This window comes from Rhipicephalus sanguineus, chromosome 11 (genome assembly GCF_013339695.2).
Source record: "Rhipicephalus sanguineus isolate Rsan-2018 chromosome 11, BIME_Rsan_1.4, whole genome shotgun sequence".
NCBI classification, from domain to species: domain Eukaryota; kingdom Metazoa; phylum Arthropoda; class Arachnida; order Ixodida; family Ixodidae; genus Rhipicephalus; species Rhipicephalus sanguineus.
Window position 1 is genome coordinate 98,535,843 of NC_051186.1, and position 144,179 is coordinate 98,680,021.

The 144,179-nt window shown below is 46.3% G+C and overlaps 7 protein-coding genes across 7 annotated transcripts; 2 read left to right on the top strand and 5 right to left on the bottom strand.

Annotated features, from left to right (window-relative positions):
* Positions 1-11,037: 11,037 nt before the first annotated feature.
* LOC119375273 (sulfotransferase ssu-1) lies at positions 11,038-20,017 on the bottom strand. The gene is made up of 2 exons (XM_037645454.2): positions 19,647-20,017; positions 11,038-11,814 (listed from the first exon to the last, which is right to left on the bottom strand). Exons 1-2 carry the CDS (start codon positions 20,015-20,017, stop codon positions 11,193-11,195), a joined length of 993 nt encoding a protein of 330 aa, XP_037501382.1. The 3' UTR covers positions 11,038-11,192.
* Positions 20,018-57,681: 37,664 nt separating this feature from the next.
* LOC119373227 (sulfotransferase ssu-1) lies at positions 57,682-64,505 on the bottom strand. Its single transcript, XM_037643236.1, has 3 exons — positions 64,416-64,505; positions 59,627-59,988; positions 57,682-58,388 (listed from the first exon to the last, which is right to left on the bottom strand). The coding sequence occupies exons 1-3, from the start codon at positions 64,431-64,433 to the stop codon at positions 57,770-57,772; spliced, it is 999 nt and encodes a 332-aa protein (XP_037499164.1). The 5' UTR covers positions 64,434-64,505; the 3' UTR covers positions 57,682-57,769.
* A 7,990-nt stretch (positions 64,506-72,495) lies between these two features.
* On the bottom strand, positions 72,496-83,897 carry LOC119375274 (sulfotransferase ssu-1). The gene is made up of 3 exons (XM_037645455.1): positions 83,877-83,897; positions 78,331-78,692; positions 72,496-73,114 (listed from the first exon to the last, which is right to left on the bottom strand). The coding sequence occupies exons 1-3, from the start codon at positions 83,895-83,897 to the stop codon at positions 72,496-72,498; spliced, it is 1,002 nt and encodes a 333-aa protein (XP_037501383.1).
* Positions 83,898-92,929: 9,032 nt separating this feature from the next.
* Positions 92,930-94,728, top strand: LOC119373228 (sulfotransferase ssu-1). Its single transcript, XM_037643237.2, has 2 exons — positions 92,930-93,406; positions 94,136-94,728. The coding sequence occupies exons 1-2, from the start codon at positions 92,951-92,953 to the stop codon at positions 94,622-94,624; spliced, it is 945 nt and encodes a 314-aa protein (XP_037499165.1). The 5' UTR covers positions 92,930-92,950; the 3' UTR covers positions 94,625-94,728.
* Positions 94,729-95,911: 1,183 nt separating this feature from the next.
* LOC119375567 (sulfotransferase 1C4) lies at positions 95,912-96,937 on the bottom strand. Its single transcript, XM_037645773.2, has one exon. It carries the CDS (start codon positions 96,857-96,859, stop codon positions 95,918-95,920), a length of 942 nt encoding a protein of 313 aa, XP_037501701.1. The 5' UTR covers positions 96,860-96,937; the 3' UTR covers positions 95,912-95,917.
* Positions 96,938-104,420: 7,483 nt separating this feature from the next.
* LOC119373887 (sulfotransferase 1C2A) lies at positions 104,421-105,963 on the bottom strand. The gene has a single exon (XM_049410736.1). The coding sequence runs from the start codon at positions 105,609-105,611 to the stop codon at positions 104,646-104,648; it is 966 nt and encodes a 321-aa protein (XP_049266693.1). The 5' UTR covers positions 105,612-105,963; the 3' UTR covers positions 104,421-104,645.
* Positions 105,964-116,336: 10,373 nt separating this feature from the next.
* Positions 116,337-127,428, top strand: LOC119373226 (sulfotransferase 1C2). Its single transcript, XM_037643235.2, has 3 exons — positions 116,337-116,530; positions 117,618-118,105; positions 126,937-127,428. Exons 2-3 carry the CDS (start codon positions 117,656-117,658, stop codon positions 127,426-127,428), a joined length of 942 nt encoding a protein of 313 aa, XP_037499163.1. The 5' UTR covers positions 116,337-116,530; positions 117,618-117,655.
* Positions 127,429-144,179: the final 16,751 nt, after the last annotated feature.

Below are 144,179 nucleotides of genomic sequence, written 5' to 3' on the forward strand. Positions count from 1 at the left end.
CCCGATCACTAATGCCTGCATGCGTTGACGCATGAACCAACGTTTTTTCTCGACACAGTAGCTTCGTTTACGTGCCATGTGTTTATATAGTAGATTTTGAGGGAGCGCTGTCGCGCCGGCGCATGGATTTCACGGGTGCGGCCACGCGAAGGGTCAGCGTTGGGAAAACTTTGAAACCAGCACGATAAACTTGCGAAAAAATATATCGGCAGCTTGCGCTAGTGGCGCGGGACTGAGTCACTGCGGAGCTGGTGGTCACCTAGCTTGTCATAGCAGCTTGGCTACGTATTTGCTGGGTGTCTTCAGAGAAGAACGTCGGTGCATGTCCGTCGACCCCCTGTAATTTCGCTGAAAAAAATATATTTTGTTGTCTTCACGGATACGTTTAGCTCTTCGACAGCAACTTGTTCGGGAACAAAATTTTCGTCAGGATGAGATGCATCCAGAGACTCTACGGCGATCTGTTTGAAGCGGTTGAAACAGTTCTGGCACAAAATGTCGGTTTCTCTTATGGATGAGGCTTCTTCTGGCGTGCGCCTTCAGGAGGAGTGGCGTCTTAGCCGCACCAGACAGACTGGCGCCGACGCGCGCGCAGGCTCCGCCACTGTCGCGCGCGGCTCGCCGCTGCTGGTCTGCACGTTCGGAAGGAGTGGCGTCTAGCCTCGCCAGACACACTGTAGCCGGCGCGCGCGCAGCTCTTCGCCTTCTGACACTGCGTGCGCTGAAGCCGCTCGATAGCGCCTCTGACTGGCGTTCGCAGGTGGGTAACGCCATGGAGAAGGAGAGCGCAAATGCTGCTCAACAGCGCAGAAGGGCCGAGAAGCTTATCTGATAGGATCCCGAAGTAGTTGCCTGGCAATTAGCGATTCAGCATAAACGTAGTAGCGTTCGCTGAAGACATAGCGACATAAATGGAGAAATAAAAACACGGTAATCGTTCTAACACTGCCTAAACAAAGCGCGATTGCTTACCTTTTGCGTCGGACAGCCGCAATCCACCGTCGCCGTCGCTCTCGCTCATGAAATAGCACCGGAAACTTGTAAAAGTGTGTTCCTGGCGAGTTTTTGTATGTGTTTGAGCAGCCGACAACGCAGCAGTTATTTTTCTACATCGCTGAAGCCCGAGAGAGTCGTTAAATCACGTTGAAAAACACATCCATCCGTGCACTCGCGTAGACGCTCGATGAAACACTGTTCGCCGGGTCCCGCAAGCGCTTCCGAGCCATGGCGGCAGATGGCGTGGTCGGCGCTTTGCGCATCGCCTATACCACGAAAGTAAAAAAAAAATCCACAGCATATCCGCGGGGTGAATTGTGATGAGTGGGGCGAAGCTCCGGAGGCTTTCATCGGTAAACCGTGAATACTCCGGGTAATTCTCAAAGTATATGATCAACTAACACGTGAGAAACACCGTGTATATTTAAACATCAAACTTTTATTGTACTGTTGGTTTACGTGGTTAGAGTGACCTAGAATAGGGGGAGTGTCCAAAGCGCCGGCTCCCGCGTGGGCCTTTTGCCGTGAGCTCCCGCGCCGCGCCGCTGCTGCGCCGGACCCGTGGGCTTTCCGCGCTCGGGAAGCGCGCGGAAAGCGAGGGGCGTCTGCTACGCGCTGTAGTTTTTTGCGCCGCGTTTCCACACAGCGCACTTGAAGTCTACTTAACTTTAGTAATGCGGTGCGGAATGAAGCTTATCCATCTTTAAGCGTTGTGTTAGTGCTGGGCAACAACAGAATGCAAAAAATCATGTGTGAAGCGGCATCAGCGTGGCCTAGTTCCGGTCACAGAGTTCGAGAACGTTGGTGCGTGTGTAAAAATGCGCAAAACGGACACGCGCAAGCAAAGAACGAAAAAAAGAAACCCTATTCGCTCGAGTAATCGGGCAATAGCATCGCGCATGGACGAATTAAGAGTAATAAAAAAAAGTAAATTGCATGCGCAGTCAGCTGAAATACTTGCGCGCAGTGACTTCACGAGCTTTTTACTCATAGTCGCCACTGGCTTCTTAGCCATATGCACACCGCTTTATTTGACAATTCATTAGCCTCCACAAGCTCTTTATTATGTACGGAGCACACCGGGAAGACGCAAGGGAAAGCAAAAAAAAAAAGATAAAAAAGAGTAGAGACGGCCATACGACCGCAATGCTGTTGGCTTCTTTTTGCTTCTGAGGTAGCGTACAACAAGGCTCACCGTGCGCAAACATTTGAAAGAAAAACAATGCCAGGTAAACTAACCTTACTCCACAAGCTTTTGCACAAAAGGCGTAATATAGAAAATGTTTTACAAATATCCAGATATCATGAAACAAAGTTGCAAATGCCCCCATTCTTGCTGTACAAGCTGCCTGAACGAAAATACGGTAAGAAAAAAAATATATATATATATAATCGCATGTTGCATTGGATCGCTGAACGTCAGTATGAAACGTTCGCGCGATATGCGTGCATTGCTTCAAACAACTCATTCTCAACTTCAGATGTTTTCACGGTTCTCGGAGGTTAGCGTTCGCCCGGTTCAGAGACATTACGAAAAGATGTGGACGAGTAGTTACATAAAATACAATTGTTTCTGCGGCAGTTGAGTGCGCGCCAACAGGGCACCCGACCGCAATTTCCCGCTTTTTCCTGAAGACCTCAATATAGCGTCCACCAAAATTTCGTGCTGAAGCTCCGGAGTACTTAAATAGCGAGTCTGCTCATCTCTTGAATAAATATAAAGAGATGACCAGACGGGTAAAGAAAGCCTCTTTTGTCCCGCATCCGCGTGCAATCAGCTGCTCTGAACTGAGAATCGCGTTTGTTTTCGGGCGATCGCTCGTAACATGAAGTGAGGCACACGCGATGTTGCACTGTTATCGTTTCATTTTCTTTGGTTTGTCTTTTTTTTAACGCTAAAGCCTTAGATGCCTCATGAAACACGAAAATTGACCGTCGGCGTCCCGCGTAGCCAACACGAGTGATGCACAAAATCATCACGCGACGAGGTCGACAGAACTTGTGACGTCGCTATGACGTCATTCAACGTGACGTCATATGATGGCGCCATATGGTGATGGAGTCAGACGATGATGACGCCATCACATGACATGATTGCTTTCCATTGCCTCCGTGATCGGCCCCCGATGTAGGCAATGTAAAAGCAGGTGAGGTGCAGAAAGCTTGCAATGCCTTCGATCCTGTCGGCAGTCCGAAACCACGTTATGTGCAGAAAGCTTTCGTAGAGGGGCGAGGGAGGATCAATGCGTCGACTGACGAAAAAGATGGCTTTCCTTTTCGAGTCATCTCCGGCGAATGCATAGGGACCATGTTTTTTTTTCATGTAATTTTTTCGCATACATTTTACCTACGCGGTCAGTTCTTCAATATGTATGGGTAAGTCTAACATGTTGACATCGCTATTGGTGACCACCACGTTTGTTATAACCTGACGGAAACAATCGTCAGACCACACATCGTGAGAATTATTTCTGGATAAAGAAACCCGGTTTGCGCGCCACACACCATATAATTATTGTTAGTCGTTACGCAAATGGCAAGCATGTCAAGTTAGCGATGCCATGACCTATCAGTTCTGTTATTCATACGTACATTCGTTCCCCTTCGTGCCAATTTTCATGTATACCAAGTGGACGAGACACGAGTGCAATAATTCTTTTACTTTTGGTACCGCGGCCACGCCGACTGACACATTCGGCTTCGCATGAAATGGCTTGAAACAGCAGAGCGCCGGAGGCAGCCTTGTAAAACAAATCGAACGCACGAAGTAAAAGATAGGATATGAAGGGTGCAAACGCGTTCGCATGCATGAGCTAGTTACTACGTGCATATGTGCTACGTTCTCCTGGTTATCTCCAGTTTATTCTCTCCTGCAGCAAGTCTACGTTCGTCATTCCACACGAAAGTAAGCTAAGCGCCTTTTCTCACGATGAAGTGCTCGCAGGATGCATTCCTTAAACAGCCGCGGAAGTGTGGACCAATGCGGTGACAAAGCAGCTGCAAGGATATATACGAAAACCCAGTTTGTCAACACCCAAACGCGTTCTCTGTGTGATGAGTCGCCGCAGTATTATGTTGCATTGACGCAGTATTAAATTTTGCCCAAATTTCCACAATTTTAGCTAATAGCGGCCAAAATATCACGCGCGTAGCAGACGCTTGCCGCTTAAGCGTGGCTTCCGCCGCGGAGAAAGCCCACGGGTCAGGCACGGCAGCGCCGCGGCGCGGAAGTTCACCGCAAAAGGCCCTCGCTCCTCCCACGTATTTGCGCGGTGCTTTGGACACTCCCCCTATTCTAGGTCACTCTAATGTGGTCCATTCATTACAACGGTCCCCCTAGCGTACGTCGCCGCACTAAATCGAATGATTGCCTTCCACCAATGACACGCGCCATATGTGAATCTTCCGTGAATTCTGCCCAGTGCATCATCAACGACGTCAGATCAGGCGCGTTTATACTAAAGGGTCGATGAGAGTCATGGCGACTTGCAGCTCACATTAATTTTGCATGTACGCTGTGAATTTTTATTGTTTAATCACGCACAAGAGAAATCTCACACAAGCACTACCTTGGAGGTCAAAATCGTGTGCCTATATTACAAGGTGGTCAGTGAACGGTTGTGCAGCGCGAGCAGTCGGTTTTTTCAATCAAGAAACTCGTTAGCAGGCGCTGCCTGCGTCGGCGTCGCGAGGCGAGAGAAGGTGGGGGTACTAGAACACGCACCTGCAACGCAGCGAGCGCGGCGCGTCGGCGTCACAAGGCGCGAGAGGGAGGGGGGGGGGAGGGCTAGAGCACGCATCTGCAACACAGCGAGCGCCTCCGCGCCATCTAGGAATCTTTCTGAGAACTAGAGGTGGCTAAGACAGCGCCATCTAGTGAACACTCCAAAAACTAGAGGTGGCTTCCGACTACTACTACTACATACTACAAAGGAGGGACAGACCCACACTCAAAGGAGGTTCGCCCCTAAAAGTGTCCTTACATAAGTTGTTGAGTGTTTTAAAGACGATAGTCTTTCTTGGGGAACTTAAACGCAGAAATTTTGGTCTGTCTTTCTGTTTGTCGGCACGTCACTCGATTCAGCCACCCGGCCAAAGTTGAACCACTTGCCCAAGGGCCAGCCATCTTGATTGACTGACTAGGTTCATACTTGCGTACATTTTTGATCAAAAAGCAAACATTACGCATATCTGAGGCGCAACATCACTCCGCAAGTGATAGGTGGTGGGTTCCTTTAAAAGAAAATACATAGATACGTAATTCTAGAGACCCTAGTTTCTTAAGCTGCACTGAAAATGCGACTGCGCTGAAACTTGCATTCCTCCGTGCCCTCTGCACGAGATCATTGCTGTGTTTCGGTTTCGGTTCAGTATTGCGCTGTACGGATGCCAAAGGGCGCCGCTCTGGCATTCCTGTTTTACCCAGGCGACGTGTAAATAAAAAGTGTGTGGAGAGTACTCATTGAGTGCGGACGTTTCTTCTGCTTCGGCGCATCGCGCCAAACCGCTTGTTCGGGCTCCCTGGCGTACCCGCCGGTCGCGTTGGTCACCGCCGGTCTTCGCCTGCTGCTGCGCCGGGACTACCAGCCCGCAACACAGCACTCATGTTTCCCGATGTATTGCGAGATGGCATCCATATCTCACGCAGCGCCTCTTCCAGCGTTTTTAGACGACATTTTGAGCGAACCACGCAGATACGCGTCCAATTTTTTTTTTTGTAGCACCGTTTAACGTGGATGCACCCAAGTTGACGCTAGGTGGCATATCTCCATCTCGACGACTAACGTCCAAGATCAACAATTATACAAACCTTTGTGGTAGATGTAGTAGTTATCGGGGAGAGTGTAATCAGAGAAAGTGGTGTGACAGCCAGAAGAGTGTCGACTGAGGTCGCCATTCCGCAGCAGGTTAAAGACTAAACTGATCTCAACGGCCAGACTCGGGGGAAACGCAATGCGCGTCGTGCTTCCCCTCTAGCCCGGCCGCGATATTTTTTCGGGGCCAGCATAAGCGGGAACGCGTTGTAATGAGGCGGGTGTGCGTCACACAGCTATTTTAAATGCCAAGCATTTCTTAGCGAACCTTTGGCACGTTGAACGCTTCTATCTATCTATCTATCTATCTATCTATCTATCTATCTATCTATCTATCTATCTATCTATCTATCTATCTATCTATCTATCTATCTATCTATCTATCTATCTATCTATCTATCTATCTATCTATCTATCTATCTATCTATCTATCTATCTATCTATCTATCTATCTATCTATCTATCTATCTATCTATCCGCCTACGTCTGGGGGCTCTCATGATCACCTCTTTAACTTGGTGTAGACCATAATCGGCATGAGAGGGTAGGAGGATTTGACGAATATGACTGTTCGGTCATGATATGAATAACATGAAAATCCTGCCGCGTACGTCGTCAAACCCTTTCCTCCAGACGCGTGTGTCACATACCCGTATACTATAAGCGCGTATGCGAAACAAGAGATTGACAGTTTATATCTTCCCTGGAACGGCGAGAACAAAGACTGATCATTTAAATGCGAGAGCGTTAAACAAAACCGGCATCGCCGCGTCGACCCGACGAATGGGAATAATAAATATTAGGATCCCAGCAGGAATCGAACCCAAGCATTCTGCGTGGCAGTCAGCTTTTTTTCAACACAGCGACGTCAGGTCTATAGACTGGTTTGGAAAAACAGCCTATGCAAGAGTGAGTGAGTGAAACAACTTTATTCGGTCCACAATAGACGCGAGTAAACTCAAAACACTAGATATGTACTCCTACGAGTACATATCACATATATGCTAGTAGGGTAGAGATGTGGGCGAGTTGGAACTGATCTATTTTGAAAACTTTTCAGCGGGAACGGGACGGAGCACAAAGAAGAGGACACAAGACAGCGCTCGTCTTTTGTCCTCTTCTTTGTGCTCCGTCCCGTTCGCTCTGAAAAGTTTTCAAAATACTAGTAGCAGTACATATATGATATGATATATATATGAAAAACACTAGATATGTACTCCTACGCGTCATATCAGATTAACATCTGTGGTTCCAGTGTGGGCTCCGCTTTCATAGCAGTGTAATAAACATTTCATTTGTATTCATAATATTCAGCAAGTTATATTGAAGCATTGCTCGACCCCGGAGGAATACATTGACGAATATTACGTGTGACATTAACACGATAGCACCATAAAGTGCATTTATTTTCGATAATATTGACCTATGTACTCTAACGTGAGGGCTGGCCTTACGTCGCACCATAAGTTACCCTTTAAACGCCAGTGTTGTCGACGTGTCTGGTAAGCACACGATGTCCACACAGCTACTACACTTACAAAAACACATTGATCCACCTTGTAACAATTGGCTCAAAGCCATCAAATACAGCATAGAAGTACTCGCTGACTGCTTCCCATGACACCGATTCCCACAACCTATAAGATCTGCCGATTTTTTTTGGTTAGCTTGTGTTGCGTTTCGCCGCAAATATTCTGAAACCTTGTTGGGGAACCAGCCTCGTAAAGGTAAGCTTCACCACACTTCTTCCTTTCCTTCGCTGGAAACAAGACCTGGTAGCGTGCACGCCTTTACCTACACGTATACAATTTATTGCAAAGCGATATTCATAGCGCGGATCAACATAAATCTAAACCCCAGCGCCCAAGCCATTGTGGCCCAGATAGAAAAAGAAAGGCCTATTTACACAAAGGCAGAGAGGTCGTCCTGAGAGGTAGTATGTTCTAGCCTGCTACTCTACACCGGGGGAGGTGAACGGGGAAGAAAAAAAATTACACAATCTCCTGCTAGAGGGGACCATCAAGCGATGCGAAGCCGGAGCACTTGAACGATCGCGCTCAGTTGTCGTTTGTTGGGCATGCTACCGACCTCGCGTCGTGGAACGCGGAGAGGAACACTACGCCCGTCGTGTGTTCCCTCTAGCCTGGCCGATAATTCTCACAGGGCGAGCTAGGAACGCGATCGACAGAATTTCGGCATGTCGAGCCCGCATTTCAGAAGAGTCAACAGAAGCAAGCGCTGGACTGAACGCGCGCAGCGCTCTCCCACTTGAAGGAGACTAGAGGAGGAGAGTAGCGCATGCGCCGCGAGAGCAAAAGCGAGAACGCAGGAGAAGCGCGAGCAGGTGCTGGGGGAGAAGTGTAGAGAGTAACGCGCAGCTGTTGGAGAGAACGAAGGAGGCGAGTTGCGCATGCGTAGTGTGAGTGCGGACGCCAAGGCCAACGCCGCGGGACATACCGCCGAGCAAGGAATACTTCGCTTCTAAAAAGTCACAATTTCGCCGCAAGGGCGAAGCAATGAATCCGATAGCAAGAAAAGCGGCCCGTGATGGACGCGCTACTACGCCGCAGAAACATCTACCCCCCCGGCAGCAACTACCGCGCGAGCAGACAGCGGAGGGGCAAAGTTCACCCTGCGCAACTATTAGAAGGAGCGAGCGAGCTGGCCTACGACCTTTAAATGCGCCCGTTGCACTCCTCGCGTCATTTCGCTGGTAATGAAGAAATGCTTATAAGCGCCTGCCGTCTCGGAGTCCTGCAAGCGGGAAAGGGTGTGTTATAACACTCGCCGTTAGCTACCTGAAGGACCTGCGCTTTGTGGCGTAGTGGTTAGCGCCACGCGCCTGCCGAGCGTGAGGTCGCTGGTTAGGTTCCGCACTTCGGAAGAATTTTTCTGAAATATTTTTCCTTGGGACTTTTATATATATATACATACTGATACATACACGCCGAGACGGTCCGAGACGTTCCATATAATTGCTATCGCAATAAAAGTGTAAGGTAAGGTAGGTAAGTGAGTACATACAGTCACGTCAAGTTGGCGCAATGCTAAATTTTAGCTACAATCTCAACACGACGAGGAATCTCAACACGACGGCAGTGCTGCGCCAGTTTATTTGCGCAGTCAGGAGCACGTCCTGACCTGGTTCTAAAATTGCAAAGACATGGGAATATTGAGGTTGTAGCAGCAATCGAGTTTCTGCATCTTCGACATGGCCCCTTCGAAAAATCTCATACGACAGATATGCACAAATTGCTTACGAGAAATAGGCGTGGATTCTGAGAATACATTTCAGTTCGAAGTTAGCGCTCGTCTCGTGTTTATGTTGCTTTCTTGTGTCCCCGTAATTTTTGCGCTACATGCTCTACGACAAATTGCTTGTCTGATTTTGTTTTGTTCATGGATGTTCACGTGAGGACATATGTTGGGCTGTTTTGCTGTGACGTTTTTGCCAACTTGAAGAAGCGGGTGTCCTTTTCAATAAAGTTCAGTTTTCAGTCAGCGCCTGCCCCGTGTCTTCTTCCCCGTCTCCTCTTTTCCACGCGCTCAGTATCGCCATGACTCGTACGATCACACGACATTACTCGATATCTGCCATATGAAATATTTCGGCAGGAAAATTTGTTCAGGTAACAGCGACACGATCCGTGTTAATCACAATTTTCTCTGTTCAGTTGTTCCCCCAGTAAAAATATTTTACTTGCTCGAGTAGCAGTTCACGGATGGGTGTGGAAGTTGAAACAACTTAACAGAAACCACATCAACGCTGTTGTTAAAAAGGTAATGCTTTTTCACACAAGCACCGTGCCGCGATAGCCTTACAGAGAAATCACACGAGTCATTCTACTCTGTGATGTATGACCCGCGAAGCACTTGCACACCGCAGTGTTCGACAAGAGCACATATATGTAGCTTCCGTTATTTGCTAATGGTAGAAATCATAGCTTTGTAATTCCCGTGATATACACTGATTAGTTCGGTTAGAATCGTAGACAGACTCTTGGGCATCATATATACACGGCTGTTGAGTACTTGAGCGACTTGGAATGGTTGGATACGTCTTTACATTCTTGCGCCATTTTCTGCGTTCGCGCGCGTTCATTGCTTCATGGAGCGGTCCATATGGTGCGCAGCAGTGCAAACACATCAAGACCCCAGAGGATATTTTTCACAATTATACAAGAATATTATTCGTCTGGTCGTGTCCGGATAGCTCTACCATGCAGCAGTGGAGCTGGCAAGAGGGGAATAAATAACAAATTGTGCAAAGTAATGGAAAGAAAAATAATGATATTGTTAGAAAAGGGGACGACGTATGATGGCCGTCATTTTCGTAGGTATTCAATGAAATCACAAAAGTCTAAACGATGTCCTCTTTAAAGGGTAAGAAGCAACACCTTTTTAACCTTTTTTCATTCCTTAAGATCACATCGGCAAACTTCTCGGCCATCCTAGTAGACCAGAGTGGCGCAGTTCTCAACTCTGCATCTCTCATGAATACCACCCCGGCTAGAGCCGAGCAGGCCGCGGTGGCTCTCGCATTACTTCACGAGAACAGGCATCAAATCTACACCGATTCTCGCGCGGCTGTCAGAGCCTTTGCATCAGGTTCCGTTTCCGCCGAGGTCGCACACATCCTAGGCGACAGAGTCATTTCCTCACGCACCATCACGTGGTTTCGGGATCATCTCGGGTAGCACTTACCCTCTCTGACTAACCTTAACAAGGTCGCCCAGGGCCTCGCGCGTGAGCTAACCCACTGCGCCAAGTTGGACGGAGGCAGCACCTCGGGGACTGGTCGGGAGGTCTTTCGAGATCCTTTATTCACTTTCAACGAGGTTTCTAAGCACTACCAGCTGTCTAGGCGAAGGTTTCTTCTTCCGCACGAGAAACTCTCCAGGCCTCAAGCTGACACGTTTCGAATGCTGCAGGCCAGGTCTTATCCTAGTCTATCAACCCTAAGTTCTTACACGGATGCTTTTGAACCGGACTGTCCCGATTGTGGCGCCAGAAGCAATTTTGATCACATGCTCTGCCGGCGTCCCTCCTTACGGGGCCCTCAACGCCTCACTGAAGAAGAGTGGTGCTCCAAGTTAAGGAGCTCGAATCTCCTACACCAGTTAAGGGCCGTCCAGAGGGCCCACGACGCGGCGGTGAGGCTTGGCCTCCCCGTCCCCACGTGGGAGCGGCCCGCGGTGCTGCCGCCCTGAACGGCTGCGGTGCTCCTCAGGACTATCTTAATAAAGTTCATTGTCTGTCTGTCTGTTAAGATCAACATTAGCTGTCTCTTTATTACACACCGTTATTATGTTGTGTCATCTTTATCTTATCCCCTAGTGTAAAGCTCGGGCCTATTGAAAGCTTTAATGTCATATGAGGGTTTCACGGTAGTCCAATGCCGTCCCAAAGACTCATGACATCACTTCCAGCAGTCTTAACAGCCATCGTTTTTTTCATGCGAATCACCTGATCAGGCCTAAAGTGATTGCGCCAGTCACCCACTATTCCCTTGCGTATGAATTCTGCGGTTGCAGGTTTCTTCGCCATTTTTTCACCCGCTGTCTCTAGAACGCGCTTCATCCACCACGGCTTCTTGTCTTCAGACATGGACTTCATCTGTTCGCTCCCCTTCTGGATAACTTCGTTCACACTTTCCTGCATAGCTTTTAAACTTGTGTTGTTTACGACACGCGTTAGCGCGCTTGGGTTCTGTTTTAATTCCCAAGCGTACTTTTCCCCAATAAATTCGGCAATCCTCATGATCCATGCCGCCGTGTCCTTCCTCAGATCCTCGTACGTCACGAAGAGGACATTTTCGTCCAGTCTTCGCGCGTACCAGGACAGAACGTGCTCGAAGTAGTCCCCAATGGCTACATTGCCTTCGATGAACATGTCGACGAATTCATCGAAAGTGCCATCTTCGAAGCAATAGGCAGGCAGGCCCTTGGTGTGGTAGTAGAAGGAGACGCAACAGTCGTAAGGATTTCTGGTTATGTAGATGTACCTTGATATGAAAAGGTAAAAAATGCAAACATCTTCACGTCAGACTCTACACAATAGGAACAAAAGGGAATAAGCAGCCACTAAGTCGTTGGACGTCTCCCATGTCGACGTCATTTTTTATTTTCTTCACTATAAATTTGATATAGTGATATGCGTCCAAGCCACAGCACTTAAACTGGTAACTGGCTCGTCTCTGTATTTGCGTACCTATACTTGAGCATTTAATTATGGTAACTTAAGCCTTTCAGATACATCATTATGGAACACAAGGCATTCAACACGCTTTGTGGTAGGTGTATACGTCCTATACGTCATAGGATTGTTCCGAGCACATTACACACAAACATCGTGTCTAAATAAAACTTGTTGGGCTAGTTGGTAACTCGTAATATTGCAAGAACTCGTCATATTGTGTGGTGTGCGTGTGTCTTGAGTGTGTACGTGTGTGATTCTGTGAGTGCTTTGTGGAAATTATAAATTGCGCTAAGTTTCTTTCTTACAATATGAGCGTGTCTAAGTTCAACTAAAATTACTATATTCTGCTTAGCTCTCACCACTAAGGGTAGTAATTGGCTCATGGCCATCAAAGGCGCTGATCAAGGAGCAATTAAAGCACATGAACGCCTATTTATGCTTCCAGTTGCAGTAAATATAGTCTGCATCATATGGTTAAAATCTTTCTCATGGTGTCTGTTTGTGTTAACGTTAATGTGATTACGCAATATTTTTTCTTCTTTAGGTGTTACATATTGCATGAATTCCTACAATTTATTTTTTATTAATTCCAAATGGTGACTCGAAAAGGCGTACTCGTCGCCAGTAAACAGCAACTCCCCTTTAGCTTCATCTCAATATGAAAAGGTTATCGCCGCAGTGGTGGTTCTTGTGCTTCTCCTAATTTTAATGGAAAAACAATAACAGGTGGCATTTAGCTAGTCCTGCCCACCTGCGTATGCTTTAGCACCGTTTCTGGGTTCTTTCACTGTTTCAGTGTTCACTGGACCTGTCCCAGTCACCCTTGAATTCATAAAAAGTCACGCACACTATAGATAACTGTTTTTAAATAAACATTTTTAAATTGTATGCATTGAAATTGACCACACAAATTTGTAAGGGCGCTTTCTTTAACGCACAAATGTCACTGACTTGCGGATGTATTTATTGTCTTTACAGGGCAGAAATCAGTGCAAGATGGTAGGTCCATAGGGTGCTCAGAATTAAAGGGACACTAAAGAGCAAAACGATTTTTCTCATATTAGTAAATTACTCTTTCACGATACCAAAACCACCACGCTTGCTGCGAGAAGACGCTCAGTGAGCGAGAAATCGCGCAAAAAGGTAATGTGTGTGGTGACGCCACCTTGAGGTTTCCGCACCATTCGCCGTGACGTCACATATTTTGACGGCGCCTACTAAGAGCTAACGGTAAAAAATCCCTTAACGGTAAAAATGAAGTATACTATCCTCTGTGAGGGCCATAGACTTAACATACCAAGTTGGAGGAAATTTTGTTGAGCCAATGGCGCCAAATTACGATGAAGATACTGAAATCCGTGCGTCACGCGTGGATGGTTTGCGCGAAATTTAAAAATTAGACTTTGAACTTCATTTCTCCTTTAATATTACACCTATGATGGTGAAATTAGCGGCATTGCAGTTCTCAAAGTACAATTTATCAATCTAAACCGATCCATTGTTTCTATTTAGTGTCCCTTTAAGCCTAATGGTTTTCTGAAAATTCAGCCCTGGGAGGTACGTGGAAACCACCTTTGCACATAATAATACTATCTGGGGTTTAGCGTCCCAAAATCACGACATGATTATGAGAGACGCCGTAGTAGAGGGCTCCGGAAATTTTGACAACCTGGGGTTCTTTAACGTGCACATAACTCTAAGTACACGGGCCTCAAACATTTTCGCTTTTGTCGAAAATGCGGCCGCCGCGGCCGGCATTCGATCCCGCAACCTTCGGGTCAGCAGTCGAGCGCCATAAGCACTAGCCCACCGTGGCGGGGCGCCTTTGCACATAAGTTATGTATCTAGAGGGACACACAGTGAGACAATAATTATCGATCTTAGCCGGTCAGTTTACAAAGATTGAGTGAAGAACATTTTAGTGACTGCCGCAAGCGGGCATGTTCGTTTTGAAAAGTCGGAAGCAGTCGCGTTTCTACACACTTACTCTTGGAAGAATTCTTCTAGCATGTCTGTGTCCCGACATATCTCGCTGAAAATTTTAATTACAGTTTCCATTATTGCGCATGCAAGACAGTGAGCACTGGTACAAAGCTCCTGCCCGATCTGCCGCGGCAGTTGCCTAAGGCGTTAATATGACAACGGCTCGAAGGCATATGATAACGCTTAACCTTTTGCTACCGGCTGGCGATAGCAAGCGTGACTGCTCGCCACATAAGGGAGGAACATTGAACCGATGCACACCGCCTTCCATGTGTAATCATGCAAACATCAATTAAACTTTGCCTGGGCACACTTCTTTCCGCACCATTCGCCGTTACGTCACATATATTGACGGCGCCTACTAGGAGCTAGGTCATCCCTTCTCTTTAGTGACCGTGCTGGGAGGTAGTGTGCAAGCACAGGCTATCACAGGCAAGCTATAAAAGTTCTTCCGAGTGGAACTGTGTACAGGCGCGACTGCCTTCGCTGTGCCTTCGGCACGGCGATGTCGTTTCCGTTGACGTTCGAGTTCGCATCGACGTTCCTCGCAAGTAGTTTGCTCCTCTGCGGTGCGGAATGCGCAAGGCCTACCCATATCGAATCAGCCAAAGTCTTAACGATTGGCTAGCGAGATCACGTGTGGAAAGCACCCGAGACTCTACAAGGCGTTGCAAGAAATGTGTCCAAAATTCTAAAAAAAAATATGAAAATGCGATATTTGCTCACTACTTTCTCAATTGCTTTTATCTGTAGAGGCAGGCATCTTAAGATGGTTGAAGACATCATTTGGGACAGTAACTAAAAAATTAATTTCATTAACTTTTTTAATTAGTGGAACTAGGCAGTTATGTCAAGTGGGACAAGTGAAGTTCTTCATGCGAAGAACCCGTCGCAGCTTTGGCATATATTTATTTATTTATTTATTTATTATTTTTTTAGATGTTTTGCAGGCCTATATTTAGGCCCAAGAAGGAGGGGCCAGAAAAAAAAAAGTTGTACAATGGCACTGCACTTAATCAACCAACTTATATAGCACTTGAACAACAGTGTTACGGCACATAAAGAGTGAACAGAACACTCATGCGCAGCAGAAGTCAGCTAACAACATCACTGAGGCACTGTGAATACACGCCATATGGATACATCATTCAGAACTAAACAAAAAAAAGTTTCAAGCTGATCAATATCTACGGGCTGAAAAACACTTATTCGCAAAGAGTACAAGTCAGCAATAGTCCTAGGAAAAAAACAATTTTTAAAAGCAGTGGTACGGGCAAAAACAGGCGCCAATGAATATTTATGCTTATGTCTTGTTTTTCTAGAAGATAGAGGTTTCACACAGTTGGGCAAACTTGTTGTAACTTACCGGAAAGAAGTTTGTGTAGGAACGTTAACCGATTAATTTTCCTCCGAGTTTCCAGTGTTTGGATGTTGTTCAGTTTCATAAGTTGTGTTGGCGAGTCATATCTTTTATACTAGCTGAATATAAATCTGTCAGTCTTCCGTTGAATTTTTTCAATCAAGGCAACGTCTTTTTTACATTGACGGTACCAAACAACTGAGGCATATTCAAATTTTGATCGAATGCAGGTGTTGTATGCCAATAATCTGGTCTCCTTCGTGGAGGACATAAGTTTCCTCTTAAGAAACGACAGTTTACTAAGTGCAGCCGTGCATGTGCTTGCAATGTGGTCTGGCCACGTAAGTGACTTTGTTAAAGGGGTGGTGCCACCATGTTTGTGGCTTGCGCGTTCTTTGCTGTAAGCGTTTCCTATAGCTCCACGAAGCATGATGCACGCACCAAGATTCATGTTTTCACGCTAAATAATTTAATATCGCCTTTTGATGCGGTCAACTTTCGGTTTCGGTTTCTGGGCGCCAAGGTTGGGCAGTGACGTAGAAGTGTAGGAGGCTTGGTCACGTGACCACACAAGGCTGTGACGCACTTAGCCAAAACGCGATTGAAACTCGGCGAGTGATGTAGCAGCCGATGCTTTGCCGGTACTATAGTGAACTAGAATATATTCTAGTTCACTACAGCCGTTACGTATGTTGCTGAGGTGGCGGACGTCCGGAGGTCACTAACGTCACTACAGCAGGTATGGTGTGACGTCACTACAACTTTCGTTGCCCATCCTACAGATCTACGTGAGTGTTGGCGCGCTAGCGATGGGTTTCGATCGGGAGAATGGGCATTTAGGTACACTTTGGAAGTGAATTAAAATATATTCCAAACGTTTGCTGTGTCCGACCCTTCGTGTGGGGTGTCCTTGCATACAGAGGAAACCCACAACAGGCTTGTTATAGCCTGGAAATTTCATGGCACCACCCCTTTAAAGTGACTCCAAGATATTTGTATTTTTCTACGTCTGTGAGCGGGATATTGCGGAGACAATAAGTATAAAGGCTGGGAGTTCGTTTTCTTGTTATTTTCCAGAGAACTGTTTTGTCACTATTAAGTTCCGTGCCCCAGTTTTGACACCACTCGTCTGTACTTGTAAGAGACTGCTGAATATGTGGTCGTTTACACAACACATTTCTTTAAAAACAACACAATCATCGCGAATAATCGGACAGATATGTCCTTATGAACGGCATCAACTGAATCATTAACGAAAATTAGGAATAATAAGGGACCTAAAACACTACCTTGTGGCACACCGGAAAAAATATTTAGGGAAGAAGAACAACCCCTGCCCTCAACAAATTGAGTTCTGTTTTTTAAGAGCATATGAATCCACTTAACAATACCCGATGGAAGCCCAATATTTTCGAGCTGAAACAAAAGTTTTCCATGAGGCACGTTATCAAAGGCCTTGCTAAAATCTAAAAAGAACACATCAGTCTGCCCAGATATATCTAGAACCCGTGCGAATTCATGCACTGTAGGCACAAGCTGAGTTACCGTAGACATCATTTATGCACCAGAGCACGCCTCTCTCGCACCCAGGCTGCTGGCGAGCCGCGCGAATACTCTCGCGCCCAGACGCCGTGCTTCCAAGGCGCGCATTAGTTGCGCTAAGTAAACAGGGCAAGCTGCAGTTCTGAAGCTTTAAAGTGCGAAAAAGTTCCTCTTCGCGCTGCTTCCGCGTATAAGAGCTCGTCTGGTAAGTACTGCGTCATTTTTGGATGCCAAAGCAAGCAGCGCAACAGGAGGATAATACTTAGCGCTGGCTGCGTCGATCACGACCCTCCACAGGAATAGTGCCGGTGCGGTGTTTCCAGCTTCGCCGCGAGTGGATAATTGTAATTCAAGCACAAAAACTAGGAGCCGAGTGAAAATGCGCGAGCAAGTACACTAAATTCATGTATTGTGGATAATTGTAATTCAAGCAGAACAACTACGAGCCGAGTGAAAATGCGCGAGTAAGTGCACTAAATGCGTGTATTCTATAGTGTGATGTCCACCTATTTCATCTTACGAACCTAATTTGCTTGACACGCAGCTGGTTTGAAGGCATACGCAAGCTTAGTGTGGGGTGCACTTAATACCTCTGAGCGTTTCCATTGTCGCAAATGTAGTGCAAGGTAGGGCTTTCATTCACAAACAATCAGCATGCTTTGCCACTTTCAACGTAGTATCAAGCTTTAGTGTTTTTCATGGCATCCATGGCTTCAAGATTAGAAGCGTTCGTCTTCAAACGGTAGTAAATGGTGCGGTGTTCCTCAACAGCCGGCCAGAATTCCGTGCTATCATTTCAGTGCTTGATGTCCACAAATTTATTTGGACCCGAGGCATCCAGCTGCACATAATACATATATTGGCACGTACGTAGACAGTAGCCACGCCAGTGTCCTTTACGTCGCAGGCGCAGCGCTAGCTCAAGCAGCTAAATTTTTCGCATACTTACAAAGCACACGTTTATTAAGAGACAGCAGGATTCCGCCTATTTCAATATCGGCTTTACTAAGAGTAGCACACTTTCGCTTGTGAAGCATCATCGTTACAGGATTAAAGTTGTGCAGATAGCTTCAAAAGAGATCGATGAACGATACTGCAGGTGACACTCTCTGATAGCACGTTTTTGTGAGCGAGACGCATTATTTGAAGCGCTCTCGTGAAACAAGTTACGTTCCGCGAAACTACCCGCAACACCTACTCTAATTATTCCGCGACGCTTGTTAAAATAATGAGTTTTCACAAAACTTCGTGCGCAACTTGTAATATGTGGCAACAAAACATCGTTTCACTCTTTCGCGAGCTGCACTGCAATTACGATTAACGCGTACTACATCGAGGACGTTTCTTAACAAATGTAACAGCGTACGTACATGACGGGGTTGCTTCCGCAGCCTGCTCAGCACGTACTTGATACATTCTAGATTTGCATGAAGCAAGGTATCGTTAATGTTCGAATAAATACAGCGAAAATGTCTAGCCTAGAAACAACACGAAACACGCTCTCCGACGGGCTGAGTTTTGGGAGTTTCCTGTTTGCTCTGTGCAACGGCTGCTGGCATGGCAGTCCGGGAATGTTGTTTTGTCGCGTGTGCGATAGACGGCGCGACGCACGATGCAAATATGGCGCTATGCATGGAATTCGCTGTGTGCTGGTCTATAGAAAACGCGGCCTCCTGTAAATATTGTGGCTTAATAAAATTCAAACAAATTCAACGGCGAACCGAAGTCGAAGCTCCGACGAGCGCAACAAGCCGATGAGCTGAATGGCGTCACTATTCAACACAACAATTACAGATGCGTAGATTTTCAGCGTTCGTTAACGTATTCGCGCCACGCGTGCTTTAATTGCACGCGCACCCCGCGCACCCACACAACGTAGTTGGTTGATGGTTGATGTAACGATGCTAACTCATTCTGCGCGTCTTAGAACAATATTGCAGCTGCGCTCTTCCGCGTTTCCGTTTCCGTTTCGCCGTTGAATATGGGTTAATTTCATCAGTTTCATTACGTACACCAATTAATGCTAAATGCGGCTCTTTCGAAATACCAAAGCTGCAATGGCCTCTTTGCATGAAGAACTTCAATTTTCCCATTGGGCATAACCACCTAAATCCACTAATAGAAAAGTTAATTAATTCAACTTTCTTCATTACTGTCCAAATGATGTCTTTAGCCATCATAAAAGCCCTGCGGCTACTGAAGAAGTAATTGGGAAGGCATCAAAGAAATATCGCATCTCCCTGGTGTTTGAGAATTTCGCGCACATTTCTTGAAACACCCGGCATTATTGGCTAGCGAGATAGCGTGATGTGAATCCGCTGCCAGATTTGCAATACGCCGCTATCAAGTCAAAGCAAGCTCACGTAAACTGCCAGTTCAGCTAATGGCATCTCAGTGGATGCCTTCCGATACTGCTACTACTACTAACTACTACTACTACTACTACTACTACTACTGCTACTACTACTACTACTACTACTACTACTACTACTACTACTACTACTACTACTACTGCTCCTACTACTACTAGTACTACTACTACTACTTCTGTGGCTCATGTAAGGTATAATACACCTTCGCTGTAATAAACGTCTCGCCGCAATAGCTAAGTGGTTATCAATGCGTGTGAGGTGACTCATTTTTAGAATTTCTATTTTGTTCTACTGTTCTGTGAAGGCGTGTGCGCGAATGCATTTTATGCACCTGTGAATGACAACGCAGTTTGATAGAAATGAGTTCAAGCGTGATCATACTTGGCCTGCTTCGAGTAGGGGTGCAAGTGAAATGGCATGTGAGTTTTAATGGCTCCTGGTCTCGGCATGACCCTCGCGGACATGGAGCCCTGCATTTCCAGGAATGGCATGGCGGTACTCTGCTCGAGCAGCCCTCTCGGTGGCGGTCGGCTGTTGAGGATGTTGTACACGATGTGCTGCATCCATGTTGTTCCGCACTTTGGGTAGCTTACAATGAAGATGTCATCTGGGCGCGGTTGGTACCTGAGAGCGTCGCGGACAAGCTCATCGACGAATGAGGGGCTGACGAGATATCCGTCGATTTGACGGTACACAGCCACGTGTCTTCCTTTTAGCTTTCTGAGTTCACGGTCCTCTGCTACCTTTAACATTGCCATCACGTTCAGGGTAGGGCCTGAAAATTGAAATTAAACGAGCGAATCTTGTAATGTTCAACGGCAGTGACACATTAATTTCATTTGTAATATTTTGTCACAGCACACAGGATAATTACGATAGCAAAGCGAGTACAATCTATAGCAGTGCAGTTTGACAAACGCGCCACCCGATAGTTGGCTGCATCTTGGTAGTAGCAAATACAGATTACAAAATATTTGCACTATCAGCGCACACGACAGGCAGAATACAGCCCTCAGATATAAACGAGTACGCATTAGCAAAATGTTATGTGAAGATAACGAAACCCAACCTCGGTGAAAAGTGAGCGTTTTTGCGGACATGGTCATTCCGAAAGTATGCATGATGCAATTATTTTTTACAGCGAAAGCTGTTATGAGATCATTTCACCGGCCGTTTTTGGCGCCGTAGTTGTCCGCCGCCGCCGCCGCCGCCACCGCCGCCGCCGGTGTCCGTAACTAGTATCGCTCGAAATAAGAAAAAAAAAACGAAATAAAAAAAATTCCAGGACGGAACGAGGTTCGAACCTGCGCCCTCCGCGTAGGAGCCCAGTATTCAACCTCTGAGCCATGCCGGTGCTTGAAACTGCTTTGCAAGAAGGTCCTATACAGGCTTCATGTCGGGAAGGAACCACAGCATATGCAATATAGCGTGGTAGAACAGTAAAATTAGCACCAAGCGTCGCACAACGCGAATTCTGTAACCAAGCGTCACACAATGATAATTGCGCAACGAGTAGGTTGTTGAATGCTTCCAACCCATTACAAAGGGCTCTGACATAATTCTTCATTGTTATCAGGCACAGCATCAACAAAGTGCGCATAATGCATTACATGCGTTTAGCATGTACCACGGGTCTCCGTAGAATCCTCGCAAGTGCACTTGTATTGGTTGCCAAGGAAGCCTATAAGCGCATGATCCATTTCATCGGGGTCTCAGTAAAATTAAAATGATTTATAGCGTAGTGGGTTCCTTGCAGGTGCACTTGTATTGGTTGCCAAGGAAGCCCATAAGTGCATGATCCATTTCCTCGGGGTGTCAGTAAACTTTTTCGCCCTCCCCTCCGTCTCTCTCCCACGTCAACGTATGTTATACAGCATGAAGGGAGAGGGAAATATCGACCGGGCGTCACCCAATGCAAATTACATGACTGGTGGGCCGTTTAAAGCTTCCAACCCATTACAAAGGGCTGAGCGATAATTCTTCACCGCCATCAGTCGTCGCGTCAACAAAGTGCACATAATGCCTTACAGACGTGTAGCTGGTGCCTGGCTTCTCCGCAGAAAGAAGAATAATGGCTTAGTAGGTGCTTTCCAACTTCACAAAAATTGATTTATGGCGTAGTGGGTACTTTTCTAGTGTACTTGTATTGTAGCCTCGAGAGAGCTTACAACGGGATCTAGAAACGCCGCTCGCCATCTGGCGAGAGAGAGCAACGGCAAGCGGTCAATATGGAAACACTCTTTATGCGATGAACGCTGAACTTCCAGCTCGCAAGGAACGAGATCGAGCCCTCACCCGCGAGAGACAACGCCGCCGCAGGCAGCGTCTGCTAGCGATTTTTTGATTAAAAAATTCGTCAGGTCCCACGTACCGTGAGAGTCGATGTTATGCGAAGCATGCGGTGGGAAGGTGACTGTGGCGTAATTTTTTTTACTGAGCCAAACGTTACAAAGTGACGCTAAAGATTTGTATAAATTTTATACGCACCCACATACGTTGAGGAGCCGCATATCTGTTATATATTGTAGCGATCCACATCGCTAACGCCAGCAAGGAGGGGCCAAGGAAGAAGAAGAGGACGACGATGTTAAGAATGTCTCAATAAACCGATGCAGTCGCATGGTCTGCATAAAAACTTTACATTGGCGCAGTCGAGGTCAAGAACCTGCAAATGAAGAGCAAGTTCGACTTCACTCGCCATCAGGAGCGGCCTCTCATCGTGGGATTCCAGGCAGATGGCCAGCGATACGTCGAGTTGCAGGAGGGCACTACAACTCCGAGTCTTCTGCAGACGATTGCCAATCTCGCCGGAGCTACCGCTGATGGCCTCGTCACTCAAGGTAGTGTGACTGTGAGCATGCCTCTTGATGATTTGGCGCCTCACTTGCTAAATTCTCCGCCGTCGTTTGAAATACGAACACCAACAAGCGGCACTCATTGCAACACTTCAGGTGTCATTAACGCATTACTCGAAATGCAGAAGCTCTATATGACACAACAGGAGCAGCTTTTAGGACTTCTTGTTGAAGCTGCAAATACGAGGGACAAGAAGGACGTATATGTGAGGCCTGAGGTGTTTGACGGCAATTCGTCAAGCGCCACTGTATGACTGGATTTTTACGAATATGCATGTACCAGAAACCAGTGGACAAGCGACGAAGACCGCATATTTAATATGAGGCATTTTCTCTGTGGGAACGCACGGAAGTGGTTTGACTTGCAAATAATATCTCATGCAAGCACTTCTTGGGCAGCATGGAGGAAAAGCTTTGCAAGTGCTTTCGAGATGAATCCTGTAGAACTTTGGAATAGTGCCCTTATCTACAGACAGGGATGCACTAACATCAGGGAGTATGTTTTAGAAAAGTGGCGGTTACTTCGTGTAGCTGACCCAACATTGGCGGACTCGTCAATCGTTGCTCTTGTCATGCATGGTATGACAAGGTATTACCAAAGGCAGATGCAAGCAAGGTCAATCGCCTCTATGGACGAGCTACTCTTGGCATTGAAATATACAACAGCCCCAGAATATAGCACACCTGATAAGGCGACAAATATAAGCAGAGATGATTACCTTGTCGAGAACACATCGTCATGGAAGGCAGCTGATAATGTCACTCAATGTAGACATCATCCCAGTATGGAATTATGTGAGCGGTGTCAAGACTTGACTCGAGAAAGGTGCACTGTTGAGGAAACAGTATTTCTCACGAAGACTGGAATACTGAGTGTCCCGATGTTAGTCAATGGCCGAATTCTATCAGTTTTGATTGACAATGGCGCTTCTGTCAGTTTCATCAACGAGAGCCTAGTCGAGGCTAGCAACATTGTGCATGGAAAATATATTCGTGTGTGCGGCTACGATGGCTCTTGTAGAGAATATTATAAATGGACAGAAGTTTACCTAGAGTATGAAGGCGAGAAATTCAAGGTTGAAGCTATGGTAGTTTTCAAAGTCAATTTTGATTTTATCTTATCAAGGCCTGATATGACACGGATGAAAGTTAATATCCTCTGGAACGATGTGGTGACGATTGGGACGGAGTGCGGTAAGCTTCATATCGCTGATAGGGCTGATCGTAAGCCATCTTCAGGAGAAGATGTACCGTTGATGTTTCCAGAGCTTCTGTGCATTGGTTCTTACCCGGAAGCCACAACGGTCATTGAGGTACCCTTCTTATTACGCGACAACACTATCGTCAAGAGAAAGCCATATAGCCTCAGTCACGACAAGAAAATCTGGTTGAAGCAGGTTGAAGCAGGAATCATCAGACCTTCAACTTCATCCTTTGCTTCGCCCATTACAATTGTCCCGAAAGAAGATGGGTCATTTCGTCTATGCACGGATTACAGACTAATAAATAAACAAACTGATATTTTCCCCTATCCAATGCCAAGAATTGATGAAATCATTGACGACACTGGGGGATGTCAATGGTTTTCCCGCATTGACTTGTGTAAAGGATACTGGCAGGTGCCGCTGAAAGAAGATACGAAAAAGTTTACTGCATTTGTCACCCCTTTCGATATCTATGAATGCAACAGACTACCCTTCGGATGGAAAAACTCTGGAGCATGGTTTCAGAAGATGATGAATGGAGTCCTCAAGAACTTCATCGGTATATTTTGTAACGTGTATGTGGATGATATCATCGTATACTCAAGAACACGGGAAGATCATGGAGACCACCTAGAGAAAGCCCTTGAGGCACTTAGCGCTGCTAGACTAAAAATCAACATAAAGAAGAGTGAGTTCTTTTGCAGGAAAGTAGTCTTTCTGGGAAGAACTTTCGACGGCCGAACCAAGGGCACAAAAGAGGAGAGCGTGCAGCGTATCAAGAAGCTGACAAAGCCCTATGACGTGCATTCTTTACGAGTGTTTCTTGGACTCGCCGGTCACTTCCGCGCGTTCATAGAAGACTATGCAAGAAAAACAAAATGTTTGAGCGCACTGACCCAGAAAGGAATTCCATTTGTCTGGTCCAACAAATGTGAGATGAGCTAACTGGAACTTGTCAAAGTCATCGCATCCGACCCTGTATTGACACTGCCTGACTTTGATTTACCGTTCGAACTATACACCGACGCATCTCACTATGCTGCAGGCGCCATTCTTTATCAACGGGACGAAAACGAGCAACCTGGGAGAGAGCTTAATGTCATCGGCTACTATTCCTATACGTTCACGAAAACGCAGGAAAACTACACGACGACAGAAAAGGAAGCTTTAGCCGTCGTAATGTCACTCAGGTACTTCAGAAGTTACCTGGAAGGTAAACATTTGAACCTGTTCACTGATAATCAGGCGTTGACGTACTTATTGCAACTTACACAGCCAAAAGGCAGAATAGCTCGATGGGTGAGCGAAATTCAGCAATTTAGTTTCGATATAATGCATAGACCAGGCCAGAAGCACCAGCATGCTGACGCACTATCACGTCTCCACGTACCGCAAGAAATTCCTAAACAAAGCATTAACTTGATGAAGCTTTGGGAGGGTACTCAAGAAATGGAACTGCGAAATGGGAAAATGTGCGTCCCAGAAACAAAAGTGCCACAAGTCCTGAAGTTATATCACAGCAGTCCACATTCAGGAGGTCACGATGGATTCTCAAAGACCTACCACAAGCTCACCCAGAGATTTACATGGAACAACATGAACACAGATGTTGCCAGTTATATCAAGACGTGCCATGAGTGTCAGATGGTGAAATCAAAATACAAACCACGCGGAAACAGAATGGTCATGCCAGAATACTCAGCTATACCATTCGAAGTCGTTCACCTTGATTTCGCTGAACTTAAGAAGAAAAGTGAAGGTGTCAAACGACCCCAAGCTTTCCTGGTCGCCGTGGATGAGTGCACGCGCTTTGCGGCCGCCAAAGCGGGGAGAGAAGACGCCAACTGCGTTATAGCACTTTTAGAGAGAGAAATCTTCAAGAACACCAAGATCATTGTTGCGGACAATGGACCAGCGTTTAGAAGTGAAAAGTTGCGCAATTGGGCCAATGAAAGAAATATTATGCTTCGATATCCAGCACCTTATCATCCTGAGGCTAACTTTTTCGCCGAACGCTTGATAAGAGACCTGAAAATGTACCTCAAGTTATACCCGGAATTCGAGGGAGGCTGGAAGAATGCTTTGGAGGCGGCAGTGTATCATCATAACAGGTCCTACACCGCTGGCATCGGGTGCAGCCCACATTTTGCCGCCTTTGGTGCGGTTCCTTGGTTACCAGCTGACGAAGAGCTGGGCTTAGTTGGCAGGATTGCTTTGAAGGAACACCCAAAGAGCCAACTACAGCAAAAGAAATACAGAATTACCATGAAGAAGAATTTTGACCGTCGCCATAGCACAAAGACGCCAGAGATCGATCCCGGGTCTATGATATTGGTTAGGAAAGGGTTGGACTCAAAAGTTCCATTCACTGGTCCGTACTTAGTTGTTAAAACGGCTAAGCAACAAGGACTTCTGAAGACATTGTATTATACTGGACCAAATGGAAGGACGGAAGAGGCGTCCGTAGAAAACGTGGTACCATATTACCAGCGCAAGGAGAATGACAGCCGGCCGGGAGAGTGTAGCGATCCACATCGCTAACGCCAGCAAGGAGGGGCCAAGGAAGAAGAAGAGGACGACGAGGTTAAGAATGTCTCAATAAACCGATGCAGTCGCATGGTCTGCATAAAAACTTTACATATATAACCAGTTGTTTACAGTTGGGAAAACGCTGCCAGTGGCAGCGTGGAACCAACACCAGAAGCAGTAAGCTGATATGTAGTGCTTGTCCTTATGATGGAGAACGTACACACGTTTCAAGAACCCGTGTGCAGGTGTGGAAGAGGTTCCTGTCAGTTCTTGAACAAGGTCGTCATCACCATGGTCAGTGACAACCAACAGCTGGTCATGTCTTGTTATTCGATCAGGTCGTGACCGCGGTGAGGAGGGGACCATGTGTAGTGAAGTGTGAGGTATACTCCAGCTGTTGTAAATCGTGGATGCCTCGGTCATTTCGTCGACAAATTGTCTGTCGATAAAGCCGGCTGCATGTCGGAATCTGAAGTTACCCTTCGCCTTGGTGAGGTATAGGCCGTCGAGGCTGGTAGGCCTGGATTGTGCTACGTAGACCAAGATCAGTGGATGGCGCTTGTCGTATCCTGGGCGTATGTGGCCAACGTAGCCTAGTCTACAAAGCGGCTGTCAGTCAATCTGGCATCATCCTCCGTCTGCATGAGGCCATCGCCCAGCCTCGTAAGAAATGAAGAGGACACTGCGCCGTTCTGGTGGTCTAAGTGCACTTTAGGGTGCCATGATGTGAATATCACACGTAACTTTCGTTAATGTATTCCTCCGGGGTCGAGGAATGCTTGAATATAGCTTGCTGTATCATAGGAATACAAATGTAATGTTTATTAAACTGCTATAAAAGCGGAGCCAACACCGGCACCACAGACGTTAATCTGACTTGAGGCCTGTCTCGTGGGAGCACATATGTAGGGTTTACTGCTTTCTTGTATAATTATATAGCAAGCACCACAACCACAATTGACGTTGCACCGTTATTACGCCTGCATAGGCTGCTTTCCAAACCAGTTTATAGACCTGGCGTGGCTGTGAGGTAGAATACCCGATTGCGACGCAGAATGCTTGGGTTCGATTCCTGCTGCGATTCTAATTTTCATTTTTTCCATTCGTCGGGTCAACGCTGCCGATGTCGGCTTTTCTTAACGCTGTCGTACTTAAGTTACCATTGCCTGTTCTCCCTGTTCCTGGGTAGATATAAACTCTCAATCGCCTGTGGCGCATACCCGTACACCACGGCCCGTGGTAAACGAGTATGCGCCACATGTGTCTGGAGGAAAGGGTTCGACGACGTACGCGACATGATTTTCTCGTTATTAATCTCATGACCCGACAGTCGTATTCGTCAAATCTTTTTACCTTCCCATGCCAATCTTGGTCTACACCAAGTTAAGGAGGTGATCGTGAGAGCACCCAGACCAAGGCGGCTAGATGGATAGATAGATAGATAGATAGATAGATAGATAGACAGATAGATAGATAGATAGATAGATAGATAGATAGATAGATAGATAGATAGATAGATAGATAGATAGATAGATAGATAGATAGATAGATAGATAGATAGATAGATAGATAGATAGATAGATAGATACGCTCAAAGTGCCAAAGGTTCGCTAAGAAATGCTTCGCATTTAAAACCCCACTACTCGCGCTGCACAACCGTTCACCAGTCACTCCGTAGATATACGCACTGGAACTTCACCGGCAATGTGGGAGATTTACCTTGTGCGTAGTTGAACAATAAAGATTCGCAGCGTTCATGTTAACTAAAAGCGGACTGCGGGTCTCTGTGTCTAATCGTTCTTCTGTCTCTCATTGTCCACTAGCAGTGATTTTGCTGTCGGAAACAGCCGCGCACACTGAAATCTTCGCCCCTCCGCAGGTTTCACGTTAGTGGAGCTTAAACACCCTTCCCTACTTGCTTCGCTCCTCCCCAGCTCTTTGGTCTTCGCTTCGATCGTGATTTCTTCGCTCATCGACAAGGCCGTTGCCGCCAGCACCGTATTTTAACTGCGAAGCATTTCTTAGCGAACCTTTGGTACTTTGAGAGTTCCTATCTATCTATCTATCTATCTATCTATCTATCTATCTATCTATCTATCTATCTATCTATCTATCTATCTATCTATCTATCTATCTATCTATCTATCTATCTATCTATCTGTAGGACCGCCGTCAAATCCGGGCGCACGGTTGTTTTTTCTTGTTTACTTTTTGCGGTAAACATGGGTGGCCTTGCGGGGCTGTGTTCACCCCGGCGCGCGGCGCGACTTTCGCGGCTTTTGGTCAAAGGAGCTGCGACCGTATAGGCCCTCACCGCAGGCTTCGAAGTGCCTGCGTGTCGCCCCGCTAGGTAATTGGGCTCCAGAGATGGGTGGGCCCGTCTGGTTTCTTGTCGCGTCCAGGAAAAAAGAGCCCACCCCTACTCGGGTGGTGGCTGGAACGGTTGGAAACGCCGTCGTAATGACCACCCTGATTGCCCAGCGAAGCCTTTCGGCTGCGCATCAATGGGCCACTTCCAGGCCCCGCACATCGGTGGCGACGTCCCGCTTCGGTTCGACCCCGCCGTTTGCCGTTCGCGCGCTTCGCGGTCGCCACCCAATGAGGTACATGACAAAGCGGCCTGCTTTTTGGGCACCGCGCTGTCGCCGGAGGCATTCGTCATGTGTGGCGTGCAACAGCTGGCTAAGGCGGCGGACAGGCCCTTGACGCTCGAATGCGTGAGCGGCGAGGAGCGAGCCCACGTCGTGGGGCATCGGACGCCCAATCGGCAGCTTTGACAGTTGTGTGCGCGCTGGCCTTCCTTCGGCGTGGTATTCAATTCCGCACTTTGCTTTACAGTCTGGTTCGGCAGAATCGCTAGAGCGGGAGCTGGGGTAACGAGCTTGTAAGTGGTGTCACGTGTAACGTTGTGCGCGGAGGGGAGAGCAGCGATGTGGCCCGAAGGTGGTCGAAGGGTGGTGTCCCTTCAGCAAATGTGTCTGACATGCCACCAGGGTCGTTTTTCTTAAGCACGTTTTGCTTTTTTTTTCTTGTCACATCACGCGTACGCTTAGCTCTAGGCACGTGTCGCGTCAGCTGAGTCTGCCCTGGCCACAACAACTTTAGTTTTCTTTGTTTTATTCGCCTCTTGTTTGTGTGTTGCTTGGGGCGAGGAGCATGAGCCCGCATAGGTGTAAGAAGGTGGTGACCTTGTAGAGAGTTCGTTGATTTGCTGCATGCATCGCCCAATTACAGGGCAAACAGGCGACTATTCGCCGGCAATAAGGTGAAGGCGGAGCATCGGGGTAATAAGAAGCGGATCCGGCGTTACGTCTGGTGTTCTGAACCGGGCTTAAGGTGTTAGGCACCGTCGGCTCTGCCGAATCCCGCAGGGTCGCCCTACAGATGGTTCATTTCCAAAGTGTTTGTTTTTCTTCCTTTTTGTAACGGTTATGCATGTAATTCTTTAGGTCTGTAAGTACAAGTCTGTCTTGATTTTCCTCTAAACTTCTCCAGCGTCTATTCTTCTTCAAGCGACCAGCGAATCCAACGCCGCTATTCGCATAGCGGCAGTTCTCACTTATATCCTCCTACTTCGCTTAACCACCTCGGGTGGTGCGTCACTGGGCGCCGAGTGTGGAGCGTTGTTTTCTACCTTCAAAACTTAATGTCACCTCCCAATTCGTTTATATCCTCTCGGGTGGTGCGCCTCGGGCGCCGGGTGTAGAGTGTGGTTTCTTACTATCAAGAGAACATGAACTTTACTCTATCTATCTATCTATCTATCTATCTATCTATCTATCTATCTATCTATCTATCTATCTAGCCGCCTACGTCTTGGGGCTCTCATCATCGCCTCCTTAACTCGCTGTAGACCAAAATTGGCATGGAGGGGTAAGATGATTTTACAAATATGACTGTCGGATCATAACATGAATAACATGAAATTCATGTCGTGTACGTCGTCAAACCCTTTGCTCCAGACACAGGTGGCGCATACTCGTTTACCATGGGCCGTGGTGTATGGGTATGTGCCACAGGTGATTGACAGCTTATATCTACCCAGGAACGGCGAGAACAGACATTGGTAATTTAAGTAAAAGAGCGTTCACAAAAACCGACATCGACAACGTGGAACCGATGAAAGAAAAGAATAGAAATTAGGATCCCAGCAGGAATCGAACCTAAGCATTTGGTGTAGCAATCAGGTATTCTACCACAGAGCCACGCCAGGGCTATTAACTGGTCTGGAAAAACAGCCTATGCAGGCGTAATGTTGGTGCAACGTCAACTGTGGTTGTGGTGCATATGTGCTGCCACGATACAGGCGTCAAGTCAGATTAACGTCTCTGGTTCCAGTGTTGGCTCCGCTTTTATAGCAGCGTAATAAATATTACATTTGTATTCTTATGATTCAGCAAGGTATATTGAACCGTTGCTCGACCCCGGAGGAATATATTAACGAAAGCTACGTGTGGTATTCACATGATTGCACCATAAAGTGCACTTAGTATCGATAATACTGCCACGCCCACTTCTTGTCTTGTTTTGATGTATTCGGGTTTGACCGGCAGGGAAGGTTATCAACGCTCGACGCTGTCCGCGAAGCAGTGTTCGAGAAGCTTCGCGACTGTAGTATATCGTTGTGTTAAGATTGCGCCCCGCACGCGAATGTTTCAGCTTTGTCTAGAGATAATGCCGCCACCAGCGATATTGCGAGAAATTTTGATAGCGCCAGTATAAAAGCCGACGCGCTTGACCGCTTGTCAATTGATCGACGGTCGACCCTCTGTTCGCCGCTATCAGTGTATTGCTGTAGTTTGACTTTCAGTTTCTCGGCCACAAGTGCGACCAAATAAACAGTTTCATCTCGGACGTGCTGACGGCTGTCTTCGTCGACGTCACGACCCCGTGACATCTGGTGGAGGTGCTGTTCGTCCATGTTCCGGACGCCCCCGTCAAGCCGTGAACCAAGCCCGAGTCGCAAAGAAGACGTCGACGCCAAGGCCGAGCAGCGAGCAAGCCGCAGGCAACAAGGTCTACCTCCAGAGCACGGGCCTCTACCTGAAAAGACCCGGCAACCAAAGACCCTGACCTCGACCACAACGACGATGACAGACTGCTGTGCCCCCCGCACCGATCCTTCTCCGGACGCCCAAGGAGCCGCCAACCTTCCGCGGATCGTCGTTCGAAGAGCCGGAAAGCTGGCTCGAAGCCTACGACCGAGTCGCGATTTTCAATGCCTGGACCAGCGAAGACAAGCTACGGCATGTCTATTTCGCTTTGGAAGACGCCGCTCGGACATGGTTCGAGAACCAAGAGCGAAGCCTGACAACGCGGGACATCTTTCGCACGAGGTTCCTCGCGACATTCACGAGCGTCGTCCGCAAAGAGAGGGCTGAGACTCTGCTCGAGACCCGCGTGCAGATGCCTAACGAAAACGTGGCGCTCTTCACGGAAGAGATGACAAGGCTATTCCGTCATGCAGACCCTGTCATGCCTGAGGACAAGAAGATGCGCTTTCTTATGCGAGGAGTCGAACAGGAGCTCTTCGCCGGCCTGATGCGGAACCCCCCCCATCGACAGTTCGAGAATTCGTCTCGGAAGCAACGACCATCGAGAAGACGCTCGAGATGCGCACCTGGCAGTACAATCGCCACGTATTTCAAGACAGCGCAGCTGTTCATGGCCTCGGCTCCGACGACTTCCGCGAAACGATCCGAGCAATCGTGCGAGAGGAGCCGGGAAAGCTTGCACCGTTTGCACAGCCCGAAGTTATGTCGACTGCTGACGTTATCGCGAGGAAATGACACAGTCACTGGGTGTTCCTCAGCCGGCACCGCCGCAGCTGCAAGTCATGAGCTATGCTGCTGCAGCCCGACGCAACGCCCCCCCCCCCTCCTCGCCCACGTCAAGACGCCGCGCCACCCCAGCAGTTCCGCCGCCACCACCGATGTCATACCGCCCGCCAGCCGGCCACCGATCCGCGCCGAGGAAGACCGACGTTTGGCGTGCCCCCGACCACCGCCCACTCTGCTACCATTGCGGGGAAGCTGGCCACACTTACCGCCGCTGCCAGTACCGACAGATGGGACTGCGTGGGTTCGCCATCGACGCGCCGCGTCCACAGCGAGGGGAAAGACCACACGACATCGCCGACTACCTCGCGGGAACGCAATGGACGCCCCGACAACCTTCCCGTTCGCCGTCGCCAGGCCGCTACGTCTCCCCCCAACGCCGACCATACACTGGCCCAACGCGAGGCCGGTCACCCAGCCCGTATCCGGAAAACTAAGGGCAGCAACCGATGGAGGTGCGGTTGCTGTACGACGAAATACCGAAGATCCTCCGCCGCCGGCGACAACGCCGCAACGAAATCTAAGGAACGCGCCGCAACCCGAACGAAGCCCTGACGTCGAAACTTTACGGCCCGAAGAAGACCTGAAGACGAACGCTGTACTACAAGCAATCAAGACCTCTGGCCTCACCTTGAAGCCTGAAAAGTGCCGCTTTGCATACGAGGAGCTACTGTTTTTTGGGTGACGTGATCAGCAAGGGTGGTGTTCGCCCAGACCCGCGGAAAACAGCTGCCATCGCTGCCTTCCCGCCCTTGTCTTGTTTAGCCGCTCGGTGAGGCCATTTGTCTGTGGGTGGTACGCTGTGGTCCGGCGGTGGCTTGTTTGGCTGTATCTCAGTATTGCCTGAGTTAGGTCCTCATCACCGACAGATGTACGGCGTTTACTGCTGACCTAACTCAGGCAATACTGAGATACAGCCAAACAAGCCAACGCTGGACCAGAGCGTACCACCCACAGACAAATGGCCTCACCCAGAGGCTAAACATGACCATCGCCGACATGTTGGCCATGTATGTCGACGTCGAACACAAGACGTGGGATGCCATCCTTCCGTATGTGGCCTTCGCATACAACACGGCCGTCCAAGAAACAACGCAGATGACGCCGTACAAGTTGGTCTACGGAAGGAGCCCGGCGACGACGCTCGACGCCATGCTACCCAAAGTCACCGACGAAGAAAATCTCGATGCCGCCGCTTACTTACAACGTGCCCAAGAAGCTCGACAGCTCGCCCGCCTGCGCATCAAGACCCAGCAGCACACCGACAGCCGTCGCTACAATCTTCAATGACGCTTCGTGGAATACCAGCCCGGCGACCGTGTTTGGGTCTGGACGCCGATACGCCGACGTGGAACGAAAAATCACAGCATATCCACGGAGTGAATGATGATGGAGTGGGCGAAGCTGCGGAGGTTCATCGGTAACCGTGACTCTTCCGTGAATTCTGCCCAGTACATCATCACCGACGTGAGATCGGGCGCGTTTATACTAAAGGTTCGATGAGTTGTATGACGACCTTGCAGCTCACTTTAATTTTACATGTACGCTGTGAATTTTCATTGTTTAGAAAACCATTGCTTTAGAAAACATCTGGCGTCTTCGTTAAGCAGCTGGCGTCTTTTCGTTTTGCTTTAGAAACATCTGGCGTTCTTTCGTTTTGCTTTTACAAAACATCTGGCGTCTTTCGTTGGTTTATTTCATCAATCAACGGCGTTTGAACAAATTTTTATTGTTTAATCACGCACAGGAGAAATCTCACCAGGCACTACCTTGGAGGTAAAGAATGGCTGCTAATGGGAATGAGAGACAGAAGAAGTTGGCTTTTAGCTAACGCTGCGAATTTTTTATTGTTCAACAACGCACAGGAAAAATCTCCCACCGGCACCACCTTGGAGGCCAAAGCGTAAGACTGGTTACGCACTACGACTACGACTACGAGGGACGAACGGGTGCCGCCTTAAGGAGCTTCGCCCCTAAAACTCCTTCGGCGATACTTCGGGCCATACAAGTTTCTTCGACGCCTCGGCGCTCTCGACTACGAGGTCATCCCGGACGGCAATACGCACTCCCAGCGAAACCGCCCACGACCTGAAGTCGTCCATGTCGTGCGCATGTTTTGCGCGTTAGCCAACCTGGGGACTCTATTTTTTCCTTTGTTATTGTAATTTACTTGTGTATGCACTTGTTTTTTTTTTCTCTTCTATGTTCTTTCACAAGCATCGGGACGATGCTTTTTCAGAAAGGGGAATGCCACGCTCACTTCTTGTCTTGTTTTGATGTATTCGGGTTTGACCGGCAGGGACGGGTATGAACGCTCGACGCTGTTCGCGAAGCAGTGTTCGAGAAGCTTCGCGACTGTAGTAAGATCTTTGTGTTAAGATTGCGCCCCGCACGCGAATGTTCCAGCTTTGTCTAGAGATAATGCCGCCATCAGCGATATTGCTGGAAATTTCGATAGCGCCTGTATAAAAGCCGACGCGCTTGACCGCTTGTCAGTTGAGCGACGGTCGACGCTCTGTTCGCCGCTAGTCAGTGTATTGCTGTAGTTTGACTTTCAGTTTCTCGCCCACAAGTTCGGCCAAATAAACAGTTTCAATCTCGGGCGTGCTGACTACTGTCTTCGTCGACGTCACGACCCCGTGACAATACTGACTAACGTGCTCTCACGTTAGGGCTTACGTTACGCCGCACCATAAGTTGCCCTTTTAACGCCAGTGTTGTCGACGTGCCTGGTAAGTCCACTATGTGCACAGAGCAACTACACTTACAAAAAACACGTCAAACCACGCCGTAACATTTTGCTCAAAGCAATAAAATACGACATAAAAGTACTCGCTGAGTGCTTCGCATGAAACCGATTCCCAAAACTCGTGGGACCTGCCGAGTTTTTTTTTTTTAACACGGTTTCCATAACGCTATTGCGTTAAGACTTCCTAAGTCTATTCTCACTGTCTGATACAGACCGTTAATCACATGTTGCTCCTTCCCGTATACCACGGGCCATGTTATGCAGGTATGTGGCCCCACGTGGTTGGCGGATAGGGTTTCAGGACGTACGCGACAGGTATGTATACTTATTCATGCCGTGGTCTGTGCATCGTGTTCATACACACATGCCCTCCAATGACAAGTTTAGTATGCACAAAGTTAAGGGGATGACCACGAGAGCGCCCCGAGGTAGGCGGCTTGATAGATAGGTGAATGGCCAATAGGCTTTTCGTTCGATCAGAAATGATTTGCATTTAAAAATCGAGGTTCGCATCGCAATCGAACTCAAGCATCCTGAGTGGCAGTCGAGTGCTCTACCACAGGGCTACTTTTTAACACGAAAGTGTTTTATGCCGGGGTCCACCAATACTTCAATGACATATTTCTGTCACGGAAAGGACGTCGAAAAAAGGTACACGAATATATGGCAAAGAAAAACAGGTTCTGTCACCGGGCATCAAACCTACGACCGCTCGATCCGCAACAACAGATGCAGGGCACGCTATCCACTGCGCCACGGTCACAGACTCTAGAGGCTTTACAAACGCGTCTTTTATATCTACCACTCTCCCGGTCGGCGGGGTGGTGTTGCCCTCTGGGAGCGGTAAGGTAAAGTAATTCGTCATTACTATAGCTTCCGCGATTAGCACCGGCAACGCGTTACACGTCCGTCCCATTCGGCGCGTTTTCAATAAATTTCAATTTTGTCAATGCCTTAACACACCGCGAGGTGGCGGCATTGGCCCAAGCTTGGTAAAAGCGTTGGCCTCACTCATAGCATCACGCTAATCTAAACCAAAAATAGCTCTGCGACGCGCGCCTGCCACACCTGGCTGTAACACCGCGTTCCCCGCTGACGCGCTCACCCCGAGAAAAGTCGCGGCCGGGCTACCGGGGCGGCACGACGCGCTTTGCGTTTCCTCTCTAGTCCGGCCGTGGTGTTCAATCACATTTTAACATGCCGCGGGATGGCGACCAAGTTCTGCGTCCAATATGCGACGCTCTTCTGGCAATCACACCACCTTCTTTGATTACGCTTTCACCGCTAACTACTACAGCTTCCACAAGGGTTTCTTTAATCACTTAACATGGACGTTAGTCGTCGGGTTGGAGATGTACCACCTATCATCAAAGTGGGTGCATATACGTTAAACGGTGCCATTAGCTGCCGGACATCAATATAGATTTTAGAAGCTCCCCTTACATCAATGTACAGGAAACATTCAGTTACTTCTGTAAGGGCACACTTTACTTTCGTGTTATTCAGATTCCTATGGCGGAGAGATCAACCATGTTTTTAACCACGAAAGTGTTTTATGCCGGGGTCCCAAGACTTTCATGACGTATTTCCGTCACGGAAGTACGTCAGCAAAATAAATGCATCAGATGGCAAAGAAAAAAACTATAAGAAAAGTTCCGTTATCGGGAATCGAAGACAACCTCTCGGTCCGCGACGATGGCTGTCGGCGTTTAGCCCACTGAGCTACCGCCAAGCACATTACAAGGGCGATATGAGAGAGTTTGAGAATTGGGGACCCAAGACGCTGGGCCCCCAAGCTGCGTTGGGCAGCCTGCTCTTGCGTTCGGATGATCAGCAGAGTTTGAGAATTGGGCCAACGCAGGCTGCGTTGGGTCAAGCGCACGGAGCGTCACGCGTGACGAAACTTAAAATCATGCGAGACGCGGGCCATACTGCGCCGTGGCGCGTGCTGCGTCTGTGTCGTCTCGCTGGTGACCCAAGGCGCCTTGGGGCCCCACGCTAGTTTTCAATTTTTGCGTCTAGGGTCAACGCGAGCGCAAGAGCCCAAGAGTGGCTTGGGTTCTGCGCATGCGCCCTGGCGGCTCGCAAGCTTCTTGGGTCCCCAAGCTCCTTGGGGCCCCAATTCTCAAACTCTCTATGAACGCGCCTTTTATCTTTCACACTCGCGTTTCAAAGTGATCTTGGATGGATGGAAGCTATGAGCGTCCCCTTTATAACGGGGCGGTGACATCTGTGCCACCAGGCTCGAAAAAACAAAACAGAAACGCGCCCTTGCAACGACCGTCCGATTCGGCGCGTTTCCAATACAAGTTTAATTTCGTCAAAGCTTTAACACACAGGGAGGTGGCGGTTTTAGAGCAAGCCTCGCTCATAGCAGAGCCGTATATTCCCTTAATATACGATCTGGCTCATAGCATCCATCCATATGGACAAATAGCTCTCCGACGTTCGCCTGGCTATGGTGGTTAGCCTGGCTGTCGCACCGTGTTCCCTGCTCGCCCTGTGAGAAGTAACGGTCAGGTTAGAGGGAAGACAAGACGCGCGTAGTGTTTCTCTTCGCATTTCACGACGCTTTGAAGGAGCGCATATCGAGCATTAGTGTTTATTATGTGCTTATTGATGCCATCTTTGCGCGGGATTCACCATATGCGGAGTCCACGTATATGATACGAACTTCAGCTACCGCAAGGGTTAAATCGTGATCATGGGCGTTTGTGGTCGGTACAGGAGATGTGCCACTAGGCGTCGACGTGAGTGCGATGCGTCCACATCGAGCGGTGCTATATCTGCCAAACAGCAATATCTACCAAACAACATTGCACAAGCTCTCATATACCAGTGCACTATAAGCAATAAACTACTCCTGTGACGACACGTTGCACTTTCGTGGTATACCGATTCCTATGACGGAGGGATCAACCAACCATCTTTTATTATTATTTCCGAATAATTAAAATTACGCGCCGAAGACCTATTTATAAAGCGTGTCAGCATACATTTTGTTTGCTCAGCGGAACTAAAACTTTCATATGTTTATCAACGATGCGACATATTATCTTATTGTGTTGCTGAGCCTCCGGAGCATACGGTGTACCAGGATGCTGGTGTGTCATGCTGATTGGAATCAGCACCCTGTTCCAGAAAAGCGACTATGCAGGTGTCAAGTCTGGCAATGAGCTGACAGATATAATATTGCGTGACAGAAGCGTACAATCACAGCAGGCATTACTTCATCTGAATTGCGTAACGAGTGGCTGGTTTCAAGTCACCCCCCTTTTAAACAGGCTCTGTCACAGTTCGTAATTATCATCCTAATCATCTTCGTAACCATCAGCCATTGCATCAAGAAAGTGTGCAGCCAAGTAGGCACGAGTAATGCCTTACAGACGCATGGTGGTTACTTCGCGACTGCAAATGCAGTAAACGCCTTACGAGCGCGGGGTGTCTGCTGCAAGTGCAGTTGCGACTACACTTGCACCTATGCAACTGTCACGCGCAGGACGTTCCTATAGTCCTCGGCCCGAATGAAGAGGCTGTCGATGAGCTAAGCGTGTCATGTGAGCAGGGCCTGATAACTCTATCAAGACACGCTCTTACAAGCGAAGCTTATATGTCCACAAAGTTTTATGTTCGTACCACTTTAGGGGACCGGCTTGCCGCGCATCCACTGTCTCGTGTCGCGTAAGCACGGAGTGGTCAATGCAGACCTAAAACAAGGTTAGCTCTGCTCAAACGCAGCGCTAAATAAAATAACAAGGTGTAGAATAATGTAAACTTCACAAATAGGGAAGAATTAAGCGCAATAATTTACCTAATATAGCGAAGAACACTTTTGAAACATCCAGCTGGTACCCGCACCGCGCAAGAGAAGGCGCCACTGCCTCGGCAAGTGCGCGATTGCCAAGGGATTCACTGGGCTGCCGTGCTACGCAATTCATCAGGCCTTACGGTAATACAGGTGCACCAAGCGCACGATTAATAACTGCACCAAAGCCTACATCATAACGGCATCAGCGCAGGATATGGCGCTCGATTTAGAACTACGCCGGGGCCTGCACCAGAACGGCATCAGGGAATGACTTATCGTGGGAGTTACAACTGCGCCCAGACTTAGACAGAAACTAAATTAGCGGCACAATAACCGCGAAATTAGCGCTGGATTAGAAAAGAACTTTTTTCTTCTTAGAATATCAATACGCCTAACGATACACAGTATTCTGCTGTATATGTGTTGTCCGTCTAACGTGCTGTCATGGAGGTGCTGAAAAAGTGGTCCCTGAGGGAAAGTGTACACTTTAACGGGCTTTCACACGCTGGTGTAACCTTTTTTTATGTAACGGAGCAAATTAATGACGCATCTGAGCAAAAAATTTCGTCAGCCGTAACATATGCCTTATTGTAAGCGTTGTAAATGATTTCTATGTGTCAGTGCGGAGTTCTAGACAGTCATTGAAAAATGAATCTGTCTTCAGATTCTCAGTATTCTAGAATACTACGAGTAAAACGAGTAAAGTCGTTGCCATCCGTGATTCTTGTTGTCGAAAGAAAACGCAGTGCCGGCTTATACCACATATATGAAACAGTTTGCTCCTGTATTCTTTCGCCGCGTCCTTGAGCGCAAATGTCGAGCCACTGACGGTTAACATGAAAAATCGCACCATCTCCCGCTAAATGGGACCTGAGGCGATGCGAAGCAGCGTTTCGGCATGTAGAGCCCGCGTTTCAGATGGGTAGTAGAGAGGGGAGGGGAGAGAGGAAAAGGGGAGAGGGGAAGTGGAGAATGGGAGGGGAAATGAGAGGGGAAATGGGAAGTGCGGAGGAGGGTGGGAGAGGGAGAGTAGGTGTGTGGAGAGGGCTTGCGCATGCGCAGTAAGGGTGGTCACGCCGCACACCACCACCACTGGATTGAACTCCGCTATAAGATGCTTCACATCTAAAATGTGAGCGAACAAGGATCATTGGAAGCTGAGCTGACGCATCACACGGTGTCAAGCGCACTCAGTCTGTTGACAATTCTTGTGAAGGCGCAGGCGAAACTGAGTAGGTGAAATTTATTTAACATGATTCCTACCTCGCACATGATAAACCTTTTGCGAATTGCCGACGCCATCTGCAGAGGACCGGTTATAAAAGCCTGTCATATTGCTTTATCAATTTAGTGATAGCAAAGTCAAATCTTTAGGTTAATTTGTCTTTAAACGTGATCAGCTCTGTTACACCTCCACTAGTACTTCAATAAAATTATTTGGCAGTCAGTGCAAATGAGGCAGTGTTGTTGCCACGTCACCACTGATCCACAAGTTAGCACGTGAAGCCCTGTTTCTAAAACGTTATTTATTTTCTAAAAGTTATTTCTTTTCTAAAAGTTATTTTCTTTCGCAGCATTGAACATTGTAATTTCTTACCTGCCGATATTTGCATGTTACCTATTTTTAAATTGTAAATGCTCTGGTTCTTTTGCTCATCTATAGTGTGTTTAACATTTTTTTCCCTGTACCTGCACATTGCCACTACTAAGACTTACATATGCACCCACTCGCGCCATAGCCGTAATGGCCTGCAGCATGTATGTAGGTATAAATAAATAAATAAATAAATAACTAAACGCATCACTGCTGGAAGAACCTTGGGGATACTGACCGTCAGGTTTTCCGCCATCGTCCAAAATACCAGCGGTGATCGGTGCGACATTGCACCAGCAGCTATACGTTCTCTAAAATGGCGCATGCGCACCGTTCTACGGAATGCATCGCACGGCACCGCAAATATGGCAGGTTTAAATACGGCTGTGGGGAGGCGCCACAAAATATGCATGTGTGCAATACTGAAGCAGCGATCGGGAACAAACAATGAAATTGCGAACGGAACACATGTCTTCTTTCTATTTGTTGAGATTGTCCTTCAGCTGGTTGTACGCTGTATGGAGCAACGACACACCATATGTTGTCCTGGAAAAAAAATTGTGCACATCCTGTGTTATGGCCGTTTGCCTTTACATTATACACTCGAAATGACATTGAACTCTTTAGCGCTAGCGACCATCTGACTTCTAACGAACAATACAGCGAGAATTATCTGTTTTAGAAACACCGCAGGCACTGTGAATCGTGGTCTGTTTTGTTTTTTGTTCTCCTACAACCCGTTTCGCGTATGCTCACGTAGCGCAGGCCTACGCCTTCATTTTGTGGTCTTTTGAAGAATATTTAGCCGTGCATAAGACGACGAATAGCGATGCACTTGGCTACCTGTTAAACCAAGTTCGTACAAAGGTCTATACCGGTCCTCCCACTAAACTCTCCCACAAAACAAGGTATAAATCTTTTTTAACAAGGAAGTGTTTTATGCCGAGGTCCACCAAGATTTCACTGACATCATCTCTGTCACGGATGTGACGTTGGTAAAGTGTACACGATGAAATGACAAAGAAAATGTTCCACTGACTTGGATGACCTAGGAGTCGAACACACAACCTCTCGGTCCCTGACGATGGGATTCGGGCGTTTCACCTACTCCGCCACCGATTCTCATGCATGATCCTTTACAAGTGCACCTTATACCTTTCACATCTTGTGCCTTTCACAGGTACCTTGTTGGCGTGGGGCGGTGTTGCCGTCTTGGAGAGGTGAAGTATTGCATCATGGCACTAACTAGCGCTTACAGGACGCGCGTCTATAGTCTCAGCGCTAGGGCACCTCGATTCCAGCGTTCCTTCGTTCAGCGCTGGCATCCAAGTACCCTATTCATCGCTGCGGTGGCTAGCTCCCCAATTTCCTCTCCATTTCATGTCAGTACAGTCTGAGTGAGTGCTTTGTTGCAGTGAGACATGACAGCGGGCAGCGAGACGCCTTCGCGCATTCAAGGCTCAAGCTACGAGCTCTAACTACGAGTGTGGCTTTGCTCTCGGTTCTCGAAACGAACGGTGCGAACGAAACGAACGGGCCTGCCACTGGGCTGCGGTCTTGCGCGCAGGGACTTCGTTCGAAAGCGCTACCAGCTACTGCCACATGTCGGCCCAGTCCTCACTCGTGAACGGCGGCCCCAGCGGGCACGACGGCGTCGCGATCTGTGGGTGCTCTTTTATAAAAGCCGGAAGAAGCTCCCTTTGAAGATCCAACACCCGAGGGCCAAGGCAGACGTTGCGGTGGGACGACATTTTGAAAAACTGCGACAACGGCTACTTTTCTCTTTTAGATGCGAAGCATCTTATGGCGGAGTTCAATCCGGTGGTGGTGGTGTGCGGCGTGACCACCCTTACTGCGCATGCGCAAACCCTCTCCCCACACCTCCTCTCCTTCCCCCTCCTCATCTCCTTTTCCCCACTCCCTCTTTCCAATTCCCCTCTCCACTTTCCCTTCCCCATTTCCCTCTCTCCATTTTCCTTCTCCCCTCTTTCTCTCCCCTCTCTCCTCTGAAACGCGGGCTCGACATGCCAAAACGCTGCTTCGCATCGCCTCATGGTCCCCTTTCGCGGGAGATGGTGTTATTTTTTTTCGCGTGCGCGACATCACCTTGCGACCACATTAGAAAAACTAACACTAATAAATACCAGTACTCAAACCTATTTCTGTTTCAGAAACTGTTTGAGATTGAGAAGAAAAAAACTTTATCTTTTCGTATAGCAATTGTACTTATTAGAAGGAGAGAAGCACTTCGTTTTGAAGTATACGGTCCCCTTACCGAGAACAAAAGATGCGCGTCTACTGCCGGAAAGCTCACCGCTTGACGATTGGCTGTCCTCTTCCTCTCGGCGGGAGAGAACTGCGGACCGCCCACTTTTGTGACTTGATACCGCAGAACGAAGGCGGAACGATCTGATCTGATTGCAAAGAGGGCGATCTGATCTCTGATCGCCCCCTTTGTTTTGTTTACGACTTTAGTCGGAGCAGTAATTTAGACTTTTGAACAAGTTTTGGTTTCACGGCTATTCAAGTGCACCGCCATTTGGTGTCTTATGTGCGTGCGTGAATACTTTTAGTTACACAAGTCTTCAGGCCCGGACCTTTCAGGCCAGGGCGGGCCTCGCCCACGATGACACCATCAGGCCTAGCCCTTCACCGACATCGTGGGCCCTCTGGGCTAGTCTTGAGACGATGACCTCCTTAACGTTTTCTTCCAGTAAAGCCATATTCCTTCGGGGTTGGTGAGAGTCACAGGGCATCCCGCCAGAATGTGTGTCACCCCAGTGATGCCATTGCATTGTATTTCCTGACCTCCCTTTCTCGATATATTTGTTTCAATGTGATAATGTGTAGGGTACGTTCCTGTTTGCAATCGACGCATTGAAACTGCCTGAGCCCCGTTCAGACTTGAATGCACAGGTAAATATTTTTTCGAAAGCCGGCAGTTGAGAGTGTGAGTTTACGCAAAACCTGTTCTAGGATTGTCAAAAATAAAAAGAACTAACATTAGAATGCGTAGCAGTCGTATAAAAACAGGTCATTGTTGTTGAATTGTTTGTTAGAAGCCAGATGGCCGCTCTCGTTAAATAGTTCATTGCCATTTGCGGTGCAGAATATAAGCATAAAGGCCGCAACGCAGGATGTGCCCCTTTTCTACTTTCAGGACAATGAATGGTGTGATGTTCTAGCTAGGGCAGCATAAGCGCAGTGTACCAGCTGTAGGTTAGTGAAGCTGTTATTTTGCTATCACAAAGGACTATGGGCCATGATGTAATCGGGGGTCTGCCCAGAGGACCGGAGCCAGCCAGAGTCCCGGGGAGATGTCGAGGAGAGGAGCCCGGAGCTGTTAACAGTAACGTTTATTTACGGGTAGCGTGTTGCTACATGATGGGGTTAGCATCATGGAAGCTCTCGGAGCTCGTGAGAGCTTGAGAGAACTTGTGAGAGCTCGACGGGAGCGCATCGGCGCTCGCATTTTATGTCCTGGCCTTCCCAGGGTTCCCTGTAGGAAAAAACAATGGAGGCCAAGACAGTCCAATGAAAATTTCCATCTTCACCTCCGCCCCCAAAAGGGGAAGGTGAAACGCCGCCTCCTTCCCAACCCACGAAAGGAGAAAGAGGCACATCCAGTTCGTCCCATGGCGAGGGAAAAACACTGCCCACCGCGCACACCCGGCACAGCACGAAGACGTTGAGTCTTACGTGGAAGTCAATTTCGTAGTCTGTTGCAATGATGGGTATGCGGCGCCAGGCAGGCCACGTGGTGGAAACAGCGGCAACAAGGCGCCACGGAGAACGTGGGAAATGCATCCGAAGACGGTTCCCGGACGCTGGGTCCTTTGTCCGGGGCACCTTGACGACAAAGCAAGTCGCCTCGACGGCCAACAACTCTTCCCAATCTGTCAGTCGGTCAGGCGTGCCCAAAGGGTTTTACGAGGGGCGCAGACAACCTGAGAATAATAGACGGACGACCTTCGTGTTGTCGCCGCTCTTGGGGCATCTCTGCAACCGCTGACCCGGAAGAAACCAGGGTAGTCTTAGCCGCAACGTCTCATGCGTCAAAGCGGCGCCAAGCCAGGCAGGCCGATCATAACAGCCCGTCCACCGTCACAGGAGGTCTCGAAGGGGTTGCAGCACCAAAGCACTCCGCAGAGACCGTAGATCTGCTCCCTTGTAGACGTTGACGCAGGCTGCACCAATCTCTGGACCTGAGCCATGGCCAGCAAACGCCAGAAACGAACCACGCAAGACCCGAGGCACAACAAACATAGGGCACTCAACTGACCTCGAGAAATGCCAGGTTACAGTTTTGGTAAAACTCCCTAGAAATTTACAATTGGTGCGCTCACTCGTGAAAATCAAGAATCAGATAACGAAGCCATAACAAACTCAGACCTACTACGTGCGAAGCAAATCAACAGCCTAACGTTTTGTATCATATCCCAGAGAGATTCACAGCGTTCAAGGCACGCAGGTGCTACGGGCGAAACAAAACGAAAGGAGGTAGTTAATGAATTACGCCTCACAGTATAAGTAAAACTCAAAATCAAACTTGCGCGTATGAAAATAAAACAAACGGAGAAACAAAAAAAACCTACACTACACTGATGCGCATACTAACAAGTGTGCTGCAATTTACACAAGGTTTACACTGAGGCGTTTACCCTCAGCCTACTTCTCTGTTAAAAATCAACTTGCGCAAAACCCTCAACTCGGGTGTTAGGTTTCGCTAAATGTAAGCACACTCAGTACAACAAGTATCTTAATGTCTGCAGTTATCATGAGGAAGAAAATAAAAGTTACAAAAATCGACATATTCCTTGCTCATCTGCAGACACGCGAACATTAAAAGCAAAACGATTCAAAACTGGATACAAGAGAAATTCTTGGTAGCCTTACACTGTCCGAACATTATGCGGATAAAATAAAATCAACAAAAGCAAAAACCTACACTACACTGCAAGAACATAAGGTTTAAACAGAGGCTTTTTATCTTCAGCCTACTTCTCTGTTAAGATAAACTTGAGCGTAAAACATAAAACAAACAGAGAAACAAAACCTACACTTCACTGCAAGAACAGAAGGTTTAAACAGAGGCTTTTACCTTCAGCCTACTTCTCTGTTAAAATCAGCGCAAAAACCCTCTACTCGGGTGCTAGCTTTTGCAAAATGTAAGCAAACAAGCAGTTTAGCAAATACCTCAATGTCTGCAGTTAAGATGAGGAGGAAAATAAAACTTTCAAATATCGACACAGTCCTTGCTCATCGGCAGACATGCAAACGTTAGACAACTAAACAAAACAATAATAAAACTGGATACAAGACAAATTCTTAGTATCCTTCGTGACACTGCGTAAATTCATGCGGCACCCTTTCAGACGTGCTCTGGGGGGACGCGCATACCACAGTTGTCGATGGGCCAGATCGCGACGGAGGTACAAAAAGCCAACCTGTCCGAAGCACACAGTGGCGGTGACCTTTGTTCCGCGGGCCACGAACTCCGACAAAGAGGCACCCGGACGCTTAAGCTTCCTCATTGTGGGCCTCCCAGAGCAGCGGTCACCCTCTCGCAAACTTGGGGGAGGACCTTTGTCGTTACAGTCGCGTACGCACCACCTCGCTTTGCTCCACCGTTTAGCCTTCACCAAAGATGATGAAACCAGGCGACCACTTCGGCGTCTCTTTTTCCTGGCCCTCGCGAAACGCTTTATGCTTAATCTCGATTTGTGCGAGACCCGCAACTTTTGACTTTTTTCCAGCCTTCGCTCGAGGCAACTGGGACCTTTCCCCGTTCTCTGAAGTTTTCGCTGGCGCCTTTTTCTTTCGGGGCGGCACGGAACGCTCACCGACTCGGCAATAATACTCGGAAGTAAATTGCTCAAAACTCCAGGCGGCTCAACTGGCTTATCCTCGGTGTTATTTCTAGCTGTCTGCACTTCAGAAACAACGCTACAATCGACACTTGCTAAACCAGCCGGCTCGCCATCAGATGTCTCTCCTTGATGAGAGTCATCACCTCGCGCTAATCTAAGCGCTTCATCACCTCGCGCTATGTTGAGCGCCTCTTCCTCTCGTGGTAAGCTAAGTGCCTCATCATCTGAACTTTTACAGTCTGCTTCGTTAGCGCTTTCTGCTTCCGGAACCTCATGAGCAGACTCACAGGCCATCGGATCCGTCATAGCTGCCGCCGATTCGTCACCAAAACAAAGGCCTTTCGAAGGCATATCCACGTCATTCTGAGAGGGATAATGCTCGGGCAGGTTTTGGGACACCAAAGTTTCCGTGGCGAGCAGTCTGAACGGTCCCTCACTCTCAACGCGGGCTAATGGCAAACACACACTTTCATTTTCAACTACTTGCCATGCACACGGGCGTTCCCCTGCGGTCACCTCATTTGTCAAAGAGTACGGATGTACACTATCAAACGTTGCGGAAGAGTCCCGCAGTACGTTTTCCTCAACTAATTCCTGAATGGGGGGTTTAAATTGTTCCAGATTATTGTCGCTGCTGTCCCGAAAACAGAGAACATTCCTAGGCTTGCGGCAGCCGATTGCGATGTGACCTAGCTCTTTGCAACGGTGGCATACAACCGGCTTCCTAGCCTTAAACGCCTTTTCTTTCTTTCGGTCTTCTGAGTGGCTCACTGTAGACGTGGACTTAGCAGGACTGCCTTTCTTTTTCTTATCTGAGGGTGCTATCTCGTTATTCGGGTTACTTGATGCCTGATAAAGTGCTAAAGCCAATCGCCTTTTCTCATTTATCCTGTCTTCTTCAGCCCATCTTTTGATTCTCTCGGCCTCTTTTTGCTTTTTTTCTACTTCTTCCCAGCACTCCTCAATTTCGTCATCCTCCGCACCGCATTCCTGAATAGCCCTAATCAGCTGTGACTCTCTCTCTTCTCTCCCAACCTTAATTCCCAGCTCTTCACACAGTAGTAAGAGGTCTGGTCTCTCTAGCTTCTTTACCAACTCCATGGTCTCCACGAGTGAGGACTTTCTACCCGCCGTGACGTTAGGTAGCGAACAAGCGAAGCCTAGACGCACGGTAAAACACTGCCAGTTTTAGAACATGAAAGCTAAAATGGTGAATAGCTGTGACGTATGGTAGCGGTACAACGAAGCCTATACGCACAGAAGATTACACACAGATTTAGAAAACTTCAGAAGCTAAAACCTGGCAAAACTCAAAGAAAGTCAAGCACTCACCATATCGTTGAGGCCCGAGTCAAGCATGGGTCATCCCGTTGCTGCTAACCAGTTGATGTGATCCAGTTGTCAGCAGCATCCCACCGCTGCCACCAGTTGATGTAATCGGGGGTCTGCCCAGAGGACCGGAGCCAGCCAGAGTCCCGGGGAGATGTCGAGGAGAGGAGCCCGGAGCTGTTAACAGTAACGTTTATTTACGGGTAGCGTGTTGCTACATGATGGGGTTAGCATCATGGAAGCTCTCGGAGCTCGTGAGAGCTTGAGAGAACTTGTGAGAGCTCGACGGGAGCGCATCGGCGCTCGCATTTTATGTCCTGGCCTTCCCAGGGTTCCCTGTAGGAAAAAACAATGGAGGCCAAGACAGTCCAATGAAAATTTCCATCTTCACCTCCGCCCCCAAAAGGGGAAGGTGAAACGCCGCCTCCTTCCCAACCCACGAAAGGAGAAAGAGGCACATCCAGTTCGTCCCATGGCGAGGGAAAAACACTGCCCACCGCGCACACCCGGCACAGCACGAAGACGTTGAGTCTTACGTGGAAGTCAATTTCGTAGTCTGTTGCAATGATGGGTATGCGGCGCCAGGCAGGCCACGTGGTGGAAACAGCGGCAACAAGGCGCCACGGAGAACGTGGGAAATGCATCCGAAGACGGTTCCCGGACGCTGGGTCCTTTGTCCGGGGCACCTTGACGACAAAGCAAGTCGCCTCGACGGCCAACAACTCTTCCCAATCTGTCAGTCGGTCAGGCGTGCCCAAAGGGTTTTACGAGGGGCGCAGACAACCTGAGAATAATAGACGGACGACCTTCGTGTTGTCGCCGCTCTTGGGGCATCTCTGCAACCGCTGACCCGGAAGAAACCAGGGTAGTCTTAGCCGCAACGTCTCATGCGTCAAAGCGGCGCCAAGCCAGGCAGGCCGATCATAACAGCCACTTGTCTTTCCGAAAAATAGAATGAGGGCGGCGTATACTCCGGTTCGCCATTTTTGTAGTTTTGGGTCCCGTTCGCTGCTTCAACCTAAATATCATACATAGACCTATTTTATGACATCTCCCCACACAAGTGCCTAAGCCTTGTATAATTCTGGCTGCACGATTCATTTTGTAGGATGATTCGTATGTGCCATTCTGGAGATGATATATAGCTACTGAAAATATGCAGCACCGATCTTCAGCAGCATTTAAAATGATGGCGCAAAACATGACTTCAGTATAAGCAGGGATATCCTTGCAATGATGCACTAATGATGTTGTCATCACTACTATCATGGGCCCGCATTCATTATGAGACGACGGGAACCTCCACAGCATTTCGCCTCGTTTAAAAGGAAACTTCGGCGTCAGTAACTTTCGGTTTTTGTAGCAATGACTCAGTGCAAGGCTCTAACTTCGTGTAAATGGTCACACGCTTTCTAACTGTCCCGTTATGTTGGGCAAACTGTGAAGTTTGTTTAAGAGGAAACGTTAAGGATTTGCTATTTAGAAAGAAGGCTTTGCAAATACTTCGGTACTTCGGTAAATCTCTAGGGATCACTGGTGGCGTGGCAACAACGCTCACTGGGTCCCACTGTCTCTCAAACAGTTTTAGTGAAGCGCTAGTGCACGTGTAACAGAGGTGGGCGTGCATGAAAAAGAAAGGAATTTAAGCAGGTGAATTTCTCTACATCAGATCGACGAAACCGAATGACGCGCTTAAACAACTCATGCTCCACGTGTGAAGCAGGCGGTAGCCGAAACCTTTAACTGTGTGCGGGATGAAAATGTTCACTAAATTGCAGTTGGTACGGTTTGCCTACACTTCACCAGAACGAAAAACAGACTATGGGTTTGTGCTTGAATCCGCCAGATGCGTCAGCACAGCTTCGAATGCACCAGATACGCTCCATTTTTAGGGGCGAAGCTCCTTAAGGCGGCATCCGTTCGTCCCTCGTAGTAGTGCGTAACCAGTCGTAACGCTAGTACCAGATCTTGACCTCCAAGGTGGTGCCGGTGGGAGATTTTTCCTGTGCGTTGTTGAACAATATTAAATTCGCAGCGCGCGCGTTAACTAAAAGCCGAATTCTTCTGTCTCTCATTCCCCATTAGCAGCCATTGGCATGTTCTAGTAGGAAACGTTAGTAGAAGTAGAAGTGTAAGTGTTAGCTAAAAGCCGACTTCTTCTGTGTCTCATTCCCATTAGCAGCCATTGTTTACCTCCAAGGTAGTGCCTGGTGAGATTTCTCCTGTGCATGATTAAACAATAAAAATTTTGTTCAAAACGCCGTTGATTGATGAAATAAACCAACGAAAGACGCCAGATGTTTTCTAAAAGCAACACGAAAGAACGCCAGATGTTTCTAAAGCAAAACGAAAAGACGCCAGCTGCTTAACGAAAGACGCCAGATGTTTTCTAAAGCAATGGTTTTCTAAACAATGAAAATTCACAGCGTACATGTAAAATTAAAGTGAGCTGCAAGTCGTCATAACTCATCGAACCTTTAGTATAAACGCGCCCGATCTCACGTCGGTGATGATGTACTGGGCAGAATTCACGGAAGATTCACGGTTTACCGATGAACCTCCGCAGCTTCGCCCACTCATCATCATTCACTCCGTGGATATGCTGTGATTTTTATGTTAACCGCCACTGGCTCTACATTAGCGCTCGTGGACGGTGCGCTACAGAATTGGAGTCCACGGTGTCCATATATGTGGCACAAGCAGACACCGCGTCTTCTTTTAAAGTATAAAACATAACGGATGATAACGACTTTCATCACATCATTGCGTTATCAATAGGTTATGCAACATCACGCACTTTCGTGTTGCCCTTACTCTTTCTAGAATACTAAGGTTTCGAAGGAAATGTGGATTTTTCAATGAATGTTTCAAACTCTGCCTTGACCTCTCGAAATCATTTATAATACTGACAATAACACCTATTGATATGGCTGACAAATGTTTTCTTTTATATGTGTGCCTAATTTTACCTATACAAAAAAGAAGTTCACATCAGCACATTAAACCCTGTAAAAGTACTTTTGTTCAGGGAGCCCCTTTTCAACATTTCAATGTAAGCTGAACATCGTTAGACAGCGATTACAGGTACAATAAAATGGCCTATATCTTAGGAGTATTGATAATCCAAGAACAAGAATTTCGAGGGTGTTTAAGCGTCGCGTTTCAGGAAGCAACACGATGGACATATCAGGCCGCGTTCGCATCGCCTTCTCCTTCGTATGCCATGCTTCGCTCCTGAAGGGATAGCTTTACCGTGCCGCGAGGGAAGGAGCGTCTGTGCGAGTGAGAGTGTTAGCTGTACACTCACTTATGGCGTCTACTGCAAAATACAGTTACAAATTTGTAAATAGGAAGAACAGTGCGAAAGAAGGCGTAACACAAGGGAAGGAACACACTGGATGAGCACTGTATAACAAATGAGGTTTTGTTCCTTCAACGCAATATAAAGGCTGCTGCATCTACTTTGGCGCTGTTTTTCACATTTGCAATGTGTGACTAGCTAGCCCAACGAACAAGACTTCTGCAATTACAAAGCGCCCACTACGCGTCTCCAAGGTAATACCTGCGTAGCTGAGCCCTTTGTTGATGCTGTGGTTGCTGCTGCTGATGATCAAATATGGCTGAGTACTTTGTATTAGGTGCGCGTCCTTAAACCGCTCACACGTGCTACAATTCTCATGGTGTGCCGCCTGGGGTCATTGCGCGCTTACACAGTTCACGTACTGACAACTTTCAGGAAAATCTGCTATCGTGGTGGATGGCTAAGTAATATGCTTCAAGCAACTGTTGAAACAATTGCAGCAAAGGAATCACTGTGTTAACAAGACAACAGTTCGGAAAACCAGATATTAACGCAATTTTTAAAGTGGAAAGTAAATACCTAGTATTGTACTGTATATATCGTAAGTCTTTGTCAGTGTGAACGGGACATTTCTTTGTGATTGTGACGCGAAAGTGTCAGCATTGTTTAATGCACGCGGTGGAAAATATGTGTAAATTTTAAAGAGGTTTCACACTGCACATGCTCAAATTAAGCGCATGAATAGCTTTCATATTTCTTGAAATATTGTAAAGCCAGAAATATGCATAAAAATTGCATTCATTGGGTATTCAAATTGACGTCATGAGTCTGATAAATAGCGTCGTCGCCAATAGCTCATTTTGAATAGCTCTATGAAGCCCAAAAACCTTATCAACTGTCGGTGGCACAGTTTCTTGGCATTAATTTTTTCATTTGCGATCTTGTTTATTGCTACCGAGATGTTTTAACTATTGGTGGCGTGTTTGTCAAACTGCACTGCTGTAGACTTTACTTGCTTTCCTAATTTAATTACCTGACGTATATGCTGCGGGAAAATATTACAAATCACACTGAAGGGCCACTGCCGTTCAACATTACAAGAGTCGCTCTTTTCAATTTTAATTGATAGGCCCTGCTTTGACGTGATGGCAGTGTTCAGGTAACGGAGGAAAGTAAATTCAGAAAGCGAAGAGAAAAACACGCAGCTGTGTACCGCCTTGTCGACGGATATCTCGTCAGCACCGCATTCGTCGACGAATTCGTTCGTGAGGCTCTGAGATATAAACCACATCCGGACGAAATCTTCAAGGTAAGCTACCCAAAGTGCGGTACAACATGGATGCAGCACACAGTGTAGAACATCCTCAACAACCGGCCGCGACCAAGAGGCCTGCTCGAGCAGAGTATCGCCATACCAATTGTAGAGTGGCGGGGCGCCCAGTCCGCGAGGGTGATGTCCAGACCCGGAGCCATTAAAACTCACATGCCGTTTCACTTGCACCCTTACTCAAAAAAGGCTAAGTATGATCGCGCTTGATCCTCTTTCATATTGCATCGGAATGTAATTTGCACGCGCATGGAATGCCCCCGTGCACACAGCAAAACACGAGGGTGTAAAGCATAAGTATTTACAATGTAAAGCTTTAAATATAAGCCACGAACCTCACACAACATTTAGACTATGTCCACTTTGCCATTAAGTGAAAAAGTTCTTGACATTCAACAATAGAACACTCGGGAACGACGGGAATGAACAAGTTCACTACAGGCAAATCGCTTTCTTTTGTCTTCGTTTTCACGTGTGCTGGGGTTCGAAAATAAACCAATAACATATTTCACAGCTTTCTGTCCTATGAAGATATTAAATGCGCCTGCCAAGTCTGTGACAGTAGTGCGTCTTGGTAAGCGCGCTTAAAAATTTGGTCTACGTCAAGCGTGCAGGTTAAAATTATTTATGTAAGAACTGTTACCTCTAGATCGCGTGGTTTTGAAGCATTAAATATTGACTGGAACTGTCCCTGAAAGAAGACAGGCACGGTTTTAAATCATACGCAGCCGGACAAGAGTAGCTAAATACCACTTGCTATTTCTCTGCCAGCATAATTAGCAAAAGCACACGAAACAACACTGCAGCGATAGCCTTTTTTGTGGATTTCAAGTTAAACGAGAGTTGTTACCGGTTACTGACGACGCCAATGCCTTTTCCGCTGATTCCTAAGAATAAATAAAGAATAAATTGTAGTAAGTCCTGCAACATATAAGACCAAGAGATTATATATGTGTGGCGTAATCTCATTAGGAATTAGACAACTACACACAATGAGAAGCGTTTGAACCATTTAATGCAGTCAATATTTGTTCCAAACAGAAGCATAAAGAGGTATTCAAGTGCTCTAATTGCTGTTGGAATCAGTCTTTTAGGTTACCGCGAGCCAATTACTACCACAAGTGATGAGCGCTAGCGTGAATCAAGTGAATTTAATCATGGTTAGAGACGCTGTCTGTGAGTAACCTGCTTGGGACAGTCACACGGCCTACAGGACGTATACGGCTGACTATCACTATAGATGTCTTGAAAGTCTTGTCTTTCACAAAGATTTATCTCAGAGGCTGCAGTTACAATAGTGAAATGCTCAAGCACAGGTACGTACACCCTTGCCATTTTTAACAGCATAACAGGAGCGTCTAATATGATAGGATCTAATATTCACTAAAGGTAATGAGATCTGCCAACGATGCGGAAGCGCACAAAGCACACTGAACTGCGAGCGCCGTCAGCTAAGCTGTTTCCTTTAACATATCTTTACGTCTGCTTTAAGGAAAGAGCGCCGTACGCCGGAGCACATCCGAGATATGGTTAAGGGTATGCGCATACGTGTTATGCAGCGCCACGTGCAAGTGTCCTCGACTGTGCTGTACTGCTAGCTGCCTTTTGGACCAGTGCTTTCTGCCGCGTCATCAGTCCCTTTGTTTTCTTTTGTGCGAGTGCCATACACATCTACCTGGAAAGCATGAGCCTCCAGGAGGCGGAGACACGCCCACGTATCGCTATATCGCTATATTTTGGCATCAGCCTAGCAGACGGCGCTCGCAGCTGAGTGTGCCTTGAGTGCTTGCGCTTAGTCGGCAGATCTCGTTATCTTTCGACAGTATTAAACGCTATCATATCATGCACGCAGCGCCCCCGCTATACTGTTAAAAATTGCAAGTGCGTACTGTCGGCGTCAAAAGAAACGCGAACACCTGCGAGCATTAGCAACGGTATATATAGTGCGCGCCGTCCATTCATCACCGTGGACATGCGCAGTGCTGCAAAACTGGAGTGCTGAGCGCATCTCATTGATGATGACGGGACTTTGCGCATTGTACCATATTTAATGCTTGCCGTTGTTAGGGTTTACGTCTACTTGGGACGTCTAGTTAGGACAGGTAGTAACCACGGAGCCGAACCATGAGAGTGAAATAACTAGAAGAATAAGGATGGGATGGGGCTCATTCGGCAAGCATTATCAAATCATGAATGATGGTCTACCACTATCTCTCAAGAGGAAGGTATATAACAGCTACATCTTACCGGTACTTACCTACGGAGCAGAAACCTGGAGACTTACAAAGAGGACACAACTTAAATTGAGGACGACGCAGCGAGCGATGGAAAGGAAAATGATAGGTGTAACCTTAAGAGACAGGAAGAGAGCAGAGTGGGTCAGGGAACAAACGAGGGTTAAGGATATCATAGTTGAAATCAAGAAGAAGAAATGGATACTGGCCGGGCACGTAGCACGTCGACAGGATAGCCGGTGGCCATTAAGGGTAACTGACTGGATTCCAAGAGATGGCAAACGCGTGAGGGGGAGACAGAAAATTAGGTGGGTAGATGAGATTAAGAAGTTTGTATGTATAACGTGGCAGCAGAAAGCACAGGAGCGGGTTGATTGGCGGAACATGGGAGAGGCCTTTGCCCTGCAGTGGGCGTAAACAGGTTGATGATGTTGTTAGGGTTTCATTTTGCGCCTATAGTGCATACCATCTACTCCTAGGGCAAACACGGCTCGACGTGGCTGCACTTAGAGGAGTGCCAGCGCACATAGCGAGAACGCACTTTGAATTTTAGTGGCGCACGTCTGCTGAGACCCACGGGAAATACTTCACCTCGTCTGGTGCAGCGCTGTAGCAGGCTCCGTAGTAGCCACTACGGCCGTGACGCCGCTATTGTTTTGCTGTGTTACAGCAAAACAATAGCAGCTCGGATTCTATGCGCAGGCACGCCGGATGCAATATTCCAGGTGTGCTGATATCTGCTTGTCTGCTGGAAATGATGACGTTGGAGCGGGGGGGGGGGGGTGTTTGGTGACCTGGTTTTCCAGCCCGTCCGAGACGTGCTTTCCCGGCAGCGTGTGCGGCGGTATTGCTTTTTCTGTGGATAGTGTTAGCGACTTGTATGTCAGTTCGATCACTGCGTCATAAAGCCCTAGGAAGTCCATACCAAGGATGACATGATTTGAGCCACAGTGTAGGACTACGAAGCTTGCGGGATCAATCCGGTTGTTAATGGTGACTCTTGCTCTGCAGATTCCGGCTGGCGTTACTAGGTGACGTACAGCTCTCCGGATTTCGGGGCCTTCCCAGGCTGTCTTAACTTTCATCAGCTTTGTGCCGAACGGTCCACTGATGACAGAAAAGTCGGCTCCGGTGTCGACGATAGCTGTGATGCTGTGGCCGTCGATAACAACGTCGAGGTCGCCAGTTCGTCGTTTTACGTAGCGGTTCGGTCGTGGCGTCGGATCATGGCTACACCGGTTTTTCCCGCTGCTTCGACGTTGCGTTATCAGGTCTTCTTCGGGCAGTGAAGTTTCTACGTCAGGGCTCCGTTCGGCTTTCGTATTCATTAGATTTCACCGCGGCGTCGTCACTGGTGGCGGAGGATCTTCGGTATTACGTCATACAGCAAGCGCGCCTCGATCGGTTGCTGCCCGTAGTTATCCGGACACCGGTTAGGTAACCGGCCCCGGGTTGGGTCAGTGTATGGTCGGCGTTTGGTAGAGACGTAGCAGCCTGGCGATGGCGATCTGGAAGGTCCTTCGGGGTCCATTGTGCTCCTGCAAGATAGTCGGCGATGTCACATGGCCGCTCATCTCGTTCTCGACGAGGCGCGTTGATTGTAAAACTACGCAGCCCCATTTCACGGTACTGGCAGCGGTAGTGTGTCCGGCTTCTCGGCAGTGGTAGCAGAGTGGGCGGTTGTCGGCGGCACGCCAAATGTCAGTCTTTCTAGGTGCGTAGCTGCTGTCGACAGGCGGGCGGAATGACGTCGGTGTTGGTGGCGGCGGTGTGTGGCGGCGGAATTACGGCGGTGCCGTGTCTTGACGTGGGCGTGGAGGGGGAGCGGAGCGTCGGGCTTGTAGAATAGAGTGAAAATTGTAGAGTATGTACTGCATTCATGTTGTTCCACAGTTTGGATGAATTATGATGAGTATATCGTCTTGACGGGGTCTAGATCTGGGCGCATTATGGAAGAATTCGTCGACGTATTCAGCGCGAAAACACCGAGCCGGCGAAAACACTTACGTCGAAGCAGAAACAGGCGCGACTGTCCAGCTCTGACCTGGCATACCACCAATCACTGATAGACTTGGTTGGACTAGCCGCTGGGGCCTTCTGCTCGGACTCAACCTTTACGACTGTTTGTGGCAGTGTGCATGAAAGACTAGGACGAAACAGACGCATAAAAATAGTCAATGACCTATTGCTATAGCTTACGTGCGCTGTCGTAAGCTGTCATGAACCAGCAAGACCACCTTTAGCTTTAAGCTACTTGAAATCGGTTTACTTTCGATTCATGTTCGGTTTTAGAGTAAAGGCTGTTAGGAGATCACCACACCAACCGATTTTATGGGTGTAGTTCTCCGTCACCACCGGTATATTAGCTATCAAGCACACGGACAAAAAATTCAAGCACTTTCCTGAATAACATCGCGAAGGCTTGTTAAGCAGTGTAGCTGATGGCATCTTGTTAGTTCATTGCTTGAATTCGCTCTCTAGCAGTTTTGTTATCAGCTGCCTACACGAAAGCCCGGTCTTCCTACCCAAAGCCACGGAACAACTCTTGCAACACGTGTAATATGCAGCTGCTCTATGTTGTGATTGAGGCATGCACAATTCACGAAGTGCTTGTGATTGTTGCACACTCACACAGAATCTCAAATACTAAGCGATAGAGTACACAACAGTAGAGTGTACTAAGATTTTTCTGCTAATTCTCGCTATCAGAAAAATAAAAAGTGCCGCTATTGTTGGTGGGAATCAGCTTTAACCAAGCTATGCAACCCTTAGGCCGAGCTATATTATTAATTCTGCATTGCTAGATTAAAACATTCTTTCATATGCGATGAAGTGTGCGTTCTTGCGGTCTTTCATGTCTCTATTAGGGCAGCCAAATATTCCACTGCTAAAATTCTTTGCTGCGAAGAGTGTCAACATTTTTTTGAAAAACTTTTGCTGAGCATTTATTGGGAGTGTCTGAATTCCCTGAAGAAAGTGAACTTCGTGCAGCCGTGCAGTTCGGATGTGCATATTGTACACTCTAAGAAAAAATTGGCCGAGATTGGGGTTTTTGCAAATCATTGCCTTTGAGAACTCCCTTGCTCCTAAAATTACTACCCCATGTTTGAGTACACTTAGAGCTACTTTGAGTACACTTTGAGCTACTACCTCATGAGGTGGTAGATGACATAGTTTTACCACCACCTCTGAGGAACGTAGTAAAAGGATGGCACAATTCAATTTTACTACGTGGGAAGTTTTCTGTCACGCGTTTTTAAACCACCTTTTCAGAGTTTATTAACATGTGGCCTCAAGCTCCCTGCTACGGCGGCTTTTGTCTGCCGACGAATGACGCTCCCACTTCCAGTGAAAATATGGGAATACCACGAATGCTTTTTTTTTTTGGAAGCTGGTACGGCATTGTCGCGCCTCATGGTTGAGCCTCGGCCTATGCACTTTCACTGGAACAGGGAGCTGCAAGAGCACAATGAGTGAGAAAAGACTTGCCACGTATATTTTTCGCATTAAAGGGGCACATCAACTGTCTTCTGGATCACAAGACTCTCCGAAGAGAGCATAATGATCGGCAAAAAGAGCTGACGCGTCTCTTTACAGAGAGTCATGTACGAGGCAAGCCAGAACTCTAAAAGAAGTGACAAAGGACTCTTTTTTCTAAGAGCGTGCAAGTGCTACATCGAGTGTAACATGCTGCCGAACTTTATTTATTCGTTATACTACGGATACACATTTCTTAACGACCCAGTATACGAGAAAATATATACCCTCGCTACCCAGTCCGTTTTTTTATTACTGTCATCGTCCTTTTTATTCCACGCTGTGAAGTTGCTTCGCCCTCGAGCTAAACTCTTGTGCCGTTTGTTATTTTAAGGAAGACCAATATCGTCCCACAAACGCATAACATCACTTCCAGCTGTTTTCACAGCAATCGTGCGCTTCATGCGAATCACTTGCTCTGGGGTGAAGTGATTCCGCCAATCACCCACGGCTCCCTTGCGTACAAGGTCTCCGGTTATGGGTTTCTTGATTGCTTCGCCCAGTCTTTCTTCAGTGACCTTCATCCAGCGCGGCTTCTTATCTTCGCTGATGTACTTCATATCCTCTTTCCGCTTCCTGTAAGCTTCGTTCTCACCGCTTTGCATATGTTGTACGCTTGTGTTGTTTATAACGCGCTCAAGCGCGGTCTTGTTCTGCCTTAGTTCGCAGCCATACTTTTTCCCGATGAATTCTGCAATCCTAATGATCCATTCTGCTGTGTCCCTCTTGAGATCCTCGTAGGCCACGAAGAGGACGTTGTCGTCGAACCTCCGCTCGTACCAGGACATAACGTGCTCAAAGTAGTCCCCAAAGTCCACTTGACCTTCGAGGAACAGGTCCAAGAACTCGTCAAAAGTGCCATTTCCGAAGTGGCTGTCAGGATCGCCTTTGGTGTGGTAGTAGAAGGAAACGCAGCAGTCGTACGGATTTCTGGTTATATAGATGTACCTACGGGTGAGGTCAAAGAAAAAAAAACATATACATGCACCTGAGATTCACTAAAACGTACTCAGGTGTTACGACGCCATTTCAGATCGGTAACGAAATAAAAATAAAGGAGCAGTGTTGCAGAGCTTTCCTTTCATGATGCAGTCTGAAAAAATGGTAATAAATGTTAGTTAATGCAGCATTTACTGCCCCCCTTCTCAAGTTATATACGTTTCGCTAGTGCATCACCGCTATAGAACTATGGGAGAGGTACTTAACGTTGTGATTACTACTCAGCGTGTCACTGCTTAGAAAGGTTACTACTAGCGTGCTTGACGGGTTCGTAAACGATACTACCCCTAATACGAGTAGTTTGCTACCCCTAATAGAAGCAGTTCTGAAACTCTCACGGAAAATTTAGGAAAACGATAACCGTCTTGTTTATGCTAGAATAACACTTTTTTTTCGCCGTGGCGTACCCGTACGCAAGCAGTAAGATGTGAGAGTCTGGGTCAAAAAACTCGACTCGAAAGCACCGTGCCACTATCAAAAGTCACCATAATAATATGTGTAACTTCATGGCTCCTCGCTGGTGGAATGTGTGGTACCTCAAACGGGGATATATAAAGCCCATAAGTTTCTAGTTATGTCGCCCAGCAGCCTTGATAATCTCTGTGTGGATGTATGTGCTCGTTCACGTTTGTGGTTCGTCAATGCCTCTGTATAAACGTTACCTAACGATGATATTGTGGCGTGTTTTTACCAGGGTAATCGCATGCAGTAGTAAGCAATTATTCATTAATGTAACAAGACAATGCTGTTTTTACATAGGCGTCTGTCATAGCCTAAATGACCTTGGGAAGATAGACCCCATAAAATAAAATGGAATGGATATCTACCGCCCTTTTCTGAACCAAACATATTTCGATAGCACCCTCCGGTCCTTTCTTTCCCCTCCCCGCTCTGTCTTTTCGCACGTGCCCTCTCCTATCCCACTTCAGTGGTAGGCGGAGAGAGCAGAGCGTACACATAAAGGTTTCTAAGGAGGCAGAATAATGTCTTCACGAAGAGAAGTCCTTTTGTCAAAACGTTGGCTTCAGTGACTTCTTTTTTTCAACTGTGTAAGGTACTGTTATATGAAAAACTTCCTTTTGGCTTAAGGACGAGTATCACTCTCCACGGATGCGCGTGTTCATGGTCTTCAATACCACTGTGCAAATGACAAGGCAACTTAATAAAAAATAGCTGAAGTGCAGTACTTGGCCTCCTTTGAATAGGGGTGCAAATGAAACGGCAGGTGGGTTTTAATGGCTCCTGGTCTCGGCATCGCTACCGCAGATTCAGCGCCCTGCAGCTCCAAGAATGGCATGGCGGTTGTCCGTTCGAGCAGGCCCCTCGGTGGCGGCCGGTTGTTCAGGATATTGTACACTATGTGTTGCATCCATGTCGTCCCGCACTTGGGATAGCTTGCAATGAAAATATCGTCCGGACGTGGCTTATATCTAAGCGCTTCACGGACGAATTCTTCGACGAATCCAGTGCAAACGAAACAGCCATCAATTTCATGGTACACTTCTTTGTCACTTGTTTTTCTATTCCTCCCACTATAATGCGATGTTACCTGCAAAGACAACATTGTATGAAAGTGGAGGATTTCTCGAGATCTGGAAACTGCAGTGCCTTGAATGACTACTTTATGACACCGGGGCACAGAAACATAAAATATCAAGAGAGTAGGACAACACTTCGCTGAACTTGCAACGAAGATTAAACGGAAAATCAAGCGTCAGGTGACGCACGCTGGCGTTGGAAGATGCGCCCATAAAAATAGTTTCTTGCAGCACAAAGACATAACGATAACGCTCGCCATAACCCACGTGCCAATTCCGGACACCTCATTGTGCTGCACATAATTTTCATGATGGCAGTCCGCGTTGTTAGATGCGAAGCATTTCTTAGCGAACCTTTGGCACTTCGAGCGTTTCTATCTATCTATCTATCTATCTATCTATCTATCTATCTATCTATCTATCTATCTATCTATCTATCTATCTATCTATCTATCTATCTATCTATCTATCTATCTATCTATCTATCTATCTATCTATCTATCTATCTATTTGCCGCTTACGTCTGGGTGTTCTTATTATCGCCCACTTAGCGTGGTGTAGACCAAAAGTGGCATAGGAGGGTAAGAGAATTTGACGAATATGACTGTCGGGTCATGACATAAATAACGTGAAAATCCTGTCGCGTACGTCGTCAGACACGTGTGGCACATACCCGTTTACCACGGGCCGTGGTGTACGGGTATGCGCCACAGGGGACTGACAGTTTATATCTATCCAGGAACGGCGAGAACAGACTTTGGTAACTTAAATGCCAGAGCGTTAAAGAAAACCAACATCGGCAGCGTAGACTCAACGAATGGAAAGAATGAAAATTAAGATCCCAGCGGGAATCGAACTCAAGCATTCTGCGTGGCAATCAGATATTCTACCACTAAAGCAGCACCAGGACTCTAAGCTGGTCTGGAAAAACAGCCTACGCAGGCGTAATATTGGTGCAACGTCAATTGTGGTTGTGGTGCTTGCTATCTAATTTCACAAGAAATCAATAAACACTACACGATGCTCTTACGCCACAGGCGTGATATCAGATTATCGTCTGTGGTTCCAGTGTTGGCTCCGCTTTTACAGCAGTATAATGAGCATTTCATTTGCATTCCTATGATCCAGCAAGCTACATTGAAGCGTTGCTTGACCCCGGAGGAATACATTCAAGAACGTTATTTATGATATTCACATCACCGCACCGTAAAGCGCACTTATTTGGCCAGAACGACGCAGTGTCCTCTTCATTTCTTACGAGGCTTGGCGATGGCCTCGTGCTGACCGAGGATGATGCCACATTGATTGACAGCCGCTTTGTAGTCTAGGCTACGTAGGCCACATACGCCCACGTAGTCTACGAATCCACTGATGTTGGCTACGTAGCACTATCCAGGCCTAAACCAGCCTCGACGGTCTATACCGACAAAACATTTGTCGACGATATAACCGAGGCACTGACAATCTCCATCTATACCTCACACTTCACTACACATGGACCCCTCGTCACCGCTATCACGACCGCATCCGATAACAAGTCATGACCAGCGGCTGGTGCTCACTGATCACGTTGATGTTAACCTTGTTCAACAACTACCGAGAAACTCTTCCACACATGCACAAAGTGAAACGTGCGTGCGTTCGTCATATTAAGGGACAGGCATAAGCCCTACATACCATGGTGTTGGTAATGCCCACGTTACCGTTGGCAGCGTTACCCAACTGTAAACAACTGGTTATACAACACACATGCGGCTCTTCTACACATATGCGTGCGTATAAAATTTATACAAATCTTTAGTGTCAGAAGTGTTGAAAGGCGGGCAAATTGGTATAGGTTCTTTAGTGTCATTTTGTAACTTTTCGCTCAGTAAAAAAATTCCGCCACAGTCACCTTCCCGCCACACGCTTCGCATAACACTGACCGCCACGGTACGTGAGATCTGCCCAATTTTTTTGTCTTCTATTTTTTATTAAACAGAGTTACGAGTCCAGCTAAGTATTTTCCTCATCTGTTCGTTTTATTGACTCGATTGCGTGAATTTGTTTCATCAGATGTTAGGGTAAAAGCAAAGCGTCATCAATTCAGGAAACAGCAAAAATATCACCATAGCCTGGTTTGGCTCTTGGCTGTCTTCGTCAGCAGCCTCTACATTTTGTTAAATACACCGTTTAAATAGGCTTAAGCCGGTGACATTTTGAGAGAGGTTTTGGATGTCGCCTCTCTTAATACGATCTTATGAATAGGTGTGCTTGCTATACTCAGTACAAAAGACACTGTACGTAGGATCACAGAAAAATGCACAAACCAAGGGAACATAATGCCCATGAAATGCAAATACTGACCTTAAGGCCAGATTATCTGCTGCACTATAACCAATGGGTAACAATAACTCATTAATATACGGGTCCGTGTACTGCTTTTGCACTGACAAAATGTGAAATCTAATGCCACGACGCATCCTCTAATGCAGTACACCAAACAATATTCTATATACCGGACTGTAGAGACATAAGAATAACATCCCTACTCAAGAGGATTGGCATTTATTATAAAAGATACGCACCCCGTTCTCTGAAGCACATTTCATTCCACCTGCCTACACAAAAAAATGTCATTTCATATACAATAACAATATAATGACAACATGCAATAAAAATATTGAATATACAATAACAATATATATACAATATACAATGCGAGATTCATTAAGGCGGAATCCTTAGATGCCTTGAAATGAGCAAATTGACCGGTGTACCGCGTCTGCGTCTCACGTCGGCGGCGCCAACACGAGTGATAACAAAAAATGATCACATGATGACGTCGTGATGACATCACAGTTAACCGAAATTTGTGACGCCATCATGATGTCACAGTGACGTCACATGGTGACGCAATAAAACGACATCGTTGCTTGGTCAATGGTGAGTCAATCCCGGAGGCGAACGAGAGAGAGTGAGATAGAAGCAAAGAAAGACAGGGAGGTTCGGCACTGGAGGAGAGGGATAAGGGGGCGATAGGAGAGAGAGAGGAAGAGAAGACAAGAGGAATGGACGCGGAGGCAGGACAAAACAAGGTGACGTGCCGAAAGCTTACAATACCTGCGATCCTGAAGGCATTGCAAACCCGCATTAGTCGCAGAGAGCTTTCGGAGGGGTGCGCGGGACGTTCAGTACATCGACGTTGAAGAAGAAGAAAATGGCTTTCACTTTCGAGTCGACTGAGGCGGACGCATTAGCGAGCCTGTGAGTTTTTTGGTAGTTATAATATTGCAGTAATATTTTACAGCTAAACTTATTTGCTGCTAAAGATTCGAATACTTCCATGAACAATATTTTCCTCAGCATTTGTTACTGGAGTGTGTTTTTCGATAAATAAGGGAAGATTGTGCTGCCGTGCAACTACGACGAGAAAGTAAGTAATACACACCATTCCATCAATTTCCACATGTTCAAGCTGTGCTGGACTTTTAATTTTAAATGCTGCGGTCATCGACAGTGTGATTAGCTGTTGTGAGCATACGCTTGGTTTTCCTACGGTTTTTCAGGGCTACAAGATAAGCCGCAACTAGGCTTGCGTGCCATCTTTGAAACCAGTCTGTATTTCTTCTGTTCTCGACTAAAATCAGCGTACTACTCTACCTATTTCGGTACACACCCAGCAAAAAAATATTTGTGCCTGGGTTTGACCTTGAAGTGCGGCCAATGTCCCTTTCATCCTCTTCGTTCTCGGCCGTGCATTCCATGCGAACCCATGTAGAGTGTAACGCGTTTTAGTATATTAGCGTTTTTTTAATACAACTGGCAATTCTACTGGTCTTCTACGGCCATCTGCTTGCACCGAAGCATCAAGAGCTCCTTGGCCTGACGTTATTTTTTTTTAGTGGCTTGCATGCGCTAACATAAACTCGCATTTTACATAACAGACATTCCAGTGCCTCTCCTCAAATAGTGACACCTTAATATCGCTAAGAAAAAGACAGTGACGACTTTTTGCAGAGTCCTCAACACTTGTTCCCGAATGAAGCTATCTGCCTCGCGTGCATTGTACCCAACAAAATTCCCGTGGCTCCGGAACACTATCTACAGCCTCCGGAATACTATCTGTGTTATTCCGCCTTTTTGTTACCTGTGGATATATGCGAAAAATTTGCTGTCTCAGATTAACCCAGGTGCCGTTCGCCTACATTTATCGTTTCTGAGAAATAGTCACAGTTAGCCACATCATCGCGGCGTTATCGCTGCATCACAGCTCCCCTCTAGAAAACCCCACATCACTCAGTTTTTGTATCAAAGAAGTTGAAAGTTCGTATGTTAAAACTTTCCCTAAATTCTCAATGCAGTCCATGGTTATTATCCCATTATCATAATATATATTGGTTGAGAAACAGACTAACACCATTGCCGCGGCAAAGCCATGATATCCGATAATACTTACCGTTACGTTTTCCGCCATCCTTTAAGGTGCTGGCGATGGCGTGTGCTACGGTGCGGTGGCAGTCGAATATGTCGTCTGCCGGAAACATAATCAGACTGCGGCCAGAAATAAAGCGAGGAAAAATATAGAAATCCGTGCTATCCGCGCCATAGAGTAACCTACGCCCAGCTGGTGTACTATAAAAAAGCGCTGTTAAAGGAAGTAGCGGCGTGCCACGTGTTGTTTACAAAAGAATGACGAACATATCCCTACTGCAAAAACTACCATGGTGGATACTGGAAAAGATGGTGGACATAATGAAAATAATGCTGGGCATGCTGGAAATCATGTTGTTTATAGTGGTCAGTGGTGGACAGTGGTGGGTCGCAGGGTGTACGTTAGCTCGGTAAGATGGAAAGGATGGTAGACGAAGGTAGAGAGTAGCAGAAAAATAGTGGGTAGTGTTGGGAGACTGCGCCCACCATCGGTCGAATGCTGGAAAGCAGCGATGGAATGGTGGGTGAGCAAACAGATGGTGTACCATGCTGGAGAAGCTGCGTCAAACACCGTCATTATGGTAGGAAGCAGTGGCAACTATGGTGAGCATAATGTGAAATATCATTGTAATGCAAATGGATAGCAGTTTGGGCGGGTTGATAATGCGTAATGGAGCAATGTAAAGCTCAAGAGACAGGATGGAATTTGTGTTGTACTTGCCGTAATACACGCTTTTCAGCACTTTTTCTTTATTTCTTATTCATTGACAGGAAATAAATCAATATTTTTGTGTTGAGTGGTCGAGCCCTTCGAGCTTTCCTTTTCAATATTACATTTGTTTCAGTTCACTTATTGTACTGATCACGGAAATCCTCTCAAGAGTGCATTGGTATATTATTGGTCAATTTTGATGCCATTTTCACGGCTGAGAATGTTGATTCGAGCACGAAGAACAAGCAGATTTATTGGCCACTGTAGAGCAGTTAATTTTTTGTCTCCGTGGCATGTACCCACTGGAGGCCACGCGTGCTGTGCCATAACGTTCGCGCTGAAATTGCGATTCGTTCACATTTGTAATAAGGCTGAAGGTAAGCACCAAATGCGCTACGGATGTAAAGGTCGAGAAAAACGTCCGTGGAATGCATGACGCAACCGAATCACCTCGCGTGAACAGATTTACAATGCACTGTGCTGTATGAACAATTTGCGGCTTGAGCCGAGAACCGGATTTCGGGAAAGGGAGGCGAGGAATTGAGAAAGGCAGCTGTGTACTAAGATTTCGGCGCGCTTAAAGAGCCCCAGGTGGTCCAAAATTCTGGAGCCCCCTTTTACAGCATCTCTCAAAATCATACAGTGGTTTTGGGAAGCAAAACCCCAACAACTGTTATTTGAGCCGAGAAGCTGTTTACCACTTCCCTCTTCCAGGCTTCGAGCATGTGCTGGCGCTAGTAGCGCCTCACAACCTCGCCTCCGAGATCAAAACCTACTGGTGTCTCTGAGGCCGTCTTCGCCGTAGCCAGTATTTCAGTGGCGGCGATGACGTCACGTCCGACAGCGTCGGAAGCGAAATTTCTTTAGGCGCTGAGGTCATGGCCACTGCCGTCGCCGCTGTCGTCCTCTCACATTTTTTTTCCTGACATGGCGCCGCGCAGCTACAACGAGGTAGAGCGTACTAAAACAGGGGGGTGCTCGGAACGGCCGCAGGACCAATGTACAGAAAGTGAAGCCCAAACAGGGTCAATCCGCCTGTGGCGCTGCGATCGGCAGTCTGCAATGTGTTGTCGTTAAAGAGTTGCGCGCGGCTCCGCCAATGTGGTGCAGGGGAAGAATGCCCGCTTCCCACTCAAAAGGCCCGGGTTCGAATTGCAGCTAAAGATGGTGGGTTTTTATTCTTAGAGTCACCTTTTATAGCTGTATTGATTTTCCTTGGTCTCTTCAAACTAGCTTCTGTTGCTACGTATTGCTAAAAAAAGTAGCGTAAACTATGAAATTTCGTTTCGAATCTCTTATTCGCAAAAGTCTCGGAGGCCATACTCTAGGTTTTCGTTAAATCCAGGGCGGTGGCGCTGCAAATAGCTGCGCTCACCGTCAAATTTCTTCTATTTTACTTCCCATTTTGCGCTACTTTTTGAATGAACACTTAGCAACTTAAGCTAGTTTTAAGAAACAAAAGAAAACCAATACAGCTATAAAAGGTGACATTGAGAATAAGAACCCACCATCTACAGCTGGGATTCGAACCCGGGCCTTTCGAGTGAGAAGCGGGCATTTTACCCTGCACCCCTTCGGCTGAGCCGCGCGCAACTCTTAAACAGCGACGCATTGCAAACTACCGATCGCAGTGCCGCTAGCGGATGGACCCTGTTTGGGCTTCACTTTTCGAAGCTCGTTCCGGGCACTCCCCTGTTCTAGTGCATTCAAACGTGGTCATGGTGTGGTAATTGTGTTTGTGTTGATGCGGTTGATTTTTGCGCGTGTCATTGTTGTGCGTATTATGTTGCGGTCATTGGCTTAGGCGGAGCTTCTTGAATCAATGTGATACGCGGCACGCGTTAAACTAAGTAAGCAACAGCCGCCAGCTTCCCAAGTACGATACCTCTGTCAGTGATAAACCTGATTAGTATTGGAATACACCGTCCTTCAAATGTTTCCGCACATAATTCATGCACAGCGCCGGAACAGTTTCACGCAACGCGACCTGTCGCGCGGAGAATCGGCGTGACAGTTCGTGCACATCGGGAACTCACCACATTGCCTCTAGAGCGACGGATGCCCGCAAACGGGGTTGCCAGCCAACGCCGACTCACGTCACCTGAAGACCGGCGGGCGTCGCAATGTGTACGCTGCCAGCATGTTTTATTGAGAAAGGTAGGTGGTTGTGAGCGCTACTCTGAGCACGGTATTGCCATGGAATATTGAGTACCGCGGTGCTGAATGTTTTCGCAGATGTATTGAACCTGCTCCTGCGCGACGTTTGTGAAGAGCTTAATCGCTACTGTTAAGAAGTGCGCGTATATGTCAGACGGACGCAGAAACCGCCGTCAAACTGAAAGCATAAATAAAATTTTGAAAGCACAGATAAAACAGGTATTTAGCAACCGTCACTGAACTTGGAATAACCAAACAAAAAATTATTGCTACAGCCACCGGGTTGTGCTGGGATTGGGAATCTGTGAGGGGCGATGTTTGTTTGGCGTTTATTTTGTGTCATTGCTGAAGCAATTATGAACACTGATGATGCTAGCACCCCTGTGCACTCATTGATGTTTATGTCTGAAATAACGGGAATTTGCTCAGACTCCATCCCTCAAGGATGACGTAATGTTGAAGGTGGCCTTCGGGAGAAGGGAGCGGGGGCTCGGCGCTGCAGCGCGAGCGGAAACTGGCCGGCGGCGTATCCCCGTTGGCCGGCTGCGGGCATCGTCCACTGTGGGCTTGACTTGCCGCTGCAACGTTCGAAAGTTTAGTCTGTGGTTTGGTTATGTGTTTTTTTTTACTTGCTGAGCGCGGGCTAGCAAATCGCGCGTTCATTTTGCGAAGGGAAGGTTATTTGGCGACAGAACTAACCCACTTGTGGCTTTAACGAGATTTTATTCAAGAGCTGCCATCACCTAACGCCGCCGGCCTTTTGCGACATGGAGGAAGGAAAACTGAGGAGATGCCCTATCGTATTTCAATGCATTGGCGAAAAGTGTGGCGGAAGTGACGTCAGATTTATGGGGCAAGCAAACCGGTATGGGGCAAACAAAACAGCAGACGCCCCGCGGCGTGCTCTCCGCGGTCCCGGCATAAACTTAGCGCGTATTGTGCGATTCGCACGCAGTAAAATGTTGCAAGCAGACGTTTACCAGGCTGTTCGTGCGTGGCAGACCCGAGCGCTGCGTGCTGAAATTCTTCATGGAGCGTTTTTGTGCAACAGTACAGAATACCGGTACGTGCCGTGATCAAAAACGTTCAGCCCCTGCATCATCGTATTCGAACTGATCTAGCATTGACTTACGCGTTCTGCTGGGCGTGAGGCCTTCCCTTTCTCGCAGCCCGATTTCCCGATTTGTTGCCGGATTAGCGGTTCTTTGTTCGTGTATATGGAGTGAGCGTAGTAGCTATTCGGCGCAACGCCAACCTATAGCTGACGTAACTTCACGTCGAAAAGAGGACACCGCTGTATTGTATACGCAGTCGTGCACGTAAACTTTGTAATTCCAGTACGCACACAAGAACAAGCATCCAGCGAGCGCACACCGCACAATACATACATCACGTAGTCCGATAACAACAACATAAGTTTATTGCACTTTCGTTGAACGACACAGCCTCTAAAAACGTACAATGCCTTCGGCGCATGTTATGTACGGCGCGTCAGACGCCTAAAACAAAAGCTCACGTGTGTTCTGAGTTGACACAATGAGTAAGAGGCAACAGAGCGCACATCCGAGAGCTTCGCATGCAAATGCCATGCATTAGTGATCAGCGATGAAGCGAACATGTACGTACACATGAAAGTGACACCCGGTACTTTCCGCAGTGCACGCGATTTGCACCGTGTGTACGCAACCATACGCAACAGCTGGGCATTGCGTAGCTTTCCTAAAGAACACACACAAGGAGCAGAATGCGTGAATCGACTGCGCCGCGGTGCCGCTTGTACGGCGAAAAAAAAAAAAAAGGCTCGAATCGCGCATGCGCTTGCAAACGACACGACGGAAATCGCGAAATGTTTCGAGGCTCCTTCGCTAGGAGGCGATGCGGGTGTTTGCGATGTGGAGGCTTCACGAATGTGACTTCAGGGCCTCTCCTTATTTTTCCTTCCTCCATGTGTTGCGAGGGCAAGTAATTCTCCCGGCGCGGAATGCCGACGCTATTACGTTTAGAGCAGCTCGCGAAAAAAAATCATAACAGCAGCCGGTAATAGCTGACGAGCTTTAGTGATTTGTAGTGCAATTGTACTGTAATATGAAAAACGTTTGGACTACGCGAACACAACACGTTAGAACATAGAAACACACACAAAGCGCAGAAAGCACACGCACCGTGCGCTTCGTGTGGATGTCTTTTTTGTGTGATCTAACGTGTTGTCTTCGCCCAGTTTAAACGTGTCTGCTGTATCTACGAACCAACTAAACCAACAACATGTCATACTTCCAACAAGGAATCCCTATATTTATTTCATTGTGTGAACGGGGTAGTCTAAGGCGCATCATTATGTTAATTACTTAAACAAAACATTTGTATCTTTTAATGAAAGTTTTCAAATATTGCTCAGGTTGCTTGAAGATGCACCTCTTTGTAGCAGCTTCAATGAGAACCACCAAGGAACTACCGTCATGCAATGGTGAGGGTTTTCTGCAGAAGCTGAAGACAACGGAGTGAGCACAACACCAAGAAATGTAGAAAAGTGAATAAACTTATTCACTGAGCGACGCTGTTTTTCGCTCAGTGCAAACGGGGTATTTGGTGCCTGTTTGGCCTCATAACACATTCGGAACGAAAGCTCGGAGTCAGCAATATGTTTTCTGTGGTTAACTTGTGTACCTTGTCTAGCAGGAAGTTACGTTTTCAATCCTAACTGAAAAAGCGTTGAAAGAAAAATATTCCATTGACAAATATGCCCGCCTTGTACACAGCAGACCGTCTACCCACCTAGCCTACCGTCCACCATCTGCCCACCTAAACTACTGTTCACTATCCACCCACCATCCACCACTGCCCACCGTCCACCCACTACATTAATCCACTATTATCATGCACATTGGTTTCTACCATGGCCACCATTAATTTATTTCCAAAAGGGATCCTGTGTGACGGCCTGCCAGGGTGTTAAAATGCCCAAATGGCACGGAACCCGTAAAATACTCTACCGCTCCAAGCAACCCTGAGGCGCTTTTATAAAGGAACCCTTCGCGATGTATGACAATTTCTTCCGAATTCCTGCAAGCGTATTCACTGCACGCCAGCGTCGTCAGTGGCAAACGTTCTGGAAGATAGCTGACCTTAGAGAAGTCTCCGAGTAGAAATGAAGTTGAAACAGTATCAAATGTATTAATTTCTGTTGTCATTACTGCCGTAGTCACTACTGTCGTACCTCCTCCTCCGTTGCAATTAGCTGGACTGTTGATAAACCACCGGCAGCAGTCCGTCGCAATGATCGAGCATACACGTACACAATGCATTAAGGCGAAAGCCTTAGATGTCTCATAAAACGGGAAGAGTGATCATGGCGTCGGTGACGTCAACAATAAGTGATGCAAACAATCAGCATTAGATGGCGTCGTCGTTCGACGTCATAAAGTGCTAAAATTTACGACGTCACTATGATGTTACGTAACGCGAAGCCACAAGCGTCATCACGTGACATCGTCGCTTTGTCATAGGTGGGCACATCCCGGAGGCACTGGAAACCCACGTGCGGTGCAGAAAGCTTCCAACACCTCTGACCTCGGAGGCTGTACGACACCGAGCTAGGTGTAGAAAGCTTTCGGGATGGGGGATAGAGGCAAGCGGCTTAGAAGAAAAGCAATAAGTTTGGAATTCGTATTCGAGTCGTCTGAGGCGAAAGCGTAAAGAACAGTGTGACGTTTTGCGCTGGTTTCCTGTGCGTCTTCTCAGAGCAGCTCTTTACGAATGAAGCGTTTGCTGTGCCTCATATGAATATGTAAAATTATTTGCACGACCGGCGCTGACTCATAATGATGCCCTATATCGCACAAGACTGCCGCTCTGGTCTGTGACGTTATGTGCGTGTGTATGCTCCCCCTCTCGTTCTCCTTTTCTTGACTCTTCTTCCAATCTCCCCCATCCCATTCCAACGTGCAGTGTAGCATACCAGTTATGCTAAACTGACTAACATCCTTGCCTTTCCTCTTTCTCTTGGTTTCCTTATATAGGCTTTCTTTTCATCTGTGACGAGTCACTCTCTATTTTTCTCTTTGTCCATGAAGCCATGTTTGAGCTATTCGGTTGGTAAGAGTGAAAAAATTTCTGGTTGTTGTGCGCATCTGTTCTGTTTGAGTACAGGGTCGTCCACATCTAGAGTGAGCACATCATTTGTATTGTACACGTCATAGAAGTTGATGTCTAATACTTAATTTGGAAAATAATATTGCGTTTATCGACACCTGACTTAGGCGTCACATAAGGGAAGCTTCACTCTTGAAGCTTTAGGTTTCGTAAACACTTAAGTTTTACCTACTTCAGTACTAATTCAGTACTTTAGTTTTACCATCTTCAGTCATCCTAAAAGTACTAATGAGGTCTTCAGCCTAGTTGTGGTCGAACACGTATAGTACAGTCCGCTGTTAAGGGTAACACTCGAATGAGCACATTTCATATTGCTGGCCCCGCACCTTCAAGTGGATGTTAAAACATTCCTCGTGCCGGTCACACAGACTGTCGAGAGGAGTCACAACTGTCAACCGCCTTATGTAAATCTAAGTTACTATGCCTTTGCACGAGAGCGAAATCCAGAGATGCCCTGCACCCAAGTGCTCTCTTTAACAGTGGTCCTGTCTGTACATAGTTTGTAAACATAATTAAGCAATAGCATTTATGGTGCATATTCTTTTTCATGAAGGAACTTAGCAACGAATGGAGGCGTAACAGATGAAAACGGCAGTGCCAAACGTGTGAAGTCGGACCTCCCAATACGGGTTGCTTGAGCGGAGTCAAAGGGGCTTACTTGCTGTATGAGGGCAAATTATTGTACTGCTCACTCCAAACACGTGCGTGAACTGACCTCTAATAGCAGTGCTGCTTTACTGGTTGCCGTAAAATTTTATTCACATCTAACTCCTAGAGCATCACACATGTCATCCCTCTGTGCATATCGGTGCTTCTGCATCATTAAGAGATTCTACTCCGCTAGAGCGCTTAATGGTCCAACGGCTATCTGTCAAATCGACGTGTTCTTGGGGAAAACAATTATAGAAAGTATTTTGTATTCGCTCTACTACGGCTATGCATTTCCATTACCGACCAAGTACACGAGACAGTGTTTTTCCTGGACACTTGTTTATTACCCGTCCGCAACGTGTTGTGATCTCACTTTTTCTTGCACGTTGTCAAGTAGCTATTCGTTCCAAACAAACTCTTCTGAAGTTTCGCGATATCAGGGCAGTCCAATGTTGTCCCACAGACTCATAACATCACTTCCGACTGTTTTTATGGCAATCCTGTTTTTCATGCGTATAACGTGGTCAGGGTTGAAGTGATTTCGCCAGTCACCCACGCCCCCCTTGCGTACAAAATCTCCGATTATGGGATTCTTCTTTACTTCGCCAGATGTCTCTTCGACAATCTTCATCCAGCGTGGCTTCTTGTCTTCAGGCATAGACCTCATTACTTCGTTCTGCTTCCTGTAACCTTCGTTCACACTATCTTGCATGTGTTTTACACTTGTGTTGTTTATTACACGCGAAAGCGCGCTCTTGTTCTGCCTTATTTCGCGACCGTATTCTTCACCGATAAAATCCGCAATTCTGATGATCCATCCAACAGTGTCCTTCTTTAGATCCTCGTAGGTCACAAACAGAACGTTTTCGTCGAACCTTCGTGCGTACCAAGACAGAACGTGGTCAAAGTAGTCCCCAAAATCCACATGGCCTTCCAGGAACATGTCGACGAACTCGTCGAAAGTGCCGTCTGCGAAGTGGTAGTCAGGCACGCTCTTGGTGTGGTAGTAGAAGGAGACGCAGCAGTCATAGGGATTTCTGGTTATGTAGATGTACCTTTGGAGAGGTGAAAAAGAAATGAAGTATTTTGAGGTTACTTAAAAAAACAAACCACTGTATTTGCAAGATTCGCCCCAGAGGAAAAAACGATGGCAATGTGCTGCTATTTAGGCGGTACAACGCCCCTACAGCGCAATAACGAAATGAAAAGTCACAGTGCCGCTGCAAATGAGATGCTATGAATGCGATAGGAACGAAGTGGAATGTTATACGAAGTGAGGCTGTCAAATCACTCCTTTAGCCTGAGACCTGCCGTACGAGAACCATAATAATAGTCGCTTTTGTTTCAACACCAGACTCCAAAAACTACAGATGTTGAGGGCCGTGAGCTAAAAGACACAAAACGGCTTGACGAGGCCCACGGTCTCTTGAACCACTCAGCAAGAATAGACTATTGTCCGTCTGCCCCCTCCCCACCAAAAAAAAATACAATGAAAAAAAAAAGAATCGCTGTTTACAGAACAAATACACGTGTTATCACATAACGTAATGCAATCGTACTTGAGAAACACATCTTAACATACAATGTAACACTGTTTTATTACAATGCAGCACTTAATTGTAACCTGCTGTAAGTAATGAAACGTACGTTGTAGTTATAATACGTTCAAAAATGAAAGTTATTAATGAATGAAACAGATGTGAACAACCGCAACGAGAAAAAGTACGCCATAAGTGATACAGTACGCCGAAATAACACCTCACCCCTTGCTCCTAAACAAAATGTTTGCAAGCTTCTTTCTTGTGAACAAGAAATTGCACAAGCTAATGTACATTGTTTCAATGGCATGGCAATAAGTATCGTAACATCTCCTTACCATAGTTAGTTCGAGTGCGCGGAAGTTCCCATTTTCAGTAATGCGAGTCGTGTGTACTTTTTTTATTTTCTTTTACAGAAGAAAGGTGGCGTAAGGAGTTGTTCTGCCTGGCGACACATGATAATGTTTAGACAGCGTATTTTCGCATACTAGTGGAAGCGTACCAATGTTCAATTGAAGGAAGAATAATGCAATGGGAGTGTTATGGGGCGCGTTCATGATGGCATGGATCGCTGATTTCTGGTAACTCAATAAGCCACCGGTGTACAGAAACGCCGCCGCTGCAGCGAGCAAAGCGACCTTCGTGCTGTCTGTGACATCAACGCAAACTTTGCGAAGAGAACACAACCCTCACAAAGTTATGAGGCATGTGTTGATCCCTTTAATAAAACGGCACGGGCGACTACGCACGCTTACACTTCCACACACAACGTCCGAAGCGCGAGGCGTTACTATAGATTTGGGCTGCATAAAGGACCTCACGGCTACGGCGAAAGTACACCGGAAGTATCCATATCATTGCAGTCGTCATAAAAGAAACGAGGCATAGCGCGAAACTTTTCTTCCTGGCCGAAAGTTGTCGTGTATTGCGTACAGCCTCTCGACAACATTGGTATTAGCGATGGAAATATTTTTATGATAAAATGCAATGTAATCCAATGTAACTCAAATTCTGCTCCTGATGCCAGGTGCAGCGTGATAATGATTAAGAAAACTAAAGCGGCTGAGAAGAAAAAGCACTCAGTTGCAACAGATAGTCAGTTCTCTTTCCCGTCTCCCACTGGGACTCAGGAGTGTTTCTTGCCTACGGTTTTATCCCATACATTGCCACGCAGTGCCTACTATCTCAAGACTACACCAGCTAACACCAAGTCAATGTGTCCTTCGTTCATAGAGCGTATGTTGTGACATAAATAAGTCGGTGCCCGGGGTTCTTGCACGAAAATATGTCTTCACATGTTATTGCGCTGATAGACAGACCGATGCTCTTAGCTTGGGTTCACTAAGGCACCGGCCGGTCAAGATGTGTGTACCCTCGTCATCATGTTCAGCACCACGTTTATGACGAATATGGCGATCGTAATCATCATCTGCATTCCATGCTCCTGAAAATACATATTCACTTGTCTAAACGCGGGTGCGAGTCGTGTTGTGTAGTGCGCCCTCTCCTGATATCATTTCGCATTGCTCGTCCTCCTGTATAGTCGGCTATCCTTGTTCCTTGGCTCGACTTCACACCCGAAGACGACAAGGCACGTATTTAACTGTTGAACGCATAACTTCGGTTCCTGGTGGCTAAGACGCCTCCCAGCAGAGCACTGGGCACTTGTTTGAAACGCCCCGTCAGTTAACCACAGTATTTTAATAGCAAAGCCATTAGGGTCGATGTTTGCCGTGTGTCGTAGATAGAACATTATCATCATCATGAACCGGCACGCGCTTAACGACAGCCCAAGCATACTTTGCATATCGTTACCAAGAGAAGCTGAGACGTGCCCACCAGCTCTGCTGTAACCCAGTCTCGCGCGAGTAAGTGCAAGCTGCGCTAGTTTTTTAAACACAGTGATCATGCAGTGCTTAGGTTCACAGGCACTGCACATGCATGGTGTTAAATTTTTTTCGAGTGTACGGAAACAAGGCACCGTTTCGCGGCAAGGGCGAAGAAGGGAATTCGATAGCAACAAGTTGCAGTGATATACAAAGTAAGGCTAGCAGCTAACGCATTCAGGATCCGAGCTCGCGTAAGTCTACAAAACATTGGCGTAAGAGAGCGCGGCCTCTCCACCGAGCGAGACGACATTCGTGCTGTCTATCGCTACAACGCATAGTAAGCTGTGAGACTGCCGTCAGCCAACCTCCTTCGAGACAGCGCGCCCGCAACCACGGGAGTTTGCGCCCGTTCAATAAAAAAAAATTAGCGCAGCTTGCACAAAGTCGCGCAAGGCTGGCTCACAACAGAGCTCGTGGACTAGTGTTGGACAAATCGGCGCACGTGTTCGGGGAGCGACGCAGAAGAGGAAGAAGAGAACGCAGAGATAACGAATAGAGCACGTGCCGGCTCATGAATACGATAGGTTTTGTTACGCCACACGGTAATCTATACTTGTTGCACTGTATTGAACATGGTTAGGCTTTCTCTCTCTTTTTTTTGTGTACGTTGATTACTGTCTCTTTCTCTCTCTGTCTATTTCTATTTATGTTTTTGTATTTTTATCTTTTTTATTTTTCTTTCTTTTTATGTCTGTTTTTCTGTCTCTCTCTGTGTAGTTTTCTGTCTCTCTCTTGCCTTCATCTTTCCTTTCTTCCCATTCTATCTATCTAATTCTTTGTTTCTATTTGTTTCTCTCACTGTTATGCTTCTCCCATGATCCTTTCTCTGCTCCTAACTTTCACATCTCTTCTTCTCATCTTCACTTTCCTTTGCCACCACCGCCATCCCTCCATGTGTCTTCGCACAATAGATACTGCTGGCGTGTTTCATCTGCCCTTGATGCGTGACCGACAGCAGTTCTCGCAGGCATTCACTGGTGCTGGGCCACGTTATCGACTTAGGCTGTATACGGAACATGACGGCGACGCCGTCGGCAAGGATGCGCCTCATGTGTCCATATATTTGATATCACAATAATAAATGCGAAACCAAAACTAGTATGGTTCTTAAACCTCTGTACCTAGGCAAAGGTTTTTATGCCTTAAAAATGCCCTGAATTGCTATATAATTTTGAGTAGCTAGAAATGTCTTGGAATGAACAGAGTGCAGCCTCAAATATAATAATGAGATATTACCACGCCGCAACTACGAGCCATCTGTTTGCCGTTACCATCTGCGCCAGATGGGCTTTGTTTTGAGGGAGACGGGCGGCGCCGACAGCATTTTACTGCCGCAATGTGGCTGCTGACGTCGCCGCACAGCAGGTGGCGGTGCCCTACGCTCTGTTTCAAGAGAAGGTGTTCAAATGAGTGCTGCGCTTGAGAATACCACGTGCGGAGTACGAGTAGACAATTCGCTCTAAATGTTCACCGCATCGTGTACTATCCCAGAAACGACTTTTCTAGTCATGTCTCAGAGTCGTTTCACCGTCCATTTCAAGGATACATTTGGCTCAGCTGCAGCAGCCACAATTTTTGTAGTGCAATACATACCCACAAGCACACTTGTGTTTCAACTATTCGTACACAGACGCATGCATAGTCATACAGTATGCCGCAATGTACAAAATGCTATGATGCTGAGCGGCAAGACGCTGGCATTACAAACCACGGTTTTCCGAGATATAATAGATTTTTATGCAACCTCACTTTATGATTCAGCCTCTACTAATTTGAGTAATTAACACTCAAGCACACAACACCTCTGGTAGAAAAATTCACCTTTTCACATGCCACCTATGAAGAACTGTCTGTTAATGCGTGAAACCGATGCAATGTTATTTCAAGGCCCGCGATATTCTATCGCGACAAAAATAATATCATTATACTCAAATTTATGTTCGGTCTAATAATTATTCCGTATTAAATTGTAAATAAATATCTGCTTATTGTGAAGTCTTTCTTCTTTTGTTTCTCCGTAAGTAGAATCAAATTTCAGGCTGGAAATATAGTGGGAAATCGTTTTCGGTTGTTTCAATTTTGAGCAAAGAAAGATTGTACTTCAGACGTGGCTCTAGGGAAGCGGCACGTCGAGCGACTCGTCGAAGGTGGTAGTGCCTTCAGCAACGTATTTGTATGCAATAATACACTGCAAATTGAAGTTAAATGAAGAAAAAATATTATGTTGCAGGTGCAATTCAGCCACAGCTCAATCTGCCTGGCTCTTTCTTAGCCACTAGTCGGTACAACTAACAAAAACAAGTGGTGTGCACAGCTATGTACACAGCGTGTCAAAGAGTTAAAAGTAAGCAATACAGAGACTAAAGTCTCTGTTCGTTTTCTCCATCATATCGTTTTCTCCATCGTAAAATAGGTAATCCCACACTGTGCCATCCCTTTACGACATCCAATATTCAAGGTAAGAAGAGCAGCCGGCGCCACACGTAAGCACCAACCTCTCGTTAAGCGCAGTTATAAATAAAAAATTAATTTTCCGCAAGAAATTTATTCCAGTTGTGCAAGCCAGCGTGATATTAAGATTCTCTTTTCAGCTAGAAGATGAGTATCACTCTCGCCTTTAGTCGTGCGTACACGTATTCTGTACGTTCTTTAATACAAGTGTGCTAATGCTTTTAAACAGTAGTGGTTTCGGTTAGTAGGTTTTCAGTGTCGGTCGAGGTGGTTCAGCGCGAAGCAGGATAAGGGGACTTAATCATTTCTCTGTCTTTCGTCCTGCTTCGCGTTACAACGCCTTGTCCAAATCACATCGTCACTGAACAGTAAGGAGGTGAAGCACGATCATACTTAGCCTCTTTCGAGTAGGGGTGCAAGTGAAACGGCATGTGGGTTTTGATAGCTCCGGGTCTCGGCATGGCTTCGGCAGATTCAGCTCCCTGCATCTCCAGGAATGGCATGGCGGTACTCATTTCCAGGAAGCCTTTCGGTGGCGGCCGCTTATTGAGGATATTGTAGACAATGTGCTGCATCCATGTTGTTCCGCACTTTGGGTAGCTTACAATGAAGATGTCGTCCGGACGGGGCTTATATCTGAGTGCCTGACGGACGAATTCGTCGACGAATCCCGTGCACACGAAATAGCCGTCAATATCGTGGTACACTGCCTTGCCATTGCGCTTATCCTTCTTCGCGTCGTTAGGCGACGTCACCTACAAAGACACCATCACTTCAATGTTGAGCATTTGGCTTCTGTAAGGCAGTCGTGCATGACTTTATGAGAAACAGGAAAAGAGTAAGGTGACATTTCATTGGTCTTGCATCACGCGATGCATCACGTCATGCAAGGATAGCGCAGTTGTGGTGAATCATCTAACCATGCACGTAGTGCACCATCTCCGCATGCACCACTAGGTGCTTCATACGTCATGTTTTATTTGCCTGCTTTTTTTTTTCAAGTTAAACTAAATTGCGACACCATGGAAGTGTTTTCCGTGTTCATCTTCCATATTCGCTGGTTTCATCCAGCATTACAAGTAAGAAGGAACGTTCACCATTGGCAAATAGACGACAACCTGAACGTTACCTGGCTTGGCACAAGGCTGTGTCCGTCAACAACATGTGCATTTTTAATACACCCTGTAAACAGTTTTTGCATCTGTGCCACTCGATGGAGGCGTTAGATACCGCCTGGCATAATCTTCTCTTATGTAGGACTGTTGTTTGGTAAGCTCGATGCCAATATACTATTTTCAATGTTGAAAAGCACATACAACACGAGTGACCAAAGACGAGTGAATATATAATGTTATTAGGGCAATGATCGTCACAAGACCAGACCACGTGGTTCCCTGATCCACCGGTAAAAATAAATCACATTTTTATGGGGCCTGGTTATATATCTAATAATTCCGCACTGACAGAATATAAGATTCTCTGCGAGAGCGCATACATCTCAGACGTGAGCTAAGAACTCATATTTCTGGCTAATAGAAACACAAGGTTAGATCCCATGCAAGTAGACTGGCTTGCAATATGTAGAAGCCAGGCACCCCATACTGTAATGTGCAATTGTAATTGTAAGCGGCTAAATAAAGAAATGAGTTTTGCGTGCTAAAATCAGTGCGTCTTTGTCAGCTTTTACGGTTGCTATTATTTCACTACTTAATTTCTTAGTTGCACGGAATCGGAATGTTTATTTCAGCCGATTTCTCGCCAATAATCACCGGGAGTGTCAGTGTTTCCGGAAATAAATGAACTTTGAGATGTGGTGCTGCTGGGATATGTAGACGTGTACCGAGCAGCCAGTTTGCTGACGAAGTGTTTATTTTGTTAAATTAGAATCTTGCATTAAATAACAATAAATAGGTTTTTATGCGCATGCACTAAAGTTCTACATTCGCGCTAATGCCGTTATGAGCACACGTCTATATTTCTTCTTTTCGGCAATAAAAAATGATTTTTCATCGACCACCAAGTAGTTGAGAGATATACAACAATTAAGTAGAACGGCGCATGTACGGATATCCTACAATGACCTGCCTTCGTCCAAGTGTCCAAGACATGCTCTTCGACCAGACGTTTTTTACAGAATTGTACATGCTTACCTAAACTTGTATTTAATACAAGAAACATTCAACGCCTGTTCCGAAGAAACCAGAAGTATTTTTTTGGTTGGACATCTTACGAACGTTATTATCTCTGGCAAAGTTAAAATGCCGACGCATTGCAGAGTTTTCAGCACTCCATCACTAATATCGCCGCATTCCCTGTATAGAAAAAAAAGCATGGCTGATCTCTCTGTCACCGGAATCGCTAATACATCAAAGCGAAACGTGTCTTCACAGATGTAGTTGAGCATTTGTGGTGCATTCTTTCACCCAAAGCGAGAAAGAATGAATGCTACAGCAACAAATTTTAATGCCACACGAAGAACGGCAAGCAGCTCGAAACTTGCAACGTGCTGCTCTCGCAGAAAGGACGCATGGAACGAACATACATAGGAGGAGCGCGAACTAAGTGTCACAGTTGTAACTTATTTCTCTGTGAGCAGCGCGCTCCATTTGGAATAGCGGCCGCTGCAGTGAGCGAGGTGACCTTCATGCTCTCAACGCAAACTTGTGGTGAGAGCGCAAGACGTATAAACCACAGCCATCACCATCTAAGCTCGCGTGCGAGTGACCACGCCCTGTAGAGGCGCGCGCTCATCCGCGTGGGGCGACGACGTTTAAAGCGCTTTCGTCGAGCCCTTCGCGCCATCTCACTAGTGATAACGAAAACATGCTGATGTACAACCGATCTCTGTGTACCGCCACCGGCAAATGGTTGATATAAATAGCTCGCCATTAGGATGGCGAGCTACTGCTTCTGTGGCCGAATCGTTTCGCGCCGCGCGCTGCAGATCGACGGGTCGTGTGTCCTACTCCCGGTGACGGAACTTTTAGGGGCGAAGCTCCTTAAGGCGGCACCCGTTCGTCCCTCGTAGTCGTCGTGATCGTAGTAGTGAGTAACAAGTCTTACGCTTTGACCTCCAAGGTGGTACCGGTGGGAGATTTCTCCTGTGCGTTGTTGAACAATAAAAAATTCGCAGCGTGCGCGTTAACTAAAAGCCGAATTCTTCTGTCTCTCATTCCCCATTAGCAGCCATTGGCATGTTCCAGTAGGAAACGTTAGTAGAAGTAGAAGTGTAAGTGTTAGCTAAAAGCCGACTTCTTCTGTCTCTCATTGCCATTAGCAGCCATTGTTTACCTCCAAGGTAGTGCCTGGTGAGATTTCTCCTGTGCGTGATTAAACAATAAAAATTTTGTTCAAAACGCCGTTGATTGATGAAATAAACCAACGAATGACGCCAGATGTTTTGTAAAAGCAGAACGAAAGAACGCCAGATGTTTTTCTTAAAGTGTAGTAGTAGTAGTTGTATTTAGCCACCTCGCCCGATCGTCAACGGGCGAGGTGGACCGGCAACGGCGCGAGGACCCTGCCGTACGAGAGTTAAATCACACTAAAAGACATACTTTGCGGGCGATACACTCTAGTGAGCTTTCAACTTTTCGTCTTAATGTACATGATAAAGAAATTATTTCTACGAAAAACGCAAGGCACACCTTGAGCAATATGTTTGGTTTTGGGACGCTAAATGGAACCATGAGGCGATGCGAAGCCGGAGCACTTGCACGATCGCGTTCCGTTGGCTCTCGTTGGGCATGCTACCGACCTCGCGTCGTGGAACGCGCGTCCTGTCTTCCCTCTAGCCTTGCCTTTAATTCGCACAGGGCGAGCGGGGAATGCGGTCGCTCTTGGCGCTCTTTCGCTCGGGAGCGGACTTCTTCCTTGCATTTCACCGATCACAAGTGATAATGAAGGGACCACGTAAACCAACAGTACATTAAAAGTTTGATGTTTAATATACACACGATGTTTCACACTCTTTATATTATGTACTGGGCGCATTTCACGGAAGAGTTTCACGGTTTACAGATGATTCCCTCCGTAGCTTCGCCCCACTCATCATCATTCACCCCGTGGATATGCTGTGATTTTTTTCTGCTAGCTTTTTCTTTGCCATCTGTTAGTCTTTATACATTACAACGTCATATCCGTGACGGAAATGCGTCAGTGGAGCCGTGGTGGACCCCGGCATAAAACATTTTCGCGTTAAAAAAAGCTTGGAGGACGCTTGAGCTTCGCCTTCAAGAGTAGAACGCGATAGCGTAACCGGGCCCCGTGCATGTCGCCTTCTCAACTGCTAGCATGGTTTCGGTTCCCGGTGCATTCCTCCATTGTACCGCATAGAAAGGAATGTCTGTGCGCGTAACATTAACCATTTCTGTCCTAGAATGAATACTGCAAGAACCGCTGCGCAGTGCCCACTACGCCATAATCCTTCCTGTTGAGAATCGGTGAAGAGCCCACTAAGCGTCCGTAAGGCAACAGGCCAACCTACTCACGTTATTGATGCTTTATCAGCTGATGAGGATTAAGTATGTCTGAGCGCTTTGTAGTGCGTGTGCCTTTGAAACACCCACTCGTTGTGCAATTCTCATGTTTTGACGCCTGACGCGATTCTATGCTTCTGCCACGCAATATTACATGCGTTAAGGAGACTCCTTCCACCACATTACAATCATAAAGTCTTTCTTTCCGATGCAGTTTCAAGCAATAGCGTACCTTGGTGGTTGAGCACTTGCTTGCCACGCAGACGGTCTGGGTTCGATTCTCAGGTGCGCTGAAGTTTTTGTATTTTATTTGCATCTTTCTCGATTTTTCTGTCACGGACCAGATCATGATTTTTCGCTCGCAACCACCGACGCTGAACCCGACGCCAACACGGGTATTTCTGCGAAACAAGCTATTTAACTCTATCGCGCTAAAAATGTCATTTTTCAGTAGCGTTTGTTGTAGTACTAAATTCCGCGCTGAATGCAGCTCCACCACTGTGATACCTCACGAAGGGTTTAGCACGGGCACCCAGCGATTACCGTTCGTACTGTTCCCACTGCTCCTTCTACCAAACCACCGATGGCGTCCATGTTTGAGGTAAGCATGTACGGCTTTCCCGGCACAAGCAGAATCTTAGGGGAAATTCAAATGCTCTGTCTGCGACATGCGCGCTACTTTTTTTATATAAATGTGTTTAAGGAGAGGTTGGTCCGTACACATGGCTCCGGCTACTCCTCTTCCCTTACTTATTAATTAGCGTCACGAATTTATGCATAAAAGTAGACTCACTCACGGCAATGTCCTTTTAAAAGGAATGTTCTCACGTCATGCCTAATGACCATGTGTCGACAACAATGTTCACTTTTTTTGCTGCGCTTTATCGACTTCCCGCTAGTGACGGCAGTTCAGACACGTGTAGTCTGCAGCGATTTGTTTTACCTCCAGGTTGTTTTACCTCCAGATGTAGCGACGAAACGCCGGAGAAGCGCCCGTGGGAGAGGCAATCGTGCCCTTGGCGAGGCGGTGGCGCCCTCTCTAGTGCGGCACGGGTGTAAGCCGCATACTTCCAAAGCGTTTTTAGCGGTTTTATGTTTATCGTTGCAATTACTCCTTGGTTATTTCTGTTAGCTATATTATATTAGACCTAGTTCGCTTGTTTTAACGCAATTTTGAGCATAACTACTTTTTCGTTTAGACATGTATTGACCACTTGCTTGTGATCGTGATCACGCAACATGAGATCTACGGATGGACGACAAGCCGGGTTCCCTAAAGTACTACGTACTTAAAACATGGGGCACGAATATTCCGCAGGTTGTCGAAACAGCACACCTGAGAACAGCCTGAGCTGTTCGCTCAGATTAGCACAGCTTCTCATCGCCTGCACTTCCAATTCGTCTCAACTCTATCACAACCAATTAAACCCTACGCGGCGTTGTCCTTCCGTCAATGCTCACCTCCAGCGAAGCCCGCCTCATTGCGGGTTGCGTAACCTTTCATCCTTGTCCTAGTCTGGCTTACTGAATATACATCACGCTTTTTGCAACATGAAGTAATTATTAGGACCTTACACTGCAATAAAAAATGGAGTATCTGTTACACGTTTTTCTGAGGGCTGACTAGAGAAATACACGTCTACACTCGATCGGTTAGGCGCGTCTCCCACACCTCTCTGAAGACAGCGTAATAATCTGCAGAAGAATTTTACTACGTAGCTATAAAGCGAGTCAGCTATGCACAAAGTAATGACTCAGCGAGCGAGTAACAAACCAGTAACAGATGCCCCTTTTTTTTCTCTTAGGGCGCGTGGACCAGTCGCATCTCTGCAGTCGTCGCTATGAAAACGTATGTCCTTGACGTTAAGTATGTATTTAATTATGTTACCTTAGTATCATAGAGAATCTACGCTAAGCCCAAAATTCAGTACCCTAAATTATTGTGCATGCCATGAAAACCGTGGTAAATACTGACCGTGACGTTTTCCGCCATCACCGTAGAGGTGTGCTGCGATGGCCCAGCAGTAACAGATACCCTCTGCCTGATTACACAAAAGAACTGTGGTTTTGAACTCGTCATAGAACCAGAAATATCACTGGGGAACATATAGGCATTGGTCATATCCGCTTTATAGGTTCACCAGCCTGCAGCCAGCGTATTAACAAGAGTTGTTGCGTGTGACACAAAAGAATGACGAACATCCTGTGTCACGAACTTCCAGTGTGTTATGTGCACACAAATCACACTCAACTCGTGAACTGCCATCTGGCTTCCAACGCGCCAGGCGACCCTGAGCCTTTTCATATAGGGTGTACTACGTGTAGTGATTGTAGAGAACAATACTTGCGGCATTTCTGCCAGCGCATTCCCCGCACGACCACTTCCTCAATGACAGGCGTTCTGTTAAATAATTGACCATACGAAAGACTCCTAACAGATAGGAGTTTATGTACAGGTGAAGTCGAAGCGATCAACAGTATCAACAAGTGCTCTGACTGCCCTATTAGACAAAATGAACACTGTGTTAAAGGGACACTAAAGAGCAAAATGATTTCTCTCGCATTAGTAAAGTAGCCTTCCACAATACCAAAAACACCACGATTGCTGCGAGAAGACGCTTAATAAGCGAGAAAACGCGCAAGAAGAAAATACAGGTGGCAACGCCACCTTGGAATTCCCGCACCATTTGCCGTGACGTCACATATTTTTGACGGCGCCTGCTTGGGCCTACGTAGTTCCTAATCGGTTAAATCGAAGTACATTGTCCTCTGAGGGGGCCAGAGACTTGACATGACGAGTTCGTGGAAATTTCGTCGAACCAGTGGCGCCAAAATACGTTAAATGCTCTTTGAAATCTTTTACGTCACGAATTAGAAAGTTCGGCGCGAAATTTAAAAATGAAACTTTGAACTTGGTTTTCTCCGCTAATAATTAACATATGGTGGTGAAATAAACTACACAAGAGTTCTCCGAGCACACTTTATCAATCTTAACCAATTCATTGTTTCTCTTTAGTGTCCCTTTAAGGAGTGTCTTCTGCTCTAATCATTTGGGGGGGGGGGGGGGGAGCTAGTAACTTGGGGATAACGCCACTGCCAATATACCATGGCTTAGAAAACAAGGCATTTTGGTGTCTCTTTACATGCTGGGACAAAGGAAATTTTAACCTGACGGTATGGTATATAGTCGATGGAAAATAAATACGAGTAGTAACGCCCCATAGTGTAAGTATACAGAGTGTTTCACGTAACAAAAACGAAGAACTTAAAAATAAAGTGCATAACTGCAACTGAATGAACCAACACATGGTTAGCTGCCATGGGGCGCTCAATAATATTTTATATTGTGTTTGATGAAAGGTAATAGTTAACTAAGATCAATTATGGAATATTTTTGTTATTCGCATTTGCATGTCAGGTGATAACGTGTCGGCTTAAAGTCGCGAATTGTTTTACTGGTATTTTGCGTAACGCTGTGCGTCAGGGGATGTTGCTTCCAGCCTTGCTGCTGCCGCATACGTAACGGCTTACAGCTCCGTGTAGCACACCACTTTTATACGAACAATCTGCGATTGTTTATATTCTCTTGCTTTTATTCTGTGGATACTGAGGAGCCGGATCTTTCGCAAGCTTTGCAAACGAGAGTACTGCGTGATCGAGGTCCCGTGTTTGCATTAGTTGTGCGCTTTCTAACCGATTCTCAATATCGGAGGGCGTCACCACTCAGACTATAAATGTAATCATGATCACGCTCGGCTGCCCGAGGGTCTCTGATTTGAATAACAGTAATTGCTAGGCCTTTATGTGCCAAACTACATGACCTTACGCGGCGCAGCCGGCTATTTCGCTCGGAGAGCTTCACTTTGTTGGCTATCGTTGTTCGCATTTTGTGAATAGTTCTGTGCATGCAAAAATTAGGCTGCGTATTTGTTCCGAATGTTTGTTGATGATTTTCTGGGTTAAATAATGAATACCAGCTGGCATATGAGCTTCCTTTAACAAAACACTGTAACCGGCGACGCTATACCCGACAACGATTGGAAACGTATTGGAACGAACAGCCTTCTCACACTGATATTTAATGCGTTTGGGATTCAATGAGAACAAAATTGGTTATTCGCACACTCCTATTTATTAACACTGAACTCAAAATAGTGCTATATTTAATGGCATCAGTGCTAGTTCAAACTGTAACGTAACCGGGCTACGTAGTATAGCAGTTAAAACCGATTGCACAGCATTGTAAACATTACTACTCATAACGACTTGAATCCTGGGCAAAACTTTCTTGTACTTTACACCGAAGCTCCGACAGGATTGACAAGCTAGGGTCATTTTGCGAAGTAGCATATAGACCTCTCGCGAACGCATGCGTCTTAGGTTCATCACTATTATCGGTCAGACCCGAACAGCAACGTCTCAGACGAAAGCTCAACGTCCACATTCTGCCTGTGCTTCGAACTGCACCCAAGATAGGGGCCTTTTCTTGTGCGACACTGCCTCTGCCTTATCGCAACACTTCTCGCGCAGTTTTCTTGAGTGAGAGCCGAGGAGTCGAAAATAACTGTCGCTTTCGCCACGCCGCTGCTCGAACGCTTCGTTGGCTATGCGCACGGGTCAAGGATCGCGCAATCAAGATACTTGCTTGGACGAGGACAAACCTGCTTTTCCTAGCAGGGGGCAATAGCCTCGCGCATGTGTTTTCGTCCGACCAATATTAGCATAACGTTCCGGCCTTTCCGCAACGATCTGTTTCTTGGAGTTTAGTGAACGGGAACGCTTGTTATTAGGCGGCCGCTTCTGGCGGCCCAAACAAGCAACTGCCTAACTCGACACTCCCGCATACTGAAAGGTAAGATATTTTTTTTTCGCCGTCTTCTGTACATTTTGTTTATGTGGAAACGCGACGTATCTTAATGTTTTCTTTTTCTCGGCATGTGAAATGACAGTTCCGATAGCATTTTAGGCAAAGGACCTTTCATGCGGCCTCGGCGGCTTAGCGGTTAAGGATTCGGCCTCATAACTCGCAGACAGGGGCTTCATTCGCGGACGCGATAGCTGTATTTTAATGGCGCCAGAATAAAACGACGTCCGCGTACTAAGACTTTCTTACGTTACCGAACCGCACGAGGTCAGAACCACTCCGGAGCACCCGCTACGGCGTGCATTATAATAGTAACAACTTCGGCCCTCATTCGATGCCCCTGGCTCTTCGATCCCGTACCCTGCCGCCTACGATGCCTCAAGACGCCTCCCAGCAAACGGCCCCGCCTACACCGACCTCCTGCCCAGGTGTGCCTCGTATCCGCGACCCTCCGGTCTTCACTGGCGCAGATGGCACCGACGTGGAGGACTGGCTCGCGATTTACGAGCGCGTGAGTGTCCCCAATAAATGGGACGAGGCAGGAAAGCTGACTAACCTCGTTTTCTACGTCGCGGGTGTGGCGGGCTTGTGGTACAACAACCACGCATCAGATTTTACAACGTGGTCCGACTTCAAGACCGCCATTATCAATGTGTTTGGCCGCCCTGCCGTACGTAAGCTGCAGGCCGAACAGCGCTTACGTGAACGCGCTCAGCAGGCCGGTGAATCATTCACCAGTTACATTAAACACTTAAACATAGATTTAATTTTTTGCGGCTTAAGCTGTGCTTGACGTTTGGTACGAATACCTTAGACGCTATGAGCAGAACTTTACAAAGTGGGTCTAAGAAACTTTGCCTTCCTACTTCTAGTATTCGAGGTCTATATACTTTTTGTTTAAGACGCCATCTTTGTTTGGAAGCTGTGTGTCGTCGTTACATGTCGTAAACGAGTAATCGAAATCTGTGTGGCAGGCGTTTACTATGCTATCAAGGTGATAAGAATTACGCCCATGTATTCTGCCTAGCATTTCAAAGCAAACTATTGTGAAGTCCTTCTTCGATGAAAGCACATAGAAAATATGTCGCGATTATTTGCTACTTAGAATTTTTGAAGCAAACTCCGACAGCCTCTTACTTGATGGAACGTCGCCTGTTTCCGAATGCATATATTCTATCTTATATTTGTTTGATCAACGTACACATCAGTCTTTGTAAAGCAGCGCTTCTACTACCCCAAGAATGTCAGTCAACTGTGAAAAAAAAAAAGATTCAGGAGCCCTCGGCGTATCGGAAAAATGGGGCAAACGAATTTGCGTCTGCGCGCCTGACGTACTACTTCCTTTCTTTCTTTCTTTCTTTCTTTCTTTCTTTCTTTCTTTCTTTCTTTCTTTCTTTCTTTCTTTCTTTCTTTTTGTCGTTCCTTTTTTTGTGCCCCATTGCGCAATGTTCCCTCCTAGCTGTTTCCTTCCTCCATGCCAGGACGTTCATTTAAGTGCTTAGCGGCGCAACACTTCAGTTGCTACAGCCAACAACGACGGTCCTGCGATCATATCCAAGCAACATTGAAATGCAGTGACGCGAACTCACAAGTCACCGCGATAAAATATGGGATTGTCTTTACAGAAACGGATGGTCGCCGGCAAATCCACGATTGGGATAGCGTCATTTATTGAGAAAACGGCGCCTACAATTACGCATGTGTCCGGCGCACCTTCGGGGGCGGCATTTCTGTACGCTCGCCGGCACCAGTTTTTATCGCATACGATGCCAACAGTGAAATGCAAGCTATAAAAGCTCCGCTTAACAAAGAAGAGGCGTCACCGGTCGGCTGTCTAGCAACAGCGCTGAAGCCAAGTCCAAATTTCCTGGTCGTGGGGTCTCCGTATAAGAGATAACATACTTTCGTGTGCGCTGGCGTAAAGAAAACACTAAAATCCAAGGCACTGGGCTGAATAGAGACAGAATGCTCTGCTAACTAAAAGAAAAACACTGTCACACTATAGCATCAACTGTGCCAGAACATTCGTTTATTGGGTGCACTAACAAGCTTCACAGAAACTTTGATAACTTGTCTATTATTTTGCGTGAATTAGCGTAGGAACCGCTAAGCTCAACATACAGCACTTCTACATCTAACAATGTATTTGGGTAGGGGAGGAGGGGGGGGGGGTTGTAGCATCTACCCCTCCGGATTTTTCTCATTTGGCAGTACACGCACACATAGAAACGCACGCATGGAAGTTGGCTGAACCCTCCTGCACCCCCTCCCCCCGCACGTCCGCCTCGGTGCAACAGTGGTTAAATAAAACGTGTAGGTGGGCGAGTTGGTTCAAACTTCAAATAAAACTGGTATGCGAAAAAAGATACGAAACGGGGACACACACGAACACAGTAAGACGAACACGGACACTGTGTCCCTGTTTTGTAATTTTCCGCATACCAAGTTTGATTTGAAGAACCGTGGTTACGGTGCTCGGCTCCTGACCCGAATGTCAGAGGTTCTATCCCGGCCGCGGCGGTCGCATTTTGGTGGAGAACAAATGCTAGAGGCCCGTGTACTGGGCGATGTCAATGCGCGTTAAAGAACACAAGACGGTCAAAATTTGCGGAGCCCTTCACTACGGCGACCCTCATACAGCCGTTTTGGGACGTGAAACCCCAAATAATATTATTAACCCACCGCCTCACCCCCTCCCTTCGAAAAACATTTCTCAGTACGCTCCTGATGCACAGAACAGCTCATCGGTGAACTGTAGCGGCCATTGTGCTTCGAGAACACTTTCGAGGTATACCACAATGCAACAGCTCATTTCACCAAAGCAAACGGGCGGAGCTGCTTGTAACAGCGGCCACGCGCTCCGACTGTGGCGTTTCAAAGCGTAACTACTGTCGGAACAAATTACGAGGTGCTAAGCTTCTCGCAATCAACATGTATGTATGCTAGGTGATGGCGTGTTTTATCAACGGCAGCACTAACTGCGCCGTAGGCCTATCTCACTTTACTTGACGGACATATCAGAAGTCATTTCATAACGTACGAACGACAATCACAGGAATGTACTTTTGTGAAGACCTCACCTCTCTCTTGTGGTATTTTTTTTTATATTCGAACAGGAGCCCCTATTTTATTGCGGTAACCCCAGTGTTAGAGCAAAAAAATCAACCAGCTCCTCTTCGCAGACACTAATGAAACAGCGATGCTGGGGGCATTCCCTTCGTCAGGCTATCGCATTTCTGTTTTAACGCCAGAGCGTTAACGAGCTCGATTTGTAGATATTCCGGTGTCGGCGTCGTTGGTTGTGAGCGAAAATTCATCATCTTTTCCGTGACCTAAAAATCAAGCAAGATGCAAATAAAATAAATTATAAAAAATATTCGGTTCGAATGAGAATCGAACCCAGGCCGTCTGAGTGGCAAGCAGGTGTTCTAGCACAGATACACGTTATATGTCTTATAATAGCTGGCAGAACCACGTTAGTGCTTGAAACTTCTTCGGAAAAAAAGCTTAAAAATGTCATGTAGTGGAAGGAGTCTCCTTAACGCACGTAATACTGCATGGCAGAAGCGTAGAATCGCTCCAGGTGTCAGAACGTGTGGATTGCGCAGAGAGTAGGGGTTTCAAAGGCCCACCGATTACAAAGCGCTCGGACATACTTACTCGCCATCATCAGCAAAAGCACCAACAAAGTGATCAGCTGCGTAGGTTTGCGCAGTTTGTAGTGGGCCTCGCAAAAGGAATAATTATGGCGTAGTGACCAGTAGGCATTCTAGGATACCTTGGAATGGCCAATGCTACGTGCACTGTCGTTCGTTTGCTTACAGTACAGTTGAAGCAGGCACGGAGAATCGAAGCCAGGCAGGCCGTTGAGAAGGCGATACGCACGGGGCCCGATTGCGCTATTGCGTTCTACTCTTGAAGGCCAAGCTCAAGCGTCCTTCAAGTTTTTGCAAGTCTTTCAGATATGTCGTATTAATGCTCTTTATTAAACACCCTTTGTGAAGCTTTGACACGGCAGTGTAGTTTTATTGAATCTTGACCACAGAAAAAGTTTTCTTCTTCATTTTTAGTGGACCATTGGTGAGTAGTGGAATTTAACCTATTTCTGTGACGCATACCCGTAAAATGAACACCTGCGCTACGCCAACATCGCACACGAAAATTCGACTAAGAACAGCTTCGCTATTAAATGTATTTTTCGATGGGCATGTGGCTTTACGTAGTTTTTTTTTTTATTGATGCCCGCTCGCATAGCAATATATGCACGTGTCAGCGGTGTCACAGTTGTCGTCGCTTCCTCCAGAAAACACAGTTCAGAGATCCCTTTATTCTTACGGTCATGCATTTTGTTGAATAGCAAGTTGGGGATAACGGTTTCCACCCCATTGGTTCCGATGTGATTAGATCGATTCACCGACTTTGGCGGTCACAAAGTGCCTCTGGCTTTATAAAGCTTTTGCTGACAGCGTCTCTACGCTGTCAGCAGATTGCCGCTGACAGCGTAGCGTCCGTGCTTCAGGCATGGTGTTGCTGGCACTACAGCGTCGGAAATAGGGCACAGACCGATACGACTGATGGGGAGGAAATGGCAGCTTTTTTAATATATTCGTCGCCTGCCTGTGCTTGACATCCTCCTTACTATAAATGAAAGCAGTTGTCTAAAATATATATACCGTAGTACGCTGTAACACCACGTAGAAGTATACTTTCAGCTAACCTCTTCGCAATCGAGAGCGTGAATGTGGGCTATTGTTAAGATGCACCTTCGGTAATACACATTGGCGGGCCGGATGGTTACCATCTTTGATAGAGCTCGCTCGGTATATATTTAGCCGTTAATGCGAAAATAAAGCTCATATGAAAATGGCGATGTGTCCTTCCCTGTTTTCTTTCTAAGTCTTTGGCATGTCGCGCTTACTACTCTATCAGGGCACCTTCGATTGGAACTTCGAACATTGTGCACATTCACAGTACCTTTTCATCTATCAACTTTCGTTGTGTCAGCTGACATTTCACATTACCTTAAGCATTCTGCTGTTATCTACTATTTAGTCCTAAAACTGAAAATCCAATGGTTGATTAGTTGCGCAAGTTAATTCATGCTTTGAAAACGGACGTTTATTCAACCGCGACAAGCAGCGAGGTTATTTACACTGCCGGCAGTGAACGAAACACTTGCACTGCCAAACAAATCATTCTACCTATGAAAGAAAGAAATTCGTCACGTAGAACAAGATTTGTTATTTTTCCATTTATGTACGAGAACCTCGGGCGTAAAACACAATGCCCTCTGGTGTGCTTCAACTGCTTCCTGCATCAATGATTTTCATATATATATGACCACAGTCCCGTAGAGGAAGAGCAACGTTCTCATACTGGGTACTCACATCATGCACGTTGCATGAAATACGGGAAGTGGTGCCGCTCACGAGTCAAAGCCGGGTGAAAGAATGTAAAAAAATAAACTTGGATTAGACGAAACACGCGTGTAATCGGTGTGGATTCCGCCACGTCTCTACTGTTCGCGTTATGTACTTTGTTGCTTGGCATTCACGTCCGTACTTATCAGCGGAACGTTCTGTTAGGTTACGCCGAGAATTTTGATCGTACGACCGTTGCTTCATAATCTTGACGCTGTTTATACTACAGCAAACAACGACTGAAGTGTACAATGGACGAGGAGTCGTACCGGGACATAAGCGGCGTGTGGCTTCACAAGGCGTTCCGCGAGGAGAACGTCCGCTCAGCCATCCAGTACAAACCCCGAAAGGGCGACGTCTTCATCGTGACGTATCCGAAGTGCGGCACCAACTGGGTTCAGTTCATTGTGTACAGCATACTCACCAGGGCCAAGCCTCTTCCGAGCCTGCGCGAGCTTGGCCTCCTGAGTCCCTTCATCGACATGATCGGAGCCGAGGCGGCCGAGAATCCATCGAGAAGCGGTCCAATCATGACTCACCTTCCACCGAGTGTCCTTCAGCCTGTCCAAGGATGCAAGTACATATACGTGACGAGGAACCCGTATGACTGCGCCGTGTCCTTCTACCACTTCATCAAAGGATTTACGCTCAAGACAGTCGCCGATGTGTCGTTCGAGAAGTTCCTCTCCATGTTCCTGGCGGGAAAGGTGATGTTTCGCATTGGTTCTTTCGTTGTTGCATGCGAGCCTCACTAGACAGGCTATACTTTCTGAAGTAAATGCTTTATTGTGATTCCTAAAGGTTATGTTAAAGCTTCGTACTCCACCATACTCTGCGACATTCGCAGCCGACAAGTGTTCCGTCTAAACATTTGGGAAAACGTGCGTTGCAAGATGTTGACCACATCTGTGTCTTAGCGAAAAGCAGTAAAGTCACGTGTAACTCCCTTTATGTTTGCTAATAGAAGGAACCGTACTCAACATCTCAAAATAGCAAACGTGGTTAGTACACATGAGTAAGCGTGCACAGCGATGAACGCAATTTTGGTTTACTTCGGAAAACCTTAGTATCGCAATCTAGATGTAATTTTTTGTAGAAAGTAAATAAAAACTGGACATATATAGAGTGGTGGTGCGAGGACCCTAACTATGGAAGCAGAGTAAAGGAGACATTAACCTGACACTGTCATGTAAATTGCTTTATTTATCTAAAGAAACTTTGAATATTTGCATGGAACTATTCGCTAAAGACAGTGTCCACTGCTTTACTTTACCAAAATTAGGCAAACACATACGAATTTCTGCTTTTATGCCTGCAACCTGGTTCCTGTCCTCATTAAATGATTTTGAAACAGTAGTCACGTGCTTACTGTATGATTTCCCTTACTGGCTTATAAATTTTCTCATGCGCACTTTGTGCTTGTCTGTGTATTGCAGGTTATTTACGGCGACTACTTCGACCATCTCCTTCCTTGGTACCAGCGCCGAGCCGATGAGAACGTTCTGTTTCTAACATACGAGCAGCTCAAGGAAGACACGAAAGGCCAGGTACTCCGGATTGCCGACTTCCTCGGTGATGACCACGGTGCTGCTCTTAGGGAAGACGAAGTGCTGTTTCAGCGAATCTTGGACGCCTGCAGTCTTGAAAACATGAAGGCTTTCTTCAAAGATCCACCGTCTCAGCGGATAAAGCAAATAGTGAAGGCGGCGCCCGAAGCGTCTCCGAAGTCGACCGAGTCTCAGAGCAGGGGTGCGGAGAGAAACGTTGGAAAACACGAAGGTTCCGGCTTTGTGAGGAAGGGCATTGTCGGAGATTGGAAGAATTATTTTTCACCGGAGCAAGTAGAGAAGACTAAGGCTTGGATCGCCTCTAAAACGAGCGGAAGCGACGTCATGGAGCTTTGGCGGGACCTAGATCTCCCATGACGTTTAATCTTTAGCTGCATTTGAGGTAATAAGAAGACATAGCAGGGTTTTCAGTGGTCATGTTTGATATATGAGAGAATATATTTGTCTTGCTTCATCATTTTTCTCACAATGTATTCGAAATCAGCGGAGCGGCGCTTTATACCTGATACCCCACCAAAATTTATAGGTATGGTGTTATATTGTTAATAAAGGTATTTATTTAAAATGAAATTGCACTGCTGGCTTGGCTGGTCACCACGGATGCTGTCGCCAGGGCGGATGCTTATGTAGTTGTGATTGCGGAGACACATTGTGTTCCTCAGCAGTTATTTTACTTCAAAGTTGCAGCTGTAGTACAAGTTATAGTACTATATATAATAAGCACAGCAATAACAGTAAGATTAGTCGGTGACCTTTTGCGTATCAGAACCAAGGTAGGAACTTTTCGAATTCTTAACTTGAACAAGAACCATAACTTCCGTGAAACTGCTATTTTTAATGAGTTATTTTTAATTTAAAGCATTTTTGAATTTCACGCAAACCGGAAGTATGGTTATTCAGAGGAAGTCGCTGATTGAGAAACAAGAGTGTCACTCGCTGCTCGCACCACTAATAAAAACTGAATGTGTACTCCTGAAGCACATGGTCCATGTGCTTTTGGGATGCAAACGCAAGGAGGAAGAAAGACTGAGATGACGCAGGTAGGAACAACAGCAGAGCCCTCTAAAGAAGGGTACTTCTCTGAGCGATGGCAAGCCACCCTCCTCAGCGAGGATCCCGGAGACCAGGAGTGGGCCGTTCAGTGGGCCAGGGCAATTGACCGGGACCTCAGATGTTCCCCGAGCCATTACTAACCAGTGTAGTCGACGTGCCTCGTAAGCGCTCAATATGCACGCAACTATCCAACATGCATAAAGCCGTCGCCCACCTAGTAAGATCTGGTTCAAAACAAGAATAATGCAGTATGGTGGAAGGTTTTAGAACAAAATATTAATGAGCATAAAGATTACAATTTGCAAAATAAGATGAAAAGTTTACAGAAAGACACATCTTAACAAACTAGACATGAGTGACTGATTTTATAGGGATGATACATGGGGCTGGGAAAACAAGTTCTCTAAACAAGAAAGCGGCAATTTTGTAACATGCTTGCATTATACGCGACGTGTTTACATTCATTCTAGTCGTCAAATTCAAACTGAGCTAGTCCACGACTCCTCTATGATTGATTACCTTATGTGTGGAATTAATTATTGAACAGAGCCTAAGGATGAACTCGGGGTATTCCTGTTTTGAATTTGTGTTATGAACTCAAGGCAGGTCGATGTCGCTCCATAGCTTCATCACGTCGGATCCTTGAGTATTCTTCAAAATCCACGCTTTCGTCTTCTCAATCTGGTCGATCGTGAAGTGCGTCTTCCAGTCCCCAACCGCGCCTTTTCGTATAAAGCCGTCGCTTTCGTGTGTCTCCACGATTATAGGCTTATCGCGATAAACGTCCAGAGATTTCAACGCCTTCTCCGATGGAAGATTCAGAAGATCCCTGACTACGCCGCGCGTGCTACCGTCGAACACGCGTCGCATGTTCTCTATGCTGCAAAGGTCCAAAACCTTCCGAAACAAAGCTGGATCTTCTCGCAGCAGATCGCCGTACTTTTTTCCCAGGAAGTCGGCGATATTCAGAGTCCACTGCGCGCTATCTTTCCTTGCTTGCTCATAGGTGAAAAACAAGACGTTCGGACGGTCGCGTTGCGAGTACCACGAATGCAGGTGGTCAAAGTAGGGTCCCCAGGCGAGCTTGTCCGAAACGAACAGTTCGTGAAACCGCGCGAACGAAACCTCCTTGACCGTTTTAGGCGTGAAGCCCTTCATGTGGTAGTAGAAAGACACACAGACGTCGCAAGGGTTTCGAGCAACGTAGATGTACTTGGACTGATCGGAGTACGGCGCTCTGTGGAAAGGCAGGTGAGTCTTCAGGATACCAGGTCTGGGCATTTTCTCGGCCGCTTCCGCACCCATGAGTTCTATGAATGGCGAGGCTAGAGAAAATTCGACTCTACTTTTGGGAGGTTCCCCTCTGTTCAAAATGCTCAGGACTAGGTACTGGATCCACGTGGTTCCACTCTTCGGGTAAGTCACCACGAAGAGGTCATCAGCGCGAGGTTGGTACGAAAACGCTGTGCGGAGTATGCTTTCCTCAATGAACTTGTGCATCCACAGGCCGTCGACGAACCTATAGTTCTCCACGTCCATGGCTATCTGTTCTTCACCTGCAGCGAGTTCAATAAATTCACATATTTCGACAGAGTCTCACTTCAATGTGTATTCCTACTACTAAGTTGACTGTAAACAGGCATTCAACAACCAGCTGCTCAATGAGCATGAATTTACAAGATATTGCCTTGAGTTCAATACAATAAGTTGTTCAAAAGCTGACTCCAAGAAAAAGCTGCGGAAACCATTTCGCTATGGAAATCACGAAAACACACGTTTCTAATAAAGCAGGTCACAGCATGGCCAGTAGACTTAAAGAGGTTAATTGGTTCAGCATCATTCATTCACAATGTATTCCTCATATTGCAATTTTTTCTTTTAAATGCTAAGACTCATTTAGCGCATAAACATACACCGAAGCCAGAAAATAAGATTAGCACGCCGAATAGGCTGCGGTGCGCAGCGCTAGTCAAAGTGACCGAATGTGCAGCGAAATAGCTGAATACTTTATTGGACAGCCTTGCGCGATTGCTGAAAGATGTCGTGACACACGGCATGAAAGCGGTGATGCATGTGCCTATACCTCGCAGTATGTTAAAATCATTCCTGATGCCACACGGGGATAAGGAAGTCATGGTAGAGAAATTCTTCGTGTCTTGACAGCGGTGAACTCTAGCAGAATTGTTTGTTGCTACCTATGTACGTAAATTCTGTACCGGAAGGCACAAGGAATTAGGTCGTGATAATAAATTAATCGCAATATGACAACTGAAGGAGTCGCTGTAGCGGCGAGCACGAAGCTTAGTAAAATGGGTCAACGTACTGAAGAAACTAAAAATCCCAATGAAATAAATTCACCTCCACCTGTAGCCTCCAAATTATCGCTTCAGATGTGTTCACGACGCCAAAGTGCTTTGATAATAAAATCTCTAGACCAACTTGTTTGAATATTTGCTTTTGAAAGAAACAGCAATTACGATATTGCAAACCAATGTTTAATTAGCGTATTACACAAATTGCCGAATTTCGAAGGTTAAATAGTCAAGAAATATTTGCTTAGTTGTAAGAACACCTGCAGTTCTCTACATTGAATTAGATCATCTAGAATTGACAAGTTCTTTGTTTTACTTTAGAGCACATATGACATAAATTGTGGTGCTTCTTGGAGCGCTTTCCTTTAAAAATTTATAAGTTTCTGGCACTTTCAAAACTTTGTGTCCACGATCTGTTCTGATCGTGTTACGCAAATTAATAGCCACTGCTCACAAATTTGCATTATTGTTTGTTATTGCTGTGTGCATGTCTTAAGCTCGATATTTTTAGTTTGGCGATTTTCATCACTTTCTCAAAAGTATTCACTTCTTCATAATAATATGGGCAACTACTTTCTGCACTTACTAGATAATAAACAGATTTTTGAATTACAAACAAACATTCTTAAAATGGACGCGATTTTGGGCAAAGAGGCCTATTTTTCTCGGACACGTATATCGGCCCTCTAGCCTGCTCTTTTTTTTTTCTTTATCATGCCATCTATGTCGTCCTCATCATAACAAAAAAAGAAACACGTAGATTGGCTTCGATAATTCTACCTTTTTTTTCTAAATAAACTCTCTCTCAACTCAAGATTCACCGACAGCTCTCGAAATTCGCTCAGTAACAAGTGGCTCTTTATCGAAGAGACGGGCAAAAGCCTTGTCCGACGAAGGGTGGCTTCAGGTGTGTGTGTGTGTGTGTGTGTGTGTGTGTGTGTGTGTGTGTGTGTGTGTGTGTGTGTGTGTGTGTGTGTGTGTGTGTGTGCGCGCGCGCGCGCGTGTGTGTGTGTGTGTGTGTGCGTGTGTTTGTGTGTGTGTGTGTGTGTGTGTGTGCACGAACACACACATACACATACACACACACGCACACTCTCTCTCTCTCACTACCTCACTCTCTTTCTCACGCACACATACACACACACACACACACCAGAATGGCCATTTTTTGTCATTATATTCACATATTGCGCAAATATACAAAGTAATACAAAACAGCAGCATGCATGAATGGAGGAATCTGAGCGAGGCAGGGTAAACTTCCCTTCTGCATTTTCAGCCAAGGCGATACGTGTCCGAATGCGTGGAACTCTAAAGAAGAATGTTTCGTGGCAGAAGCCTCCGATTCACCTGCGCGTGCAGGCGGAATTGTTGGGTACCTAAATCTTGCGGCGCTCGGAAGCCGGAAGGAAAGCACTTAGAAAAATTAGATGAAGAGGCGACGTGCCTTTGCGGCACTGAAATTTTACAGTTTTCACTTGTGTTGCAGTCAAATAAGGGTGTACATGATCAGACAGAACCACCACAAAAGCAAACAAACCGCTCTTTCCTCTGCGTTGGAATTCATATCAGGTTGGAAGCGGTAGGCTTTATGAACGAAAAAAAAAGTCAGTGCCTGCTTCCTCACCACACTATCGGAGACACCTAAACAGGGTCTTATAGTATAGCTCGAGAGCCAGTATACTTCTCATCCACTAATTAGGAGGCTTCAAAAATGATGTCGTTAACACTAGCTAAGGTGATACTGCGAAAGTTATTAATTACGAGGCAGACGCTTGGGAGAAGAGGGAAGCTTAAGGAGGTGAATATTCTCGAACACCGGTGTCGCTGGCGCCTGCTTCACCTCATGTTGAAGAGTATTCATCGAATTACTTACGGGATATTAAAAGCCTTCCGCCACAGATCCGCGTGTACAGACGTCTTGGGCACGATTTCCTGCTAACATACTCCAAAATGAGCGACAGCGTACGGGGCTCGTAGTGGACTGTCTAGAGCCGGACACTTTCGTAATCTGCTTTGTGCCATGAGGACAATAGCGCAGAAGCTACGACAAGAAACAGGATATGTTATCAAGGAGACAATGCGACTTGTGTAAAGTTGTTTTCTTCCTATCTTTCAGCAGAACACAGGGGCTTTTTTTATCTCTTCTTTAGGCAATCCTGTCGAAGGATGCGATGTCCCGCAGCAGCAGCCCAGGCAACGAGAGATTAGATGTCTCACAGACTGCCCTGGGCATTTTGGCCAGCATTAGGGGCCTATTTCAACAGCCGATGGTAGTGTTGGTGGAAACCTTGACAAGATGTCATTTTATTCAGTGCTACTAATTGAAGGACTCAAGAGCTCGGAAAATTAGGAAACACAGATATAAAGATGTGGTGACACGAAAATAGGAAAACGTGCTGCTTTGGTTAACGCACGGTTTTTTTTTTTTTCAAGGACAATGACAAACAGTGCACAATGATTGAATGGCACGATACAAATCGTTATACGTGGCGAACACCGCACGCATCTGCAGCTTTACCTTTGCTATGTCCTCTTCTTTTCACTGACGAAGCCTCAAACCAATGACAGATTGTCTTTTGATATTGCGCTAGAATTCCTAGGCAGACTTGATTGATATTATTCCTATTATTTTAGGTGGGTTTTTGCATGTGTTCAAACCTATCTTCGTAAAGTCGGGCAAGCGTTTTGTGGTGCGGTTATCTCACCCTCTGTAATAGGCTTTGGTTGTGAAGCCGTATAGACTGTTTCTCTGTGGAGTAATGTTGCTGTGTTGATGAGGTCTTGGTGGCTTTATTATTCGATGGCGTTATCAAGAATATGGCGAAGATTTCTGGTCTTATGCTGCACCTCTGATCATATTTAATAAAAAAGACCTTAGTTTGAAGTTTGAGAGGAAAGCCGGCTGTGAGCCGGCTTTCCTCTCAAGAACGTTCTACTATATTAGAAGCAGCGCTAATTAGTGTGCTGTAAAGAACATAGAAGCCGTAATATTATCAGCATCATCATCACATAACTCCGGTGTTTGCTGCATGCCGAAAGCCTTTCTCAATCGCCTCTAATTTACCTTGTGTTGTCTAAACTGAGTCATTGTTATGAGCATAATTTTACGGGTTTCTCCAACCCGTCTTACTTTCAGGCATTATCAACTTTGTTTGCCACACTTTGATAACCATTCCGTCACGATAGCTGCACAATGGATTTCTGTCAGACAGATAACTTAAGTTGGCCAGGTTCATTTTTTTTCGTAATGTCAGCTACGATATCAGATACTCCTTCTTGTCCTGTGATCCTCTCTGATGTCTTTCATTCTTAATTTTACGCCTATCGTTTCTTACTGACTGGCAAAAGCGATGTTTACTCATTTAGTTACTTGAAATTCCGAGCATCATGAATATTGATTGAGTGATTGAAATAACTTCTACGTGATTGAAACAACTTTAATGGAGCATATGGATATGCACCAACAAAACTGTTTCGTAACGGTAGAGACAGCTGAATAATCAGAAGCAGTAGCTTTACTCATTCTACTGCTATTGGAAATATTACACTTATTCAAGGCATCAAACCCCCTGAACTATATGTTTACACACTTTACTGCGCCACTGTGTTTGAGCTACTTGATGCACCTAGTTGATTTTCTCAAAGAAAAAGTTATGGCAGCTTTGCACTAGTGACGCCGAGCTTGAAGGAAGAGCGGAGCTGGGTGGGTTTCCTTGTGTTTCTTCATTTTTCTTTCTCTGTTTTCTGTATGTGTGTTTGTGCCTGCAGCTTTGTAGTTCTTTCTTTCTTTCCATTTTTTTGCTCTCTCTGTCTACTTCTTTTTCTTTGTCGCTCTTTCTATCTTAATTTGTCTCTATTGCTCTTTTCCTTTCTAACGCTTTCTTTCTCTTTCCCAATTTCTCTCGCTTTCTTTCTATCTCTCAATATTTCTTCTCCTCATTTCTATCTATTTCTTTCTCTCTTTTTTACATGCTCCACTTCACCGAGCAGAGTTTTCGTTTAACGCTTGCATTTCCTGTACTCCGCAGTGGGGCTTGCCCAATCATGTGGCGCATACCCACCTGTGGTTTACACGGAACACGAAAGCTTTTTGCGGCCGGCTTAAACAGCCCTGCTGTTAAAGCACACGATAACACTGTCCGCGTGAAAACATACGATATGTCACACAGGCGCTACAACAATGCAACAAATTTTTTGCTCTGGCGCCGGTTGGGGAGACCGTCTGCTGATATACCTTTGACAAAGCGCTCGTAGAACGCTAGAATGATGGTTGTCATTTCACAATCCACGATAAAGGTAGCGAAAGGGAAGACGACCATTATAACCAGTTGTGCACAAAGCTTATTTCTTTTATCCTCGAATTTCTGGTGCGCTAGAAAGAAACCGCTCAAGGCTTAAACATTTCCTCTTAAATCACCGGCCACTGCAACCTGACGCGATGCTTAAAGGGGCCCTGCGACACTTTTGCGATTGCCTTATTTAGCACCACAAATGCGTGTAGTTATGAATGCCGAGACGAACGCAAAAAGAATTATGCAAATTGGTGCACGAAAAGTGAAGTTATTAGTCCTCAATGTTCAAAACTCAAGCAGACGACGACGAGAAACGTTTTTTTCGGATTTCACTCTCCCGCTGACGTCAAAGACCGGTTCCAACCACCGCGCGCGTCTTATAAAGACATACCGGAAATGTCACCTCATGGTGGCCTTCACACAGTACATTGCTACCCCTCTTTTTGACGGCGTTGTTACCATGCTTACGACAACCCACGTGCGTCAGCAGACGCTCCCATGATTTGTCGTGTAGTGCACAAAATGAGTCTGGAAGACCTAACAGACCTCGAGCGTGAGCTCTTGCGACGAAGTGATTGCTTGCATGTCGTGCACGCCATTGCAAATTGAAAGTGCGTCGCTGAGCCCCGCGCAACGCGAGGATGGCTCCATGAGCCCAGACGAAACGCTACCGCCCGATGACGCGGAAGGCGTCGGCCGGTAAGCGTTTAGAATTTTTTTTTGTTGACAGCATCGTGCCGAACTGAGCGTTGCGTGTTTCGCAGGTGCCGGTGTGGCCGGTGTCGCTCGATGCCGCAAAAGACAAAACGCGGAAGAGTATTGTTTGATTACCATTCCACAGCGCACCTAGCGTCGTGTTCGTTGTTTTGATAATATTTCAGTTAGAAACGGGAATCATTTGTTTCTGAGAAAGCATAAAAAGGGGTTTTGTTCCTCTTAGGCCTCCGTAATATGGCCAAGCTTCCACCATATGAATATTGCACGTCACGTGTCGCGTCAAGCCAATCAAAAACGAAAGGTCTTTGTCGTCACTGTCACATGATATCACGTCACTTCCTGTAACAGAAATAGCCGATGTGTGTCGCCATAGTGCGAAATCAAGGTAGTTTATCCCTTGAATTAAAATTATAACCGCTTCGATTTCGGCGTTGCCACTTGCGCAACAATATCGGTGCATTCCACAGTACCAGAAGAACCGATGAAAGAGACATGCTCAAATTGTGTCGCAGGGCCGCTTTAAGCTTCGACGGCGCGGAGAAGTGCGGGCATGAGGAGCTTCACTCCTAAAAAATGGCCTCGTATCTGCGTGCTTCGCTGCAAATGTCGTCTAAAGACGATAGAAGAGGCGCTGCATGAGATATGGACGCCATCTGGCAATACGTCGGGAAACATGAGTGCTGTGTTGCGGGCTGGTAGTTCCGGCGCAGCAGCAGGCGAAGACTGGCGGTGATCAACGCGACCGGCGGGAACACCAGCCAGCCCGAACACGCGGTTTGGCGCGAAGCGCTGAAGCAGAAGAAACGTCCGCACTCATCGAGTACTCTCCACACACTCTTTTATTTACACGTCGACTGGCAAAAGAGGAATGCCAGAGCGGCGCCCCAAGGCATTCGTACAGAGCAATACAGAACCGAAACCGAAACACAACAATGAGCTCGTGCAGAGGGCACGGAGGAAGGCAAGTTTCAGCGCAGCTTAAGAAACTAGGGTCTTTAGAATTACGTATGTATGCATTTTCTATTAAAGGAACACACCACCTAATACTTACCTAGTGATGTTGCGCCTCAGATACGCGTAATGTTTGCATTTTGATCGACAATGTACACAAGTATGAACCTAGTCAGCCGTTCAAGATCGCTGGCCCTTGGGCAAGTGGTTCAACTTTGGCCAAGTGGCTGAATCGAGGGACGTGCTGACAAACAGAAAGACCGACCATCATCTCCTTGAGACGTAAGATGCTTTAGCTAATTTGGTTGTTGTTTTATAGTTGCTCGGTAGTGTACAGTGTATTACTCCACAGTAATTGCGTCTAGCGTTTGTATAAGTTACACTGACGCAATTTATAAGTATTTAGTTTATAAGTGTCTCTCGCGCTTGCGTGTACAGGTTCAATAATCTATCCTTTGTGACCATAATTTCTCCGTTTAAGTATCCCAACAAAGACTATCGTCTTTAAAAACGTGAAGCACCAGTAGAGCCATAGTACGCCCGAGTAATCGGAGACTCAGACAAGCACCTCGTAATCACCAGGTCGCTATCAAACCGGTTCGGCGTTCGCTGCTTTCCTGGAAATCATGAGCTGCTTTACCACATTTTCTTCTTCTGTGTCTACCCGGATATACAAGCATTGCGTTTTTTACACATTAATCGCTTTACTTACTTTTTCAGTGCTTGTTTGTTGCTCCGCGAAGATTGTGCTGAGCCTCTTTATTTTCTACGATAGGAAAAAGGATGGGTGCGCCTCAAGGAGGAGGTAAGAAAAATGTACTTAATAGGCTTTAAAAATTATCAGTTATGCTTATTTGGTTGCTAGCTGAATTTATGTCGTGACAGACACAAATCATTATGTACAATGAAGTTTTTGTTTTGAGGTATTTCACAGCAGTCCTGAGTACGTTCTGAAGACCCTTCTCCGATGAAGAAAACGAAAGGGTCACTTTTTTTCCCGGCGGCCGCGTAACGTCGCTCTCGCTTTGTGATCACACCGGTCCGTAGTATTCAAGGAAGGTCAATGTCACTCCACAGCTGCATCACGTCGGTTCCCTTTGTTTTTTCTTCAATCCAGGCTTTTGTCTTCGTGATCTGATCCGGTGTGAAGTGAGCTCTCCAGTCCCCAACAATACCTTTGCGCACAAAGCCTTCACTTTCGTGCATCTCTGGCGGAAGATTCAGCTTACGATATGCTTCAACGGACTTGAGGGCCTTCGCTGGTGGCAAGTTGAGAAGGTCTTGTATAACATTTGGCATGCTGTCATTGAATACGCACCTCATGTTTTCCAAGCTACATGCTCCCAGCACTTTATGAAGTAGACCCGGTTGTTTGTGCAGGTCTTCACCGTACTCTGCTCCGAGAAAGTCGGCGATCTTTAACGCCCAGCGTGCCGTGTCTTTCTTGGCCTCCTCGTAGGTTAGAAAGAGTACGTTGGGTCGGTCGCGTTGTTCGTACCACGAGAGCAGGTGGTCGAAGTAGTCGCCCCACGAGAGCTTTCCCGAAATGAACATCTCGTGAAACGCAGCGAAAGAAACATCTTTCACCGACTTCGGCGTGAAGCCCTTCGTGTGGTAGTAGAAGGAGACGCACACGTCGTAAGGGTTCCTGGCAACGCAGATGTACTTCGCATGCTCGGAGTAGGGCGCCTTGTTAAACGGTAGGTGAATCTTGAGCACGCCCGGCCTGGCCATCTTCTCAGCCGCTTCGGCTCCCATCAGTTCGAGGAAGGGAGACGCCAGCATGAAGTCCATGCTTGTTTTTGGAGGATCGCCTTTCTTCAAGATGCTGAGGATGAGGTACTGCGTCCACGTGGTTCCACACTTGGGGTACGTGGCGACGAAGACGTCGTCAGGCCGGGGCTTGTACGAAAACGCTGACCGTAGTATGTCTTCGAGCAAGAAATTGTGCGCCCAGAGGCCATCAACGAATCTGTAATTCTCCGCGTCCATGGCTTTCTCAGTGCCCTGCAGCATGAGAAAGAAATGTACGCTTTGACACAAAAGTTTAAGCAGATCTTTTCTCCATGTGAGTTCAAGAGAAATATCAAGATATCAAATGCTTGCTGCTATATTCGTTGAAATGCATGCCACCTACATTGAAGTTTCTATTACTTATTCTATTTCACCACTTTCATATTAAGCTAAGCGCTTGCATATCATGCTTTTAATTTTCCCGGTACGGCATTACGGCATCGAAATCAGCCTTCCATGCATGGTCTCCTATTGCTAGCACACTCTTAACTGCTAGCTCGCAATATCAAACGCAGCCGTGATACTCACTGCAAACTTTGAATTCCTCGACTGAGAATTCGTCGACTTCCTACGCACGTGTGCGCGTCTCCTCTGTGGCACTGATACCTCAGGGCCACTACTACGATAACTCACACTCCTGTTATGGCACTCTTTATGCTCTTGCATCCACCCACCACTCTCATGGGAGATAAGATGAGTGAATCGTTGGACGACTTTCGAGCTTCGGCTTCAGGAGTGGTACGCGATAGCACATCGGGCCCCGTTGAGATCGTCTTCTTATTACCTTGCGACGCTTCGTTCGCTTCTTGTTGGATACCTCAGCCGTACCCATAGGCGTAGTTTCTAGGGGGGGGGGGGGGGGTGATGTTTATCTAATAGGTGGCTCTTTAAACCACACAATCGCTGCGCGATTCACATGGTGTGGCGCCTTGTACAATTCTGCACTTCTGCCACGCAGTATTACATGAGTTAACGTGGCTCCTGCTATTTTACTCCTGTACAGGTTTTCTTTCGCAAGCAGTTTCAAGCACTGGCGTCAATATCTGACGCCACGCACAATGTCTGGTTTCGATTCCTGCTCGAACTTCTCATGTTGATCCTCTGCATCCATCGGGATTTTTCGTTCAAAGAAAACGCTGATCTTGCACACACAAGCAGCGCCACCGACGCTGACACCGGAATTTCTGCGACACGGGCTATTTAAGACTTTCGTTGACATATTTCGCAACAACGCCGCTGTTGCCAACCAATTTTTTTTGAAAATATCCTACGTCACAGGGAAAGTTAGCCTACGTAATTTTTAACTACTCTACATTTTACCGTAAGCCTAAAAATAGCGCAGTGTAAAAATAAAAAGGTGGAGACTACACTTCAATATACCACACGCAGACGTTTAGTGGCGCAGAAGTCAGTAGCTAATTTGAAAATTTGTTTGAAAAAAATTTGAAGAGAGTAAGGAACATAAAATACAGAAAATGGGAAGAGAAAGCGTTCTGGTATTTGCATCGGAATAGGGTCACAGTTGGGAGAAAAATTATGAGATTCATCAGCAAGTATACGGCTAGCAGTGTAAGCGATATGGGGACGAAGAGCGTTAAGCGAAACACCCGAATTGCGGAAACGATGTATTGAATAGCAGTGATGGAAATAAATCCGGAAATAAATCAGGCTGCTTCCGACCACAGTACTAGAGTTCCAGGGTATGTAGTCGCTCAAGCGCTGCATTCTAGAATGAAATGTAACGTACCTTTTTAATGCTGCCTTCAGTTTTTTTCGCTCTCCGTGCGCACAGTGAAAACACAATTGTGTGCAATCCGCTTTCGAACGGAGACAACACTTAGACATCGTCGCAGTGTCTACACATATTCTTCCGATAACGTTGACGGTACAACAGGTTCATTGCCTCTGCCTTTAAAATAGCTTCCTCGCTACTGCTGCTTTAGCAGAGTCAACTAGGGTCCCTGCAACCTATTGTTCTTATAAGCCTTCTGACAATCCCAGACTGTTCTGAATGCGTGCGTGCTTCAAAAGTAGTGTACACTGTAGTCAGTGCAATACAGTACGCCTATCCCACGTGCTTGAAGCCAAACAGCCCTTTGTCTATATTTCAACTTTCCTTTGTAACCTGGTCAATGTCCTTCGTGCTAGTATGTATTCTGCTCACTTCTTACGTTACAATGGTCCATGCTTCAGCAATTTCCGACATATGTGAAATAGTCGGTGCAAAAATGGCAAAGGAAGGCGAACGCATGTTTTTCATTCATAAAGCTTCCTCCAGAATGCAGGATTTCTTGCGATAAGTTGAGGCGGCTTGTTTCTGTAGCTCAACGTAGTTTTAAAGTAACTATCGGTCCAGGAGACGGTCGGGTTGGTAAGCATTCACTTCATTTTTCATTATCATTTTGTGAGACTACCAATCCCATTCGGGCTACAACAAGGGTGAAAAAAGAAGAAAAAACACACAGTCAGACACTAAAGCCCTCCCTATAAAAAGAATCTATACATAACGTATAACCAAAATTAGGCAATGGGAGCATAGCCACTATACTCGGAAGCACAGGAAAACAAGCATAATAAGAAACTACGCAGCACCCCGAAACACTGTGTTAATCATGCTTTTCAAGCATTAAGCTGCACGTTCAGTTGCAACAATGCAGTTATACATTAAAACAGAAATCGGATATTGTACGATGAAACAGCAAGTAACATATGGACGACGCGTGTATTAAAGTCGCTAACACACCGCATAAAATGTACACAAAATCGGACATGAGTATGTCACCATTTTATCACCAAGATACTATTCGCATTCCATAGATAACAGTTGACACCTGTCACGTTCTCCTATTATCGATCCTGTATTTCTATCAACAATAAAAAAAAAACTTACGTCGAATTGGAGGTGAAGCGGCTGAATATGCTTCGGAACCTTGTTCTTCAATTCCTGCCGCGAGATCTTAAAATTCGAAGCCACCTCGAGCTGCGCCGACCATGCTTAGACGCACCACAACCGTAACGGTGGCAGCGGCGTGTAGAATGGGGACTCGTACACTGGCTGTAGGCGGATCTTCGTGGCAGCGATGCAGCGCTGGTCGTGTGTCCTCCTCTCCGAGGTCATCAATGTGGAGGGACGAGGCGACGGCGACCGACGTGGCTGGGCCGTCGTCGCAACTTTATATCGGGAAGAGGCGACATGCCTAAATGACGCGGTGGCAGGCCGCGGCGTCAAACAGCCAAGCGCTACGGCGTTGCCTTTGCCTTCTTGTGGCTCGCGCAGCTCGAGGCACACGGCGCTCTTCGCTCTTCAAGGTCGGCTGAAGTAAAGCTTTCGGCTGACTGCAACTGTTGCGCCGCAACAAACGAATGCATACCAAAGCACGGGAAACGCAGGTGAGGGAGTCAGTAAATTTGGTGTTGCGGCAACATTAAGTTCGCAGGCATCAAATAAAACCACCACGCACAAGATAGAGCAATTTTTAGATCATTGGGAGAAACCTTCGTCCTGCCGTGCACATTACACAGGCAGGGAATGATGACGTTCACGACGATGAACACTGCTGAGTAGAAATAACGTTGCGGCTAGGGCAGGCAACACTCAATATTTTTATGATGGACGTAACATTCGGTGGTTTTAACGTTATTGCCATTTCATAGGCGTTTCCAAGTCTTACATCTGAGACAGTAACAAGCTGTAGTGTTACGGTTGCACTTAGGATTTACTTCTTCAAGCTTTTGACCCTGAAAGCCCTCCGGAGTCAATAATTTCATTTCCCTGCACGGGGGTGCAGGAAGAAGATGCCGCTTTCTATGCTCCAAAACTGGCTGCCTTCATTTCATATTCCCATCTAGAAGAGCCCTGGGACAAGTACCTTTACATAGCGAGAAATGCATGTGACGCTTGCGTGTCTTTCTATTACAACACCGAGAGCATGCGTGTGTACAAGTTTTAGAACGGCTCTTTTGACGAGCTTTTGAGACGCTTTTAAGACGTGTAAGCCACCGGACCTCCTTTTTTGTGATTTACAAAGCTTGTAAACACTGCGTCTTGCAGTGAATTGAATTGCAAAATTATGCGTTTAAAAAAAAAATAGTACTATGAACGTGGAAATTTCCACGCGATCGCTATTCACGCTGCTGTATTTACACTGAAAAAGCATTAATCAAATTCGATGTCGCACGCTCTTGCCCATTCGGGCAGATCAGTTCAAGAACGTTTTGCAAAACGAGTTGGCCTCGATATTTTATTTACATCACCGTAGTAAATACTCAGATCACCTGGGTAATTTTATCATATGTGTATGTGTGTGTTTGCGTGTGTGTCTGCGTGCACGTGTGTGTATCTGTTGAGGAGCTTTGTTGGTGTCTACCGGCTAGTAAGGGATTAAACTGCGCATAAATGCTCCTATATTCAAGTATAGTCAAATGTACGTTCAGCCACATCACCTCAGTGATAGATCTGCCGTGGCAAGTCCTGAATAAGCACGGTAATACCGAGAGAAAAAAAAAACATTTTTCCGGTCTACGCTCTACATTTCTTTACTTCTTCCTTTCTCTATTCATTTCCTCCCATTGCCCCTCCCCCCGTGTAGTGTAGCAAACCAGGCGTAGCCTGGTTACACTTCCTGCCTTTCCTTTGCTTTCCTCTCTCTCTCTCTCTACCCTCTACAATGTGAAAGTTAGACATGGTCTACTTTACTGTCAGAAGCTGAATTTTTAATGACGTCTCCAATGGTCTTTCGAGAACGTGTTCAAGCGTTAAATAAAGAAAATATCTTTATAGCTCTGTAATTCAAGAACCCAGAAATATAGCAATACTGCAAGCTTCTCCTATTCAAACAACTAATAGGAGCACAAGGTCTCACTATACATTAGTATTGAATAAACTAGTAACTTCGGAGTAGCACACTTGTAAAGCGCTCGAATGCGTTGCTACACATAAATATTCTCGAAAGCTGCAGTGGAAATCATAATTTTCTTGTGAACATGTGGTGAGTGATGAACATATGGTAAGTCTTAGAACTGCAGCCTTAGACTTCATTGTGAAGTTGTGGCGCACTGTTAACACAAAACGTGAAGATACCATAACTTTTGTCGACAACGTGGGTAACGCCGTGCTCCTGCCGATATTGCATCAATTTTGAACGAGGTTTCTACGCCCAACACTTCTAAACACGCTCATGGAACATGTCCCGCTACTCTCTCTTACGAAAACGCCGCAATGCACCCTTTGAAATTTTTCAGGGTCCCTTATACATTCCCCTAACACGACTGGAAGGAGAAAGCCATTACCTTTTTCTTCTCAGTCGATGAACGGATCCTCCCCCGGTTCCTTCCGAAAGCTTTCTGCATCTGACGTGGTTTTCACTGCCTCCAGTATCGGTGGCACTGCAGTGTGTGCACCTCGCCTGGTTTTGCATAGCCTCCGTGATCGGCCCATCTCCGGCCAAGCGACGATGACATGACACAACCGCATGATGATGTCATAATAACGTCACAAATTTGGCGATGTGTAACGTCGTGATGACGTCTTATTGTGACGACATCACGTGATGATTTTTTTTGGATCACTCATGCTGACGCTGCCGACGGTCAATTTTCGCGTTTTATGAGATAGTTAAGGCTCTCGCCTTAATAAATGAAATGAACGGAGTAGAAAAGGTAATCTCATCGCTAACGCTCTCATCTGCCCTTGGCTGGGCCCTAATTAATGCAAAGTTCTTGATAAACACTATCACGTATTGTTCTGTAATTCTTCAAAGATTTTTTTCAGGAATCACCTAAGAAAGGTTCGCTGCCTGCAGGTTGGAAGTTGAGAAAAGTGATTCCACTTACAAATCAGGTACCAAACCTTTTCCATTTAAGTACTATCGGCCTATTTCCCTAACCAGCTTACCATAAAAATTTTCGAGCATTAAGTCCTTTCACATATTGCGAACTTCTTAGAAGCCAACTCGTTTATCTTTCTGAATTTCAACACGGCTTCCTCAAGACACATTCATTTGACACTGAACTAGTATTGTTCACAAACAAATACAACCTAATACTTGACCAGTCTTCGATAAAATATTTAATTTTCTTGGACTCTTAGGAAGCGTTCGACAAAGTGTGGCATAGTCAACCAGTCTAGAAATATCATTGATTAAACTTGATCCGAGCATTCTGTGCTGGCTTAAGGTTTTTTCACTAATCCAACTTGCCCGATTTGACCAAGGAATCCTGGGAATTTTACAGCGAAAGCTGTTATGAGATCATTTCAGCGGCCGTTTTTGGCGCCGTAGTTGTCCGCCGCCACCGGTGTCCGTAACCACTATCGCTCGAAATAAGAAAAAAAAAAAACGAAATAAGAAAAAATTCCAGGATGGAACGAGGTTCGAACCTGGGCCCTCTGCGTGGGAGCCCAAGGTTCAACCGCTGAGCCATGCCGGTGCTTGAAACTGCTTTGCAAGAAGGTCCTATACAGGCTTCATGTCGGCAAGGAACCACATTAACATATGCAATATAGTGTGGTAGAAGAGTGAAATAAGCACCAAACGTCGCACAACGCGAATTCTGCAACCAGGCGTCACACAATGCGAATTGCGCAAAGAGAAGGTTGTTGAATGCTTCCAACCCATTACAAAGGGCTCCGCTATAATTCTTCATCGTCATCAGGCACAGCATCAATAAAGTGCGCATGATGTCTTACATGCGTTTAGCAGGTACCACGGCTCTCCGTAGAATGAAGAAAAATGGCATAGTGCCTGCTTCCCTACTTCGCAAAAATTACAATGATTTATAGCGTAGTGGGTTCCTCGCAAGTGCACTTGTATTGGTTGCCAAGGAAGCGCTTAAGCGCATGATCCATTTCCTCGGGGTCTCAGTAAAGTTATTCGCCCCCCCTCTCTCCCACGTAAACGTATGTTATACAGCATGGCGGGAGAAGGAAATAGCGACCTGGCGTAATCCAATGCAAATTACATAATTGGTGAGCCGTTCAAAGCTTCCAACCCATTACAAAGGTCTGAGTTATAATTCTTCATCGTCATCAGCGTTCGCGTCAAGAAAGTGCACATAATGCCTCACAGACGAGTAGCTGGTGCCTCGCTTCTCCGCAGAATGAAGAATAATGGCTTAGTAGGTGCTTTCCAACTTCACAAAAATTGTGATTTATGGCGTAGGGGGTACCTTGCTAGTGTCATTGTATTAGTATCCCCAAGAGAGCTTACAACGGGCTCTAGAAACGGCACTCTTCCAGCTTTCGCTGTGACTGTGCTGCGGTTTCAGCGCAGGCCTGACGTTTTTTTGCATTCATGGCGACTTTTCGGTCACGTACTTGACGATGTTTCGCGCACAACCAGCGACGCCAACACCGATGCAGCAATTTCTGCGACAAATGCTCTTTAACGCTATCGAGTTAACAGAGCTTCAGGTAAATGGTGAAAAGTTGCATGGAGCGATAATCTCGTCGCCTATAATCGGCTTTTTTTTATCTGCCGCAGGGTGTGTCCTGGTCCGTGGCCATGATGTGCTGTTCCTGACCGGGGGGGGGGGGGGGGAGAGGGGAACGAGGTGGGGTCTTGGTGCCTTGGTTATTCAGTATCACCAGCGTGGTACCCAGGCTGGTCTTGTGCTGTGGTGTCATTTCATTAGACGTCATATGGGTGTTGAGCGCAAGTCCTGCGTCTCGCTTTGTGCTTGTTTTTTGGACGCGTTTGTTTTCCTTATTCTTTCATGAACCAAAGTGCCCAAATAGTGACCTATCACTAAGATGGAGCACACTGTAACCAGTGCCGCTTAGCGCATTCTAAACCAAATAGAAGTTGTAATAGGATCATGAACGTCACTGTGAAGCCTCTGTAATACTCCCTGCACGGTGTAGGCCACTCCAAATAGTCTCTCATTGACTCTGCGCTATGCAACCCAACTCCGTTCTATCAGTGGACTGTTCCGTATGTTTTCAGTCCCCTCCCCCCGACATCCTGAAATTCACGGCTGTTCGTCTTATCCCGAAGTAGCGATGGTGTCACTATAGCTGCACAATTTTTATCAGGCCGACACCTAACGTAGGCCACCCAGGCACAATTATTGCGAGATAAATTAGGTGCCTTCTTCCAGCGCATTTGTGCCGTCGCCGTCGGTGTCGCCGTGAGGTTTCTCTTGAATTCCAAAAATCTATATCATTGTCCCGCACGTCACTTATCCTATGTGCGAGTTGAAGTGCGCGTAGGCAGCTGACGATTGCACTTCAAGCGGACAGGAAAGGCGCCCACTGCGTAGCTTCGGTAGGAACTCTGTACTTTGATCGACCGGGCACGGTCACGCGCTCTCTTCGACTTCTAGTGATAAACAAGCATTTGGTTCACACATTTACATGTGTTATCTTTTGACCACTAGGTTTGCGTTGTAGAGGTAGCCAGCACAAAACGCGGCCGATTCGCTGCAGCGGCCGCGCTTCCATGTACCAGCGTTTCCTTGAGTTAAGCCAGGTAAGATGCTAAAGGAGTGAGCTGCTAGGCTTACTTCGCATAACATTCCAATTTCATTGCTGCACCCTTGCTGTGAAACTGTGGCTTTTTTTTTTCTCTTACAGGGGTCCTGAACAACTTCCCCCGCGTAACCATCGAGTGACCTCAATATAGAAGTTTATAGCCTCGTGAAACGATTGCCGCAAGAATTTCCAATACGTCAAAAGCGGGCGAAGATTTTTCGCACGCTTTGGGGAGATGCGGGTCGAAAAACATGAGTTTTCTACAAAATTATCGATTTTTTGTTTTCGCCTGTTTTGTTAAGATTAGTACCTCTACTGTTCTGAAAAAAAAAATCAATGTCGAGACTCAACTGGAAATGCTTTAAAATTGCGTCTAAAGAGCACAAGGTGGCTGTCAAAAGGCCGAAAGTGTGTCATCTTCGAGCACCTTGCCGCTGATAATGCGCCGCCGCTCACCATTGTCGACCGCATGAGGCGAAGAGCCGAGCCTCACTCTTCAAATAACAACAGTTTCCCGCGCTGCTGCAGCGCAAGAAATAATAAAGAGAAGCACGCTTTTGCCGCCTTCGAGCGCCGCGACTGGCTTTAAATCACGTGGTACGGATCGGGAGCCGCCATTGGCCGCTGCGCGCCTGTGTGTGCTGTGAAGCCTACTTGCAGGATCCGTGTCTCGTCGAGCAGCGCAGCTGAACAACGCTTTTCTCGAGTGCTTATCGGTTATGGATGAAGAAAGCCGTAGGAAGCGCGGTCACCGGCCTGTGAAGTTTCACGCGACGCACAAATTTCGAGGACGCCGGCGCAAATCAAAGCCGAACACTCAAACCACGAAAAGATCGTCTGCTGCCGCAAGGCGTAGTGGCAGTGACGCCGATGCGTCCGACGAGTTTGCCGCGGCATTCGAATATGTTAGTGCCTCCCAGAAAAAGATCGGACTCTTCGAAGACGAAGAAAAATCGCAGGACGACGAGTCTTCGTTGATTGCTGATATGAGAGCACTGAACATGTTGGTTTAATCGAGGGCACTCCAGTTTTGAACGTGTTCTGGAAGAGCTTGGCGTGCTCCCGTCTCATGATCTGGTTGCTCTTGGCACATCACGGGACAGCACACGCCAGAAAAAAATGTCTCAAAAACCAGAAGGAGAAGCAAGGGCCCGTCGGCGTGCGCTGAAGAAAAAATCTCTTGTCGAGGAGTCAGCTCGAAAGAGCCGTGAGGGCCAAACCTATGGTGCTGGCGCATTTTAATGGCAGTGGCCACTACAAGGAGGATTGTTCTTTCTTGTGTACAAATTTCGTTGCATTCAATGACATCTTTGATAAATAAACATACAATTTTGACTTTAAAACTCGTTTTTCTCAAAACACAAATTTTGCCATTTTTGTCAATGTGCCCCTCCTTTTTCGGGTACTTCTGGTGCTCAGATCTGCATGAAATTTTTCCCAAAGTTTTTCCAAAGTACGAGAAATGCAATTATCTTGTTTAAGTTTCGATATCCTTATTATAAAATAAAAAAAAAGTTATGTAAACTTTCACTAGGGTAGGAGAAATATGAACTTCCAACGTTAAAATTTTTCACGTCTAGTACATATTTTGTATGGACTTCCTAATTAGTTATTTGCATTCCGCACTTTATTTGAAACATTATGAACTATCAATTGTAAAAAATTATTGAAGTTTAGGTCTGAAAAGAGGGGGGGGGGGGGGGCAAAATGCTTCAGTTTTTCACTTTGTCATGTTGCAGAACTAAAAGTATGCAACTTGCAAGAAAACTAATTATATATTTGAAATCAGCATAATAAAGAAAAAGTGTCTTCGAGTAGCATCTCCCCTTAAGGGGTATTCACACGAGGAAAAAATCGGCGCGGGACACGGGAGGATTGCGAATCACGTGACAGCGACGTCACGGATTAGTGAGTGGGCGCGACCCCACCGCGCCTCGTCGGAGTAGACGGGGCCATTTTCCCCGACAGGACAAACGATCCTCTGCAGTGAGTATGAAAACGAATTTTCAGGTAGGTGTTTGGCGCAGTTGAACCTACTGCAGCAACTATTTTGCAATCGCTTCGCCGGTTTGTTGGCCGCAGCCACGGCAGCCGCGATGGCCAAACTTAGCGAAGATGCCACATTTTTTTCCATCTTCTGCCAAAATGCGTCCGAGACATGGTGAAATTGAATGCTGAATCACTAAGAGCCTGAAAATTGTCACAATATCTGCCAGCCACAGGCCAATAGTCCCATGCCACTACATTTCATAGGTGAAAAAACAAAGCATTTGTTCCGTAGTGAAAACGTTTTCCATAAAACCTTTGGTAGGCGAAAACTGGCTTGTATGGAAGCCCGGCCTTTGCAGCAACCACAGCAATGGTGGGCTCGTGACACGTGCATTTATTTGTGGGCGGAAAATCCTGTTATTATTTTCAAATTCTCGTCTCTGCATCCCAGCTGCGGCGTGAATACCATCCTCTACTCATGACTCAGTGGCAGGGTTCTGATAACTACTCGAGCAATCCCCATTCAACGAACAATTCTGCAGCGCGACACGCGGGCAAAACACTTGCATTGAGTTTTGTGTGGAGTGCATATATTACACTGCTATCGGAACGCTGTCGGCTATCCTTAAGTGGAACACAAAGCGAGCTTCTGAAATCAGGCACAACTCGGAGCTTACTTCTGCTGGTAAGCAGTTTTGGTTATTGGGTTATGTACGTATAGAATATAGTGGGATGCCTCCGCCACAACATTGGCGTCATGTGTTGACGTCGTACATGTTTTGAAGAGTGCTTGACGACCGCCTTTCCGCGTTTTTAAGCGCTTCATTTTGTTCCTCTCATACTTTGAAAGGATAGAATAGTTGAACCAGTATTGACCAAACAATTTCAAAAAAATGCGGCAGTTACTTGCGAAAGACACGACAAGTAAATCAATACAGTGATTTATGTCCCATAGAATCGCCGAACATGCACCCTTTATGGAGAGCTATCATGCCCATGTTCGCAGAAATAGAATCCGTGGAAACAATTCTGAGATGTGTACGCCTAGATGGAAAAGAACGCAAGGCAGCTTATGCAGCGAACAGCGGTAAACTTGTTCGGAAGAAATCGTTCACATTTGGTGGAAGTGAACTACCAACGGACTAAGACGAACATTTAAAAGCGCGGCATGCTCTTCGTACACAAGTTATTTGGACTGTGTTTTATGGAACCTGGTTACCACCAAAATTTTAACTGCCGAGCGCTTTAGGGGCCCGCGCTTTCGTATGCTGTCGTCTCTTGTCCCTTGGAGTTACGTAGGCAAAACCACGTATCGCGCAACCATGTATATCATAGCATTGTATAGGGAAGTGAGGACAAGGAGGAGGGAAAGGACGAGAGCACGGTAGAGTATAGCATAGGCAGGTATAGTATAATGTAGCATAACAAGGGACAGGAAAGGAAAGCGAGGTTGAGGAGGTGCTTGTCTTCCCTAAGCGCCACCTTACTCTACTTCTCCTCACCTATTTATGCTGGAGAAAAGCGAGCCATGCATACACAAAAAGGCTGGGAAAGACCGCCGCTGTTGCCCTGAACAATACAGGGTAATTACACATAACAACTTATTGCCTACAGCGGCATTCCTTGCTTCAACGAGCTCTCATGAATTTGGCACATGCGATGTCCCGAGGACGTGTGAAGGAAACACTTGAGCACACTTGGCAACCTAAATGTTGTCGATGGAACCGCAAAATTACAAGCAAATAACTGAACTATTTCTTCTGGACTTTCAGGCAGAAAACGGTGCGTGAAACCACAGGCAGAGTAAAGTATGACGACGCCGCTGTATCAGTACATCGATGGGTTCTGCATACCAACAGCGTTCCGCGAAGAAAACTTCCGCTCTGCCATGAAATACAAGGCGCGCGAAGGGGACATCTTCATCGTAACATACCCGAAGTGTGGCACCACGTGGACCCAATACATTGTGTGCAACATTCTCACTCGTGGACATCTGCCATCGGATATCGGCGACTATGACCTCATGAGCCCGTTCGTCGATGCCAGGGGAGCCGAGGCTGCGGAGAATCGCCCCCAAAAAGGCCCCATTGTGACCCACCTGCCAAGAAGTGTTCTTCAGCCCCGCCACTGCGCCAAGTACATTTACGTCGCTAGGAATCCGTTCGACTGTGCCGTTTCCTACTATTATTTCCTGAAGGGATTTACACCGAATACTTTCCCGGACTTTGACAGCTTCTTGACCACGTTCCTTTCTGGAGAGGTGAGCTGTTCATGCTGCTTTTCCTTGGCCATGTCTGCCATGTATCCATTTTTCTTTTTTTCTCGTCCACTTGCAACATGGACGAGAAAATGAATTTCACAGAGTGTTACACGCCTTGAATACCTTCGGACAGCGAAGCTACAAGCGCGCGAGTGTATGTGATTGGCTAGGTGGGCCACATATGGTGACGCAAATCCTCCCCTAGATATGAAATCATCAATCAATCAATCAATCAATCAATCAATCAATCAATCAATCAATCAATCAATCAATCAATCAATCAAATCAATCAATCAATCAATCAAAATCTTTTATTTTCACCATTTCATACGTAAGGTGAAAAAGGGAGAACTGGAAAAAAACAGCCGAGAGTTCTTCGGCTTGACAACGCTCCAGTCCCTCAGGCAGACAGTGGTGATGTTGGTTTCAAAACAATGGAAGAAAGCACGTTACAAAGTGTAAAGCATTAGAGAATTAACAACATTTCAACTGAATGTAAAATGAACATTGGGATGAAAGGAAGGGAAGTGTACAAATGAAAACAAGTATACAGCAACTACAAAGTACAACCGAGAAACACTTTTTTATACCATAGAAAGAATATACGCACCCCTTCACTCTCACCCTTCTGGTTATGTAACGTGCGCGAAGCCTTCTTCTTCTTCTACTACTACTACTACTACTACTACTACTACTACTACTACCACTACTACCACTACTACCACTACTACTACTACTACTACTACTACTACTACTACTACTACTACTACTACTACTACTGCTGCTGCTGCTGCTGCTGCTGCTACTACTACGACGACGACGTCGACGGTAGAGGCGGCGGCAGCATAAAGTAGACCGAGATAGCTTCACTGTAAAAAGATAAAGGGCATGTGCTGAATGCAGAGCTGGTACCCCAAAAACTACAAGAGCTGACACATGTCACCATCATCATCATCATCATCAGCCTGTCTACGCCCACTGCAGGGCAAAGGCCTCTCCCATGTTCCGCCAATCAACTCGGTCCTGTGCTTTCTGCTGCCACGTTATACCTGCAAACTTCTTAATCTCATCTACCCACCTAATTTTTTGTCTCCCCCTCACGCGTTTGCCATCTCTTGGAATCCAGTCAGTTACCCTTAATGACCACCGGTTATCCTGCCGACGTGCTACGTGGCCGGCCCATATCCATTTCTTCTTCTTAATTTCAACTATGATATCCTTAACCCCCGTTTGTTGCCTGACCCACTCTGCTCTCTTCCTGTCTCTTAAGGTTACACCTATCATTTTCCTTTCCATCGCTCGCTGCGTCGTCCTCAATTTAAGTTGAACCCTCTTTGTAAGTCTCCAGGTTTCTGCTCCGTAGGTAAGTACCGGTAAGATGCAGCTGTTATATACCTTCCTCTTGAGAGATAGTGGTAGACTACCATTCATGATTTGATAGTGCTTGCCGAATGAGCCCCATCCCATCCTTATTCTCCTAGTTATTTCACTCTCATGGTTCGGCTCCGCGGTTACTACCTGTCCTAAGTAGACGTACTCCTTTACAACTTCCAGCGTCTCGCCACCTATCGCAAAGCGCTGTTCTCTGCCAAGATTGTTCCACATTACTTTAGTTTTATGCATATTAATTTTCAGACCTACTCTTCTACTTTCCGTATCCAGTTCAGTAATCATGAGCTGTAATTCGTCTCCCGCGTTACTCATCAATGCAATGTCATCAGCGAATCGCAGATTACTGAGATACTCTCCATTAACTCTTATCCCTAATTCTTCCCAATCTAGGGCCCTGAAAACCTCCTGTAAACACGCGGTGAATAGCATTGGAGAGATCGTGTCTCCCTGTCGTACGCCCTTCTTTATTGGGATTCTGTCGCTTTCTTTATGAAGGACTATAGTGGCTGTGGATGCGCTGTAGATGTCTTCCATTATGTTTATATAGGCTTCGTCGATGCCCTGATTCCGCAGTGCTTGCATGACTGCTGATGTCTCCACCGAATCAAATGCCTTCTCGTAATCTATGAAGGCTATGTATAGGGGTTGGTTGTATTCCGCGCATTTCTCTATCACCTGATTGATAGTATGAATATGGTCTATTGTTGAGAAGCCTGTACGAAATCCTGCCTGGTCCCTTGGTTGATTAAACTCTAATGTCCTATTAATTCTGTTAGCAATTACTTTTGTGAATAGCTTGTAGACAACGGACAGTAAGCTGATGGGCCTGTAATTTTTCAGGTCCTTGACGTCCCCTTTCTTATGGATCAAGATGATGTTGGCATTCCTCCAAGATTCTGGTATCCTCCCTGTCGAGAGACACATGTCACCATGTCACCCCTGAAATCTATCCTTGATACACACGGCGTTAATATCAGGATAGGCGTAATACATACTATGAGTTGCAATATGACCGCACAACATAAAGACCACAAAATTTCCAAGCGTCATACCACCCGGCAAAACATTGATGAAGGAAGTTTAGTTTGTCTTCGTGTTGACACATTTTAATTGTGATATATGATATGGTATGGTAAACTTTATTGAGGTCCTGCATAGCGTGTCTCAACACCCAGCGGGACGCTCCCACGTAGAAACCACAAGGCCAAGACTCTCGGCCGTATCGTGGGCCTGCTGGACAGCCCAGAGTTGTTCGGCCAGAAGGGGGCTACGGAGCGCTAGTTGTTATCAACCGTAGAGTGTGACCGGGCACATCGCCAGAGGATATGTTCTAACGTGGACATTTCTCCTCATGACGGAGAAGAACTGTCGGTACAAGTATCGGGATAGATCGTTTGTAAAAGACACCGGTTAGGATATGTATTCGTTTGTAAATGCCAAAGTGTGACGGCATCAGCTCTGTTGAGTCGCGGATGTGGAAAAGAGTAAATTCTGCATAAGACATAAAAGCTTGCAGGCAGTTTGCACTAAGTCGAGCGAAGCTTGGCACAGCGAAGCACGGGCCCGTCGCCGCTCGTACTCCTCGTCGACAGGCACGTCTAGTTTCGAGATGCGCCGCTTCTTCCACGGGGGTACGCAGGCAGGCCATGCACTATAGAGCGGAGGTTGCGCGTGATGTCTCCGTCGCTGGGCGTGGCTTAGCTATTGCGCATGTGCGGCTTGGCCAGGTGGTGCGGTACGTGGTCGCTAGACGACGCGATTCTTGCTTCCTCTTTCTTTAGATCTTCTTCTCTCTCTGCTTTTGTCTCCCTCTTTCATTGATGTTCTCTCGACTCTTTTTTTATGTTTTTCTTTCTCTCTATTTCTCTCTTTCTCATTCTTTCTGTGCCATGCTTTACTCTCACACCTCCTCCTTTCCCCCTTGTTCACCACCACATCTCTCCTCCTCATGCGCACTTCCCTCTCCCACCCCTTGCTACACTATACTAAACAAGGCAATGCCGGAAGCGTGCTTGGATGGCCCTGTTAGGATGCTCGCCTTCGGATGGAGAGTGCGCGGGTTCAAATTGCGCCTCGCGAAGGATTCCTTTTCAGCAAGACTTTTGCTCTTTCTCTTTCCTTATATGTTTCTTTCCGTCTCTCTGTTTGTTTCTTCCTTCCCCTCTTTCGCTCTCTGTACTCGTTCTCAGGGTTACTACAGGCCACGCCGTAGCGGTGAGTAGTGGCATCTTCCCAAATTCCGTGGCACATACCCGTTAAGATGACGATAGTTTTTTGCGATCGACTCATAAGGAATGATTTGCTAAACAGCTTCGCTGTTAAGGGTATTTTGCTACGTCGTTGTAGGTAAAAGGAGTGTCCCTATTCTCGGTGGCGTCGTCTCCAAGCTGTCCGGGACTAGCGCGGTAGGTTAGGTCGCGCGCAGCCCCTTGCGCCGACACCCGACTCACTGAGGTTGGGGGGAACACCCTCTATCTGTCTCTGATGTGAGGGAAACCAATAAATGAAGTGGTGTGTGATTTCCTTACCCTCGAAGAGCCGGAGGACCTGCTTAGAAATAATGCCTTATTCAAATGTTCTGACTGCTTACCCCGAGTTGCTATAAATAGCGTCTTGCGTGTCATCAAGCAAGGCTAGTGTGATTGCCATCTGTTCGGCAATTTCTGAGTTCCTGGCCCGGACTGAGGCAGCATGGGTAATTTGTTGTTTAGAATCGATGGTTACAATTGAGAAGGCTTGGCGTCCTCTATATAAAGCAGCGTCCAAAAAGCTGACCTATCGCTAATCACTGTATATTTGCTTAAGGATGATAGCAGCTCTCTCATTCCTTCTACCGCGGTTCTGATCCCGGTACATGTTTCTTGGGATAGGCGCCATCGTAATGCTTTGGCCAAAAGAATGAGGAATGCTGAAAGAGTCTCCGGTGATCACATCGGGGCAATGACCGAGATCCCGTAGGATGCACCTACTCGCTTCGGTAGTAGTGAGACGAGCTAGTTGTACGCGTTCCTGAGCTTCCGGGAGCTTCTCTAGGGTGTTCTGAATGCTGAGCTGAAGCAAACGCTCTGTGTGAGCGAAAATTGGTATTCTAAGAACTCTCCTTTCTCAGAACTTTCCTAAGCAGTGCGTTCTGTGCATCTCTCTCTTCGCGCTTCCAGCGGTACATAGCGTCTACTTATTGAAGTGGCAAAGGACAAAGGCATGCATTACACGAAGAAGATTGTTCTGCTCACAATGTCGATTGGAAACCCTCCGAACAAGATGAACGGCGTTGTGTATTTTGGCAATGAGCTCGGCTATAGCCTTACAGTTAGAACTACCCGACTGAATGGTCATACCTGAGGTTGTGATTCAATCGACTCTGGGTATACGGCCTGCACTCCTAGTGGAGAGTTTAATGTTGCTGTTCTCCAGTGTTACTCACTCCTTAGGCCGTGGACCGCATTTCTTGGGTGTTATAGACCTTTTTTTTGTGGGCGCCGCCATATTGCCTAGCGGGCGGCGCCGTCTCTGGTCTCGCAACCGACTGGCATGTGCGAAGCTCCGCGCTTGTATGGAAGGTATGCGTGTGGTTGCCGTTCTAGTCGTTTATTTTCGCTCTGACGCGCGGAATCTCGTATCAAGTGATGCAGTTTATGTAGGAAATGATTCTCTGAGACGCCCTGAAAAGGTTTCATCCACTGAGGGTGCAAACGTGTCGCAAGTGGTCGTTATATATTTTCGGCACTGTCTGTCGGTAAACTGTGCAAATTGTTCGACTCGTTCTCGCTGGGCAAGCAGATGCTGGAACTCTTTGGGGATACACCGAAATTTTTCTTGCACTGTAATCTCTTAGTGTGTTTTTTTTTTCATTCTTAGTATTTTTATGCTGTCGCACCGACTACCGCTCGTACATGCGGTCGTGCGTGAGCACACAGTCTCGATTTCGTGGCGCGGGCCATCTGTTTGTTGCTCACAAACTGTCGGCTATCTTGTTTCCCAAATTTTAAGTCAACGCTTATTATTCGCTCGTTTATTGTCCTCCGGTACGAACAAAATGGGAGCTGGTAGATAAAATCGATGCCGATGTTTACCTGCCGGCGCTCTTCTTTTTCTTTTTTTTTTCTTTTGAGAGTCGTAACATTTGCTAGGATTTCGGCGGCGATAAGGTGAAGACGGTCGTAAAGTTTCTTTTGTTAATGAGGCACAAAGCGCGCCCGGGCTCGAGCCTATGATTGGCATCGGAAGTGATTCGTGTTTATTTTTTTCTTTATAACTTCGTCTACCAGATGTACTCTTTTTTTTCGAAATTCTTACTGTCGTTGGCAAATATAAGCAACAAAATTGGCAGTTATAGAAACACTAGGCAATCATAACAACGTGGTTTTTGTTTTGCGCTTATAAGAGAATCAACCGGGCTGTATATCACTGCGCGGCTTGTCGGACACGGTTCTTGACCACGTGAATAATTGTCTTCCCGAGGTAGTTCTAGACACGAAGCGACAGAATGTTTTTCCTTCTTCTCTTTTTCTTTCTTTTTTTACTGTTCGGCTTTTATATCACATTTCGTATACGATACAAACCACTTTCTTACGGAAATGGTAACCTCACGACAAGATTCTCGCCACGTCCTTTTCATGTAGTGTTCAGTGAATGTTCGGGTTTTACAAGGCCGATCCAGAGCAAGAATTAAACGCATCATGCCGGTTACCCTGCTGCGAAGTTAGAGATTTCTCGTCCGCTCTAATACCGCTACATAAACTGCAGCGATCACCGTGTTGAGCCGAGCTGCGAGGCTAATTTTCAGACGTACCACATCACATTCAAATATAATAATAAAACGAAGCGAAAACAACCCGGGTGGCTACTCGAGTGGTGCTTAGATGTTTCGCGCTTTACTGGACAGGGGCGTACTTGACGCTTAAGTTCGTTCGCCTATCTGGCCATATCCGATTGTCATTTGACTGTGTGGGACACTGGGTATATAGGAGATATTTCGGTACTTGCCGATTTAGAACCGCTAACGTAACACAAACGGTGTACCTTGAAGAGTCCGCAACCGCAAACACTCCACGCTTAGAGATATACGCCGCATACTTAATCAGACAGCAGTTTCTCATTTCTCTGTAGTTGTTAGAACAACGAAAACGGCCCAGTGGTTTCCTGTGGACCTTTCTCTGGCGGAAATTGCAATAAAAGAGAAGAAAATCCGCAGGTTGACCTAAAACACGCAAACATTGTTCGACAATGCCCCTCAACCAAGCACAAGCCGGCACACTCCGCGCCATCACAAACGAGCCAGAGAGGTGGAAATCGGTGGTTGCCGGTCCGGTCCTCCTCGCCCGATGCAAAGATCTATAAAAGGAGCTCCAATTTCGATGGAGAGCATCTAAGGCGTGAGGGTTCGAGATAGGCTTCGTTGACGTCTACCTCCAGTGCACCATGTAGCGATGTCATCAGCATACATGGTATGTTCGATGCCCTCAATTCTGAGAAGTTTTTTAGATGCGAAGTATCTTAAGGCGGAGCTCAATCCGGTGGTGGTGGTGGTGGTGGTGTGCGGCGTGACCGCCCTTACTGCGCATGCGCATACCCTCTCCACACACCTCCTCTCCACTCCCCCTCTCCCCTTCCCATCTCCACATACCCTCTCCCCTCCCCCTTTCCACTCTTCCTCTGAAACGCGGGCTCGACATGCCGAAATTCTCTCCTGCGCAACGCCGCGATGAGCTCGAGCGCATGCGCGTCCCCTCCTCTTCTCTCTCCTCTCCTACGCTGCCCCCCTCTCACCCGCCTGTCGACCGCATTCCCCGCTCGCCCTGTGAGAATTAACGGCCAGGCTAGATGGAAGATACGACGCGCGTAGCGTCCCTCTTCGCGTTCCACGACGCGAGGTCGTAGCATGCCCAATGAACGCCAACGGAACGCGATCGTGCAAGTGCTCCGGCTTCGCATCGCCTCATGGTCCCCTTTAGCGGGAAATGGTGTAATTTTTACAAAGACCAATCATGGCGATGTGGAATGTCGATCTTCCCTTTCACGTGTCTCTACAATACACGGTGCCACCTGCGCACCTCGTGGCTTCATTAGCGCGAGCTGCACGATAACACCGTTAACTTCGTCTTTGCGGCGTGCGTGTAATTTAAGAAGGTCAGGCCTGCGCGGAAAGCCACCATAGTTACAGCGAAAGCTGGAAGAGCGGCATTTCTAGAGCCCGCTGTAAAGTCTCTTGGGGCTACTAATACAAGTTCACTAGCAACGTACCCACTACGCCACATACCATAATTTTTGGGAAGTTGGGAAGCACCCACTACGACATTATTCGTCATTCTGCGGAGAAACGAGGTACTATCTGTAAGGCATTATGTGCACTTTGTTGATGCGATGGCTGATGATGATAAAGAATTATGACTGAGCCCTTTGTAATGGGTTGGAAGCTTTAAACTAGCCACTAGTTACGTAATTCGCATTGTGTCACGCCCGGTCGTTATTTCACTATCTCACCACGCTATAACACATGCGTTAGCATGACAAAGAGAGAGAGACAGGGAAATAACTTTATTGAGACCCTGAGGAAATTATTGATGGGGGCCGTATGGGCTTCCTTGCCAACAAATAGAAGAGTATTTGTGAGGATCCCACAATGCTGTATATGATCATAATTTTTGCGAAGGAAGGAAGCAGCCACTACGTCAATATTCGTCATTCTGCGGAGAACCGTGGTACCCGCTAAACATCTGTATGGCACTATGTGTACTTTGTTGATACGGTACCTGATGACAATGATGAATTATGGCAGAGCCGTTTGTAATGGTTTGGAAGCATTCAACAACCCACTCGTTGCGCAATTCGCCTTGTGGGACGCCTGGTTATAGAATTCGCGCTCTGTGACACCTGGTTGTTATTCTATTGTTCTACCACTGTACATTACATATGTTAATGCGATTCCTTCCCGACATGAAGCCTGTGTAGGATCTTTTTGCAAACAGTTTCAGGCAGCGACATGGCTTTTAGATAGAATACTTGGCCCCCACGCAGAGGACCCCGGTTCGAACCCCGTTTCATCCTGGATATCTTTTATTTTGTTTTTTCCCTTATTTCGCGCGGTAGCGGTTACGGACACCGGCGGCGGCGGCGGCCGACAACTACGGCGCCAAACACGGCCCTTGTGGTGATCGCATAACAGCTTTTACTGTAAAGAGTCATAGTTTCGCCTCAAGTGCGAAGGAATGAATGCGGTAACAAGAAATTTGAATGTCATAGGAATAACGGCGAGCAGCTAGGAACATGCTGCGCGCTGCTCAAACACAAAGGACGGAGGAAAAGGTCGCCCATGACCTTTGCCCCCGTGTCGTCTATGACGAATGCATTAGAGGCCCTTTAACTTTGCTTGCTTTACTCGCCAGTGTCATATACAAAAAATTTTCAGTCGCCTTTATATTTACCCACATTTCATTCAGGTTCCATACGGTGACTACTTTGACCACCTGCTCTCCTGGTACGAGCGTCGAGGAGATGCCAATGTCCTGTTCATCACTTACGAAGAACTCAATGCAGACAGCAGGGCACAGCTTCTGAGGATCGCCGATTTTCTCGGCAAAGAGCACGGCACAGCGATGCGTCAAGACGAAGCCCTACTGCGGCACGTTCTCGACTCTTGCCGCCTAGAGAAGATGAAAGCGTTCATCAAACACAACCCGGTGGACAGGTTTCAATCCGACAACTGCAAAGTATGCATAGGAAGTGAGGAATCTACGAACTTTGTCGATAATGCCGCAATGATCAAGGATGCCGGCTCTCAAACAGCGCCTGCCTTTTTACGAAAAGGCATTGTGGGAGACTGGAAGAACCACTTCACCAGTGAACAACTCGAAAAAACAAAAGCCTGGATTTCTGACAAGACCGCTGGTAGTAATGTCCTGAGCCTGTGGCACTCAGTGGACCTTCCCTAAGAGTAATTAAAGTGTATGCACAACAAATTTCTGCTTTAAAGGCTTTCGTTGGTTCTTTTAAAGCGAAATACCTTTCTCGCGCTCTTTTCAACGTTTTATTCAGTGGTCTAGCTTTTACCGCCTGAACCAAGAAGAGGAAGAAGGGCGCAAGTTCTTGGCTTAGAGCCGAAGCAATGAAATAAATAAAGGCACTAGCAGCGTAACAAATGCTGGCTTCAAATTACTGAAACTCATGCTATCCAATCACGAGTCAAATGTTATAAACGCAAATGTCATCAATAACAAAATGCGATGAGCACGAATTGCGACTAAAAACGATATGTACTGCGCACGCTGCCATTGTCGTGATGCGGAATAAAGTAACAAGATGCTACTGCCCCCTTTTCTTGAGAACACAACTTTCAAAGAGTGTCATCAGGAATTTCAAACTTGAGTCGCGTCCCAGAAAGGTATATCTAAATTAATATATACAAATATTTCGCGGTCGCTGCATTGTAGGCTGCCTTTTCAATTCTACGGACGCTGGTCGTCGTCCAAGCTGCTCGTCTGAGAAATTTGTTAGCTTTTATACGCTTTATTGAATTCCAGCGTTATCGTTGGCGCTCGCTTTAGCTCTAGAATAAAATCGGTTAGACGTGTCCCGCACATATTCTCAACAGAGCAGTCTGGAACAATCGCGAAGTTTCCGAACTTTGCAGCGTGACCTGCGACGAGTGGTGGTAAGTTTTGTGGGTGACGCCAGATCGCATTGAAATAAAACCATAAGCGCGCGTGTAAATATTCTAAGTATGTCTAGTAGCAGTCAGTCGAGCAAGACAGCTAGCAAGAACTAGGATTACTACTCTCGGTTGAACAAGCAGAAAAGGTACGTGCGTCTACGTCGACCGTAGGGTGTTGAAGGTATCAGCTGGACAACCCGCATTACATCCGAACCATAAAATCCGACGCGGACCGTTCTGCAGACAAGTCAGGTAAGTGACTACCGATCAGTCATGTCCGGTGGACCTTCTGTGCATGTCGTTAGTGGGACACCCGCGATGTACGTAGTGTAGTGGTGTGCAGTTCTCGGTCTTACTCTCGCGATTAAACCATGACAAGCGCTTCTTACTATTCTAACCCCCAAGAGTGCACTGTCTCTTTTACGTTCGAAAAATTCTGCTCCTGTATTGGCAGGCAGTACACAGAGTCATTCACGCAACATAGAGCGTGAAATATGGCTAATTTTTAAAATGCAGACTTATTTGTAAGAAACAGACTGGATTTCGAAAGCTGGGCGTGTGGATTCTTTGTATTACAAACGTTCAACATCAGCGAAACAAATAATTTTATAAGACACAATAAGGCGCAATGATAAGCACTTGTTTCATAACGCGTAGCGAACATTGAGCCTTTAAGATCTCTATTAGGGCGCGAAAATTAGATGCCTCATCAAACGCGGAAATTGATTGTCGGTGTCGGCGTCAACATGAGTGATACAAAAACACATCATCATGCGAGGGCACCCCGATATGACGTCATATAATGGCACCATCACATGACATTTTCGCTTGATTAAAGGTGGGCCGATCACGGCGTCACTGCAAAACCAGATGAGGTGTAGAAAGCTTGCAACGCCAATGATTTAGAAAGCAATGAAAAACATCACACCATGTCCCGCTAAAGGGCACCTGAGGCGATGCGAAGCAGCGTTTCGGCATGTAGAGCCCGCGTTTCAGAGGGGGAGTGGAGAGGGGAGGGGAGAGAGGCAAAGGGGAGAGGGAGATGAGAGAGAGGGAGACGGGAGATGGGGAGGAGAAAGGGAGAGCGTGATGGGAAAGGGAGGGGAAATGCGAAGTGGGGAGGGGGCTAGGAGAGAGGGAGAGGAGGTGTGTGGAGAGGGCTTGCGCATGCGCAGTAAGAGTGGTCACGCCGCACACCACCACCACCACCGGATTGAACAAGATGCTTGACATCTAAAAACCACGTTAGGGGCAAGAAGATTTCGGCGGGTGGCATTAGTGCACCTGCAGAAAAAACAATGAAGAAAATCGCTTACGACTTCGAGACCTATAAGGTGAATGCATAAAGAACCCTCTGACTTTTTGGGGGGTTGGGATTCACTGCATGAACTTCTTCTTGCTAGAATAATTTCGTGTCAGAGTCCACTCTACGACTATATCACTACAACGGTTAGCCTTGAGGGTAATAATAAGTAAAAAAAATAAGTATTGACAGAAGCAGCGTCTTATTTCAGTAAAAAACTGTAGACATACAGTCGCGCACATGCCTGTTCTTAATACCTTTGTAAGCTTCTGAAATTTCGCTTTTTCGCTGATCATCCATATGCACACATGACACAAGTGCCCACATAGCAAGACATGCATTCGTAATAATTGCGATAACTATGGTAGGTTAAGAAAGGAGAAAAAATATATCAGCCACCCCCTAGGACCATGTTACCCATGCCCTACGCATCTGAAAAAAAAAGCCCAGCAGATTGATCTCTGTTTGAAGACTTCAGGCTTTTTACGTAAGCACTAGTCGTACAGCCAGGTAAAAGTTCCTCGCGTCTGCCTAAAATATTGCGTTTGGCTGACAACTGCTCTCAGAACCTCTACAAATGGTGGGACGTTCAAGATTTTGAACCATAATGAACGATGCGAACGTATATATGCATGATAAAATTAACTGTCATAACCACGTAAATGTTCTGGTAGTCACGAAATAGCGAGAAGCTAACTGCATGGATCTCCAGCATGACTTCTGTTTAGGTAGAGCAGTGATAGCTGTAGATGGCACGTGTATATTTTACTTTAGTTGCAACCACGGTGTAAGAAAAATAATTTAGGTGTGGACACTCCGCCCGACGGCGCATCCACATAATGTTCGCCTCTTCCCTCCTCTCGGCCCCCATGTCTATAGAAGAAGAGCTGCGTGCGCAGCGTCCGTAACGGCGTTGCGCACGTGACAAGTCAGCGAGCAGAAAGACTGCTCACGCGCTCTAAGCAAGACGCCGCGCTTTTACGTACGCAACGCAACGTAAGAAGTATAATCCTTTTTCTTCTAACGCCGTGCAGCCAATTCCGGCGTACGCCGCACGTCGCATTTTTCGGTCGCGAGCACGGTCGCGAGAAACGCGGTATGCGTTCCTTGCTCTAGTTGCTAGCGTGCACGGTTAAAAAACTGCAATGAGGTGAAAAAAATGAAGAAAAACGCGCGTTCGCCTCGTCACAATAGGTTTCTTAATGGATGGATGGATGCTATGAGCGTCCCCTTTATAACGGGGCGGTGACATGTCTGCCACCAGGCTCGAAGGATAAAAAAAAAGAAAAAAAAGAACAAAAAACTTCCTTGTTTCATGTTGTCCTAATGCCTTATCTACATTGATTAAATCTATGTTATTATAACAAATATAAATTCACAGTCCATCTCTCTGCCTCTTAAGGCAGAATAACCTTTTTTCCCCCAATTATTTATTTTTGTACTTTATCTCTACTTTTCTGCCACCAATACTCTAACCGTCTCTTACTTATTTCTATCGCGGGCGTGTTCAGCTTTCCATTGTTGTCCCTAAAACCCAAGGCTTCATGTAGACTCGTGCCCACACGTATACCTGGGTGAATATCGCCACATTCAATCAGTACATGTTCCATCGTTTCCTTAGTTCCCCCGCAGCATGTACATAGTTCTTCTTCGTTACTGAATCTCGCTTTATAACTACGCGTTCTCAGGCAGCCCGACCTTGCTTCAAACAGTAAAGCGCTTCCCCTTGAATTATCATAAAACCTTTCCCTCCTTATTTCGTTTTTTCCTTTTCGGTAGTTACTCAGAGCCGGCTTCTTTTCCATCGCTGTCATCCAATAAGTCTTCTCCGCCTCTCTGACCTTCCGCTTAATGCTCCTTGTTGCCATATCGCCCGCACTGCCAGCCGTATATTTACTGGTGAGCCTCCTAGTTCTTTTTCTCCACTGCGTGTCAACGCTTTTTCTATACAAATACCTGAAAACCTTCTCTGCCCATCTACTCTTCTTCATTTTCCTCAGCCTCTCTTCGAATCTCATTTTGCTCTGCGCTTCCCTCACTTCAAAGCCTGTCCATCCCATATCACCCTTCACCGCCTCATTTGTCGTCTTCCCGTGAGCGCCCAAGGCGAGGCGGCCCACCGTCCTTTGATTTACATCCATTCCTGATTGCACCTCTGACTTCATGCACACCACTGAGTTCCCAAATGTAAGCCCCGGAACCATCACACCCTTCCACAGCCCTCGAAGCACCTCGTACCTATTGTATCCCCATAAAGCTCTGTGCTTCATAATTGCAGCATTCCTCTTTCCCTTTGCTACCGATGCTTTCTCTTGTACCTCCATATATCTATCCCCCTCATTTACCCATACTCCGAGGTACTTGTACTCGCTTGCCCTCGGTATTTTTTGGCCCTGTATTAAGACCGTATGGTCTCCGTGATCATTGAATATCATCAATCCACATTTTGTTGCACTAAATCCTAGTCCTAGAGCCTCACACTCCCTTCCGCATATATCTGCCAGTCGCTGTATATCATCTTGACTGTCCGCAAATAAGACAATATCATCAGCATAAAATAGACCTGGAAGCTTCTGCTCAACCATCGCTCCGACCTGTTTGTGTGACAAATTAAATCCAATGTTGCTACTTTCTAGCGCTTTTTCCATCCTCGCCATGTACAGCATGAATAACAGCGGGGACAAAGGGCATCCCTGTCTCAGCCCCTTGCTAATTTCAACGCTGTCCTTGCTACTTATTCCTTCCCATTCTATACAAACTGTATTTTCTCGGTATATTTCTCTCAAAAGCTGTACACAGTCGTCACCTATGCCCACTTCCTTCAATATATCCCACAAAATTTCCTGATTAACGTTGTCATACGCCCCGGTGATATCTAGACAAGCTACGTATAAGGGCCTGTTTTCTATTTTAGATATTTCTATACACTGGGTAAGAACAAACAGATTATCGTCTAACCGCCTGTCGATTCGAAATCCATTCTGAAGTTCTCCCAAAATATCATTTTGTTCTACCCACGCTTCTATTTTTAATTTTACTGCCTGCATCGCCAACCTGTATAGCACCGATGTAATTGTTAGGGGTCTATACGAGCGAATGTTATCTTTTTCTCCCTTGCCTTTATAGATTAAGTTCATTCTACTTTTTCGCCAACTGTCTCGTATTTCCCTCTCCTGTAAGCACTTTTCTACGGCTTTCAGCAGTGCTTCTTTAGTGTTATGTCCGAGTTCGTTAATGAGGCTGACGGGAACCCCATCTAAGCCCGGAGTAGTGCGCTTAGGAATTTTTCCTTCGGCCTTCTTCCAATTGAAATTCTCTAGTACTACATCTTCGTCGGTTGCTCTCCTTTTCGTACTTTTACTCACCGGGGGAATCCCCTGGGGGACCTTTTTAAACGAATCGGCTGTTATCTTTCGAATGTAACCTAGCGCTTCATATCCTTCGAATTTATTTCCTCCTTCATCTACCATATGTTGTTGCATTGTGACAGACTTCCTACCCAGCGCTTTTAGGTGGCTCCAAAATATCCTAGGAGCGGCCTTCTTCTTTTCGCGAATCTCTGTCATCCAGCGTTCACTTTCCCCTTTAATTTTTGCCTCGACTAATTTCTGCACAATGGATTTTTGCTCTAAATATATTTCCCATATTAGGTTAACTTCGTCCTGTGGCCGCTTCTCCTTTTTTGCCTGTCTGTTCTCCCGTGATGCCTGACGCCGCATCTCGATCGCTTCCCGGATTTCTTTGTTCCACCAACTTTTTGGCTTTTTCTTTCCTTTCCAACAAATAGTTTTCTTCTCTATTTCCATTTCTTTCGTGATTACATGTAGCAGCTCACTATACTTCCAGTCTTTGCCTGGTAGTTCGTCTACTTTTTCCTCGACTCTTGCGGCTATATTTGTTGTTTGTTTGTCATTTAGATACGAGCTGCCAAACTTTGATTCTATGTTCTTATTTTCAGTTTTATATCCCATTTGTAATATTATGCGTTTATGATCACTACCCAAGCTGTTAATGCCTTCTTCGTCTATTCTCATGTCTTTAAGTTTGTCATATATTCCTTCTGTCATGAGACAGTAATCAATGCTCGATTGCCTGTTTCCGACTTCCCACGTGATCTGCCCCTTACACTTAGGCCCCACGTTAACTATCTCAAGACTATGTTGCTCGCAGAGATCTAGCAATAACTTGCCATTGGTGTCTGAATATCCGTCAAGGTCATGAATGTGAGCGTTCATGTCCCCTAGAAGGATTATTTCGGCATCATGACCAAATTCTTTAATATCGGTGCTTATGCATTTCACTATCGCCATATTCTTTTCTCTGCAGTTATTCCCCGTCCACAAGTAAGCTACACCTAGCCACGTTTTCTTTCCACCTACTGTGCCCGAAACCCATATGTGCTCTGAACACGTTTGTTTCACTCTCTCCCATTTTGTTCTGCTATGAATTAGCATTCCAACCCCCCCACCTCTCCTTTCTGATGTGATCCTGTTACATCCTTTCCAAACATAATTTTCAATATGTGGTGGCTCTTCCAAGTCTCTAAGGTGTGTTTCTGTAACCGCATAAACACCTATCTGTTCCTTGTTTAACTGTCTCTCAATCTCTAACCATTTTGCCTTTTTTCTGCCACCCTGCATGTTAATGTAACTAATGTAATGTAAGCCCCCATGTCGCAGCGCCCCCCACGAAACTGCGGCCGGCGCATGTATTAAAGGCGAACATTATCTGGACGCGCTCTCATTCGCGGCGGGCGGAGAGTGTCCACACCTAAATTATTTTTCTTACACCGTGGTTGCAACCGACTATGGTAAGGAACGTATAAGTAGCTCCTTTTAGGAATTGTAGCGTTAGCGTAGCCGAATATTCGGGAACGTCGAGCGTTCTGCACAATGTATACATGGCAGCACGTTAGTCTTTGGGAAGTTGCGTCAGTGTGTAAGTATTTGCTGGGAGAGCATACAAACTCCACAATGGGCGCTGCGTCTTCACAATAACAAAGCGTGAACAAAGTCATTGCCCCAATGGGACAGAAGACCCTCTTCTAATCACTATGTATGTGGACTCTTCTACTCTCTACATTGGCTAGCATGGTTGATTGTTCATCATTATGAGATCGAATACGTAACACGACAGGCAGACTGCACTGAGGGAGCGGGGCGGTAAATTTAGCGTTTCAGCGCTGTAATTCAAATACGCCATAGAAGAAGGAGAGATATGACACGGGGCGGAGAGGAGAGCATGAAAGAAAGGGAAATACACTGAGGTTAGCCAGTTCATAGAGCGCCCGGTTTCCTTCGTTGAGGTAAGTGGAATAAATGTTAATATAGTTCAAACATTACAAGAAAATACAATGGAAAGACAAGAACAAGAGGAAAGAAAATCACACTGCTTAAAGTCCGACTCTAAGGCCGGTTGTCCGAAGAGCGCGCCACAACGCTTTCAACGCCTTCTGTGCTGATGACGGAAAGAGGTCCTTAAGGAAGTAAACAGATAATGCTGGTTTTCTTTATTTTCCTGGGTGCCTTTCGCAGCATGTTATCTGTGCAATTCACAATTGAGATAGTCCTATCAGTTTGTCGACAGGCTTCCTGTTAATGAACTTCACGTGCTGTCCTTCTGGTCATTCACCTGTCACCTTTATCACAGGGTGTTTTGCAGACTTCAACTGCGCGGGTTATCTCGCTGGAGCAGCGTCAGTGCTTTTGCAATACCTGCCACTCACAAGCTGCTTGCCTGGCTCGTTAAATATGAGGAGTGACTTGCGCTTGACGCACACATTCTGATGCTTCGTTGCAACTGAAGCATTTGAGAAGGCCGTGTAAGTACGCTAGTCTTAATTTGCTGAGAAATTACTTTGTTTAACGTTATCCTTCTGATGTGAGAGATAATATACCTGACGCTCTAAAACATGTTTACTCATATGTCTTGTCTCTTACATAAGCTTCTTATATCACATTTTGAAGCAGGACAACGAAAACTATCGCCTTGACGAATTTTTTTTTCAGTGAAAGAGCATATCATAAGTATTTCAGATTGCTTTAACAATTCCCTAGTAGCATGCAATGTTGCCACTACCTGGAAGCAACTTTCTCATTGTGGCGAAAACGTTCTGTGAACATTTGGTGTATAGGGAATTGATTACTGCTTTAGCAATCAATGTTAACAACGTAAACATACCAAGAGCTATTTAATGCATCGTTGTCAATGATGTTGGAAATACCAATGACGTTCTTTATATTATCTACGCCTATAGTGCTGCGAAAGCGATATATTTACATTTCATTACTGTTACGGTAGCACTACGGTTAGAGCCAGTGATGTAGTCGTGCTGCAATATTAAACAACGCTCTTGCAGTCTCCCTCCTTTCGACATTTCAGAACATCTGACGTAAAAAAAATCTGGCAGATCTCACGTGCTGTGGGAATCGGTGTAATGCTAAGCAATCAGCAAGGAGTTGTATTCACCGCCTTGTTTAGCTCTGAGACAAATAAAGGCATTCATGCCATGGCTTAATATTCCCTACCGTATGTTTCTCACGCAGGCGTGCATGTGCAATCTCCCACATACCACGTCAATCGACCTTATATTCGGATATATACAGTGCATGACCTGTCATCTATGTTCCTCATAAAAGCACGTCACGTCACATTAATTTGGTATATATCCAGTTAATGAAACGGCCACAAGCACGAAGTCGTAGATAGGCATGAATTTTATAGACAAAATGTCCTAGCTTTGTGATTCTGCAGTTGTGGCTCCTGGCGCATAGGGTGTATTAACCCTTTGTATCCCAGCGTCCACATAAGTGGACAAAACATATCAGCTAAGTGGGATCACGCTAGCCAACGCACTGCCTTAAAAAATCGATTTAAAATAATGGCATTAATTCACAATTTCATAAAAATATCTATATGCGTCCACTTCTGTGAACAAACAGCGCTAAGTGAGCAGAGAACAATGGCGTTCTTCTCAAGTCGCCTACAGGTGTGTAGGCTTCCATTTTTTTGCAGCGTTAGCTACACTTGCCTAGCCAGAGCAGGTTTCGCGGGGGTCATCATGAGCCGTGCTGTGCATGCGCCCGCGACACGCCGCTGCTGCTCTGCGCATTCGAGAGGGGTGACGTCGTAGCCATGGCGCGCGCAGCTATTAGATGCGAAGTATCTGAAGGCTGAGCTCAATCCGGTGGTGACCACCCCTACTGCGCATGCGCATACCCTCTCCACACACCTCCTCTCCACTCAGCCTCACCATTCCCCCGCCATCTACCCTCTCCCATTTCCCCTCTCCACTTCCCCTCTCCCCTCCCCCTTTCCACTCTTCCTCTGAAACGCGGGCTAGACATGCCGAAATTCTCTCCTGCGCAACGCCGCGATGAGTTCGAGCGCATGCACGTCCCCTCCCCTTCTCTCTCCTCACCTACGCTGCCCCCTCTCGCCCGCCTGTCGACCGCGTTCCCCGCTCGCCCTGTGAGAATTAACGGCCAGGCTAGATGGAAGATACGACGCGCGTAGCGTCGCTCTTCGCGTTCCACGACGCGAGCTCGGTAGCATGCCCAACGAACGCCAACGGAACGCGATCGTGCAAGTGCTCCGGCTTCGCATCTACTCATGGTCCCCTTTTAGCGGGCGATGGTGTATTCGCCTTCGCTGTGCAGTCGCCGTCTGGCAGTGTGCTGGTGCCGCTTGATAGCGCCTCTGACTGGCGTTTGCAGGTGGGCAACGCCATGCAGAAGGAGAGCGCAAATGCTGCTCAAAGGCGCAGAAGAGCCGATAAGCTTATGTCATCGGATCCCGAAGTACTTGCCTGGCAATCAGGGGCGTAGCCAGAAATATTTTTTTTTGGGGGGGGGGGGGTTCAGCCATACTTTATGTATGTTCGTGCGTGAGTTTGTATGTGTGCGTGTATATATACGCAAGCAAAACTGAAAATTTTGGGGGGGGATTTGAACCCCCCAACCCCCCCCCCCCCCTTGGCTACGCCCCTGCTGGCAATTAGCGCTTCAGCGTAAGAAGAATGAACAGAGGAACGCTAAACGTGCTGCGGAAATCTGGAAAGCTCAGAATAATCAGCTGAACCTTTGCTAACGCTACGTATCTCCTGGTATAGCCGAGCTAAGCCACTGCAAATTTTTTTTCATAATTTCCCTCTATATACATGCGAGGCTTTTAATTATTCGGCTTCATTGGAGAAAAGAAAGCGTTTATCAGGCTTTTGAGCCAGTTTTGTTGCACAGTGAGTGACCGAAGTTTTGTAAGTTGAATTGTCGCTGCAGCGTCCACGTTTGTGGACGCCCGGCGTACCGAGTTCGTGTCAGATGCTGACAGAACACCGCATGGTAGAAGGACGCGCTTCGTTGCTGTGCGGCTCTACACAAAACATTATCGCTAATACAGGTTCTTTCAGCTAAAAAGCACCAAGTATTAGAAAATTCGGCAGATTCCACGTACCGTGGGAGTCGATGGTATGCGAAGCTTGGGGCGGGTAGGTGGCTGTGGCGTAACTTTTTTTACTGAGCGACACGTTACTAAATGACGCTAAAGATTTTATAAATTTTATACGCACACACACACACACACACACACACACACATATATATATATATATATATATATATTGAACAGCCGCATATGTGTTATATAACCAGTTGTTTACGGTTGGGTGACGCTGCCAATGGCAACGTGGGTATTGCCAACACCAGAAGCGGTAAGCTGATATGTAGTGCTTATACGTGTCCCGAGAACGCACGCACGTTTCACGAACCCGTGTGCATGTGTGCAAGAAGTTCTTGACAGTTCTTGAACAAGGGCATCATCACCGTGATCAGCGAGTACCAGCAGCTGGTCATGACTTGTTATATGATCCGGTCGTGATCGTGGTTACGAGGGGTCCATGTGTAGTGAAGTATGTCGTATAGTAGAGATCCGTGGATGCCTCGGTCATTTCGTCGACAAATTGCCTGTCGACAGAGCCGGCGACATGTCGGAACCTGAAGCCACCCTTGGCGTTGGTGAGGTATAGGCCGTCGAGGCTGGTAGGCCAGGATAGTGCTACGTAGACCAACATCAGTGAATGGGGTTTGTCGTATTCGTAGACTACCTGGGCGTATGTGGCCTACATAGCCTAGTCTACAAAGCGGCTGTCAATCAATCTGGCATCATCCTCGGTCAGCATGAGGCCATCGCCCAGTCTCGTAAGAAATGAAGAGGACACTGCGTCGGTCTGGTGGACGAAGTGCACTTTACGGTGCGGTGATGGGGATATCATATGTAACTTTCGTTGATGTGTTCCTATTCCTCCGGGGTCGAGCAATCATTCAATATAGCTTGCTGAATCATAGGAATACAAACATAATGTTTATTAGACTGCAATAAAAGCGGAGCCAACACTGGAACTACAGACGTTAATCTCATATGACGCCTGTATCGTAGGAGTACACATCGTAGAAGTATCATGTAGTGTTTATTGCTTTCTTGTAAAATTAGGTAGCCAGCACCACAACCGCATTTGACGTTGCACCGATATTACGCCTGCGTAGGCTGTTTTTTCCAAACCAGTTTATAGACCTGTCGTGGCTCAGTGGTAGAATACCTGATTGCCACGCAGAATGCTTGGGTTCGATTCCTGCTGGGATCCCAATTTTCATTCTTTCCATTCGTTGAGTCAACGCTGCCGATGTTGGTTTTCCTTAATGCTCTAGCATTTAAGTTATCAATGTCTGTTCTCGCCGTTCCTGGGTAGATATAAACTGTCAATCACCTGTGGCGCATACCCGTACACCGCGGCCCGTGGTAAACGGGTATGTGCCACACGTGTCTAGTAGAAGGAGTTTGACGACGTACGCGACAAGATTTTAACGTTATTCATGTCATGACCCGGCAATCATATTTGTCCAATCCTCTTACCCTCCCATGCAAGTTTTGGTATACACCAAGTTATGGAGGCCATCATGAGAGCACCCAGACGTAGGCGGCTAGATAGATAGATAGATACGTAGATAGAAACGCTCAAAGTGCCAGAGGCTTGCTAAGAAATGCTTCGCATTTAAAAATTAAGAATGGGCGCTACGCGTCTCCAACAAACGCAGTATTGTTCTGAGCCTTATAGAGCAGGTCAGATTATTTTTTCCAATCCACTAAGCTCAGCAATTACCAAAGATTGCTTATTGAACTTTTTCAATATTGACTCCAGAGAAAAATCTTCAATGCAAAAGCTGTAGCACTTGTTGTGAAACGTCAGAATATTTTATTCATGCTAGTATAACTTCCATTCCGATAAGCTGGGTAATTAACAAATACTGCTTAACTAACCTTTAAAATAGCAACTATAACGAAAAATATTAGCTAGGAAAGTTGTAACTTTTGTTAGGCAACCTCGAATTGCTTCATCTATGCTAAGATAACTGCCCTGTTAAATTTTTTTCCAGCTTTTGCGTAGAGTGCGCGAAATTAAAAAGTATACTTGGCGCAAGTTAGCTGAAACACCCTGTATAGCTAAATACGCCTTTTAGAGTTTATGCTTCGAATTTATTTGGTTTATTAGGGACGTGGATTAGGTGATTAAGACATACATGCCATAATTTCTTAGCTGACTAGCGGAAGCGAATGTTCCGACTTGGCAAAGGCCACTTGAACAATGCTACTACTGATGATGAAAGCATTCAGCTTGGAGGTAACCATGAACGCATTGGTAATGATGGTGAACGACGATAAAGATGATGACAGACACACTGTTTCTATTCTGTAACCTCCCTTCTAAAGTATTATAACATTTTATAAAACCATTTAGTTCTTGGCCAATCCCCCACAGTGGGTGTGAGCCAAAGTTGAAGGTGAACAAGAACAGGAACACGTAGAGCTGTGGACAAGCAAATGGGCCTTGAATGGTCCTAATGATGGTGATAATGAAAGCGTTGAACATGATGAATGAAGCGTTGATCAATGTGGTGATGAACTGCACTCTAAGAAAAAAAGAGTCATTCCCCATGTACTTCCCATGTATATGGCTCTGTTTAAAAAATACGTCAACTCTCTTTGGAGATCATCGTACTGTTTACGGAGAGTCGTGTGACCCACAAGAGAGTTAACGTGCCTCTTTAAAGAGAGTCATATACGTGTCAAGTGAGGACTCTTCGAAAGTAGAAAAGTGCTCTTTTTTTCTCTTAGAGTGTATGATGAAAGTCTTGAATCATAGGCGTTAGCAAGCGGCCACGTGAATGTTTATGATGATGATGATGAACGCGTTGAACTGATGATGAAGGCGTCGATTATAGGAAGTAGTGATATTGATAATGAATAATGCGTTGAAATAGAGCCGTCGGCAAGCGAAGTTCCCATCTACGATAAAGAAGGACGATGGACCTAATGTAACCGGTGTTCCAAGCGTCCGCATACGTGGAAACTTGTTTCGTTCTGAACTAAAGCTAAACTTTGCAGGTTTTAGGTTTAAGCCCACATTCGTATGTGTTGTTATTGCACATACGCAAAAGAATGTTATTTGCGCAACTAGACTTGCAGTGCGATACAAAGTGTTAAATCCTGCTTCCTACACGTGTAACTGCTACATCCTCTTCGATCTTAGAGCTAGTTCTATGCTCCACTGGCCTTGGTGAGTGTACAGCAGAAGTCCACGAGGGCATTTCAGACCATAGCTTAGTCTATCTTACGTGTGTCCTTCGACGTAATCCTTACTCATGCAACCCTAAATCGATAAATGTTAAGAACTACGATGCAGCTGACGACTCAAATACTATGCTCGATTTGTAAGACACCCTTTTTTCTTTATGTGATGATAACGTGAACTCATTGTGGACAAAGTTTAAAATATGCTGCCAGCATTGCATTGATACCTTCGTTCCAGATAAAATAAAAAAAGGATAGGTCGAGATAACCCGTGGATAACGAGAGAAATTATTCAGTTAAAAGTTAGAATAAAACGTTATAGAAAACAAAAATATGACAGGACCCTTATCTCAAGCTTAGCTCTCGATCTACAGCTTAAGTTGCAAGAATCAAGAGAGCACTACTTTACTGTTAAGCTCGGTCGCTTTGTGACGGAAACTCCTGCCAAATTTTGGCAGTTTTTGTCCCAAAGAGATTGTCGCAAAATAAATCAAATTTTTGTGAACGAGAGTGCCCTTACCGATAAAAAAGAAATAGCTGAGTCATGCAACATGTTTTTTCAAAGTGTTTTTTACTAAGCCATGCTCTGCGATGACACAGTCGCTTTCCGAAGAATTCTACGATAACTAAAATATTAACACAGTATATCTACTGAAGGCGTGACTGAGCTTCTCCTGCGCTTAGACATTAAGAAGTCGCCAGGACCGGATAATATTCCAAACGCCTTTCTTAAAAGATATGCAGTACAAGTGGCTCCCCTTTTAGCAACAATTTTTCAGAAGTCTATCGATACGGCCACGTTACCTGACGACTGGCGTGTCGCAAAAGTCTTTCCTGCTTTTAAAAAGGGTTCCCCATTACAGATAGATAACTACCGTCCTAAATCCCTAACTTCTTGTTCCTGTGCAATGCTTGAGCATATATTAGCGAAATACATAAATGATTTTTTAACGCAAAACACGTAATAACTGATGCACAACACTGCTTCCGACATGGCTACTCCACTGTAACTCAATTAGTCACAACAGTTCATGAATTTACCAAAGTTCTTGACAAAGGTGATCACATTGATTTAATACTATTAAATAGTATTAAATCAATGTGATCCCAAACACTTTTCCAAGGCATTTGACAGGGTAGTGCATTCAAAGTTAATATCAAAAATGAGAGCAATTGGTTTACCCTTGGACATTATTGACTGGGTTGAAACATAACTATCAAATCGAAAACAATACGTAAACATCGACGGATCTAGTTCGCTGTTCTTAGATGTGTACTCAGGAGTTCCGCAGGGGTCCGTCCTGGGACCACTCCTCTTTAACATTTATATTAATGACATTCAAGATGTAGCGGACCCGTCTGTTTGTTTGAAACTGTTGGCAGTTGACTGCGTCATATTTACGCCTGTAAATTCTGTATCTGACCAGATCACCCTGAATGGCACTTTACATAAATTGGCAGAATGGTGCAATAAATGGGAAATGGTAACTAACCTGCAGAAAACTGTGCACATGAGCATCACTAACAAATGCAACAAACTTCCTTTTACGTATCATATAGAAAATACCCCCCTTGAAGAAGTTCAGGCATGCAAATATTTAGGAATAACATTAACTTCCACTCTTAACTGGTCGACCCATATAAACAACATAAGCTCCACAGCCCGAAAAAAATTAGGCCTTCTGAGCCATAAGTTGGGCGAATCCCCTCCTTCCGTCAGATGGATGACACACAAAACAATGATTGGACCTTCCTTGGAATACGGCAGTGCTGTTTGGGACCTTTACGCCCAGGTAAACATAGAAAAACTCGACACAATTCAAAGGTTAGCTGTCCGCTATGTTTACAAACGTTTCAGACGTCTTGATTCACCTTCGCTGTGTTACAGTTGGCCGAATTACAGCCACTATCTGAAAGGAGAAAAGAGGCACGTTTGAAGCTTCTGGCTTTTGTTTATTTTGGTAAGCTTGGAATAAAAACTGACGGTTACTTGAAGAAGCACATCGGTCGAGCCTCACGACACAAGCATAGTCATTACATCGAGCCTGCATTCGCAAGAACTAACTTGTATAAATATTCATTCTTCCCGCGAACAATCACAGAGTGGAATTCATTACCATCCACATCATCCATGCTACGTAGTAATGTGTGATTCTTTTCCCTTTGTGTGTCTCTTTATGTACACCCTCTTCTGCTTGGACAACTGTCTGCAGTATTGTACGAAATAAATACAAAATAAAATAAAATATACGCCCCGACCTTGCATATACACATCATGTTACTGGTGAAAAAGGAGCGAATTTTTAAAGACGATAGTCTTTCTTGGGGAACTTAAACGCAGATATTTTGGTCTGTTTGTCTGTCTGTCACCCGATTCAGCGACTCGGCCAAAGTTGAACCACTTGCTTACCGCCCACCCATCTGGAACTGGTACGGCTGTTCATACTCGTGAACGTTGTCGATCAAAAAGTAAATATTACGCTATCTGAGGCGCACATCACTAGGTAAGTATTAGGTGGTGTGTTCCCTTAATACAAAATACATAGATACCTAATGCTAAAGACTCTAGTTTCTTAAGCTGCGCTGAAAATGTGCCTGCGCTGAAAATGCCTATGCGCGCCGACGAACGCCCTCTGCCACCGAGGAAAGAAACCCTCTGCACAAGCTCATGTTTCCCGACGTATTGCCAGATGGCGTCGATATCTCACGCAGCGCTTCCTCTATCATCTTTACACGGCATTTGCAGCGAACCACGCAGATACGCGGCCAATTTTTTTCATACGATTATGTTTCTGGGTTTCGTCTTTTGTCACTCATCAGTAAAATTGATTACAAAACAATACGTGAGCAATTCGCAGTCTATATAAACGAGAATTATCCCTAACGCACTACCAAATGGCAATCTTGAACATACTTTCACAAACCGAACTGGACCGAAAGACCTTGCTTATAATTTGCTGATAATGTTGCTCCCCTTGCGCAGTCTAATTCGAGGGTTACTGTAACGGCTTTTTAAAAAATGAAAAAAACTAATGTTTTAGCATAAGATCTGTAGTGAAAATAATAGTCCGAAGCTTTTTCTCTATAAAATGCCCCAAGTTAAAATT

What these genes read in the sequence shown, in the direction of transcription:
- LOC119375567 (XM_037645773.2), bottom strand. Translation starts at nt 96,859, where the DNA reads ATGGACGTGGAGAACTATAGGTTCGTCGACGGCCTGTGGATGCACAAG.
- LOC119373887 (XM_049410736.1), bottom strand. Translation starts at nt 105,611, where the DNA reads ATGCTGCAGGGCACTGAGAAAGCCATGGACGCGGAGAATTACAGATTC.
- LOC119373228 (XM_037643237.2), top strand. Translation starts at nt 92,951, where the DNA reads ATGGACGAGGAGTCGTACCGGGACATAAGCGGCGTGTGGCTTCACAAG. An exon ending in CCATGTTCCTGGCGGGAAAG is followed by an intron (nt 93,407 to 94,135) that starts GTGATGTTTCGC and finishes TGTGTATTGCAG; the next exon opens with GTTATTTACGGCGACTACTT.
- LOC119373226 (XM_037643235.2), top strand. Translation starts at nt 117,656, where the DNA reads ATGACGACGCCGCTGTATCAGTACATCGATGGGTTCTGCATACCAACA. An exon ending in CCACGTTCCTTTCTGGAGAG is followed by an intron (nt 118,106 to 126,936) that starts GTGAGCTGTTCA and finishes CATTTCATTCAG; the next exon opens with GTTCCATACGGTGACTACTT.
- LOC119375274 (XM_037645455.1), bottom strand. Translation starts at nt 83,897, where the DNA reads ATGAGGCGGGCTTCGCTGGAG. An exon ending in TGAGGCGGGCTTCGCTGGAG is followed by an intron (nt 78,693 to 83,876) that starts GTGAGCATTGAC and finishes GTGTCTTTGTAG; the next exon opens with GTGACGTCGCCTAACGACGC. An exon ending in CCCTACTCGAAAGAGGCTAA is followed by an intron (nt 73,115 to 78,330) that starts GTATGATCGTGC and finishes ACCTCTCCAAAG; the next exon opens with GTACATCTACATAACCAGAA.
- LOC119375273 (XM_037645454.2), bottom strand. Translation starts at nt 20,017, where the DNA reads ATGTTAAAGGTAGCAGAGGACCGTGAACTCAGAAAGCTAAAAGGAAGA. An exon ending in CCCTACTCGAAGCAGGCCAA is followed by an intron (nt 11,815 to 19,646) that starts GTATGATCACGC and finishes TTTCATATCAAG; the next exon opens with GTACATCTACATAACCAGAA.
- LOC119373227 (XM_037643236.1), bottom strand. An exon ending in CCCTATTCAAAGGAGGCCAA is followed by an intron (nt 58,389 to 59,626) that starts GTACTGCACTTC and finishes CCTCACCCGTAG; the next exon opens with GTACATCTATATAACCAGAA.